This window comes from Xenopus tropicalis, chromosome 2, assembly GCF_000004195.4.
Source record: "Xenopus tropicalis strain Nigerian chromosome 2, UCB_Xtro_10.0, whole genome shotgun sequence".
Classification (NCBI taxonomy): Eukaryota; Metazoa; Chordata; class Amphibia; order Anura; family Pipidae; genus Xenopus; species Xenopus tropicalis.
The window spans coordinates 178,678,042-178,799,937 of NC_030678.2; the positions used below are offsets into that span (position 1 = coordinate 178,678,042).

At 44.2% G+C, this 121,896-nt stretch overlaps 4 protein-coding genes across 4 annotated transcripts; 1 reads left to right on the forward strand and 3 right to left on the reverse strand.

Moving 5' to 3' along the window:
* Positions 1–31,298: 31,298 nt before the first annotated feature.
* LOC101734388 (vomeronasal type-2 receptor 26) lies at positions 31,299–43,285 on the reverse strand. The gene is made up of 5 exons (XM_018089741.2): positions 43,204–43,285; positions 41,590–41,654; positions 40,316–40,549; positions 35,958–36,081; positions 31,299–32,785 (listed from the first exon to the last, which is right to left on the reverse strand). The coding sequence occupies exons 1-5, from the start codon at positions 43,283–43,285 to the stop codon at positions 31,881–31,883; spliced, it is 1,410 nt and encodes a 469-aa protein (XP_017945230.2). The 3' UTR covers positions 31,299–31,880.
* An 11,429-nt stretch (positions 43,286–54,714) lies between these two features.
* Positions 54,715–71,188, reverse strand: LOC100490214 (vomeronasal type-2 receptor 26). The gene is made up of 4 exons (XM_018089740.2): positions 70,258–71,188; positions 66,321–66,554; positions 58,538–58,661; positions 54,715–56,118 (listed from the first exon to the last, which is right to left on the reverse strand). Exons 1-4 carry the CDS (start codon positions 71,005–71,007, stop codon positions 55,220–55,222), a joined length of 2,007 nt encoding a protein of 668 aa, XP_017945229.2. The 5' UTR covers positions 71,008–71,188; the 3' UTR covers positions 54,715–55,219.
* Positions 71,189–73,316: 2,128 nt separating this feature from the next.
* On the reverse strand, positions 73,317–96,010 carry LOC116408629 (taste receptor type 1 member 2-like). The gene is made up of 6 exons (XM_031896269.1): positions 95,914–96,010; positions 95,322–95,413; positions 81,826–81,994; positions 75,761–76,089; positions 74,962–75,013; positions 73,317–73,389 (listed from the first exon to the last, which is right to left on the reverse strand). Exons 1-6 carry the CDS (start codon positions 95,997–95,999, stop codon positions 73,317–73,319), a joined length of 801 nt encoding a protein of 266 aa, XP_031752129.1. The 5' UTR covers positions 96,000–96,010.
* Positions 96,011–97,993: 1,983 nt separating this feature from the next.
* On the forward strand, positions 97,994–121,145 carry lrif1 (ligand dependent nuclear receptor interacting factor 1). Its single transcript, XM_002941189.5, has 4 exons — positions 97,994–98,346; positions 110,588–112,001; positions 113,858–114,016; positions 117,080–121,145. Exons 1-4 carry the CDS (start codon positions 98,288–98,290, stop codon positions 117,590–117,592), a joined length of 2,145 nt encoding a protein of 714 aa, XP_002941235.2. The 5' UTR covers positions 97,994–98,287; the 3' UTR covers positions 117,593–121,145.
* Positions 121,146–121,896: the final 751 nt, after the last annotated feature.

The following is a 121,896-nucleotide window of genomic DNA, read 5'->3' on the forward strand; positions in this document are numbered from 1 at the left end:
GCCTCTTACTGTATAGGATCTAATTGTAATGGTAGGACCCAGTAAGGATAGACACACAAACAGTTCTGTACTCAAGGATAATGTACTCAAGGATAATGTACTCAAGGATAATGTACTCATGGATAATGTACTCATGGATAATGTACTCAAGGATAATGTACTCAAGGATAATGTACTCATGGATAATGTACTCAAGGATAATGTACTCAAGGATAATGTACTCAAGGATGATGTACTCAAGGATAATGTACTCAAGGATAATGTACTCATGGATAATGTACTCAAGGATAATGTACTCAAGGATAATGTACTCAAGGACAATGTACTCATGGATAATGTACTAAAGGATAATGTACTCAAGGATGATGTACTCAAGGATGATGTACTCAAGGATTATGTACTCAAGGATGATGTACTCAAGGATTATGTACTCAAGGATGATGTACTCATGGATAATGTACTAAAGGACAATGTACTCAAGGATAATGTACTCAAGGATAATGTACTCAACGATAATGTACTCAAGGATAATGTACTCAAGGATAATGCACTAAAGGACAATGTACTCAAGGATAATGTACTCAAGGATAATGTACTCAAGGATAATGTACTCAAGGATAATGTACTAAAGGACAATGTACTCAAGGATAATGTACTCAAGGATAATATACTCAAGGATTATGTACTCAAGGATGATGTACTCATGGATAATATACTCAAGGATTATGTACTCAAGGATGATGTACTCATGGATAATGTACTCAAGGATAATGTATTCAAGGATAATGTACTCAAGGATAATATACTCAAGGATTATGTACTCATGGATAATGTACTCAAGGATTATGTACTCATGGATAATGTACTCAAGGACAATGTACTCAAGGATAATGTACTCATGGATAATGTACTCAAGGATTATGTACTCATGGATAATGTACTCAAGGATTATGTACTCATGGATAATGTACTCAAGGACAATGTACTCAAGGATAATGTACTCATGGATAATGTACTCAAGGATTATGTACTCATGGATAATGTACTCAAGGACAATGTACTCAAGGATAATGTACTCATGGATAATGTACTCAAGGATTATGTACTCATGGATAATGTACTCATGGATAATGTACTCAAGGATTATGTACTCATGGATAATGTACTCAAGGACAATGTACTCAAGGATAATGTACTCAAGGATAATGGCACAATCCAATTACGAAATACACAGAAGCCACAGTGCATGGGTAAACTAGTTGCATGCAAACCAGGTTCACGTCTGGAAATAACAACTGTATGAGTAGGCTGGGGAAAATGTAAATGAAATGAAGTTGCTTGAGATCTTCAGAGACAATTCCAACTGACTTCTGCAAAAACATTTAGTTACAGGGTATTTTCATATGAATTTTCATGACTATTAAAGCTTTGAAAATATATTCTCCAGTATAGTCAAAATCACATTTCTTCTCAAATGACAGAAAAATGCAATTTTGAATACTGATTAATCATCCCCTTAGTGTTTTAGGTAGATACCTATGGTTATAGGTAGAGAGTAGAGAAACATTCCCTGTATCTGAGGGTAATGCTATAACCCAATGAAAGCAAAAGCTCACAGTACAGTAGCCCATTGTCAGACTGGGATGCCAGGGGCCCACCAGAAAACCTCCAACCATGGGCCTGCTCTCCAAACCTCTTCTCATTTAACCTCTTTGTTTTACTAGTCTATTTTCTTTACATACTATAATCTTTATTTCCAAGCAAAAAAAAAGGGAATAGCCATGAAATAGGCCAAATGGTTAGAGGCAGAAGGGCCCACTGACTCCTGGGACCACTGGGAGTTTTCCTGGTATGCCAGTGAGCCAGTCCGACACTGCAATAGCCGAGAGTACAGGCCAGTGTAGAGCGGCTTCCAGAGGAAACCACTACAGACAGGTTAGAAAAGATACATTTGCATGCCTGGGGGCAATGGCACATCCCAAATAGGGGCGAGATGCTCAGTACAATGTGTGGGGGTGCCAAGTTGGGGGAGCTAAGTCGCATTTTATAAACACAAAAAATAAACTTATCCAGAGTAAAATCAAGTTTGTCCCCATAGTTATATTTTGCCCTTCATATAGAACATATATATCCTGTTCACATAATACATCTTCCACATTACAAAATAATTTAATAATGAAATAAACATCTGCCAAATAATCCAGCCTATTACATGATCATTTTACAATTTGCAGAACCTACAGATACAGACAGCAAGTTTTCACAGCTTGTTCAGAAACCATTTTTTGAGTGTTAAATCCTGCCCCTAGATGGTGCTAGAGTGCAAAGACTTACCAGCAAAACACAATAGAAAATGCCATAGACCAAGCAACACCTATTGGCGAATGTTGGTATCCCCCCCATGTTAGACATAATGCAAGAACATGGTAAAGGAACATTTTTGGCAAACAGTTTAGGTACAGAGCTTTTAGTGTTTATGCAATACCAGTATAATTTGGGTTGGTTTAGAGAATTGGTAATATCAGCAATATGAGTTTTGGGACTAGAGGTGTATGTGGCATATTTTCTGTCATAGTCCTTCTTTAGATTTTCTTTTGACCTTAGGCATATAGTACAGACTTACATTAATATATCCTTTTGATCCCTCTCATATGACACATTATCAGGTTGCATTAGCAGTTTATCAAAGCTCAGCTGCATTATCCCTCCCAATATAATGTCCCCAGACTGGTACAGATGAGGCTTTTCAAAGTATTTCTTTAAAAAACATTGGGAATTCAAATCAACAGTAGAGACAAGTAGGATGATGAAGAGGAAGAGGCCGCCATGACAGGCCAAGGGGAAAGGGTTTCTGTGCATGTTGTGCCGTTGGCTGAGCAGAAGGATAATACAGAGCACAGAGCGTTGGGATCAGTAATGTAATAGCAGCAATCTGTCTGTCTGAGCAATGGGAATTATCAAGGATCAGCCACAGGCTCCCAGACACATGGAAGTCACCAGCCTTTCCTATTCCCCATGTTTCTCTATTCAGGTAAATAAATAGGCAATAAATGCCTCACATCTCAGCCTCGGTGCTGAGCAGCAATGGGAATCTGAATACTCAGAAGCCTCTGTTTATATAACAGATCCAGTACATTCGCTTCTATACCCTGTACATTATAGTAACACTGATTTGTATTTGCTAAAACTGAGAATTCCCTGGGCTCTTGGTAAATTTGTTCCATTTGTAATTCTTGTTTAATTGCTTCTTAGTGCCTGAAGCCAAATATATCAGTTCTATAAAGAATGAGAATCACAGGAATCAGAAAGTAATAATATTATCATATGTTTTTAGGATAAGTCTATGGTAGTGCATTGAAGCTGTAAAATAAACTCCTGCTTCCAATAGTTACTGTTAGGGATTAGTGATGGGCGAAATGTTTCGGCAGGCATAGATTCGTGGCGAATTTCCGCGTTTCGCCATTGGCAGATTGTTTCGCGAAATGGATGAAAAATTTTGCCGCAGAAAAATTCCCCACACGTCCAAAAATTTACACCAGTGTCAAAAAAGAATAGTCGCGGGCGTCAAAAGAATAGCCGGGCGACAAAATAATAGCCGTGGGCGACAAAATAATAGCCGTGGGCGACAAAATAATAGCCGCGGGCGACAAAATAATAGCCGCGGGCGACAAAAGAATAGCCGCGGGCGACAAAAGAATAGCCGTGGGCGACAAAATAATAGCTGAGGGCGACAAAAGAATAGCCGTGGGCGACAAAATAATAGCTGCGGGGCGACAAAAGAATAGCCGCGGGCGACAAAATAATAGCTGCGGGCGACAAAAGAATAGCCGTGGGCGACAAAATAATAGCGGCGGGCGACAAAATAATAGCCCCGGGTGACAAAAAAATAGCCGCGGGCGACAATTTTTTTTGCCGCACGACATTTCGCTGTTTCGCGAGTTTTTCGCTGTTTCGCAGATCTTTTGAAAGATTTGCAAATTTTTTGGCCAAGTGAAACGAAACAGATTCGCTCATCACTATTAGATTTACTAAAACACATTTTTCTCATCATCGTTTTTTTTTTTAATTTTCAAACTCGATTAAACTTGTTTTTACTAAAAAAGTCGCTGGGAGAAAATTCACAAAAAACTCGGTCAAAACCTAGTGTCTCAGTCTCTAGAACCTCAAAGTGTTGGGTCAACAGCTTGTAAGAGAATATTGATAGCGGCATTCCAAGAGATGATCTAGTACATGCTACTAAGTACATTAAGATGGTCAATGATTTTCTGTTTGATTCAGCAGTAGAATTAGGGTTAGAGGTGCTGAGAGGACGTCAGCGCTGCCGGGATTGTAAATGAGTGGGATCTGGGGAATGCTGCCGGGAATATGAAAGGAGAGCGGAAAGCACCGGGAGCTTTTTCAAAGAAATCTGCCGACTCTAATTAGCGATCCAGTTGTTTTTAGGTGCATCATTTTTAAGTACATGAGATCCTCCATGACTCTATGAGATCCTTCTCTTCCATATTAACTACGAAACAAAGCAATACTGAGTTTCCTGGAACTATATTGATATGCATCACAATCACTTTCCTATTGGTATAATGATCAACACAAAATGGAGACAGGAAGGAAAACACTGTCTCAGAGACATAATTAAGAAGAAATTCACCATTATAACATACAGTAAGAAGAGCTTGCCCTGGTCAGTGCTTGGAAGGGAGGCCGCTGCGTACAGCAGGTCTTGAACTCTTTGAATTTTGTCATGGCCCTTTTGACTTTAGCTTGCCGCCTTTCTCAACTTTGATTCTCTCTCTTGACTTTTACACTTTGTGAAACTATGTCAAACGCTTTCAACCAAGTCACCTGTGGCCCGAATGAACCTGATCTTGATAGATCTGGAAAGCTAAGCAAGGCTTGCCCTGGTCAGTACTTGGAAGGGAGACCGCTGCAGATAGCAACTTTGATTCTTTCTTCGGACTTTTACATTTGCCAAAGTATTTCAATTTTTTTCAGCCAAATCCCCTGCGGCCACACCATTCAAAACCAGCCCATTGAAGGGAATGTGCCTGTGTATGCTAGGTCTCTTAACTCTTTGAATTTTGTCATGGCCCTTTTGACTTTAGCTTGCCGCCTTTCTCAACTTTGATTCTCTCTCTCTCTCTTTTTTTTTTTTTAAACATTTAATTGAAGTTTTACAATAAACATATAGGATGAATAATGCTAAATTATTTAAATATAGGTTGTACAACAATAGTCACATTCGGCAGTTTGTCCTTCAAAAAGATAAGAAATGAAGAAAATAGAATTCTTACAGAGAAACAAAATAAGTGATTTAAATAGAGAAAAACAAAACAAATTAATTAACTTTGCCCAGTGGATAAACTATAAAAAGAAAAGAAAAGTTTCCTAGAGAACAAAATCAAGGATAATTTTGCTTATACAGGTATGTTCGTGAATTATTGAAATACATCTATATATGCAGCATTTTATAAATCTGATCCTTATTACTTATATCTATAGCATTAAAGAAAAATGACCATGTATTTTTAAAAGGGATCTTGGATTTAGATTCACTTGTTTTTTCTTTGAAGGCCGATATTGCATGCGTTATTTAACTCGCAAAGACTATTTCCATGCGGTATTTGGCGGTACATGCCATAAGATAATAAATAATTTCTGTTATAGGAGGGGTTTTCTCTTTTAACCAATAATAAAATAATGCTTTTTTTAGAGGTAGCCATAAACAAAAATAATAACATCAATTTTTTGTGCTAAGGAAACTGGTAAAATGCTTGATAACCTCCTCTTTTTTTAATGTGTAATAGAGCGAAACTAGGCGATAACTTTATATTTAAATTTAACCTGTGGTTCAAGAATCTTCCCACCATGTTCCAGAAGTTCCCAATCTTCTGACAAGACCATAGGGAGTGGAATAAATTAACAACAGTTTCCTTACATTTGGGGCAAAAAGAGTTTGTTTTAAAGCACTTATTACTAACAAAAAGTTTGAATTGCTGAATCCTCCAGCTTTCAGAAAAAATCAGATTGTTGAATTCATGTATAGACTTAACCAATTGCGAAGGGGATATAAAGTGTTGTAGATAAACAGATCACAGGGGCCGATTCACTAAAGTGCGATAAAACGTGCGCTATTTATAGTGTGTGGTAAAAATTTTATCGCGTCTTAATTTTCGCAACTTTTCGCACGATTCACTATAAGCATACTTGCGCTATTTTACACGCGATATTGCATGCGTTATTTAACTCGCAAAGATTTCCATGCGGTATTTGGTGGTACACGCACTAAATAACGCTCGCGAATAGTCGCCGCCTATAAATAGTAGCTTAGAAATAGTGTATATAAATTGTCGCCGCATATAAATAGTAGCATATAAATAGTAGTCACATATAAATAGTAGCATATAAATAGTAGCCACATATAAATAGTAGCCACATATAAATAGTAGCATATAAATAGTAGCATATAAATAGTAGCCACATATAAATAGTAGCCACATATAAATGGTAGCATATAAATAGTAGCATATAAATAGTAGCAAATAAATAGTAGCATATAAATAGTAGCATATAAATAGTAGCATATAAATAGTAGCCACTAGTGATGAGCGAATGTGTTCTGGTTATCTTTGGTGAAAAATTTGCTGTGGAAAAATTTGCCGCACGTCCAAAAATTTGCTGCGAATCCATGCCTTGCGAAACATTTTATCACTTGTAGCTGCATATAAATAGTCGCGCAAATGAACGCACACCATGTTAGCCATACACGCCAATACTTGTGGAAAATTACTGTATTAAAAATGCCCATTTCCCTGCAAACTGGCGGCTGCATCACTCTGGGGCCAACACAGACTGAATAAATAACACTGTAAGTCCATATTGTGTTGCCAAAAGCTCATTTACTGTACTTTTCTTTCTTTTTTTTTTTTTATTCATTAGATTAAACAAATACAATTAACACTGAAAAACAAGCAAATCCCTGACAGGATTAATAAAGTACAAGATAAGAGTATGATAGTAATTGAACATTTCAGAACAATTTTTCAGTTGGCAATAGATGAAAAATAATAATGGAAAAACATAGAATAGAATTTGACTAAGATTTATACTACATATAGGGGCACATTTACTAATCCACGAACGTCCGAAAAGCGTCCGAATGCGTTTTTTTCGTAATGATCAGTATTTGGTGTCTTTTTCGAGCGCTCAATATGAAAGTCGCGACAATTCGCGAAAGTCGTACTGGCTATGAAAAGTCGCGACAATTCACGAAATTTGTAATGGCAATGAAAAAGTGGCGACAATTCACGAAAGTCATAATGGCTATGAAAAAGTTGCGACAATTCACAAAATTTGTAATGGCTATTGAAAAGTCGCGACAATTCACAAAATTTGTAATGGCAATGAAAAAGTGGCGACAATTCACGAAAGTCATAATGGCTATGAAAAAGTTGTGACAATTCACAAAATTTGTAATGGCTATTGAAAAGTCGCAACAATTCGCGCAAGTCGTAACGGCTACTAAAAAGTCGCAAAAGATATGAAAAAGTCGCAAAATGTTCGTTTTCCAATCTGAATTTTTCCCATTCAGATTCGGATTCGTGGATTAGTAAATCAGCCCCATAGTCTTTCTTCCTGTTACAATTACAAAGGCTAGTGAAGGTTCGAAGGCAATCATGGAAGTATGGTAGGTAAAGTATTGAGTCCAAATAAGATCTATCTTTGAGAGAAAGGGTAGTTATGAACAATTTCCATTTAGACAAGTATCTTGTACGATTTTTTGTGTTACCAAATTTGAAAGCTATGGCTTCATTTGTACAGAGAACTTGTAGTTCCAAAATAACATCTGCTATAACAGGGGGATTCGGATCTATCCATTTCTTAAAGATACTCCTTTTTGCTGCTGCTAAAATAAGATTTAAATAATTTATGGAATAGGAAATATTCCCAAATTTAGGTTGAAATAGATGAGACAATTGCGTTGGGTCTTCTGAGAAATTTAATAGAGCGGATTTTGGAGTCAGATTATATTTAGAGTCTAATGTGGATTTTAGATGAATCTCAATTAGTGATGAGCGAATCTGTTCCGTTTTGCTTCGCCGATAATGTTGTGCGACAAAAAAAATTTGTCACCCGCGGCTATTATTTTGTTGCGCGGTAATTGTTTCATCGCCTGCGGCTATTATTTTGTCGCGCGGCTATCGTTTCGTCGCCCGCGGCTATTGTTTCGTCGCCCACGGCTATTGTTTCGTCACCCGCGGCTATTAATTTGTCGCGCGGCTATTGTTTCGTCGCCCGCGGCTATTATTTTGTCGCGTGGCTATTGTTTTGTCACCCGCGGCTATTATTTTGTCGCACGGCTATTATTTCGGCGCCCGCGGCTATTATTTTGTCGCACGACTATTCTTTTGTCGCACGCGGCTATTATTTTGTCGCGCGCCTATTCTTTTGACGCCCGCGACTATTCTTTTTTTATGCCGGCGACAATTTTTGGACGTGCGACGAATTTTTCCGCGGCGAATCCATGCCTGGTGAAATATTTCGCCCATCACTAATCTCAATGTCTTTCCAAAAACTTTTTACATGAGGACAATCCCATAGTAGGAGAATTCAATTTGGAAGTTGTGTGGTACATTTGGGACAATTATTGAGGAAGTTATTATTTTTAGAAACAAAGTTAAAACCTTTATAAGCCAGATGAATAAGTCTATAATTTTGCTCCCTCCAGACTTATGTATGTATAAGTTTATCAAAACGATTTATACAGTTATTTAAGATTTCCGGGGAGATTTCCGTATGAAGATAGGTGGACCATTTCTTTGCAGTCAAATACAACGGATGAGATTTAAGGATCGGGTTGCTCCATATTGAAGTTTGTATAATCCTGATTTTATTCCGGGATTACTGTACTTTTCTATAATTATCGCCTGCCTGAAGTAGGTTTTAATTTTTGCACAGACATATGCGATATTTAGCGACCTAAGTGTTTGTGAATCATGTGATCGTATTTATTTCTGTGCGCTAATTATCGCATGCGTTAAAACTAGCGCATGCAGTCGCGTGAAAAATAAGGCATGCGATATGGCGACTTAATGCACGCGATAATACTATGATGAATCGCGCGCTAATTATCGCGTCTTATTTAACGCAAAAAAGCGTGCAATAAAATTTATCGCACTTTAGTGAATCATCCCCACATTCTCTAAGGGATGATTATCTTGGGTAAAAACATCCCAGAATGTACCAGAAAGTATGTTGATTTTTATATTATGTGGTTTGTCTTTAAATTCTAATAATTCCTCAGCTGGTCTGTGTTTAGCAACAACAAAATTGTCTTTATTGTGAGTCACTGATAAACCCCATTGGCAGCTAAGTAAAAGTATTTATCAATTTCAAGTAACTTGCATTTTTCTTTAAACAATGGGCAGGGAATTAAAGAATAATTGTTTGGATCTAGTAGGTCTTTCATCAATATGATGTTTTGTTTCTCAGATGTTAGTAAAAAGGAAGAAGGGTCAGAAGTTTTCAATAGAAGTTTAACTGGCATGAAGGCAGTTTGAGAGTAACTGAAGCCGCGGCTGGAGAATAGATATTTCCATACAAAAATAGTGTCCCAATGAAGTAGGCGACGAACTGCACATCTGGTGGACATGCCCCCAAATCTCAACGCTCTGGAAAGATATCTTCAGACTCATAAGCCAACTACTACGGAAAGACATCCAACCAGACCCCCAGCTCACCCTACTACTCACACAAACCAGAAAACTTAACTAGGACTGAATTCAAACTACTGCTCTCAGATCTGCCTGGCAACCAGATGCAGAATAGCTAAAAAATGGAAAGCGCACCACCACAATTCCAAGAAATAACAGCTAAAATTTGGTGGATATCTACGATGAAAAAACTGACGGCATTTATTCACCACAAAACAGACACATATGAAAAGATATGGTCCCCCTGGATCACATGGACTGAAAGCCAAAATACCCAACAATCTAACCAGACCTAAACATGGACAACTTTAAGAAATAAACCCAGATGTCAGATCCAGAACAAAAGAAATGGACTATACCTATAATAATGGCTAGGAGAGAGTCCAACCCCACCTTCCCTCCCCCCCAACCCCCTATCCGACCCCAACCTTACTTTTTCTATCTTTCCTTCCTACATGTTTTATATGTAACCTACCTTGTTGAAAAGCAAACAATAAAAACAAAGTTTAAAAAAAAAATAGTGTCCCGATATAGAGGATTCCTTTTAATATCTCTTGGTAAATTACTCCATTTGCTATGTAATGCAGAAAATATATCAGAATAAGGTTCATGAAATAATTCTATTTCTGGGTTGGTGTATTTGTTACTTTGAAAGATCCATTCAATAAGGTATCTTGTTAGAGCAGACAGGTTAAATGTTCTAAAATTCGGTATTTTTAGTCCACCAAGTTTAGTAGGGCCCCTTAATTTGGACAAAGCTATTTTCGATTTTTTTTCATTCGAAATAAATTTCACAAGTGCAGAATCTAGCTTTGTAATATCTGAGTGTCTAATAAGTAAAGTTAAGTTGATTAAAGACTAAATCAGTTTAAGAAAGACTAAAGTTTGAAAAAGATCACCCTGCCTTTTAAATTTAATGGGGAATGCATCCATTTGTTACACATTGAGATGATATTATTAATGGCAGGAGTGATGTTCAAGGAATACAAATTATTTAAATCTATGGGAATAGTTAAGCCCAAATATTTGAGTTGTTGTCTTAATTGCAGAGTTAGATATAGAGCCAAATGGATTCATTATTTCAGTCTTGTCAACATTTACTTTATATCCTAAAAAAAGCATATCAAAACCAGCTTTAAGAGAGTTATTGGGATTTTTTATGATTAGCAGCAAGTCATCTGCAAATGCTAGTACCTTAAATTGCTGCTTGTTAATAGTGATACCTTGGAAAGGCTTAAAAGAATTGAAAGCTCTAATCAATGGTTCTAAAGCTATATTAAATAACAAGGGAGATAAGGGGCAGCCTTGTCTAGTCCCCTTAAAAATTTTTTATTGATTTGGTTTGGGCACCTCCTAAAATGACTTGAGTTTTGGGATTAGAGCAACGATTTTGAATGTAATGATAAAATGGGCCATTAATACCAAATAAATCCAAACAACTGAAAAGATGGTCCCAAATCAAATTATCAAAAGCTTTCTCAGCATCAATATTAATTATGGAGCAAGGAATCTTATGTTTCTTGGTAAAAAAATATTATATTGAGTAAAACTCTTATGTTCTTAATCCCTGATCTATTTTTAATAAAAACGTTTTGAGCTTCGGAGATAACAGAAGGAAGGATCAGGGACAATCTATCAGCCAAAATATTTGATAATAACTTAATATCTTGATTTAATAGAGATATTGGCCCATAAGATGAGGGGAGAGAAAGATCTTTATCTTTTTTGGTATAACTTTAAGGCTAGAAAGTTCACTAGAGGGAAGTTTTTTTTACCAGATAGTAGAATATCATTAAATAGATTAGTTAGGAAAGGAGACATTTTGTCCTTCAGAAGTTTATAAAAAGTAGGGGGGAGGCCATCAGGACCACCCACTTTTCTAGATTTTAAATTATCAATGGCATAAGTAACTTCTTCAATTAAAATTGGTCCATTAAGATCTTTTAATTGTTCCAAAGAAATTTGGGGGATCTTGCAGTTAGTAAGAAACAATGTCTTTGTCTCAGAGTTGTTATGAGTGTTATGTGAGTGCAGCTTTTCATAGTAATTTTTGAATATATCAACTATTTTATTGGGATCATTAGTTAATACATTGTTTTTATCTTTAATTCTAATTAGTTTAGTATGTCTATCATGTAATTTTGTTATATTGAAAAGCATATAATTAGCTTTGTTATTTAAATTACTGTAAGGCTCTGCTGGGGTTTGATCCCAGGACCTACTGGTTCTTGGCTGCTCTCCCTGACTGTTGAGCCAGGAGAGCAGCTGATGAGAGGGGAATGCTTTGTAATCCCTTTCACCAGTGTCCTGGGCTTCATTACATTACCCCAGCAGCCTTATTGGCTAGGTGGGGTCAGCCAATCAGGGCTGACTCTGCCCTATATAAGCCCAGCCCTCCTCACAATCAGTGCCTGAACATTATCACATTTAGCACTGTGGCCTGACCCTAGCTGGTGTTCCTGTTCTGGCTCCTTTGTCCTACTTCTTCTTTTCTTTGTTCTTCTTAGCCTTGTTCTCTTGCTTCCTTGCCCCTTGCCTTGCTCTTGTTTCACTCCTTGCTCCTCATTCCTCTCCTCAGTCCTCACTCTTGTTCTTGCCTTTGTCTGCTCCGTCCTGTTCTGCCTGATCTTGCCTTGTTCTGCTCCGTCCCTTGCTGTTCCCATCTGATCTATGCCCGCTCCGTCCCTTGCTGTTCCCATCTGATCTACGCCCGCTCCGTCCCTTGCTGTTCCCATCTGATCTACGCCCGCTCCATCCCTTGCTGTTCCCATCTGATCTATGCCCGCTCTGTCACTTGCCGTTCCCATCTGATCTACGCCCGCTCTGTCACTTGCCGTTCCCATCTGATCTACGCCCGCTCCGTCCCTTGCTGTTCCCATCTGATCTACGCCCGCTCCGTCCCTTGCTGTTCCCATCTGATCTACGCCCGTTCTGTCCCTTGCTGTTCCCATCTGATCTACGCCCGCTCTGTCCCTTGCTGTTCCCATCTGATCTACGCCCGCTCCATCCCTTGCTGTCTCATCTGGTTGACGCCCACTACGTCCTGTCCATGCCTCCTCCATCTTACAACAGCCCCTGCCTGAAGGACTCACCTTACCTTTCCTCACTCACCACAGTATACTCCTGACAATTACTATATTTAGCATGTAAATATGAAGCAAAAAAGGTGTTTCTAAAGTTAATCCAAGCCTTGAGGTCTTCAGTAACTTTTTTGTATTTTAAAGCATTCTCCAAAGAGGGAAATTGTGTAAGGGGAAGATATCGTTTTTTTTTTCCTTTTACTTGAGTTTAGAAAGTTTTTTTGTACCTTACGATAATTATGAGACCTAAAAGATAAAATCTCTCCCCTAATCACAGCTTAGTTTCCCAAAACAATGGGAGATTATCTAAATGGTCTTTATTATCAATTAAGAACATATCCCATCTACCTTGAAGCAGTTTGATGAAGTCAGGGTTATCTTTCAAAGGACTAGGGAAGGACCAAGAAACAAAACTTTTAGATGTTGTTGAATTGGAGAACTGGATAGAAACTGGTCAGAAAGATCAATGTCACCTATATCAGCTCTAATCATTTTACTTAGTAAATTATTTGATGTCAAAATATAATCTATTCTGGTTCCTATATTGTGGGGAGAAAAAAAGTCTTTCTCCGTTGGATGGAAAATTCTCCAAGTATCATTTAGGCCAGTGACTTCAAAGAATTTGTGTAAAAGTGTTGATTTTTTGAAATGATCTTTAAATTTCCAGTCAGTTCTGTCGAGGGACCATAAATAAGATTCATTTAAGTCACCTGCTAAAATTAAATTAGTATGGGGTGAAGTAAAGTGAAGACATTTGTTGTTTAAGCCAGGAGAAGTATTCATTTTTGGCATTATTTGGAGCATAAGCAGAACATTAGTGCCATGGAGTATCAGTAATAAGTACCTCTAAATAAATATATCGGCCTTGCTCATCTTTGACTGATTGTAGTATAGCTACATATAGTTTGTGGTGAAACATAGCAGCTACACCACATTTTTTATTAACTGCTGGAGAAAAAACAATTTCTCCTACCCAACCTTTATTTAACTTTTCATTATCGGATTCATTCAGGTAGGTCTCTTGTAAAAAAGCTACATCACATTTAAAGCTTTTTAATTTTTGTGGAATACTCTTCCTTTTTATATGATGATTTAATCCATTGACATTCCAGGAAACGATGTTCAATGGTAAAGACTTATGTTGGAATTATATCAGAAAAGATGAGCAAGAGCAGAATTTGATACTCTGTTTGTAATAACATCCACTGGGCAAAAATATTCAACAATATTAACAATTAATGTGAATAGCATAACAATATTAGGTAGATAAAATAATATGCTGAAAAGGCATAACAATTGTAAACAATACAATCTAATCATATGTAACTCCCTTTTTTCCTGAAGGATAAAGGTTTGAATACTCTCTTTAAGAGAAGAGTTATCAGGGAGAAAAGCCTCCCCTTGTGGGTCGGGCACAATTAAGCATGGCTGATCATGTTTCAAATAACATTTAGTGATGGGCGAAAAGTTTCGCCAGGCATGGATTCGCGGCGAATTTCCGCGTTTCGCCATTGGCGGATTGTTTCGCGAAACAGATGAAAAATTTCACCGCGGAAAAATTCGCCGCACGTCCAAAAATTGTCGCCGCCGGCAAAAAATAATAGCCGCGGGCGATGAAACAAGAGCCGCGGGCGACGAAACAAGAGCCGCGGGTGACGAAACAAGAGCCGAGCGACGAAACAATAGCCGCGGGCGACAAAACAATAGCCGTGCGACAAAATAATAGCCGCGGGCGACAAAATAATAGCGTGCGACAAAACAATAGCCGCGCGACAAAATAATAGCCGCGGGCGACAATTTTTTTTGTCGCACGGCATTTTCGCCGTTTCGCGAATTTTTCGCTGTTTCGCGGATCTTTTCAAAGATTCGCGAATTTTTCGGCGAAGCGAAATGGAACAGATTCGCTCATCACTAATAACATTTCATCTTTGCTGATTTGTGAGGGGTTAATTCACCTGGGAGGATGAGGTGACCTTGATCTGGATCTGGAATTGGAGTGAGTTTGGAGTGGAGTAGGCTTCAGCTCTTCGGAAATCTTAGAATGGCGAGGTTTATCATATTTGCGGGCTCTCTGGCTATTAGAGTGGATTTTAGTCGTATTGTCTATTTGTCCAGCAAGATATCTAGCTATTACTCAGGTTAAAGGAGACATATCCTATAAAAATTATGAATGTACCAGGGAATTATACTCCCCTAGATATAGAAGGATTGTGCTTACAAATTTGTGTTTCTGACTGTTTTATTGAGAATTTCCACAAAAACCCCACTAGTCCCGCCCATCTGTGCCACTTCCTGCTGGCTGAATTCTCTGGATGAGCTGGGGAGCCGGCGGCCCTCCGTACCCTGCACTGTAGGATAGGAACCAATCAGCAGCTAGGCTGACCTGATAGGGAACTAAAGCCTGTCTTTGCTTGTGTGACTGCAGGGCTGTGATTGGCTCTTCCCCTCCTACTGTGCTTCTGGCAGGGACCGTTAGGACACTCCCACTCTTCATTTCACACTGGATGGAGAAGTGATAGGATCTATAGGGAGCTCCAATAAAGGGGCCATTGTTACAGAGAGGATTAATGTTTAGCCCAAAGGGAAACCAGCACCGTATATTATTCATAATTGCCTACAAAATTAGCGTTTTTCCCATTTATCTAATATGTCTCCTTTAAAGACACTAGTTCACTAACTTAGAAACCAATATAACAGAGTAATATTTGGATCACATTCACGTATTATATGAAAAGGCAGAGTAGCTTCATGAATAATGAGCAAAAAGCACTGTGGTTCCAAAGTTCAGAACAGGACTGAGCAGCTAAAACAGAACCTCAGGGGAGGGGCTTATACAGCAGCCATTGGAAATAATATCAGCCGTCTGTTACAAATGTTGCAACTCGATGCAGATACTGTTAAAAGTCTGCCTGTCACTAACTCGGCTTCTCTTCCACCTCAGGGGGAAGGTACGTGTAAAAACTTTATACACAGCAGCTTTTAATGCAGATTTTTGACCCGTGGGAAACAGGAGCTTTATCCCTGAGCCTCCATCCTCACCGGCGCCAAACAGGAAGTCAATTCTATCTCTTGACTTTTACACTTTCAAACACTTTCAACCAAGTCACCTGTGGCCCGAACCTGATCTTGATCTTGATAGATCTGGAAAGCTAAGCAGGACTTGCCCCGGTCAGTGCTTGGAAGGGAGACCTCTGCGTACAGCAGATCTCTTAACTCTTTGAATTTTCTCATGGCCCTTTTGACTTTAGCTTGCCGCCTTTCTCAACTTTGATTCTCTCTCTTGACTTTTACGCTTTGCCAAAGTATTTCAAACACTTTCATCCAAGTCACCTGTGGCCCAAATGAACCTGATTTTGATACTGTATTTGAGGCTTTACTACTTAGCTTTAAGATAATTGGGTTGCACTTTTACCCTTGGCTGAATTCTTCTGTAGTAAATCTTTACAATCTTCTAGGAATCAATCTCCATGTAAAGATACCTGGTGGTCTAGCGGGGCGGCGGGGACGCCCGCTGGCTCTTCATAGGCGCATGCGCGCCCGACGTGCGGCCCTTTAAACTTGCTTCGGGCACATGCGCGCTCGCGCTCGGCGCATGCACATTTGCGTCTATGTTCGGCGCGCGCATATGACGTCACTATGGCACCAAACTCAAATATTTAAGGCGCTTCTAGCTTGAAATCCTTGCCCAACGTAGGTTCTGCTTCCTGTAAGTTCCTGGGTGTGTTTATCTTGTGTTTCTGCCGTGTTTGACCTTAGCCTGTACCTGACCTTCTCCTGTTTGCTGCCTGTACTGATCTTGCCTGTTCCTGACTTTTCTTGCCTGCTGCCTGGACCGACCATTGCCTGATTGACTATTCTATTGGATCCTGCCTCTGTACTGCTTTTCCCGATCGTTGCTGACCTCGGCCTGTCCTGACTACTCTAAGTGTTCCCCGCCTGCCTGTTATTCGATTGGTTCCCGTGCCTGCTCAGAACTCTCTCCCTGGGTCTCTCACAATAAGTCCTGGCGGCATCCGAGTAGCGAAGGGCTCCTCCCGACTTGAAAGGCGGCGGTTATAGGCGGAAGCGTGAGCTGAGACCGGACTCTTGGAGTCTGTTCTGAGTTTAGGGATACCGATCGTGACACTCCATTGTTTGCTAACCCCAACCTACTTCTGGATTTGCCTAAAAGGATCTCTATCCCTGCAGTCCAACACTGCATTTCTTTTTTGAAAGGTAATTTCAAAACTCTTTATCAAGTCATCTCTTTAAATAATTCCAAGGTTATTGCTGACCTAAAGAGGGGGGAGCACCCAGAATTTAAGGTGGGAATTTGGTCTGTCTATCTACTCATTTTTGAAACTTGCTGTTGCTTTTCAGAAGTTGGGTCCTAGGTTTCTTGGTACATTGCCCATTATTCAACAAGTCAGTTCTGTGGCTTTCAAACTCAATTTACCACCCTCTTTTCGAGTTTATCCAGTTTTCCATTCTGCTATTTTGAAGTCAGTAGTTCAAAACACATTCCCCCTCCTCAACGGTAAGGGTTCAAGTCTGTAAAGAGTTTAGGGTTCAGGAGATTTTGGATTCCAGAATTTGGAGAAATCATCTTCAATATTTGGTTCGCTGGAAGAGTTATTCTCCTGAAGATAATTCCTGGGAACTGGCAACTAAAATCCATGCACCTTAATTACTGAGACAGTTTCATGCTTCCCATCCTAATAAACCTGGGCCCATGTTTTCCTGCAGTACACACCTTGAGGGGCAATGTAAGGTGCTAGGGCCCAGCGGTTGCACATATCCTGGCCCTCAGCAGCACTGGCACCAGCAGCAGGCATCTTGCAGTTCATCACCCCATCTATGTGTGGATGAGGCAGAGGCCTGCATTCCTTGCAGAGTGATTGTGGCCAACCAGCGCGCCTCTGAGCATTTATACATGGATTCCTGAACCTGATATCTGACCCGGCCTGACTTTTGACTTCCCTGCTTGTTGAATCCTCTCTGACATCTGCCTGATTCCCAGTGTTGATCCTGTTCAAAGTAGAAGGAGAAGGAAAGTCATTTTGGTATGTTACTGCCAATAGATGTGCCACATTAGTGCCACCTAGAACACTATATTTATTCTGCAGAAAGCTTTACCTGCCTGAGTAGCAGCCATAGAAGCTCTCTCTGATTGCAGCTGCCATTTTAGCTTGGTCTTGGTAGCTTCCTGCTGCAGTTATAGCCCTTGGAAGCTCAGATCACACATTCCTATGGGTGGGGGGGAGTAAGTTTTTATACATTTTTATGGGAGGGGGGAGCAGGAGAGGGTGGGAGAGGGAGAGAGGAGAGAACTGAGCAGACTCTTGCCCCAAACCTGAAGACGCCCTAAAAGAGAGGAAGTCTGATACTGAAGAACATGTTCCCAAAAAAGGAGACAAGAACCCCTGTGTTTCTTTTGATAGAGGACTGTATTTACGGCTGTATTTACATTGACCTTTCTGTTAAAGCTTAATTGGATTTTTCCTTTCCTTCTCTTTTAAGAACAAATGAGAGAATTTTGTCCACACACCATTCGTTTTCAAATAGGATTAGAGAACCTTACATTAAATACGTCCAGTAGAATATGAACATTTGTGTAAATATATGATAATACATAAATTCTCACTCATATGAAGTGGAACTGTTTGGAGTATGAATTTAATTTTTACTACCCTCACTATCTGGCACTCAAGTTCGCCATAGAAGAGATAAACGGAAGAGCTGACATTCTGCCCAACATCACCCTGGGATATATGGTGTATAATACAAGGGGAATAGAGAGACAATCAATGAGGGGTGTCATGTCAGTACTGTCAGGAGGGAAGGAATTAGTTCCTAATTATAATTGTGAGAGGAGGGGAATCCTGGCTGGTTTCATTGGAGATCTGACATCTGCCTACTTACTCCCTACTTACTGGTTTGTACCATTACCCTCAGGTACTGTACTGCAACCGTCTCTCCTCATTCAAGTGTTTCATTATATCCGTACACTATTCTATGTTCGTTTGGGCCTGCAATTACATTGGTATATGATACTAATGATGGCCTTTGCCTACCCAAAGGCAAATTAATGCAACAAGGTACAGATGCAGCCAGCAAGTTTTCACATGTTGCCTCACCATGTCCAGACACCATTTTTGGATCTTAGGTCCTACCTCTAGATGGTGCTAGAGTGCAAAATACAATGGAGATAACCACAGATCATGTGCCACCTGGTGGAAAGTTTTGGTATTATTATATGATTATTGTTTATTATTATGGAACAACCAGTTGGTGACATAACGCAACAATACGGTAGCTCATATACATACTATTGCATGGGTTCTAATGGATATATCAATGGATATCAGGTTTGGACTGCTTAAAAGTAGCCATTGGAAGCCAGAGCCTAGTTCACAGCCACAATGCACTACCATACAGATACACTAAAAATGGTGGAATAATGTTATTGCTTTCTGGTTTCTGTGCTTTCAATTCATTATAGCATTAGCCAGCAATTAAACCAGAACTGCATTAAACAAATTTACCAAGAGCCCAGGGAATTCTCAGTTTTAGCAAATACAAATCAGTGTTACTATAATGTACAGGGTATAGAAGCGAATGTACTGGATCTGTTATATAAACAGAGGCTTCTGAGTATTCAGATTCCCATTGCTGCTCAGCACCGAGGCTGAGATGTGAGGCATTTATTGCCTATTTATTTACCTGAATAGAGAAACATGGGGAATAGGAAAGGCTGGTGACTTCCATGTGTCTGGGAGCCTGTGGCTGATCCTTGATAATTCCCATTGCTCAGACAGACAGATTGTTGCTATTACATTACTGATCCCAACGCTCTGTGCTCTGTATTATCCTTCTGCTCAGCCACCGGCACAACATGCACAGAAACCCTTTCCCCTTGGCCTGTCATGGCGGCCTGATTCTCTTACTCATCCTACTTGTCTTTACTTTCGTTGCAGAGAAGTTGAATCCCCAATGCTCTTTAAAGAATTACGTTGTAAATTCTCATCTGTACCAGTCTGGGGACATTATATTGGGAGGAATAATGCAGATTAGCGCTGATATACATCTAATGCGACCTGATAAGATGCCACTGGATACGGACCCAGCAGTACAGTCTATGTATCTGTAAGTCTGCACTTTATATTTAAGGTAAAGACAACATCTGACTGTGATAGGAATGAAGCCACTCACATATAGGCCCCTAACACTCATATTACAGGTATTACCTCTCTTCTAAACCAGCCTGAACAATATGTTTAATGCATAAACACAAAAGGCTCTGTACTTGTTCTGTTTGCCAAATTCTTTGGAATGTAAATGACTGCAGCCAAAGCTTTGGATTGTGTGTCCCAGCTTAGTAAGAACTAACTGAGCTATGTAGTCAGGGCCCGTGTGTTTATTTATCTGTAAACAAGACTTTCTTACAATCCTTCCTACAGAAATGTCAGCATTGTGTGGCCCAGGCTAAGAGAAGAGCTATGGGGGCCTAAAACTGAATTGGCAGATACGGCTGCAGAAATGGTTTCAGTATATTCAGTGTTTGCCAAGTTGCAGCAGTATGGGTTAGGCGCCAAGTAATTCTCTGCTAAAGCCAATGAGTAACTCCTGCAGGCTGTAAAAGCATCACTTAATAGCTTGGATTACTGCGCAGGCTGTTCTTCTCATTGTGTGGAACTGTTCATTTATCTTGCGATGTGGAACATTTGTTGTGCGCACAGGATACCAGTTCTATAAAAATGTATTTTGTGCCAAATAGTTGTGATTTTCTGACAAAGCCCAGTGAAATCTGTAAAGTTTTGAGACAAAATAATAATAAAAAAAACACAAATACAAGAGTACTGTATAAATGATCCCTATATTGGCTAACAATAACAATACACTGCAGGCTTTCGGAGCTCTTAGGCCCCTTCTTCAGGCAAAATACAAACGACAACTGGAATGGCACAACATTTATACTGATAGATCAGGGAGAAGTGTCACCAGCAATAAATTAGGGAGTTACAGACAGAGAGAACTAGTGAAGATAGTAAAAGTAATGACTGTTTATTAGTTTGGGTTGTAAATAGTCCCGGGTAGTGATGAGCGAATCTGTTCCGTTTCGCTTCGCCGAAAAATTCGCGAATCTTTGAAAAGATCCGCGAAACGGCGAAAAATTCGCGAATCGGCGAAAATGTCGTGCAACAAAAAAATTGTCGCCCGCGGCTATTATTTTGTCGCGCGGCTATTGTTTCGTCTCCCGCGGCTATTGTTTTGTCGCGCGGCTATTATTTCGTCGCGCGTGGCTCTTGTTTCGTCGCGCGCGGCTCTTGTTTCGTCGCGCGGCTCTTGTTTCGTCGCCCGCGGCTCTTGTTTCGTCGCCCGCGGCTATTGTTTCGTCGCGCGGCTCTTGTTTCGTCGCCCGCGGCTCTTGTTTCGTCGCGCGGCTCTTGTTTCGTCGCGCGGCTCTTGTTTCGTCGCCTGCGGCTATTGTTTCGTCGCGCGCGGCTCTTGTTTCGTCGCGCGGCTATTATTTTGTCGCGCGCTATTGTTTCGTCGCCCGCGGCTATTATTTTGTCGCCCGCGACTATTCTTTTTTGACGCCGGCGTCAATTTTTGGACGTGCGGCGAATTTTTCCGCGGCGAAATTTTTCATCCGTTTCGCGAAACAATCCGCCAATGGCGAAACGCGGAAATTCGCCGCGAATCCATGCCTGGCGAAACTTTTCGCCCATCACTAGTCCCGGGGTCTGGATTCAGTCAGATCAGATAGTGTCACATGAAACCTGACCCCACATTAAGGCCCTGACTTACTTTGCTGAATAACTCCATACATTTGTATTCATTATTTTTGACACTGGCTAACACAGTACTACAGTTCTTGTTTTGTGAAACAAAATAAAAAACTTCAAGGGACGGGAAGGGAAGGGGCCGTTGCTGCACAGATCCTGCCCGGCTGAGCCCCTCACTCACTGTCCCACATATTGTGTCTGTATTTAGTGGCACTTATCTGACACGGGGAGTGGATATACTTACATTACAAAAAGAGCCACGATTTTTTAATCCATTTTGTCTGTATCTATTGTCTTGGCTTGAGTTATATTGTTATAAATCATATAAAGTGGAACTGGTTTGGAATTTGAGTAGGAATGTAATTTCCTTTTCAGGTTTCCTGAGTTTTACTATCATCACTACATGGCACTCAAGTTCGCCATAGAAGAGATAAACCGAAGAGCTGACATTCTGCCCAACATCACCCTGGGATATATGGTGTATAATACAAGGGGAATAGAGAGAGAATCAATGAGGGGTGTCATGTCAGTACTGTCAGGAGGGAAGGAATTCATTCCTAATTATAATTGTGAGAGGAGGGGAATCCTGGCTGGTTTCATTGGAGATCTGACATCTGTCTCTTCCAACATAATCTCCCTCCTCACTGGGCTGTACCATTACCCTCAGGTACCGTACTGTGACTTTCTCCCCTCACTGGGCCGTACCATTACCCTCAGGTACCGTACTGTGACTTTCTCCCCTCACTGGGCTGTACCATTACCCTCAGGTACCGTACTGTGACTTTCTCCCCTCACTGGGCTGTACCATTACCCTCAGGTACCGTACTGTGACTTTCTCCCCTCACTGGGCTGTACCATTACCCTCAGGTACCGTACTGTGACTTTCTCCCCTCACTGGGCTGTACCATTACCCTCAGGTACCGTACTGTGACTTTCTCTCCTCACTGGGCCGTACCATTACCCTCAGGTACCGTGCTGTGACTTTCTCCCCTCACTGGGCCGTACCATTACCCTCAGGTACCCGTACTGTGACTTTCTCCCCTCACTGGGCCGTACCGTTACCCTCAGGTACCGTACTGTGACTTTCTCCCCTCACTGGGCCGTACCATTACCCTCAGGTACCGTGCTGTGACTTTCTCTCCTCACTGGGCCCGTACCGTTACCCTCAGGTACCATACTGTGACTTTCTCTCCTCACTGGGCCGTACCATTACCCTCAGGTACCGTACTGTGACTTTCTCCCCTCACTGGGCCGTACCATTACCCTCAGGTACCGTACTGTGACTTTCTCCCCTCACTGGGCCGAACCATTACCCTCAGGTACCGTACTGTGACTTTCTCATCTCACTGGGCCGTACCATTACCCTCAGGTACCGTACTGTGACTTTCTCCCCTCACTGGGCCGTACCATTACCCTCAGGTACCGTACTGTGACTTTCTCATCTCACTGGGCCGTACCATTACCCTCAGGTACCGTACTGTGACTTTCTCCCCTCACTGGGCCGTACCATTACCCTCAGGTACCGTACTGTGACTTTCTCCCCTCACTGGGCCGTACCATTACCCTCAGGTACCGTACTGTGACTTTCTCCCCCACTGGGCCGAACCATTACCCTCAGGTACCGTACTGTGACTTTCTCATCTCACTGGGCCGTACCATACCCTCAGGTACCGTACTGTGACTTTCTCCCCTCACTGGGCCGTACCATTACCCTCAGGTACCGTACTGTGACTTTCTCCCCTCACTGGGCCGTACCATTACCCTCAGGTACCGTACTGTGGCTTTCTCCCCTCACTGGGCCGTACCATTACCCTCAGGTACCGTACTGTGACTTCTCCCCTCACTGGGCCGTACCATTACCCTCAGGTACCGTACTGTGACTTTCTCCCCTCACTGGGCCGTACCATTACCCTCAGGTACCGTACTGTGACTTTCTCCCCTCACTGGGCCGTACCATTACCCTCAGGTACCGTGCTGTGACTTTCTCTCCTCACTGGGCCGTACCGTTACCCTCAGGTACCATACTGTGACTTTCTCTCCTCACTGGGCCGTACCATTACCCTCAGGTACCGTACTGTGACTTTCTCCCCTCACTGGGCCGTACCATTACCCTCAGGTACCGTACTGTGACTTTCTCCCCTCACTGGGCCGAACCATTACCCTCAGGTACCGTACTGTGACTTTCTCATCTCACTGGGCCGTACCATTACCCTCAGGTACCGTACTGTGACTTTCTCCCCTCACTGGGCCGTACCATTACCCTCAGGTACCGTACTGTGACTTTCTCCCCTCACTGGGCCGTACCATTACCCTCAGGTACCGTACTGTGACTTTCTCCCCTCACTGGGCCGTACCATTACCCTCAGGTACCGTACTGTGGCTTTCTCCCCTCACTGGGCCGTACCATTACCCTCAGGTACCGTACTGTGACTTTCTCCCCTCACTGGGCCGTACCATTACCCTCAGGTACCGTACTGTGACTTTCTCCCCTCACTGGGCCGTACCATTATCCAGAATGCTTGGGGCCTGGGGGTTTCCGGATAAGGGATCTTTCCATAACTTGGATCTCCATACCTTATGTCTACTAAAAAAATAATTTAAACACCATTTAAACCCAATAGAACTGTTCTGCCCCCAATAAGGGGTAATTATATCTTAGTTGGGATCAAGTACAGGTACTGTTTTATTATTACAGAGAAAAGGGAATCATTTAACCATTAAATAAACCCAATAGGGCTGTTCTGCCCCAATAAGGGGTAATTATATCTTAATTGGGATCAAGTACAGGTACTGTTTTATTATTACAGAGAAAAGGGAATCATTTAACCATTAAATAAACCCAATAGGGCTGTTCTGCCCCCAATAAGGGGTAATTATATCTTAGTTGGGATCAAGTACAGGTACTGTTTTATTATTACAGAGAAAAGGGAATCATTTAACCATGAAATAAACCCAATAGGCCTGTTCTGCCCCAATAAGGGGTAATTATATCTTAGTTGGGATCAAGTACAGGTACTGTTTTATTATTACAGAGAAAAGGGAATCATTTACATAGTAACATAGTAACATAGTAAGTTGGGTTGAAAAAAGACATACGTCCATCAAGTTCAACCATAATGCCTATATATAACCTGCCTAACTACTAGTTGATCCAGAGGAAGGCAAAAAACCCCATCTGAAGCCTCTCTAATTTGCCCCAGAGGGGAAAAAATTCCTTCCTGACTCCAAGATGGCAATCGGACCAGTCCCTGGATCAACTAGTACTAAGAGCTATCCCCCCTACCCCTGTATTCCCTCACTTGTACTGAGAGCTACCCCCCCTACCCCTGTATTCCCTCACTTGTACTGAGAGCTATCCCCCCTACCCCTGTATTCCCTCACTTGTACTGAGAGCTATCTCCCCTACCCCTGTATTCCCTCACTTGTACTGAGAGCTATCTCCCCTACCCCTGTATTCCCTCACTTGTACTGAGAACTATCCCCCCTACCCCTGTATTCCCTCACTTGTACTGAGAGCTATCTCCCCTACCCCTGTATTCCCTCACTTGTACTGAGAGCTATCCCCCCTACCCCTGTATTCCCTCACTTGTACTGAGAGCTATCTCCCCCTACCCCTGTATTCCCTCACTTGTACTGAGAGCTATCTCCCCTACCCCTGTATTCCCTCACTTGTACTGAGAGCTATCCCCCTACCCCTGTATTCCCTCACTTGTACTGAGAGCTATCCCCCTACCCCTGTATTCCCTCACTTGTACTGAGAGCTATCCCCCTACCCCTGTATTCCCTCACTTGTACTGAGAGCTATCCCCCTACCCCTGTATTCCCTCACTTGTACTGAGAGCTATCTCCCATAACCCTGTATTCCCTCACTTGTACTGAGAGCTATCTCCCCTACCCCTGTATTCCCTCACTTGTACTGAGAGCTATCCCCCTACCCCTGTATTCCCTCACTTGTACTGAGAGCTATCTCCCATACCCCTGTATTCCCTCACTTGTACTGAGAGCTATCCCCCCTACCCCTGTATTCCCTCACTTGTACTGAGAGCTATCCCCCCTACCCCTGTATTCCCTCACTTGTACTGAGAGCTATCCCCCATACCCCTGTATTCCCTCACTTGTACTGAGAGCTATCTCCCCTACCCCTGTATTCCCTCACTTGTACTGAGAGCTATCTCCCCTACCCCTGTATTCCCTCACTTGTACTGAGAGCTATCCCCCTACCCCTGTATTCCCTCACTTGTACTGAGAGCTATCTCCCATACCCCTGTATTCCCTCACTTGTACTGAGAGCTATCCCCCCTACCCCTGTATTCCCTCACTTGTACTGAGAGCTATCTCCCCTACCCCTGTATTCCCTCACTTGTACTGAGAGCTATCCCCCATACCCCTGTATTCCCTCACTTGTACTGAGAGCTATCCCCCCTACCCCTGTATTCCCTCACTTGTACTGAGAGCTATCTCCCCTACCCCTGTATTCCCTCACTTGTACTGAGAGCTATCTCCCCTACCCCTGTATTCCCTCACTTGTACTGAGAGCTATCTCCCCTACCCCTGTATTCCCTCACTTGTACTGAGAGCTATCCCCCCTACCCCTGTATTCCCTCACTTGTACTGAGAGCTATCTCCCATAACCCTGTATTCCCTCACTTGTACTGAGAGCTATCCCCCCTACCCCTGTATTCCCTCACTTGTACTGAGAGCTATCCCCCCTACCCCTGTATTCCCTCACTTGTACTGAGAGCTATCTCCCCTACCCCTGTATTCCCTCACTTGTACTGAGAGCTATCCCCCCTACCCCTGTATTCCCTCACATGTACTGAGAGCTATCTCCCCTACCCCTGTATTCCCTCACTTGTACTGAGAGCTATCCCCCCTACCCCTGTATTCCCTCACTTGTACTGAGAGCTATCTCCCATACCCCTGTATTCCCTCACTTGTACTGAGAGCTATCCCCCCTACCCCTGTATTCCCTCACTTGTACTGAGAGCTATCCCCCCTACCCCTGTATTCCCTCACTTGTACTGAGAGCTATCTCCCCTACCCCTGTATTCCCTCACTTGTACTGAGAGCTATCTCCCATACCCCTGTATTCCCTCACTTGTACTGAGAGCTATCCCCCCATAACCCTGTATTCCCTCACTTGTACTGAGAGCTATCTCCCATACCCCTGTATTCCCTCACTTGTACTGAGAGCTATCCCCCCATAACCCTGTATTCCCTCACTTGTACTGAGAGCTATCCCCCCTACCCCTGTATTCCCTCACTTGTACTGAGAGCTATCCCCCCTACCCCTGTATTCCCTCACTTGTACTGAGAGCTATCCCCCCTACCCCTGTATTCCCTCACTTGTACTGAGAGCTATCTCCCCTACCCCTGTATTCCCTCACTTGTACTGAGAGCTATCCCCCATACCCCTGTATTCCCTCACTTGTACTGAGAGCTATCCCCCCTACCCCTGTATTCCCTCACTTGTACTGAGAGCTATCCCCCCTACCCCTGTATTCCCCTCACTTGTACTGAGAGCTATCCCCCCTACCCCTGTATTCCCTCACTTGTACTGAGAGCTATCTCCCCTACCCCTGTATTCCCTCACTTGTACTGAGAGCTATCCCCCCTACCCCTGTATTCCCTCACTTGTACTGAGAGCTATCCCCCCTACCCCTGTATTCCCTCACTTGTACTGAGAGCTATCTCCCCTACCCCTGTATTCCCTCACTTGTACTGAGAGCTATCCCCCCTACCCCTGTATTCCCTCACTTGTACTGAGAGCTATCTCCCATAACCCTGTATTCCCTCACTTGCTAAGAATCCATCCAGCCCCTATATAAAGTTATATAATGTATCAGCCAGTACGACTGATTCGGGGAGGGAACCCCAGAACCTCACAGCTCTCACTGTAAAAAATCCTTTCCGAATGTTTAAATGGAACCTCCCTTCTTCTAAACGGAGTGGGTGCCCTCGTGCCCGTTGGAAGGACCTACTGGTAAATAAAACATTAGAAAGGTTATTATATGATCCCTTTATATATTTATACATAGTTATCATGTCCCCCCTTAAGCGCCTCTTCTCCAGTGTAAACAGACCCAACTTGGCCAGTCTTTCCCCATAACTGAGACTTTCCATACCCTTTACCAGCTTAGTTGCCCTTCTCTGGACCCTCTCTAACTCAGTAATGTCCCGTTTGAGCACTGGAGACCAAAACTGAACAGCATATTCTAGATGGGGCCTTACCAGCGCTCTGTAAAGGGGAAGAATAACCCCCTCCTCCCGTGAATCTATACCCCTTTTAATACAGCTCAATACCCTGTTTGCCCTTGCAGCTGCTGCCTGGCATTGCTTGCTACAGCCAAGTTTATTATCTACAAGGACTCCAAGCTCCTTCTCCATTATGGATTTGCCTAGTGCAGTCCCATTAAGGGTATACGGGGCTTGCATATTTTTACATCCCAGGTGCATGACCTTACATTTATCCACATTAAATCTCATCTGCCACTTAGCTGCCCAGATTGCCAGTTGGCCAAGATCCTGCTGCAGGGATGTCACATCCTGGATAGAATTGACTGGGCTGCAGAGTTTTGTATCATCTGCAAACACTGATACATTACTCATAATACCCTCCCCTAAGTCATTTATGAACAAATTAAACAAAAGTGGACCCAGTACAGAACCCTGAGGGACCCCACTGAGGACCTTATTCCAAGTAGAGAATGTACCATTAACAACCCCCCTCTGTACCCGATCCTGTAGCCAGTTTTCTATCCATGTGCAAATGACTTCACTAAGACCAATAGACCTTAGCTTAGAAAGCAGTCGTTTGTGGGGAACGGTATCAAATGCTTTGGCAAAATCCAAATAGATGATATCTACTGCCCCCCCACTGTCCAGCTTCTTACTTACCTCATCATAAAAAGCAATTAAATTGGTCTGACATGACCTGTCCTTCATAAAGCCATGCTGATCCCTACCCATAATGCCATTCTCCACTACATAATTTTGAATGTGATCCCTTAACAAGCCTTCAAATAACTTGCCCACCACGGATGTCAGACTTACAGGCCTATAATTGCCAGGCTGAGATCTTACTCCCTGTATAAATATGGGAATGACATTGGCCTTCTTCCAATCCCTAGGTACCATACCTGATGAAAGAGAGTCTGAGAATATCAGAAACAAGGGCCACTGCAATTCTGCCCCTAGCTCTCTCAGTACCCGAGGGTGTATTCCATCTGGCCCAGGTGCCTTGTTTACATTTATCGTGTGTAACCCTTTAAGCACCATATCCTGTGCCAACCACTGTGTAGTTGGAGCTGAGGCAACAGTGCAGCTATTGGGTGGGACTTGGCCCACTGGCTCCCCTACTGTATACACAGAAGAAAAGAACTGGTTAAGCACATCTGCCTTTTCTGTATCCGCTGTAACCATATTGTTATTATAACTCAATGGGGCCACACCCTCAACCTGCATCTTTTTACTATTAATATACTTAAAAAACTTTTTGGGGTTAGTCTTGGCCTCGGCCACGATGCGCTCCTCATTTTCTATCTTTGCCTTCCGGATTGCTGTTTTACAACACTTGTTATAGTGTTTATAATCATTAAACGCAGCTACTGTCCCCTCTGACTTATATTTCTTAAAAGCTTTCCTTTTTTGTAATCTCGTGACACGTGCGAGTTGCGGCCATTTTGTGTCATAGAGCCTGCAGTCACACAGAGAGCCTACAGTGACATCTGGTGACAACATGCCTGGGGTTTCTACCAGAGGAGTGGCGCTACATCATGCACTTCTTCCTGCGCTCAGGGTATGACAGGCTGCCGCTGGGGCCCATAGGGATCCATGAGAGGAAGAGGGCTATCCTGCGCAGCCTGATAGTGAGGTTGCGAGACAGATTTGCCCTTGAAATGGACCTCCACCTGCTCCAGCGGATATGGTCGGACCTGAAGCGCAGGAATTTTGATCTGATTGCTGAAATAGCTGCAGGTATTTATTGTACTTTATTATGGTTTTACACAATACGTTAATTAAAAGATTTTGTAAGTAATTTGAACTAAAAGTACAAATGTAAGAAATGTATATTCTATATAAATTTATATACTTCTGGCATTCTGCACCCAGGCATCCGTGACCTGTTTGTGAGACGTGAGTGCCTGATGTTCTGAGTCTGCTATATATATATGTATATATGCATGTTTTCTCAAAAACACACAATAAAGTTCACAATAAAGAGGGAATGTTTAAATGTTAAAAATGTTGTGGCATTTTGAAAAAAAAAATACATATACACACATATATATACACATATATATACACATCTATTTTCAAATACATATGGATAAATGAGTTTAAAGCAGGGGGGAAGCAGCAGGGAGCGGCCCATAGTGTGAGTCATTTGGGGAAGGACCACGAATGGGCCACGAATAGGGGGAGGGGCCATTGGGGGTGTGGGAGGAGGGGGGCCCAAAAAATGTTTTGTGAGGGGCCCCATTATTTATGATGGTGGCCCTCTGTGTATGAATGTACTGTATATATATATATATGTATAATAGATTGAAATAACATCTTGCAATACTATCTCACAGAACTTCAGCTGGATGTAGCGTCTCTTCCCCCTTCCAGAGGCAAAAGCCTATGCCCCCCAGGCTGCAAAGGCCCCCGAGGCCCCCCTGGCTAAACCACCGGACTCTCCCCGGGCCCTGGAGTTCTCTCTCCAGGCCCCGGACTCTCCCCAGGCCCATTTTGCTCCCCTGGCTGAAGACTGGGAAGAGGCAAGTCCTCCGACCGAAGAAGTGGGGACCCAGACATCACCATCCCAGATTGACCTCACTCTTCGGTCCATACAGGAGGACCTTGCTTCCATGAAGGCCCAGTTGGCAAGAGTGGAGCAGAAAGTGAAAGTTTTTATAGTTTTATATTAAAAATTTTATAGTTCTAATAAAAGTTGTTTTATTTTTGTACTTTTGAACTGGTTAATGTCTAATTATTTTGCCTTGCTTGATATGGTATTCTATACTTTCATGTATATTTATGCAATGAGTGCACTTAGAGCGCAGCCCCAAACTTTCCAGCTGAAATTGCTCGTATGTATTGCCCCTGTTTTGGGGTGTTTGGGGTTAGGTGCACCCATGCATGTGGGGTATTGTTTTATTTTTGAGAACTTGTTGTTTCATATTTTACTTCATTTGAAAATTTTTATTGGAGATTTTTTTTCTCAAATTCACTTTTGTCTCTGTGACTTTGATGGCATTTCATAAAAATAATTGTTGAAAGTATTGTTGAATTTTGTAGTGATCTGTATGACGCCACCTGCATTTAGAGCAAAAATCTACCCCAGACCCAAAAACCTGGAGGTGTGTAGTTTATAAAAATACCTAACTTATGGAGGTCTTTCACTTCTATCATTAGATATACCATGTTAACATGGAGATGCGCTTATCGGTTTTGTTTCAATGTAAAATTGAAAAAATGTTGTTTTAATATTGGGGTGTCGTCTGGGCAAAAAACCTAAGCAAATGTATTGAGTGTCTCAAAATTGCTTGGCAGTAGATGTTGGCTTTTACGGCAAATTGGCTGGCAGAAATGCTATTTTATGTTACAAAATTGTGCACCCCCCTCCCCAAATTAAAAAGTTATAAATAAAGATTTAAAAAAAAAAAGAATACAAGGAAATTATGGTAAATAAACCCCCACAGAAATGATTCATACAGTCATTTAAATACTTCCATCATTTTATTTGTGATTCCTGGAACAGTCATTTCCAATATAGGTTTTTCCGTGGTCTCCATCTCATAATGTAGGAAGATCATGTGTTTTTCTAGTCTTACTTCACAGTATTCAGTAACCAGACACTGACAAACCTAAATACCCAAACAGAGGGCAAAATAATTGTGGAGCAAACTGACTTGAAGGAATTATAATAACAATAACAATAATGACACGGGCAAGTTTATCAATAAATGATTGTGTTTCCCAGTGAGGAGTCTCTTGGGGTTCTGCTCAGGGTGGAACAGGATAACGTAGCACTTGGAATTGAAAATACAGAATACAGAGGGATTGAAGGGAAAGGATGAAGGGGACAAGGAGGTGGAAGGCATCGAAACAATCAGGAGAATTCTATTGAGATTGACGTTACCAAGGAACATTCTGGAGAAGAATTACAGGTGTCCAAACTGATATCACCTCATAATAACCAGAATAGCGACAATTACAGGAAGGTTAGCAATAATTCACTGTAAGTCTATGAAGATTTTCATTCATCCAGGTCATGGTATATCTAGTATAAATAAATTTGAAGCAACTGGACTTGTTTAGTAATCATTGAAGACTTTTCACTGTAAGTGTTTCCCAGTAAGGCCCCGGCGGGTGTTCTGCTCAGGGCGGAAGAGGATAATGTAGCACTTGGGAATGAAGATACAGCCCAGCAGCCCTGCACTGGAAGCCAGGATAGCGAAGATCTCCACAGCCACCATGTATTTGCCCTTGGTGCTCAGGTACGCTGGGATGAAGGACACCCAAACACTGCAGAACACCAGCATGCTGAAAGTGATCAGCTGGGCCTCATTGAAACTGGCTGGTAACTTCCTAACCAGGAAAGCAACTATGAAACTTAATCCCGACAGGAACCCCATGTAACCAATCACAGTGTAGAATGCAGAGACAGAGCCTTCATTACATTGTAATATCATCTTCCCAGTGTAAGTGTGAGTGTCATAGTCTGGGAATGGTGGGGAGGAGATCAGCCAGACCAGGCATATCCCAACCTGGAGCAGAGAGCAGAGAAGGACCAGGCAGAGGGACACTCTTGTTCCCACCCATTTCTTTATCTTGCTTCCCGGCTTTGTGGCATTAAAGGCAATGACAACTGTGACAGTTTTAGCCAGGACACAAGAGACAGAAACTGTAAAGTTGATCCCAAATGTAACTTGTCTGAGCAGGCAGGTCACTTTCTGAGGGCGCCCAATGAACAAGAAGCAGCAGAGGAAGGACAGTGTGAGGGAGAGGAGGAGGGAGTAGCTCAGGGTTTGGTTATTGGCCTTGACCACAGGAGTTTTGTGATATTTCATGAAAATCAGAAAAACTAAAATGACAGTAAGAGAGGAGAGAACCGAGACTGCAGCCAGAGACTGTCCCAAGGGATCCTCATATGAAAGAAATTCTGTTATTTTCTGGATGCAAATAGTTCTCTTGTCATTGGGCCACTGATCTTCTGGGCATTGAATACACATTTCCATATCTGTGGGATATTGGAGAGGATTATTAAATGCTATGATGAGACAACAGGGAGTAAAGTACATGTAGGGACCCATAGGGTTAAGTGCCCTATGGCTTCATATCCCTTTCCTTATCTGTACTGTTATAGGGCAGAGCCCTCTACACTCAGGTTACAGTTCTTAAGCTATCCCTAATAGGTTTAGCCAGGTTAACCAGTCCCCTTGCAGACTATATAGTGTCTTGCAAGGAGGGGTGTCATCCTCTTTGGCTGCCGTTGTCTCAGGCATCAGACCCCTGAGCCTGGAGGCACACAGCCCCATAATCTACCATCTAAAGTCGGGGACAGGGCACCGTAAATGAGCATTAGCCAGCACAGCAAGAATCTTTCATAGCACTCTCTAGGAGAAGTGAGCATAGTCAGCTTAGCTAGAAAGGGCAGCCATTAGCCCCATCAAAGGAGTTGTTAAAGGGTTTAGCCTACCCCGGCTCTGTTTGCCTTTCTGAAGGGACCGGTTTAGACACAGGATTCAGGAAGGTACTTTGCCCCTGGACCATAGTCAGCTGGAAGTATTCCCTACAGTAAGGGTATTCATCTCAGGTATTCAGCTAATACTCTGCACCTCTCCATATTGGGTTACACTGTTCCTAAGGGTCACAACAGTTACTCTCTACTGTGATCATCTATACCTGCTGTGTCTGTGAGTATAATACCCTGTTGCACTATTCTACCATTGTCTTGGACAATAAAGTATTATCCAGTTATTCTGCAAGAGCTCCTGGCGTCCTATTGCTTTAATCTATTGCACAACACCAGTGTGAGTTGTAGTTCTACTACACCATCTAGCCCCAGCCATAGCTCCCACTTAGCGGAGGCCCACTCCTAAGTATTAAGGTCGCATGTAACACATGCTCTACAGCACACTACTAGCCTGGGTTTGCCATATCTAAGCCAAGTGTTGCATACATATTCTTTTGACTTCTGTTAAAAAACAGTACAAATTGAATAAGATGTGATAATGGGGCAAACAATTACCTTCTCTTAAATTATCAGGATTATTCATCCACCAGGTCATCTATTCCATTGCCACATTTGCCATATGGGTCTCAGTGCTGTGAATGTTTGGGTCAGATGTATGTAACACTTGTTTGGCTTAGATATGGCAAACCCAGGCTAGTAATGTGCTGTAGAGCATGTGTTACATGCAACCTTAATACTTAGGAGTGGGCCTCCGCTAAGTGGGAGATAGATAATGGAGCTGAGGGTGTTGTTGAACTACAACTAGCTGAAGTAGTGTGGTGCAATAGATATAAATGGACACCAGAGGACTCTTATGATAAACTATAATACAACTTTGTTGTCCAAGACACAGATGGTATCAGGGTATTATACTCACAGAAACAGCAGATATAGATTGGGTCACAGTGATAAACAGCAGTTGTGACCTATAGGAACAGCACAGCCCAACATGGAGAAGTGCAGAGAAATAGCTGTGAGCCCAGGATGGCTGCCCTTTACTGGAACAGATCCCCTCCAGCCAACTGTGGTTCAGGGGTAAGTACTGCCTGAATCCTGTGTCTTAACTGTGGTCCCTACAGCAAGGCATACAGAGCCTGGGTTAGACTAAACCCTTAAAGTCTCCTTTGTTGGGGCTAATGGCTGCCCTTTCTAGCTAGACTGACTATGCTCACTTCTCTTAGAGAGTGCTATGAAATAGAGCTGACTGTGCTGGCTTGTTCTCATTCACGGGGCCCTGTCCCCCACTTCAGAAATAGATGTTTCTCCTTACTGGGTCCTTGTGCCTCCAGGCTCAATGGACTGATGCCTGAGACAACAGCAGCCAGAGAGGAAGACACTCCTCCCTGCAAGACACTATATAGTCTCCAAGGGGAGCGGTCAACCTGGCTAAACCTATTAGGGATAGCTTAAGAACTGTAACCTGAGTGTAGAGGGCTCTGCCCTATAACAGTACAGATAAGAAAGATAGGGATATGAAACCATAGGGCACTTAACCCTTTGGGTCCCTACATGTAGAACAGCTGTAGCATCAACAATGAGCTACTGAACCTCTAACACTAGCAAGGGGACAATGTGAGACAGCTAGGGACAGGAGGCATGTAGGGTCCTTGTACCAGATTGCACTATCCACCTTCCTAATTACTGAATCCCCTAAAACTACAACCTTCTTTTTCTTCCTAACATACCTTCCCCCCCTGTACTAGAGAAGCTGCCCCAGGGGGCTCTGAGAGTCAGCCTGCTCCATACCTGCTCAAAGCCTTCCACCCCCGTATCTTCACTCTAAATGGTGAATCTGTTGCTTTGGACAAGCTGTGGAGCAACCACCCTGCCCTTCTCTCCCCTGCCCCCTTCTATCTGTAACAAACCTATCTGCTTCATTTTCCCAACTTTTCCAACCCCAACCCCACTTCTCTGGCCGCAGTCAGTACCTTCCCAGTGGGCAGTATATCTGTCCCCATGCTTTCAGCTCCCCTCAATAATGCTAAAGGCCACCTCAGATTCTGCAATTCAGCTTCCAAAATGAAAACCAACTGCTGCCTCCCAAGTACAATTCCTACCTAGCACCTTTCACACAACCAGATGGATTTACTAGCAGGAGACAGTGAAGTAGGAGATCCTTGTGACCCCCAGTAAAGTGTACTAAGGAACTAAGAGAATAGCCAGTCTCTCTATAAAGAGAAAAGTCGAGGGCAATTATATTATATTTTGGCAAATGTTTAGTGCTTTAGATTAAAGGGTGCGCAGGTCATCCAGAAATGTTCTATACCAGTGGTTTAAGCCTCATAGCATGTTCTACAGGGACACTATCATGTTCCGATCATTTATGTGGATAGCCGGGTACAGGGTCATCTACTGACCTTAATGCTAGGGCCCCAGCGCTCCCCGAATTAGTGATGATCTGTTTGGCAAATGGATAGTCTATTCCCCACTGTTATGAGTGATGTTGGTTTCCAGAATCCAAATAGCATTATACCAAGATGCTCTGCAAATCCCACACAGTTCTCCCATTACAGAGAATCGCCCAGCTACCCCACTGTACCCCAATTTAACATTAGTCAGCAGTTCCTAATTTGCCCCAAAACTACTACAAGATGGCAAATACATTACTAGAGTTAATATTTTATTGAAGTAAAACATTGGTTATTGGCCCCCCTGATGGGATTGGTGGGGAACTGACCTGTTGTGTTGGAGATGTGTCCCTCTGCGCAGGGCACACAGTCATAACAGCAGGAAAACTCTACTTCCCGGGAAACTTTTTGGTACCCTGGGATACAGCTGTCAATGCACACGGATTGAGGAGTCTGAAACCAAACACCATAACAGCAGTTACAGAAGTCGTAATTCCTTCCTTATCCTGGGGAATAATAATAACATAGGGATATTGTGAGATAGACAGTGCCGCAAAGCTAAACTGTAGGGGAGCTGCTCCTGCCCAACCTCACACAGCCGACAAAAGTCCTTGGAGGGGAGGAGACACTAAGTCGTTTTTTGCACAAAATATCAAGTTTATAATATATTGATATGGGAGAGTACAGAGTACATTTTTGTATGTATTTGTGGAGATTTGTGGTGCTTGTAAAACTATAATCTGTCTGTAATGTGTGCTAAAGTCTGCTACATTGGTTTTAATGCAAGTGTTCACATGGGCTGAGAGATCTCTTCTGGGTGAATGGTAAATTTCCTATCTTCTATTTTTCCTTCTATTAGTCTGGTCCCTAATGCCCTTTTCTGTCTTTACTCTGAATCTGTCAGTACCTGTGAGACCTGCATGTAACTAGTTGGTTTGTGTTAGAAACCTCACATGGATTTTTGTGTTATATTTAAATATACAAGATAAATACTAAACAATATGCATGTATTGGAAAAGTAATGCATTTGTTAGATGTATTGCTATCAAGGCATTTGAAATACTTAATTTCAAGTGCAGCCTTAAACTTACAAGTATTCCCATAGCTCTGATCCAGCCGGGTGTGGGGGCTGCACCTCTGAGAGGCGGGGCAGCAGCACTTCCTGGAATTTAAAGGGAATATTGCAGTGCATTGTGGGAGCTCTGACCCCTATAAAAGGCTGGAGGGCTCTGCAAGCACTGGGGTCATTGTAAAGTGTAAATGGGAAGAGCTGCTGTATGTTGTGAATAGCAGGGTTTTGTTTTATTTTTCTTTTTGGTAACAAAGTCTGCTTTAGTTTGCAAGTCTCTGATATATGTGTAAATAAGAGCCTTGCTTACTTTGTTTATTTTTCATGGAGGTCTTGTGAAATAATATAAACCTCTGATTTTTACATCAAGACAAGAATTTTCTTTGTGAAAAATTCCCCAGGCCTCACATATGGTGTCAGAAAGGGTGGGATTAATGAAGAGTATTGCTCCAAATACTTCTACTTAAAGAAACTGAAGTTATGTACAAGACCCGTTCGTGGTCTACCACTAAGCAAAAAGTTGCCTCCCCTGCAAAGCGACCGGCTGGAGCCAAAGGGGTTGTGAGCCAAGGTGCCAGGCCTAAAGTAAAGCAGACTTAATGGCAAGTGAAGCAGCTGATAATTCTAGGAAGATGCAAACTTCTCTTCATTTGCACGAGGGAGGAACTGATTCAGGGAATTTTCCAAGGAAAATAAAAACTGGTGTTTCTGGTGCAGCAGACAAAACTGACCCTGCACTTCCAGAAAAGACTTTATCTGAAAGTATTACTGAGCTGATGAGATGGCTGGCAGTGCTGCAGGTTGAAGCTGAGAGGAGACATCATGAGAAAAAGATGGTGTATCAGAATAACTGCACAGACAGGATGAACGCTGGAAAGATTTGATCCAGATGCCTGAGCAACCTGTAGTTCCTCCTCCTCCTCCACAGGGAGCAGTGTCTCTTAGGAAAGACCCAAAGCTGACAAAAATGACTCAAGAGGATGACATTGAGGCCTACCTTATAACATTTGAGAGGATAGCACACTTGTAAATTGCCAAAAGAACAGTGGGTAATAAGGCTTGCTCCATACCTCACAGGTCAAGCCCAAATGGCCTGCAGTAATATGGAGATCCATGAATCTGGGCAATATGATCTGGTGAAGGAGGCAATTCTAAGACGTTATAATATCAGTCAAGAGACTTACAGACAGAGATTCCGTCAATTAAAATACTACGTTGCTGAAGTCTTCACTCATCTCACAGACCTGTATAAAAAATGGATGAAGCCAGAATTGAAAACCCACCAGCAAATTACAGAGACAATTGTAATGGAACAATTTATTAAGATTCTGCCGGAGGATGTAAGCTCATGGGTGCAGAAACACAGACCAAATATAGCTGAGAAAGCTATTTTATTGGCTGAGGACTATTTACTAGCCAAGAAAGATGCTGGTAGACACACAAGGAGGTTCCAGCAATCACAAGTACAAAGTGAAATGGCTAAGCAGGAGACTAAGCCACCAGCAAAATCAGATCCAAGCGGAACAGTGTGCTTTGAATGCCATAAAAGAGGGCACATAGCTACATTCTGTCTCAGGAAAAGTAGAAAGACTTCAACATATGAATCTCTCATGACTATACCATGTGGTACTACTGAATGGACACACTGTAAATGACTTGTTGGATACTGGCAGTAAACTCAGCTTGGTAAAGGCTGATATGGTCCCTCAAAACAAAGAGTGTCCAAGAATTCCAATCACTTGTATACATGGGGAAACAAAAACATACACATTGATTTACACATTGATTTACAAGTTCAGGAAAAGACCAGTAGAAGCTGCTGTTGTTCCTACAAGTTCCAGTAATACTTGGGAGAACCACTCCTGGGTTTAAGGACTTATTGAAAGTTGAGGGACAGCTGTAAGCCGTGACAACCAGATCACAAGCAAAAAAGGAAGACGATGCCAGAGAACAGGATGCCTTGGGGCATATTATTCCTTTTCATGAAGATATTGTGGTGTTATCCTCCCCAAAAAGACAGACTTTACCAACACAGCAGGTGAATGTCCAAAGGAAGAGACTTGTGATGCATCCTGGTGAGGATAAAGGTGACTATATTAGTACAGGACTATGGGACACTGATATTGCCTTAGAACAAAAGCAAGATGCTGGTTTAATGTCTTTATCAGAAGGGTTTAAATGGGAAGGGACTTGTGCAACATTATTATATAGTCCAAGATGAAAAACTGTAGAGAAAATGTGTCCATCCCAAGACAGGAGAGCATGTAGAACAGTTGGTGGTACCTAAAAAGTTTAGAGAACAGAGAACTTTGCTCATAATGTCATTTAGGTTACAAAAAACCTTAATTCTTTATCGGTTCTACTGGCCAGGAGTCTATGACCATGTTATAGCTCACTGTCGTTCTTGTCCAGAATGCCAGTACACGGCTTCTGTTCCCAATTATAGATGAGCCATTTAATACTATTGCCATGGATATAATTAGTCCACTGGAAAAAAAGCTCAAAAGGTAACCGTTTTATTCTTACAATAGTGGATTATTGTACAAGGTATCCCGAGGCAAAACCAATGAGAACAGTTACAGATGAAGGGGTTGCTGAAGAGGTTTTGAATGTTTTTAGTAGAGTCGGGCTGCCAAAACATATTAAAGACTACAAGATGGCCTTGTAGAAAGGTATAATCAGACTTTAAAGAAGATGCTTAAGAAATTTGTTCATAATGATCCAAAACAATGGGATAAATGGTTGCCATTTCTCTTATCAGTGCATATCAAGAAGTGCCACAAGAGACAACAGGTTTTAGTCCTTTGAACTCTTATATGGTAGACGTCCCAGAGGTCTCCTAGATGTTATAAGAGAAGTATGGGAAGGTAAACCTGGTCATCAGAAAAATGTTGTTGATTATGTATTACAAATGAGGGAAAGGTTACAAATGTTGATTAAAGTAGCACATGACAATGTTGAGAAGGTGAAAACAAATCAATTTGCTAAAGGGCTGGTTTGAACCTAACTTTAAAACAGGGAGAAATATTAGAAATTATATTGTCTCAGAGTCTACAGAGGATATGTCTGAACAGATTTATGACCTTTTAAATAGTCAGGCTGAATGGAAGGATTTAAAAATTAACCCTGAGTTAACTAAAGAAGAGCAGGGGAACTTAAAAGAATTGATTAAGTCCTATGCTCATGTGTTTGAAAGTAAACCTGGGCTTGTGTTTCTAGTATGTCATCAGATAGATACTGGGACTCATGCTCCAATTAGACAAAAGCCATATCGAATACCTGAATAATTTCAGAAAACAGCTGAAAATGAAGTTTATGAAATGCTAAAATTGGGAGTTATTGAACCTTCCAAAAGTCCTTGGTGTTCACCAGTAGTGATGGTTGGGAAAAAAGATGGGATTTTGCATTGACTTCCGTAAAATTAATGCAATCTCCAGTTTTGATAGTTACCCAATGCCACGCATAGATGATCTCATTGACCAATTGGGGGAGCAGTGTTCATAACTACCTTAGTTCTATCAAAAGGGTATTGGCAGATCCCTCTGGAAGTCAAATCTAAAGAGAAAAATGCTTTCATAATGCCTAGTGGTTTGTATCATTTAAAACAATGCCATTTACCTCTGTAAAATGTGGGTGCCACAAGATGGCGCTGTCACTGACAATCAGCTGGTCGGGGGCCACAGTGCTGAAGCTTCCCACTTTAATCACATTCAGTAGCCTGTCTCTCTGATCAGGGAACATAACTAAGTTTGTGAGGTCATATTGTCCCGGGGCTTCTCCTTCCTCATTGATATAAATCTCTTCTTGGGATGATGAAGATGGAAAATGAACGTTTCTCAGCAAGTGATTCAGCTGAGGGGAAATCACATCATTATTTTATGGAGAGGGTTGAAGCTGCTGGAGAATGTGAGGAGAAAGACCTCAGCAAGAAGACTAATCCATAAGGTTATCAAGGCCTTTTGGGGATAAGCAACCTTGGGAATGTCCCCTAGTGTTAGGGGCAGGGCACTAGTGCCAGGGAATTCCACTCATCTGTGTAGCCCCCTGCTGTATACTTCTATATACTCTATTATATGGCAGCCCCCTATTAATGGTAATTCTGCAATTCATCTTGTCTCTGCTATGCCAATATCTTTTTGCCTGTTAGGCCTACCTAGATTTAGTACTCGATGTCCCAAACACACGTGTCCCACCCCTCAGTGAGCAAAAGATATTATTACAGCCCCAAAACTTGGTTCTGGTACCAGTAAGGCTAATGCCACACAAAGCGAATGGCGTATATTTTCGACAACCTGAAAAACGATAGCTCAGAATACAGCCATACGCTCCTCCTACCTGTGCCTGCACCCAAATGAATTGAATACGCTCGGGTGCAGGCACATGTAGCCGATATCCGCATAAAAACCCAAGACTTTGATTTTTCTCGCACATGGAGCATATTTTCGGCTTGCTGCGCTACGTGTGACATTAGACTCAATCTCTGCCCCCTCCAACACAGCCTGCTGGCTTTGATCCCTAATTAACTAATTAAATAGTCAATCGGGGCCTGGTTTTCCAAATTGGAAAGGGGCGGCACTAGTGTCAGGGGCGGGGCTCTAATGCTAACATGTGCTAAGTGCTGGTGAAATCATCATTTTTATGGGAAAAAAGAACATCCCATATCTCCCTTTAGACTTGAGGAATTGAACTTCTTTTCAAAGAAGAGGGAAACCCTGCCAGGTGATGCTCTTTTCTTGAAGTCAAATTAACTATGTCACCAAATGAAAAAGCCACCAAACTAAAAGAGTATAAGCATGATAACAAAATACTGGGCAGCTTGTGCAAATGTCAGCTTCGCTGGTAGAAAAATAATTAATGCTACTAGAGGATTGTAACAGAAGCCAATATCCCACCTTCCATGGGTTCAGTTCCCTCTCCAGTCGGGCTTTCTCTGTAGGAGCCCCATGAGAAGTCTTCTCTGAGAGCAATACATGTAGAGCCTGGGCCAACAAATACACAGCCTTGTACACACTGTAGGGCACTCTGAGATCCAGCTGTCTAAAGTGGAGGAGTGATGCAAGGGTCTCATTTCCAAGATAGCCACAACTCCTATTCAGTGTTTTTTGTTCCATTAGAGAATTACTACATCTAAACCGATTGTACCATATCCAGTTAATGTAGGGATCTGCTGGATACTGCGCAGGGTTTGCACTGAGAAAGAAACCATGAAATCCGGCAATTTCACCAGCAGATACCAGAAAAGTCAAACTTCCATTCAAGATTTCTGCAATATCATTATATAAAATATCAGCATATAAATATGTGATTGACAAAATCCATATTCTTCTTAAGCTAGAATTTCCATGTATAAAGGCCAATACTGCCATTAGCTTATCTTTGGAAACACTGATTATGATAACTCTGGCAGTTGATCGTAGGATTGTATGTTCCCAGTCGGTTGTTGCTTCCCATTCATCCCAAGCAAATTTATAAGAAAATTCCACACATATCCCATTGCTTGTAATCAGCTCTGTTAGTTCTCTCTTTACATAATCACTCTTGTTGTCTTCTATCATGATTCCCACCCAGGTCCAACCAAAGTGCTTCAGCAGCTGAATGAGAGCTTGATGGAAATATCCTTCATTAGGGACCATTCGGTAGACGTATGGGAACCTCCATCTGTCAGTGAAAGTTACATCTGTGGCTCCGTAGCTGATCTGAAATATTAAAGTTAAGTTGGTTTTCCTCCATCACAAAATTCCGCCAGATTGCTGATCTGGATCATACCTGCTATGAGTGCCGGGAGACCAACATGCACTCTTACCTGCAGGCGTGCAGCCCATACCAGATTATCTTGGGCCAACATGGAGACCTCTCATGTACTATAAACACTCCTCCTTGAGGTCCAGGAGCCTCAGAAAGCCCATCTGTCCCAGTGTAACATCCTGCCTGAAATTAAACCAGTGACCTGCAGGCTGCTGTGTGGTATCGTTTACCACTGCTCTAAGGTCCTGGCACCCCTGTATATTCATATAGGTATGGTTAGTTTCACCTGTTTTAAATCTGGTCACAGGTGCTCTATGTTAACAACCAGCCTGCCTACATAACCCTCTGCTCTGCACTCAGTCATTGCCCGTTATAGGTCTTTCCACCAAAGTTCCTGGCTGTGCTGCTATTCTGTGTATTTGGTGCCGATCCTTGCCTGTATCCCGACTTTGAGTAAACTCCGCCTGGACTGACCCTTTGCCTGTTTGACTTCTCTTCTGGATCCTGATTCTGTATTGCGCTACTGTTCTGGTTTTGACCTGGCCTGCCTGACTCTGACTCTGATTCTTATAAGCTCCCTTGGTCCTCTTCAAACGATCTGGTTCCCTTGCTCACCCAGAACCTTTGCCCTGGTCCTCTCACTTTAAGACCTGGTGGCACCTGAGTAGTGGAGGGTTCCACCCGAAGGGAAAGGTGGCTGTTATAGGCAGAAGTGTGAGCTGTTACCGGGACCTTGGCAATTGCATTGGGTTTTGGGTTACCGATCGTGACACCCAGACTCTTCCTTTCATCTGGATGCACTCCAAGGCCCTCATGCTGCTGCTTCATTGCCTCCTTCCCCATGTCCGGTTGTTCCTCCTGTTGTGGCACAGTCTTCAGAACCAAAGATTCCTGCACCTATCCATTACCCAGGCGATCCTGATGTATGTCGGGGATTCCTCAACCAGTGCCTTATTCAGTTCAAACTCAGAAATTTCCCATGGAGAAGTCTAAGGTGGCTTACATTATTGCCTTACTTTACGGCAAAGCTCTTGCCTGGACGTCACCATTGTGGGAGAGAAATTAGCCTCTGGGTCATGACTCTTCTGCCTTCATCTCCACATTTCAGGAAATTTTCGATGCTCTGGGTTGAAAGGTAAATGCTTCTGTTTGTCTTATGAAGATTTCTCAAGGCTCTCTGCTGCAGAATATGGAGCATTCTAGTAAGGGCTTAATGACGACATTAAGGACGAGTTGGCTGCTAGAGATCTACAGTCTCAGTTTGAAGAACTTGTATCCCTGGTTATTGGCATTGACACCAGGTTAAAGGAGAGACGATCTCAGAAGATCCGCAAACTTGTAGTTCCATCTCCTGCCATGTCTGTGCCTCCTTCAATTCCAAGTACAGACTGAGGAGCCCAAGCAGTTAGGGGCCACACGTCTGTCTCCGGAGGAAAGAACACGCAGGTTTCTGGTCTCTGCTTATACTGTGGGCAGAGTGATCGTCTCCTGAATCTTATCCTGTGAGTAGGGTTGAACGAATTTGTTTGGCAGGCAGGGATTCCCAGCAATTTCTGCATTTAGCCGTTGGCGAATTGTTTTCCATCAAAATCATTTGCTACGCCCACGCCCAATTTGCTACTGCAAATTGGGCGTGGCTGCGCCAAAAAAGCCACCAAGTCCACCAAACTTTACTAATCTGAGCCTAAGAAGCAAAACCATTAAAAATACACACCAGCAATTACAACCCTTACTTTAGAAATTTTTTTTTATATACTTATACAGGGATGGGATCTGTTATCCACAATGATCAGGACCTGGAGTTTTCCGGTTAATGGACCTGTTTGTACTTTGGATCTCCAACCTTAAATCTGCTTAAAAATGGTTGACACGTTATTTAAACCCAATAGGATTGTTCTGCCCCCAATAAGGGGTAATTATATCTTAGTTGGGATCAAGTACAGGTACTGTTTTATTATTACAGAGAAAAGGGAATCATTTAACCATTAAATAAACCCAATAGGGCTGTTCTGCCCCAATAAGGGGTAATTATATCTTAGTTGGGATCAAGTACAGGTACTGTTTTATTATTACAGAGAAAAGGGAATCATTTAACCATTAAATAAACCCAATAGGGCTGTTCTGCCCCAATAAGGGGTAATTATATCTTAGTTGGGATCAAGTACAGGTACTGTTTTATTATTACAGAGAAAAGGGAATCATTTAACCATTAAATAAACCCAATAGGGCTGTTCTGCCCCCAATAAGGGGTAATTATATCTTAGTTGGGATCAAGTACAGGTACTGTTTTATTATTACAGAGAAAAGGGAATCATTTAACCATTAAATAACCCAATAGGGCTGTTCTGCCCCCAATAAGGGGTAATTATATCTTAGTTGGGATCAAGTACAGGTACTGTTTTATTATTACAGGGAAAAGGGAATCATTTAACCATTAAATAAACCCAATAGGGCTGTTCTGCCTCCAATAAAGTCAGTACGGTACCTATGGGTAATGGTACGGCCCAGTGAGGGGAGAAAGTCACAGTACGGTACCTGGGGGTAATGGTACGGCCCAGTGAAGGGAGAAAGCCACAGTACGGTACCCGAGGGTAATGGTACGGCCCAGTGAGGGGAGAAAGTCACAGTACGGTACCCAAGGGTAATGGTACGGCCCAGTGAGGGGAGAAAGTTCACAGTACGGTACCCGAGGGTAATGGTATGGCCCAGTGAGGGGAGAAAGTCACAGTACGGTACCCGAGGGTAATGGCACGGCCCAGTGAGGGGAGAAAGTCACAGTACGGTACCTGAGGGTAACGGTACGGCCCAGTGAGGGGAGAAAGTCACAGTACGGTACCTGAGGGTAACGGTACGGCCCAGTGAGGGGAGAAAGTCACAGTACGGTACATGAGGGTAACGGCAAGGCCCAGTGAGGGGAGAAAGTCACAGTACGGTACCTGAGGGTAACGGCACGGCCCAGTGAGGGGAGTAAGTAACAGTACGGTACCTGAGGGTAACGGCAAGGCCCAGTGAGGGGAGTAAGTAACAGTACGGTACCTGAGGGTAACGGTACGGCCCAGTGAGGGGAGAAAGTCACAGTACGGTACCTGAGGGTAATTGTACGGCCCAGTGAGGGGAGAAAGTCACAGTACGGTACCTGAGGGTAACGGCAAGGCCCAGTGAGGGGAGAAAGTCACAGTACGGTACCTGAGGGTAACGGCAAGGCCCAGTGAGGGGAGAAAGTCACAGTACGGTACCTGAGGGTAACGGTACGGCCCAGTGAGGGGAGAAAGTCACAGTACGGTACCTGAGGGTAATGGTACAGCCCAGTGAGGGGGGAAAGTCACAGTACGGTACCTGAGGGTAACGGTACGGCCCAGTGAGGGGAGAAAGTCACAGTACGGTACCTGAGGGTAACGGTACGGCCCAGTGAGGGGAGAAAGTCACAGTACGGTACCTGAGGGTAACGGCACGGCCCAGTGAGGGGAGAAAGTCACAGTACGGTACCTGAGGGTAATGGTACGGCCCAGTGAGGGGAGAAAGTCACAGTACGGTACCTGAGGGTAACGGTACGGCCCAGTGAGGGGAGAAAGTCACAGTACGGTACCTGAGGGTAACGGCACGGCCCAGTGAGGGGAGAAAGTCACAGTACGGTACCTGAGGGTAATGGTACGGCCCAGTGAGGGGAGAAAGTCACAGTACGGTACCTGAGGGTAACGGTACGGCCCAGTGAGGGGAGAAAGTCACAGTACGGTACCTGAGGGTAACGGTACGGCCCAGTGAAGGGGGAAAGTCACAGTACGGTACCTGAGGGTAACGGTACGGCCCAGTGAGGGGGGAAAGTCACAGTACGGTACCTGAGGGTAATGGTACGGCCCAGTGAGGAGAGAAAGTCACAGTACGGTACCTGAGGGTAATGGTACAGCCCAGTGAGGAGGGAGATTATGTTGGAAGAGACAGATGACAGATCTCCAATGAAACCAGCCAGGATTCCCCTCCTCTCACAATTATAATTAGGAATGAATTCCTTCCCTCCTGACAGTACTGACATGACACCCCTCATTGATTCTCTCTCTATTCCCCTTGTATTATACACCATATATCCCAGGGTGATGTTGGGCAGAATGTCAGCTCTTCGGTTTATCTCTTCTATGGTGAACTTGAGTGCCATGTAGTGATGATAGTAAAACTCAGGAAACCTGAAAAGGAAATTACATTCCTACTCAAATTCCAAACCATTTCCACTTAATATGATTTATAACAATATAACTCAAGCCAAGACAATAGATACAGACAAAATAGATTAAAAAATCGTGGCTCTTTTTGTAATGTAAGTATATCCACTCCCCGTGTCAGATAAGTGCCACTAAATACAGACAGAATATGTGGGACAGTGAGTGAGGGGCTCAGCCGGGCAGGATCTGTGCAGCAACGGCCCCTTCCCTTTTCCCTTTTCTCTTTTGTCTCAAAACTTTACAGGTATCACTGGGCTTTTTCAGAAAATCACAACTTCTTGGCACAAAATATATTTTTATAGAACTGGTATCCTGTGCGCACAACAAATGTTCCACATCGCAAGATAAATGAACAGTTCAACACAATGAGAAAAACAGCCTGCGGAGTAATCCAAGCTATTAAGTGATGCTTTTACAGCCTGCAGAAGTTACTCATTGGCTTTAGAAGAGAATTACTTGGCGCCTAACCCATACTGCTGCAACTTGGCAAACACTGAATATACTGAAACCATTTCTGCAGCCGTATCTGCCAATTCAGTTTTAGGCCAAATTGTTCCCTGTGTAAACTCTCTCCCAGCACCAAACTGCAGTTAAACTACAAGTCAGTGATGGAACAGAGCAATGCACTCTGGAGAGATTTGCCCAAACCAAATGTCTTTTCAGCCAAAGCAACACCAGACCCACCTAAAGTGACCCCAGAACCTGCAGCCCAGTAGATCAAGCCCTACTTCATTACAAGAACTCCACCTGAATCCAAGGCTCAAACCCAGCTGGCAGTCCATCCCAATAGGGAAAGTACAGATGTCTGGCAAACTGTAGCCATCACTGGAGGGGAGTTACCCCCATAGCTCTTAGCCTGGGCCACACAATGCTGACATTTCTGTAGGAAGGATTGTAAGAAAGTCTTGTTTACAGATAAATAAACACACGGGCCCTGACTACATAGCTCAGTTAGTTCTTACTAAGCTGGGACACACAATCCAAAGCTTTGGCTGCAAAGAATTTGGCAAACAGAACAGGTACAGAGCCTTTTGTGTTTATGCATTAAACATATTGTTCACGCTGGTTTAGAAGAGAGGTAATACCTGTAATATGAGTGTTAGGGGCCTATATGTGAGTGGCTTCATTCCTATCACAGTCAGATGTTGTCTTTACCTTAAATATAAAGTGCAGACTTACAGATACATAGACTGTACTGCTGGGTCCGTATCCAGTGGCATCTTATCAGGTCGCATTAGATGTATATCAGCGCTAATCTGCATTATTCCTCCCAATATAATGTCCCCAGACTGGTACAGATGAGAATTTACAACGTAATTCTTTAAAGAGCATTGGGGATTCAACTTCTCTGCAACGAAAGTAAAGACAAGTAGGATGAGTAAGAGAATCAGGCCATCATGACAGGCCAAGGGGAAAGGGTTTCTGTGCATGTTGTGCCGGTGGCTGAGCAGAAGGATAATACAGAGCACAGAGCGTTGGGATCAGTAATGTAATAGCAGCAATCTGTCTGTCTGAGCAATGGGAATTATCAAGGATCAGCCACAGGCTCCCAGACACATGGAAGTCACCAGCCTTTCCTATTCCCCATGTTTCTCTATTCAGGTAAATAAATAGGCAATAAATGCCTCACATCTCAGCCTCGGTGCTGAGCAGCAATGGGAATCTGAATACTCAGAAGCCTCTGTTTATATAACAGATCCAGTACATTCGCTTCTATAGCCTGTACATTATAGTAACACTGATTTGTATTTGCTAAAACTGAGAATTCCCTGGGCTCTTGGTAAATTTGTTTTATGCAGTTCTGGTTTAATTGCTGGCTAATGCTATAATGAATTGAAAGCACAGAAACCAGAAAGCAATAACATCCTTCCACCATTTTTAGTGTATCTGTATGGTAGTGCATTGTGGCTGTGAGCTGGGCTCTGGCTTCCAATGGCTACTTTTAAGGAGTCCAAACCTGATATCCATTAGAATCCATGCAATAGTATGTACAAAAAAAGATGTATCATCATAAATTGGGCATTCTTATCATAACAACATACATGGTATGAGCTACCGTATTGTTGCGTCCTTTCTCCTTGTAGATTGTAAGCTCTTTTGGGCAGGGCCCTCTTCACCTCTTGTATCGGTTATTGATTGCTTTATATGTTACTCTGTATGTCCAATAAAAATGGTGTCTGGACATGGTGAGGCAACATGTGAAAACTTGCTGGCTGCATCTGTACCTTGATGAATTAATTTGCCTTTGGGTAGGCAAAGGCCATCATTAGTATCATATACCAATGTTATTGCAGGCCCAAACGAACATAGAATAGTGTATGAATATAATGAAACACTTGAATGAGAGACACTTGCAGTACAGTACCTGAGGGTAATGCTACAAACCAGTAAGTAGGTAGATGTCAGATCTCCAATGAAACCAGCCAGGATTCCCCTCCTCTCACAATTATAATTAGGAACTAATTCCTTCCCTCCTGACAGTACTGACATGACACCCCTCATTGATCCTCTTTCTATTCCCCTGCTGTTGGGAAAAATGTCAGCTCTTCGGTTTATCTCTTCTATGAGGGCCAGATAGTGAGGGCAGTAAAAATCAAGATACCTGAAAAGGAAATGAAATTCATCCTCAAATTCCAAACAGTTCCACTTCATATGAGTGAGAATTTATGTATTATCATATATTTACACAAATGTTCATATTCTACTGGACGTATTTAATGTAAAGTTCTCTAATCCTATTTGAAAAGGAATAGTGTTTGGACAAAATTCATTCTTAAAGGAGAAGGAAAGGTAAAATCCAATTAAGCTTTAGCAGAAAGGTCTATATAAATACATCCGTAAATACAGTCCTCTATCAAAAGAAACACAGGATTTCTTGTCTCCTTTTTTGGGAACATGTTCTTCAGTATCAGACTTCCTCTCTTAGGGCTTCCTCAGATTTGGACATGAGTCTGTCTATTGAGGAGATTTTTACAAGTTGATAACCCTATTGTACCTGCCTTTTATCTTCTCCCCAAGATCCACAAAGACCTTGCGAAACCTCCAGGAAGACCTATTGTTGCTGGGATGTCATCTGTTTTTCAGCCGCCGGCTATCCTTTTGGATACTGTTTTAAACCCGGTGGTGATACGTAGTAGATCGTTTGTAAGAGACACTTCAGATTTTATGAACAAATTAAATTTGTCAGGTGAGATTGCGGATGATGTATTTCTCTGTACGATGGATGTGTCATCAAGGTACACATCCATTCCACACGATCAGGGCAGAGAAACCATTTCATTGATTTTACAGGAATTACTGCCCCCAGAGAGGGCGTTGCTGAAATGTTTTTACAATTCCTGGAATGGGTTTTGAAAATGAATTATTTTGTCTTTGAGGGTAGGTACTATGAGCAGAGCCAAGGTACGTCAATGGGTTCGAATGTAGGACCTGCATATGCTAATTTGTATTTGGCACAGTTTGAAAATGACTTTGTATATGGCAATTGCAGATTTTGGCCCTTTGTACCTACCTGGCTCCGCTACATAAATTATCTGTTTTTAATTTGGCAGGGTTTGGAAGATTTCTTGCTAGCCTTCAGAGATAACCTCAATACCAGAATTCCGACCATTAAATTTACCTTCGAATATGACGAGAAACAGGTACATTTTTTGGATGTTCTTGTTGAACTGGAAGGGGTTAGTGTTTTCACTGATGTTTTTAGGAAACCAACTGACAGGATTACATACTTGAATTCTTCCTCCTTCCACTTCTGTAGGTCTACCCTATAGTCAACTACCGAGAGTGAAGCGTATTGTTAGCAAAGAGGAAAGGTTTGAAGTGAGAGCGGAGAAAATTATTTCACATTTTAAAAGTAGAGGCTTTGACAGACAAAAAGTAGAGGCTTTGGAAAAGACAAAAAATCTAACAGATTACCTTTTGTCACCACATATTCTTCCCAGTCAGGATATGTGATGGATACAATACACAAACATTGGCATCTACTGCAGTTGGATGACAAATTACGGCCTTGGGTGTCAGAACCAGCGATGATGGTGTACAAGCGGGCCACCAATCTGAGAGACCAATTAGTCACTGCCTTGAGTGAACCAGCAAAAAAACAAGGTGGTTGAGTGGCACTAAGGGGATGTATAAATGCGGTAGATGTGTGAATTGCAACTTTGTAGTCTGTTCTGACAAGTTTCATCACCCCATGACAGGGAAGGGGTATGAGATTAAGGACTACATCAACTGACAATCCGACTTCGTTATCTATATCCTGAAGTGTCCCTGGAGCAAAATGTATGTGGGTGAAACCACTAGGGCTTTGACGACGAGGATTGGTGAGCATAGAAGTGATGTGAGACAAAAAGGACATCTCCCAATATGTATATTTTGAATGGTCCTTATGTATTATATATTTAGATTGGCCACGTTGATTAAATGATATGTCACTGTTTCTTATTAAGTATACAAATTCTGATTATTTCACTGAATAATGAACTCTTGTGAGAGAAGGAATAAAAAAATATATGGATTTTGAATGATGTGGTATAAATATTGACAGTTTACCTTTCATGTTATGCTTGTCTATTAGTTTTAGCTTGGGAAGCGTGAAATTGTCTCAGTTATTAAGGTGCATGGATTTAGGTTGCCAGTTCCAAGGAATTATCTTCAGGAGAATAACTCTTCCAAATTCTGGAATCCAAAATCTCCTGAACCCTAAACTCTTTACAGACTTGAACCCTTACCGCTGAGGAGGGGGAAGATAACATTCCATTGTCAAGGATAAAACAATTGGATAGGCCAGTTTGATTGTAGTTACATTTTATTCGTACGAAGGCAGTAACCAGACATTCATAACAGAACTGTCTCTAAGCTGATACTACATCTATTGTAACAAAACATATTAGTCTTATAACCCTCTCTTATCAGTAGTAGCTCTGCTATCTCTAAGAACAGAAAAGGCAAAGAGGCCTGTTGGCCAACACCCATGGGGCCCCTTTGTCACAAGCTCAATGACTCATCAAAAAAGTTTGTTCAACAGCAAGAAGAAAAGTTCTTATACAATGTATTTAAAAACCCCTCTAATATTAAATTAAATGAACAAGATGGAGTATAGAAACAAGATGGTTTCTTTTTTCTTTCACATCTGTGACCCCTCCCATTCCCCTTCCATATGTGTGATGTAAGTTCCTCCCATCACCCTTTCCTGTTCCTGCTTTCCGTGTGTGAGAAGCTTCTCCAGAGGTTAGAAAGGGAAATATTCATTTTGAAATACAACATTTGTCCATCCAGCCTAAATAAAGATTTTATGTAGATTCCAAGTGTCGGACAAGAGTTGAACTATGTATGTATGTATGTATGTATGTATGTATGTATAACTTTATTTATAAAGCGCCACAAGGACACGCAGCGCTGTACAATCTTACAATATACAAAATTACACACAGGGAAGACAAGTGATATAATAAATAAATACAATAAATACATATATGTTTATATATATATATAAGTGCCATGTGGTATGAGACACAGTAGGAAGGAGGTCCCTGCCCCGTAGAGCTTACAATCTAAGTGGTTGGGTAACATACAGGCACAAATTGGAAGGTAAGAGTGCATCAGGTATGGGCATTTGCCCTTAAGTGCAGAACTAGGCAAGATAATATCTTAGTGCTCCAGAAAGTAAGAGCTGAGCTTTTTCTTAAAGAGAGTGGGTGAGTTTTCCCTACGGAGGGATTCAGGGATAGAGTTCCAGAGGTAAGGAGCAGCGAGATAGAAAGGGTTAAGACGAGAGAGCGCAGTGGGTATGGATGGTATCTGGCACAGATTGCCCACAGTGGTTGTTCCCAGCTCCATTGAAAGGCAGCAAGCTAAAGACAAAATTGAAAGAGTTAAGAGACCTGCTGTATGTAGCGGTCTCCCTTCCAAGGACTGACCAGGGCAAGCCCTGCTTAGCTTTCCAAATCTGAAATTATTTTAAACACTTTCAACCAAGTCACCTGTGGCCCGAATGAACTTGATCTTGATAGATCTGGAAACTTAAGTGCTTGGAAAGGAGACCCATGCGTATAGCAGGTCTCTTAACTCTTTCAATTTTGTCATTGCCTTTTACACTTTAGCTTGCCGCCTTTTTCAACTTTGATTCTTTTTCCGAACTTTTACATTTGCCAAATTATTTCAATTTTTTTTAGCCAAATTACCTGCGGCCCCACCATTCAAAATCAGTCCATTGAAGGGAGTGTGCCTGTGTATGCTAGGTCTCTTAACTCTTTGAATTTTTTCATGGCCCTTTTGACTTTCTCAACTTTGATTCTCTCTCTTGACTTTTACACTTTGTGAAACTATGTCAAATGCTTTCAACCAAGTCACCTGTGGCCCGAATGAACTTGATTTTGGTAGATCTGGAAAGCTAAGCAGAGCTTTTCCTGGTCAGTGATTCCTTTTCCAGACTTTTACATTTGCCAAAGTTTTTCCATTTTTTTCAGCCAAATAACCTGCGGCCACACCATTCAAAACCAGTCCATTGAAGTGAGTGTGCCTGTGTATGCTAGGTCTCTTAGGCTGATGCCACACGTGGCATTTTTACGCTGCGTATTTTCTAATTCTCTCGGCGGCTGAAAAACGCCTGATATCATCATCCATACAAATAACGTGAAAAGACTCGAAGCAAACCACACAATGCGGAAATACGCTAGAAAACGCCTTATCACGGATTTTTCAAGCGTTGGCCAAAATACGCCAGTATTTTCACAGCAAGCTATTCCTATGAATATGCAAAGGCAGCTGCCAGACCTAGCGGAAATATGCAGCGTTTTTTACTATTTCGCACTATTAGCACCATGGAAGCGGGATTTGCTACGTCACCAGTACTAGGCTGAAAAACGCCATAGTCAGGGGCTGTGTGGCTTGTGCAGCGTTTTTAGGCTGAGAAAAAACACAGCGTAAAAACGCCACGTGTGGCATCAGCCTTATCTCTTTCAATTTTGTCATTTTGTTTTGACTTTAGCTTGCCGCCTTTTTCAACTTTGAGTCTCTCACTTGACTTTTACACTTTGTGAAAGTATTTCAAACTCTGTCAACCAAGACACCTGTGGCCCGAATGAACTTGAGCTAGAAAGCTAAGCAGGTCTTGCTCTGGTCAGTGCTTGGAAGGGAGTCCACTGCATCCAGCAGGTCTTTTAACTTTTTGAATTTTGTCATGGCCTTTTTGACTTTAGCTTGCCGCCTTTCTCAACTTTGACTTTTACACTTTGCAAAAGTATTTCAAATACTTTCAACCAAATCACCTGTGGTCTGAATGAACTTGACCTTGATAGATCTGGAAAGCTAAGCAGGGCTTGCCCTGGTCAGTACTTGGAAGGGAGACCGCTGCATACAGCTGGTCTCTTAACTCTTTGAATTTTGTCATGGCCCTTTTGACTTTAGCTTGAAAGCTTTCTCAACTTTGATTCTCTCTCTTGACTTTTACACTTCACGAAAGTATTTCACACACTTTCAACCAAGTCACCTGTGGCCCGAATGACCTTGGTCTTGATAGATCTGGAAAGTTAAGCAGGGCTTGCCCTGGTCAGTGCTTGGTAGGGAGACCGCTGCGTATAACAGGTCTCTGAACTCTTTGAATTTTGACTTTAGCTTGCCGCCTTTTTAAACTTTGATTCTTTCTCCGGACTTTTACATTTGCCAAAGTTTTTCCATTTTTTTCAGCCAAATCACCTGCGGCCACACCATTCAAAATCAGTCTATTGACGTGAGTGTGCCTGTGTATGCTAGGTCTCTTAACTCTTTGAATTTTTTCATGGCCATTTTGACTTTAGCTTGCCGCCTTTCTCAACTTTGATTCTCTCTCTTGTGAAAGTATTTCAAACACGTTCAACCAACTCACTTGTGGCCCAAATAAACCTGATCTTGATAGATCTGAAAAGCTAGTCAGTGCTTGGAAGGGAGACCGCTGCGTATAGCAGGTCTCTGAACTCTTTGAATTTTGTCATGGCTGAGGCTGAGGGAGAAAGGAGTCAGAATACAAGGAAAATAAAGTAAATAAACCCCCCACAGAAATGAGTCATACAGTCATTTAAATACTTCCATCATTTTATTTGTGATTCCTGTAACAGTCATTTCCAATATAGGTTTTTCCGTGGTCTCCATCTCATAATGTAGGAAGATCATGTGTTTTTTCTAGTCTTACTTCACAGTATTCAGTAACCAGACACTGACAAACCTAAATACCCAAACAGAGGGCAAAATAATTCTGGAGCAAACTGACTTGAAGGAATTATAATAATTACAATGACACGGGCAAGGTTAGCAATAAATGATTTTGTTTCCCAGTGAGGAGTCTCTTGGGGTTCTGCTCAGGGTGGAACAGGATAACGTAGCACTTGGAATTGAAAATACAGAATACAGAGGGATTGAAGGGAAAGGATGAAGGGGACATGGAGATGGAATGCATCGAAACAATCAGGAGAATTCTATTGAGATTGACTTTACCAAGGAACATTCTGGAGAAGAATTACAGGTGTCCAAACTGAAAACTCGTCATAATAACAAGAATAGCGACAATTACAGGAAGGTTAGCAATAATTCAGTGTTTCCCAGTAAGGCACCGGCGGGTGTTCTGCTCAGGGTGGAAGAGGATAATGTAGCACTTGGGAATGAAGATACAGCCCAGCAGCCCTGCACTGGAAGCCAGGATAGCGAAGATCTCCACAGCCACCATGTATTTGCCCTTGGTGCTCAGGTACGCTGGGATGAAGGACACCCAAACACTGCAGAACACCAGCATGCTGAAAGTGATCAGCTGGGCCTCATTGAAACTGGCTGGTAACTTCCTAACCAGGAAAGCAACAATGAAACTTAATCCCGACAGGAACCCCATGTAACCAATCACAGTGTAGAATGCAGAGACAGAGCCTTCATTACATTGTAATATCATCTTCCCAGTGTAAGTGTGAGTGTCATAGTCTGGGAATGGTGGGGAGGAGATCAGCCAGACCAGGCATATCCCAACCTGGAGCAGAGAGCAGAGAAGGACCAGGCAGAGGGACACTCTTGTTCCCACCCATTTCTTTATCTTGCTTCCCGGCTTTGTGGCATTAAAGGCAATGACAACTGTGACAGTTTTAGCCAGGACACAAGAGACAGAAACTGTAAAGTTGATCCCAAATGTAACTTGTCTGAGCAGGCAGGTCACTTTCTGAGGGCGCCCAATGAACAAGAAGCAGCAGAGGAAGGACAGTGTGAGGGAGAGGAGGAGGGAGTAGCTCAGGGTTTGGTTATTGGCCTTGACCACAGGAGTTTTGTGATATTTGATGAAAATCATAAAAACTGAAATGACAGTAAGAGAGGAGAGAACCGAGACTGCAGCCAGAGACTGTCCCAAGGGATCCTCATATGAAAGGAATTCTGTTATTTTCTGGATGCAAATAGTTCTATTGTCATTGGGCCACTGATCTTCTGGGCATTGGATACACGTTTCCATATCTGTGGGATATTGGAGAGGATTATAAAAAGCTCCTCTACTCTAGGAGTAGAGTAAATGTTCTGACTATGGAGGAACCTACGTGGGTCTTGTTGCTGCAACACATGTGGTTATGGTGACAATGAGGCATTGATTTTATACAGTGGAGGAAATAATTATTTGACCCCTCACTGATTTTGTAAGTTTGTCCAATGACAAAGAAATGAAAAGTCTCAGAACAGTATCATTTCAATGGTAGGTTTATTTTAACAGTGGCAGATAGCACATCAAAAGGAAAATCGAAAAAATAACTTTAAATAAAAGATAGCAACTGATTTGCATTTCATTGAGTGAAATAAGTTTTTGAACCCCTACCAACCATTAAGAGTTCTGGCTCCCACAGAGAGGTTAGACACTTCTACTCAATTAGTCAACCTCATTAAGGACACCTGTCTTAACTAGTCACCTGTATAAAAGACACCTGTCCACAGAATCAATCAATCAAGCAGACTCCAAACTCTCCAACATGGGAAAGACCAAAGAGCTGTCCAAGGATGTCAGAGACAAAATTGTAGACCTGCACAAGGCTGGAATGGGCTACAAAACCATTAGCAAGAAGCTGGGAGAGAAGGTGACAACTGTTGGTGCGATTGTTGGAAAATGGAAGGAGCACAAAATGACCATCAATCGACCTCGCTCTGGGGCTCCACGCAAGATCTCACCTCGTGGGGTGTCAATGATTCTGAGAAAGGTGAAAAAGCATCCTAGAACTACACGGGAGGAGTTAGTTAATGACCTCAAATTAGCAGGGACCACAGTCACCAAGAAAACCATTGGAAACACATTACACCACAATGGATTAAAATCCTGCAGGGCTCGCAAGGTCCCCCTGCTCAAGAAGGCACATGTGCAGGCCCGTCTGAAGTTTGCCAATGAACACCTGAATGATTCTGTGAGTGACTGGGAGAAGGTGCTGTGGTCTGATGAGACCAAAATAGAGCTCTTTGGCATTAACTCAACTCGCTGTGTTTGGAGGAAGAAAAATGCTGCCTATGACCCCCAAAACACCGTCCCCACCGTCAAGCATGGGGGTGGAAACATTTTGCTTTGGGGGTGTTTTTCTGCTAAGGGCACAGGACAACTTATTCGCATTAACGGGAAAATGGACGGAGCCATGTATTGTGAAATCCTGAACGACAACCTCCTTCCCTCTGCCAGGAAACTGAAAATGGGTCGTGGATGGGTGTTCCAGCACGACAATGACCCAAAACATACAGCAAAGGCAACAAAGGAGTGGCTCAAGAAGAAGCACATTAAGGTCATGGTGTGGCCTAGTCAGTCTCCGGACCTTAATCCAATAGAAAACCTATGGAGGGAGCTCAAGCTCAGAGTTGCACAGAGACAGAAACCTTAGGGATTTAGAGATGATCTGCAAAGAGGAGTGGGACCAACATTCCTCCTAAAATGGGCGCAAACTTGCTCATCAATTACAAGAAACGTTTGGCCTCTGTGCTTGCAAACAAGGGCTTTTCCACTAAGTATTAAGTCTTTTTTTGTTAGAGGGTTCAAAAACTTATTTCACTCAATGAAATGCAAATCAGTTGCTATCTTTTATTTCAAGTTATTTTTTCGATTTTCCTTTTGATGTGCTATCTGCCACTGTTAAACCTACCATTGAAATGATACTGTTCTGAGACTTTTCATTTCTTTGTCATTGGACAAACTTACAAAATCAGTGAGGGGTCAAATAATTATTTCCTCCACTGTATTTATGGATTAGTCAATTCACTGTATGCTAATAAAGATTGGGGATACTTTTCTCTATACAACAGTGGTCTGAGTGTTGAGTACTGGATCTGTCTTTCTTTGTTTGATTGGGTTTATTCATTTAATTTAGACGAAAAATAGACAGTTTTAGACTTTTTTTATAAGGCACTAAGAGAACAGTCAGTCTTTCTATAAAGGACACATTACAGATCAATGATATAACATTTAATAAGTATTAAGTGCTTTACATTCAAAGCCACCCAGGTCAGCCAGCAATTTTCTATACCAGTAGCCTATGCCTCGCAGCAGTAGCCATGTCCTATAGGGACTCTGTAATGTTCTAATGCTTCATGCAGATGGCAGGGTACAGGGTTTCTAACAACCTAACTAATAGTGCCCCCCAAGAGGGTGATTATCTGCTTGCAAATTAATAGACCCCCAATGTTATGCTGCTTTTCAGTCCGCCCACATAGCACTATGGCAACGCCCACAAAGTGCTTCTATTATAGAGCATCACATAGATACCCCAGCGTGCCCCAATCTGAGCACATTAAATAGTCAGCAGTGTGTACCAATAACTGCATCACGTCCCCTAATGTGCCACAAAACTGCAATAGAAAAGGCTGCAAAAACATTTGGTTATGTTGGTTATTGGTAGGTTGGTGGGAAACTGACCTGTTGTGTTGGAGATGTGTCCCTCTGCGCAGGGCACACAGTCATAACAGCAGGAAAACTCTACTTCCCGGGAATTTTTCCGGTACCCTGGGATACAGCTGTCACTGCACACGGAGATTGGGATCTGAAACCAAACCCCATAACAGCAGGTAATTGTACTTTCCGGGCAATTCTTTTATAATCTGAAGAACAATAACCGCAGCATTATTTTACCATAAGCAGTCAAGCAAACCCCTCACCCAGCTATAATGTAGGGGGGCATTGCTGTTGCCAAACCCCAGGCTTGATCCCCAAGTGACTTCAGACAATAACTCTTCAAAAATATAACCCAGTTACTGGGGAGGGGAGTACTAGTGCCCCAGCGTAGGGCAATACAGATAGTCTGGCACAGGTCCCACCCCAGTTGAAATAGGAAGCAGCTTGTTGTTTGAAAGAATTCTAATTTATTTTATATCATTACACATTTCATGCCACCCAAGGGCGCTTAATGATAGGGTAATTACCAATACCGCACACAGAACAATCTAAAGGAATATAAGCCACTCACATTGGAGAATAGTTCTACCAATCGCAATGTAGAACTCATTAATTGGCTGCATATAAAAAATGTTCAGTGATGTGATAATAAGAAACACCTTATACAGGTGAAAAATAAATACCCAAATCTATACAAAAGTAAGTATATATATATATATATTGTGGCAGAAAACTTAAAGTAGATTATACATAACAGAAATATCAGATGCTAAGTTGGAACTGCCTGCTTCCCTGGTACGTAAAGTGAAAACACAGCTCCCTTCCATTATTCTATATGTTGCTCCCTCCTGTACAAGGGACACTTCTATCTATACCAGGAACTTTTAGAAAAGACACATCAGGATCTGCCTGAGCTCAAACTCAGGACTGCATGTTGAACTGGACCCGCATTACTCTGGTGGGCCACCGGGGGGCTTTGGACATTGCACTGGGCAGTTTTCCTAAGGCTAATGACAAAGAATTTTAGATTTTATTATTTGCAGGCAGAGAATCCATCCCTATGGTTGAGTCAACAATAAAGGCACAGTCTCGTTAGAAAATGGCGCAGTCGAGTCAACAATAAAGGCACAGTCTCGTTAGAGGCACAGTCTCGTTAGAAAATGGCGCAGTCGAGTCAACAATAAAGGCACAGTCTCGTTAAAAAATGGCGCGGTCGAGTCAACAATAAAGGCACAGTCTTGTTCAAGAGATCTCTAAAAACACATTTATTCAGAGAAGCTTACCCTAATCTAGTTTAGCAATACCCTGTGCCCCCCCTCTCACAACTCTGGTCATGCCCATTCCCACACCTTGTGTCTCAACCCTTTCTCCTTGTAGACTGTAAGCTCTTTTGGGCAGGGCCCTCTTCCCCTCCTGTATCGGTTATTGATTGCTTTATATGTTACTCTGTATGTCCAATGTATGAAATGCAGTAATTCCTTGTAGAGTGTAAGCTCTTTTGGGCAGGGCTCCCTTCCCCTCTTGTATCGGTTACTGATTGCTTTATATGTTACTCCTTGTAGAGTGTAAGCTCTTTGGGGCAGGGCTCCCTTCCCCTCCTGTATCGGTTACTGATTGCTGTATATGTTACTCCTTGTAGAGTGTAAGCTCTTTTGGGCAGGGCCCTCTTCCCCTCCTGTATCGGTTACTGATTGCTGTATATGTTACTCTGTATGTCCAATGTATGAAATGCAGTAATTCCTTGTAGAGTGTAAGCTCTTTTGGGCAGGGCTCCCTTCCCCTCCTGTATCGGTTAATGATTGCTTTATATGTTACTCCTTGTAGAGTGTAAGCTCTTTTGGGCAGGGCTCTCTTACCCTCCTGTATCGGTTACTTATTGCTTTATATGTTACTCTGTATGTCCAATGTATGTAACCCACTTATTGTACAGCGCTGCGGAATATGTTGGCGCTTTCTAAATAAATGTTAATGTAATGTAATGTAATGTTAAAAAACAGAGTGGTCGAGTCAACAATAAAGGCACAGTCTCGTTAAAAAATGGAGCAGTCGAGTCAACAATAAAGGCACAGTCTCGTTAAAAAATGGAGCAGTCGAGTCAACAATAAAGGCACAGTCTCGTTAAAAAATGGAGCGGTCGAGTCAACAATAAAGGCACAGTCTCGGTAAGAAATGGCGCGGTCGAGTCAACAATAAAGGCACAGTCTTGTTAAAAAATGGAGCGGTCGAGTCAACAATAAAGGCACAGTCTTGTTAAAAAATGGAGCGGTCGAGTCAACAATAAAGGCACAGTCTCATTAAAAATGGCGCAGTCAAGTCAGCATTAAAGTCGCATCAAAAAGTTGCACGTATCAAAAAAGTTCATGAAAAAGGTGACATCAAAAGAGAAGCCATGTGTTCAGTGAATAAAGATTTCCCAACAGATGCCATACACTATGCAACCCAGCGGCAGTTTGTGCTACATATAGAGCCAGGATCCTTACAGAATGTAGCAACTACTCCCCAACCACTACTCAGCCAATCACGGGCCTCTCTAACTGTGATGTCATGGAGGCTATTAACCAATCATGTAGGAAAGTATCAGAACTGAAAGGCCTATCCAGACATAGAACATGTAATAGGACTATAGATGGGTCTGATACAACAGAAGTAACATAAAATGCTGGAAATGCGAGAGATTTGGCCAAAATAAAAATGAATGCACAAAAGGACACACAGTCCCCAAGGCCAGTGGCTCATTACCAGCTGCCAGGGGCTTATAATGGCAATAAATCTGAAAGAGGTGCTCTCCAAGCTGTAGAGCAGGGATCCCCAACCAGTAGCTCTGGGGTAACATGTTGCTCCCCAACCCCTTGGATGTTGCTCTCAGTGCCCCCAAACCAGGGAGTTATTTTTGAATTCCTGACTTGGGGGCAAGTTTTGGTTGAATAAAAACAAGATTTCCTACCAAATAAAGCCTCCTGTAAGCTGATAGGGTGCATAGAGGCCCCTAATAGCCAATCAAAGCCCTTATTTGGCACCTCCATGAACTTTTATGGTGCTTGTGTTGCTCCCCAAGTCTTTTTACATTTGACTGTGGCTCCCGAGTAAGAAAGGTTGGGTACCCTGGGAATACAGATGGAAAAAATTGCATCAAAAAATGCTTTATTTAAGAATTTAATACATCATAGTACGTTTAAGCCCTACGCATTTCGTGCCAATACTGGCAAATGTAACATGAACATGCTACACTATTTAAATGAATTTAAATAGTAAAGCTCCAATCACATTGCTTAGAACATTGTAGTACATACATAAAGACTAATATACAAAAATGCAAAAAACAAATATACAAAATGTCCATAAGATGTATAATAGCCAGCAGGGATATTGCCTTAGATTGAGAGTATAAATATTATTCATTGTACTGAGCAAGTAACTCACTGTATGTTTATACTGACAGATATTAAGTATAAGAGGAAATATCAAGGCCAGGCCATTGCAGGACTGTACCACCTAGTACTGCTGATAGACAATACCGCTTTACATTTTGCAATTCGAATGCATTGTTTCTGATATACACGTGTTGTATTTATATGTTTATTTGCCACAGTCGGACTGTTGATGTAGGCATTCACTTGTTTTGCTTTGATTTATTGTGTGATTCATTAATTGTTTCAAATGATATTGTACACGCTGGGTCTTCTAACCTCATTGCACTAATGTACCATAGTGATATATAGAACTTTTGTTGTAAAATGAACTGCTCTGTTGGTTCCCTCTAGTCCTGTTTAATCAGCCCTTCGGGAAGAGAAGGAGCTACAGCTTAAAGCCAGATGTACACCAACCCCAGATGGTTGGCTTGTTCTCTAGCGCCTTTACCATCACCATTGCTCCGCCCACTCTCCTTGCCCCCTGCCTCACACGGCCACTCCCACATCTCAAAGGGGCAGATGTGCAACGGAGTCTCGAGAGTGTGGTTTGCCCCAGGGTTCTCTTCAATCACAGCCAAGCATGTACAGGTATGTTTCATTTGTGCACAACATACTCCAGGTAGGACTGTTCCAATGTCCATTAAACATCTTCTGAAGGCAATGTATCCCATTATATCCAGTTGCCCAAATATGTCTGTGCTGATGAATTCTCGGAGCAGCCGGAAACATGGCCAGTAGTAAATATTTCAGGAGCAGCGACAGCTAAAAGACTGTATGCGGGTATGGGCTGCCTGAGCTATTGTCCTCAGATCAAGGTAGGGCAGATAATGCATTTAATCTGCAAAGACATTGGTATACATGGAATCTTCATATCCATACCATCCCAGAGCTAAGGGGAAGTTAAAAGGTTTATTGTTCATTACCAGATTCAGCAGATGTTCTAGAAACCCAGATAATTGAGTCTTTGCCAAATGGCACAATGCCAAGGCCCCCCAGCTGTGTTGGGAAGGACCACATTGAGTCTCGCTAACCATGGAGACTGCAGTGAAAGGGTGGCCTGATGGGATTCCGGCACTGCAAGGAGACTCATCCAACACTGGATGTAGGGAAAGTCTCAGGGATCTCAGATTCCAGTGCTTAGGCAGTAGGTCCCTGTTGGGTGAAGACTCCCAGGATCATCATGTCTACTTGGGCTTATAAGCTCTAGATCAATTAAATGACTATAGACTTGTCTCATCTTCATCAACATACTCGTTACATATAGATACAGCTTAACTTGGAACGCACTGCTGGTGAACAGGTCACCTGGGTATATTCGTTGATCCTTAGTAGTTGTGAGTAAGCCGTATGCTCTCCATCACAAATGTGGCTTTGCAACAACTACTTTAGAGCTCTATTAGTGAGTACACCGGACATCCCCTATAATATGAACTACATGCTCCACACACAGTTCCCATCATGCTGTAAATGTGCCCGTGGCTACCAGCCTGAGACCTACCTGCATCGTTACACTTACCTGAGTGCTGGGGTTAGAGTTGCAGTTCAGTGTTGCTAGAGCAATGTGTGTTGCCTGATGCTTTTTTATTTCTTTATTTATCTTTACATTTTTGTTCACACGATTTTGATTTACATTTATTGCCCTTTTTTCTAACTCTTGTACAATATACACTGGGGGGGAGGGGGGGTGAATTCATTTTCTGCTTCGCGCCACTTGGGGTTTCTCTACGGGTAATCACTTGTGCCTGTAACTTTGATAAAGGCTGGAGATACAGCAGAAAAGTCTACATTTCAGCCCAGTGTGCTGCCCCAGCTGTTAGTTATTGTATTTAATGGTTTAGATGCATAAACATTGTTTTGCTGCCACCTAGTGACCAAAGTTATATTTCAACATGTTTATTTGCTTGTCTGTAGACCCACCCATTCCCCTTCCTTATGTGTGATGTCATTTCCTCTCATCCTCCTTTTCCTCTTCCTGCTTTCCATGTGTGTGGAGCTATTCTAGATGTTAGGAAGGGAAATATTCCTTTTGAGCTCAGGCATTTGTTCATCTACCATCTATAGTTTGGTACTTTGCTATTGACAATACCATCTACTGCGGCACTTCTGCCCCTCCTCCACATGGCCAGTCCTCTTGCACTTTTAGTTACTGTTCCATTGTGGGAGGGGCCAAACTCCATCATTGCTCCTGCAAACTGCGAATACCACAACAATCCCTTACTTCTTCAACTAGTAACAGGAGATATGAGATGAAACACTATATAAACTGTAACATTAAGGGGCACATTTATTAGGCAATTTTGAGAAAAAGTTGATTTTTTTTTACTTGTAGATATTTTTGAGATTTATGAATGGGTTTTTACCAGTACACACATTTTTCAGTATTTTTTCTTGAAAATTTCATGTTTTTCAGAAATTTTCTTCACGAAAAAAATCGTATTTTTCTAAAATAACTCAGGTAAAACGTTATTAATGTTTAGTTAATTTTCTTTTTTGTAAAAAACTACTATTGAGCCTTGTGGAGGCTAAGAATTGTAGAGGAAGAGAATTGTCAGTGACAGTCTGTGCACACTTTTTCAAGGAGAAGTTAATCATTAATTATTTTCTGTTTCACCCAGTTTTAAGGAGAAGTAGATCTCATCATTATTTTCTGTTTCACCCAGTTTCAAGGAGAAGTTAATCCAATCATTATTTTCTGTTTCACTCAGTTTCAAAGAGAAGTTAATCCCATCTTTATTTTCTGTTTCACCCAGTTTCAAGGGGAAGTTAATCTCATCATTATTTTCTGTTTCACCCAGTTTCAAGGAGAAGTTTATCCCATCATTGTTTTCTATATCACCCAGTTTCAAGGAGAAGTTAATCCAATCATTATTTTCTGTTTCACTCAGTTTCAAGGAGAAGTTAATCCAATCATTATTTTCTGTTTCACTCAGTTTCAAAGAGAAGTTAATCCCATCTTTATTTTCTGTTTCACCCAGTTTCAAGGGGAAGTTAATCTCATCATTATTTTCTGTTTCACCCAGTTTCAAGGAGAAGTTTATCCCATCATTGTTTTCTATATCACCCAGTTTCAAGGAGAAGTTAATCCAATCATTATTTTCTGTTTCACTCAGTTTCAAGGAGAAGTTAATCCCATCATTATTTTCTGTTTCACTCAGTTTTACAGGACATGGAAAGGAAAAGTCACTTGAGGGTGCCAAAATGTTAGGCACCGCCAAGCTACCCCGGGCTGGTGCCCCTGTTGGGAGAGAGCCCGGGGTAGCTGCCAGCGCTTCCTTCTTCCTGGTTCATGAGGGCGCACAGAGAAGTCAACTTTTCACTCTACTGGGCATGCGCCTAAGCAGGAAGGAGAAAGCACATTGCTACAGGTACCCAGGGCTGGTGCAGTTTTCTCCTAACAGGGGCACCACTCCGGGGTACAAGGTAAGCGATTAAAGTCACTTGGGGGTGCCTAACATTTTGGCACCCCCAAGTGACTTTGCCTTTCCTTGTCCTTTAAGGAGAAGTTAATCTCACCATTGTTTTCTATTCCACCCAGTTTTAAGGAGAAGTTAATTTCCATCATTATTTTCAGTTTAACCCAGTTTTAAGGAGAAGTTAATCCCATCACTGTTTAAAGTGAAACTTAAACACGTTATTGTTTTCCAAGAATGAGCGCCAATGCTCCTAAAATGGCTGCTGAAAATAAAAAGAATGATCATGTTTTATTCGAAAAAATACCAAGTCGAGTTTATATGAGTTTCAAAGCTAAAAAAGCTAAAAGTAAATCTGCCCCTAGGTATGTGATTTATCTTTTAAAATGTGAAAAGTGTAAAAATCCAACATGTAGGACAAACCAGCCATAGATTAAAGAAAGGATAGAGAACATGTTTCTAAGATAACTAATATTAAATGCCAAACACCAGTAGCCAGACATTTCCCTGACTGTGCTGATAGATACCGATCTTTTCCAAAAGTTACTGTTATAGATAGAATTGTCCCTGGTCCAAGAGGGGAAAATGTGCCCTCAGATCTTTTAAAAAGGAAGCTAGGTGGGTTTTCCATATAGGTTCCAGGTAACCAGACAGCTTAGGGTGCTGATACATGAGATTAGTCAGTGCCAAGATCATTTCCTCTAGTGGTGGCGACTTATCTTCTCTGAATGCTTTCCCACTGGTGATAGTGTAATAGGTAGTACTATTTCCCAATATGATTGGCTTATACCCATATACATTGTCTGTGTGTAGCATTGAGATTAGCCAATGGTTAAGTGCTCTTGGTTGGCATAAAAATCACAATATATGGGCAAACCATCCCTGTTTTGCTTAAAGGGGAGGACAATTTTAGTTTCTTTTTGCTTGAGATGTATTTGTCTGTATACATTGTGAATTTCCCTTTATTGATCCTTACCAGGAGCTCACCTCTGTAAAAGTTGGGTGCCACAAGATGGCGCTGTCATTGACAATCAGCTGGTCTGGGGTCAAAGTGCTGAAGCTTCCCACTTTAATCACATTCACTTGACCTTCTCTCTCACCAGGGGGTACAACCCAGTTTGTCAGGTCATATTGTCCTGGAGCTTCTCCATCCTTATTGATGTAAATCTCTTCTTGGGATGATGAAGATGTAAAATGAATATTTCTTAGCAAGTGATTTAGCTGAGGAAAAACAACATAATAATGTTATGGAGGGGTTGATGCTGCTGAAAAACCTAAGGTTAAGAAGGTGAATTAATAAGGTAACAAATGCCTCAGTGAAGTTGGGAATGAGCAACCCTATGAATGAGGCACAGTTAGTGGCAGGGGTCTCCTGTTACAGAACCCTCTAGGAATGTTAGACAGGGTGAGATAGTAAGAGAAGCTTTGGGCTCCACCAAGGAGGCCTAGTGTGGACTAGTTCCCAGCAATACCTGCCAGACTGTAGAGACTCTGGTTGGAAGAGCTCAGTGTGAACTCGGTGCATGATGTGATATTGTACCACAACTGATGTGACATTATACCACAAATATGTACAAAGGAGTACATAAAGGTTTGGACAAAATGAAGGTCCCTGACCATGGATTCCAGTTTCTCAACTTTAACATCAAACCTGACCTACAATAAGGGTCTGAGGCATCATTTTTAAAAAGGAGGGGGTGGTACTTTTTTATATTTTGGGCAGCCTAACTAAGCAGGTGTGACCTTTCTGTGTATATTGGGGTACATTATATATGAGCTCCCCCCACCACAAATTAAAAGAAAGATGTGAACAATGGGTGAAGACATAACCTCCCCCTAGTATGAGATGAAACACTGCCTACAGCAGTGTGAAGACTCCAGTGACATCACTGAAATCTCTCTCCCCTTCCTGTAGGTGCCAGCGGCAGCCTTCCTATTCACTGAGCATGTGTGTAACTTGATCCTGTCTGCTGTTCAGAGCTACACATGCCCACCAGCCAATCAGAAGCGGATCTGGCAGAGGGGAGGGGGGGAGGGAATGAAACACATGTGCAGTATGAAGCAAGGAGGGAAATGAAGGGAGAATACCTTTTTAGAGATGGCTGCCTGTTCAGAAAATGTGAGTAAGTGTGACTGAGTAAATATTTGATTAGGTGAGCCAAACGTGTGGTGTTTTTACTAAACAATAGGAGGGCTGTTGGGCAGTATGCTTTTTACATTTTGAATTGCATTCTCCTTTGAAAGTTGGCTCCAGGAGAAGTGTTTCTGCTCTCTGTTCTGGGAGAGAGGGGCAACTGGAGCTGAGGTGTAGAATTTATTCTGCTGGTAAAAGTGGGTTTGGGACAAGAACTGTTACCTCTGAGACTGAGGAACCTCTATTGACAAGAGGTGGATATCCTAGTAGCAAGGACCAGCTACTATCTGATGCCCTAAAGCATTGATCCCCAACAATTGGTTCGGGGGCAACATTTGGCTCACCAACCCCTTTGATGTTGTTCCCAGTGGCCTCAAAACAGGTGGCTATTTTTTCATTTGTGACTTGGAAGCAAAAGGATGATGTGTACTGCCAAAAAGAGCGTCCTGTAGGCTGCCAGTCCACATTGAGCTTCTGAATAGCCAATCATAGCCCTTATTTGACACCCACAGAAACATTTTCATGCTTGTGTTGCTCCCCAACTTCTTTTTATATTTAAATGTTGCTCACGGGTACAAAATGTTGGGGATCCCTGCCGTAAAGACTTGGGATTGAGGAGCTGCTGCTTCTAGGAGAGCACAGGGATTCTACAAAGGACCGAGAGAGTATCTTGCCTTTACTCTCATTGGATTAATCTGCCCAAGTGGGACTGTGTGTCTCCTCAGAGAGGGACAGTTTCTTTTTCAGCAAGACTGTCACTTATTTGTTATATTGGGGATCTCGACTGTATGAATTTTCATATTCTGCCAAAACTGCTGTTAAATAAATTTGCCAAATCTTAGTTTGAAACCCCACGTACCTGTCTCTCATCTGTGTAAATGGAGCTGCTGTCTAAAGAGATAATTCCTCCACTATCCAAATAGTTGCACTTTTGTGGATATGTGTGTGTATATTGTTAATTATGTAGGTATATGAAAGTGCAGAGTATACTGTGAATAGAGTGCAACTGACAAAAATGACAGGTAATGTTGATCTTTTTTAATCAAATGAATTGAATGCCTTTCCTTTATCTGCTCTTAGTGCCCTGAGCTTTTCCCTTGGCTTTTTAGGTTCTGGTAAGTTCTTCTTGTAAGTGAAACTGAACTGGTAAAAGGAATGAAACAATTAAATAGTACAGGTATCGGACTCCTTCTCCAGAAAGTTCCAAATTACGGAAAGGCCATCTCCCATAGGCTCCATTTTAATCAAATAATTCACATTTTTAAAAATGATTTTCTTTTTCTCTGTAATAATAAAACAGTACCTGTACTTGATCCCAACTAAGATATAATTACCCCTTATTGGGGCAGAACAGCCCTATTGGGTTTATTTCATGGTTAAATGATTCCCTTTTCTCTGTAATAATAAAACAGTACCTGTACTTGATCCCAACTAAGATATAATTACCCCTTATTGGGGCAGAACAGCCCTATTGGGTTTATTTAATGGTTAAATGATTCCCTTTTCTCTGTAATAATAAAACAGTACCTGTACTTGATCCCAACTAAGATATAATTACCCCTTATTGGGGGCAGAACAGCCCTATTGGGTTTATTTCATGGTTAAAGGATTCCCTTTTCTCTGTAATAATAAAACAGTACCTGTACTTGATCCCAACTAAGATATAATTACCCCTTATTGGGGGCAGAACAGCCCTATTGGGTTTATTTAATGGTTAAATGATTCCCTTTTCTCTGTAATAATAAAACAGTACCTGTACTTGATCCCAACTAAGATATAATTACCCCTTATTGGGGGCAGAACAGCCCTATTGGGTTTATTTCATGGTTAAATGATTCCCTTTTCTCTGTAATAATAAAACAGTACCTGTACTTGATCCCAACTAAGATATAATTACCCCTTATTGGGGGCAGAACAGCCCTATTGGGTTTATTTCATGGTTAAATGATTCCCTTTTCTCTGTAATAATAAAACAGTACCTGTACTTGATCCCAACTAAGATATAATTACCCCTTATTGGGGCAGAACAGCCCTATTGGGTTTATTTCATGGTTAAATGATTCCCTTTTCTCTGTAATAATAAAACAGTACCTGTACTTGATCCCAACTAAGATATAATTACCCCTTATTGGGGCAGAACAGCCCTATTGGGTTTATTTAATGGTTAAATGATTCCCTTTTCTCTGTAATAATAAAACAGTACCTGTACTTGATCCCAACTAAGATATAATTACCCCTTATTGGGGCAGAACAGCCCTATTGGGTTTATTTAATGGTTAAATGATTCCCTTTTCTCTGTAATAATAAAACAGTACCTGTACTTGATCCCAACTAATATATAATTACTGTAATCCTTAGTGGAGCCAAAATAATTCTATTGGGTTTAATTACTGTTTAAATTATTTTATCAGCAGACTTAAGGTAGGAGATCCAAATTACAGAAAGATCCCCTTATCCAGAAAACCCCAGGTCCTGAGCATTCTGGATAACGGGTCCTATACCTGTACAAAAAAATGGAACAAGGACTGTCAAGGTTGGGCTTGTTTCTCTGAACATGATCTTTTCGATATGAAAAAAGATCAAAGAACAAAAGCTCCTCCTTAGACTTGAGGAAATGAACTTCCACTTGAAACAGAGCAAATAGCACTTCATGGTGAGGGCAATGATGGGGGAATACCCTGGGGTGATATTAATGCTTTAAACTTGTCTATTTTTAGCATAAAATACCTATGTAACCATATGAAGAAATGACTAAACTAAAAGAGAATAAACATAATACAAAAAGTGCACCTTCCATGGGTTCAGTTCCCTCTCCAGTCGGGCTTTCTCTGTAGGAGCCCCATGAGAAGTCTTCTCTGAGAGCAATACATGTAGAGCCTGGGCCAACAAATACACAGCCTTGTACACACTGGATGGTACTCTGAGATCCAGCGGTCTAAGTTCAGAAACTGATGCAAGGGTCTCATTTCCGAGACAGTCACCGAGCATAGAGTCCTTAATACCGGGTGCATCACTCATTTGAGGAGTACTACATCTAAACCAACCCAACCACATCGAGTTAATGTAGGGATCTTCTGGGTACCGAGCAGGATTTGCACTGAGGAAGTAATCCTCAAATCCGGGAATTTCATCACCAGATATTAGAAAAGCCAAACTTCCATTGAAGATTTCTGAAAAACCGTAATGAAAAACGGGATCTTTATACGATGTGACTATCAAAATCCATATTCTCCTGAATCTAGAATGTCCATGTATAGAGGCCAGATCTAATGTTATCTGCTCGCGGGGAACACTCACTATGATAACTCTGGCAGTTGTTCTTTGGATCACACATGCCCAGCAGGATTCCCGTTTCAATTCCTTCCAGTCTAATTCATAAGCAAATTCCACACATATCCCATTGCTTGTAATCAACTCCGTTAGTTCTCTCTTTTTATAATCACTCTTAATATCTGTAAAAAAGATTCCCACCCAGGTCCAACCAAAGTGCTTCAGCAGCTGAATGAGAGCTTTATACAAATATCCGTCATTAGGGACCATTCGGTAGACGTATGGGAACCTCCATCTGTCAGTGAAAATGGCATCCGTGGCTCCGTAGCTGATCTGAAATATTAAATTACAGCAGGTTTCCCTATACCACAAATAAGTAATACAGTAGCTTAGATTGATCTCTTACCCTAAGTCTTCTAAAAAAAATTATTTAAGCTGTAATTAAACCCAATAGGATTGCTTTGCCTACAATAAGGGGTAATTATATCTTAGTTGGGATCAAGTACAGGTACTGTTTTATTATTACAGAGAAAAGGGAATCATTTAACCATGAAATAAACCCAATAGGGCTGTTCTGCCCCAATAAGGGGTAATTATATCTTAGTTGGGATCAAGTACAGGTACTGTTTTATTATTACAGAGAAAAGGGAATCATTTAACCATTAAATAAACCCAATAGGGCTGTTCTGCCCCCAATAAGGGGTAATTATATCTTAGTTGGGATCAAGTACAGGTACTGTTTTATTATTACAGAGAAAAGGGAATCCTTTAACCATTAAATAAACCCAATATGGCTGTTCTGCCCCCAATAAGGGGTAATTATATCTTAGTTGGGATCAAGTACAGGTACTGTTTTATTATTACAGAGAAAAGGAAATCATTTAACCATTAAATAAACCCAATAGGGCTGTTCTGCCCCAATAAGGGGTAATTATATCTTAGTTGGGATCAAGTACAGGTACTGTTTTATTATTACAGAGGAAAGGGAATCATTTAACCATTAAATAAACCCAATAGGGTTGTTCTGCCCCAATAAGGGGTAATTATATCTTAGTTGGGATCAAGTACAGGTACTGTTTTATTATTACAGAGAAAAGGGAAATCATTTAACCATTAAATAAACCCAATAGGGCTATTCTGCCCCCAATAAGGGGTAATTATATCTTAGTTGGGATCAAGTACAGGTACAGTTTTATTATTACAGAGAAAAGGGAATCATTTAACCATTAAATAAACCCAATAGGGCTGTTCTGCCCCCAATAAGGGGTAATTATATCTTAGTTGGGATCAAGTACAGGTACTGTTTTATTATTACAGAGAAAAGGGAATCATTTAACTATTAAATAAACCCAATAGGACTGTTCTGCCCCCAGTAAGGGGTAATTATATCTTAGTTAGGATCAAGTACAGGTACTGTTTTATTATTACAGAGAAAAGGGAATCATTTAACCATTAAATAAACCCAATAGGGCTGTTCTGCCCCCAATAAGGGGTAATTATATCTTAGTTGGGATCAAGTACAGGTACTGTTTTATTATTACAGAGAAAAGGGAATCATTTAACCATTAAATAAACCCAATAGGGCTGTTCTGCCCCCAATAAGGGGTAATTATATCTTAGTTGGGATCAAGTACAGGTACCGTTTTATTATTACAGAGAAAAGGGAATCATTTAACCATTAAATAAACCCAATAGGGCTGTTCTGCCCCAATAAGGGGTAATTATATCTTAGTTGGGATCAAGTACAGGTACTGTTTTATTATTACAGAGAAAAGGGAATCATTTAACCATTAAATAAACCCAATAGGGCTGTTCTGCCCCAATAAGGGGTAATTATATCTTAGTTGGGATCAGGTACAGGTACAGGTACTCTTTCTCTCAAAGTGTTTATGAAGCAGCTGCATGGGGGTTTGTGTGCATTAGACATGGGGAGAGGCCAAAGGATGAGGCCAATTAGATGTGCTGATTTGCATATGCAAAGTGACTGACACAGAGCTCGGAGTTTGTGCTCTCAGTATAATAAATCGGCTGTGCATGGAACCCCCAGTCTGCTCAGCAACACTTTGCTTTGAAAAAGGAAGTGTTGTGGTTGTGACTTAGACTTCTCTGCCTTTTGGCTAAGATCAAGTGTAGGTCTTAGCCGGAGGTGCTCGGAGACATTGCCCCTTGGTCTTGTGGCATCGACGTTGTGTCTTAAGCCACATGCTGCTTTTGGGGGGCTTTCTATTCTGGGCAATGGGGAGCGATCAACCTTCACTTCAGTGATAACCCTGAGGGGGAAACTGAGAGTGTACCATGGATGTCGGGCCTGCTTTCGCCAGAGTCAAGAACTCGGTCCGTGTCGTCGCTGAAGATGTCGCTGCTGGAGAGAAGAAGTTGTCATTCGTGGTGAACATCATATTAGGTGAATTCGGTCGGGTGAGGAAGGAGGAGATATTGGTGAATCAGGACTACCCCAAACGTGGGGTTTTTGATATCACCTTCATTGGTGAAAGAGTATTTTCCAGTTTCTTGCAGATTTTGTCGAATAACAAGAAGAAACGATTTTGGTGGTGAAATCCTATTCTCCATTGGTTCCTCTACGGGAGATCGAGTTGGTATTGGGTAAACTTGTTTTTGCAGGCAAGGTCCTTAATGAACTTGGGATATGGACTTCCAAGTACAAGTTCAAGGCTAAGTTTAAAAAAGGTGTTTACCCCCCAGCAAGGTTTCGTCTGGGAAACGTTAATCTGGATTGACGCTTTAATGGGATGCCAACATTTTGCAGGAAATGTCGTGCCTACGGTAATGTAATGGAGGACTGCAAGTCTACTCATGTGGTAAAAGATTGTGTACAGGCAAAGAAATGTTTTTTGTGTTTTCAGTCTGATCATCTATACATGGGCTGTCCTCTGAGAGAGAAACAAGAGAGACGTGTGGAAGAATCACTGATCCCGGTAGAGTTGCTTGTAGCTTCGCCTGACTTGGGAAATCTTAACGCTTCTCCAAATCTGCAAATTTCTAGTGGAAGTCTGTCGGATGCTTCTAGTCCAACGAGTGAGGTAATGCCGATTGTTAAAAGGAAAAAGGAGAAAAATAAAGATCTTAAAGGAACAGTAACACTAAAAAATAAAAATGTTTTAAAATAATTAAAATATATTGTACTGCTGCCCTGCACTGGTAAAAGTTGTGTGTTTGCTTCACAAAGACTACTGTAGTTAATAGAAATAGCTGTTCTGTAGCCATGGGGGCAGCCATTTAAATTGAAAAAAGGAGAAAAGGCACAGGTTACATAAGAAGATATCAGATAACTGTGTAGAATACAATGGGAATCTATGCTTCTTATCTGTTATCTGCTTAGTAACCTGTGCCTTTTCTCCTTTTTTCAATTTAAATGGCTGCCCCCATGGCTACACAGCCAGGGTATTTATATAAACTGTAGTAGTGTTTATGAAGCAAACACACAACTTTTACCAGTGCAGGGCAATAGTACATAATAAATTAATTATTTTTATACACTTTCAATTTTTGGTGTTACTGTTCCTTTAAGGTAACTCTGTCTAGTGATGCAAGTGGTATGGATGAGGAGTATGATACTAGAGGTGAGAGACTGTACCAATTCTGGAAGAAAAAGACAAACAAAGAGATACAGGAGTTTATTTCGACTTGGTCAGATGAAGAAGATATTGAGGGGGGTCAACTTGAGTATCAAAGAAGGTGTTGCTACGGAAAATGTTAGTTATCATGTGTTGACATTCATTCGTAATTTTAAAAGATGCAGTTTTAATAAAAAATTAAAAAATAATAAAAAATACAGTTTCTTATGATGGAGTACAGTGATTGGTGGGTTATCTGCTAAGTTACTTTATTACTGAGTTGAAACCTTATCAAAAGAGAAACACTTGATCCTCTGGCCTTTAGGTTGCCAAGTGGAAGCTGGATGAAAGCAGAGGAGTTGTGTTCCCATAAGGCTTATTTTTAGTTGGGGGCTTTGCACATACCCCTTTTGCCCAATCAGGCTTCACTTCCTTTGCCCCAGCCATTAGGCGGGCGGGAAGTATTTTTCTTTCTAGCCGCCAGCTGGAGCCTTACCAAGACAACAATGGCATTTCACCCGTACACTTCAGCACTTTTTTTTGTGTTTGATTTTTGCACCCTGGATCGGTGTTGTAGTCCTCTGAGCTTCACCCTAGGCCAAGACCTGGTGGTTCCCACCCTAGCTTCGGTGAAGGTGGATCTACCCACCCATGCTGTTCATTGGCCGAAGCCTTGGACACATGAGCATCGGAGCCCATGCCTTCAGGTAGAACTCACACGCGATGATTCAGTATCAAGAGTTGTTTGTAGAATAATAAGATCAAAAAATGTTGTTTTGTTTAGATAATGCAACAGCCATTTCCTAAGCTGATATCTTGGGTGATATTGGAATATTTGGGAGTCTGCTGTTAAAAAATGACATTTAAATACCAAGATGCTTCATGATAGGGGAGTGCAGCTCTAGCCATTGGCTCATTGCTGTTACATGTGCTGCTGGGCTCAAGATAAAGTGGGGAGAGGGAAGTACATACATGACACATGGTACATATCTGATATGCTGTGATCGATTGCATATAATAGGGCAGCATTAGTTTATATGTACCTGTACCCATAATGTACCTGTGTCTGTGTGCCCATGGGATAATTGCACCAGTATCATTTATGGGAATCCCGCTAGGATTAATATTTAGATCCTTAGTTATAAATACGAGAATTGACCGTGAGGAGAGAAAGTCCCAGTACGGTACCTGAGGGTAATGGTACGGCCCAGTGAGGGGAGAAAGTCACAGTACGGTACCTGAGGGTAATGGTACGGCCCAGTGAGGGGAGAAAGTCACAGTACAGTACCTGAGGATAATGGTACGGCCCAGTGAGGGAAGAAAGGCACAGTAGGGTACCTGAGGGTAATGGTACGGCCCAGTGAGGGGAGAAAGTCACAGTACGGTACCTGAGGGTAATGGTACGGCCCAGTGAGGGGAGAAAGTCACAGTACGGTACCTGAGGGTAATGGTACGGCCCAGTGAGGGGAGAAAGTCACAGTACGGTACCTGAGGGTAATGGTACAGCCCAGTGAGGAGGGAGATTATGTTGGAAGAGACAGATGTCAGATCTCCAATGAAACCAGCCAGGATTCCCCTCCTCTCACAATTATAATTAGGAACTAATTCCTTCCCTCCTGACAGTATTGACATGACACCCCTCATTGATCCTCTTTCTATTCCCCTTGTATTATACACCATATATCCCAGGGTGATGTTGGGCAGAATGTCAGCTCTTCCGTTTATCTCTTCTATGGCGAACTTGAGTGCCAGATAGTGAGGGTAAGAATCAAGATACCTGAAAAGGAAATGACATTCCTATTTTATTACCAGTTCCACTTTATATGATAAATATAAATATGATAATATGATAAGTGATAAATATGAAGAAGAAATAGTGGCTCTTTTTGTACTGTAAGTGTGGGTACCAGTGTGGGTTTCTGTTTGGGATCAGTTAGCTTAAATCTGTTTTAATTTTATAGTGAGAATGGCAGTGGGTACTGACACCCCAGGCACATTATATACAGTGAGAGGCAGTGGTTACTGACACCCCAGGTACATTATATACAGTGAGAGGCAGTGGGTACTGATGGCAGATATTCAGGCCCTGGCACTGATACACTGGTTTGTTTCCCAGCTATGCAGTCTCATGAGGGCCCCACTCTAACTAGAAATAAACAAAACAGTGACAAAAGTTTAAAAAAAAGTGCAAAACAACAACAAAAAAAGATATAAAAGCGCAATTTGTTTTTTCAGGGGGAAAGAGTTAATTTAGGACCGGACCAAGAGTTATAAGGATATTATAGCCGCCAGGTGACAAAAAATATTTAATTTCAGATAGTGATTCAGCCTTCAGAACATGTACAGTGTAATCCCAGTGAGAGGAGGATGAAATATGCAAGAAAGGTTCAGAGTTAGTGAGTAAAGGTTACAGCCTTCATTTCTGTAGTGCCTTTAGTTTGTAATATCTCCCCAGCCCTGCCCACATCTGTGCCTTGATTGGTCAATTTTATTGTCTGTCAAGAAGAAAGATCCAATCCGAGCACAGCTGATTTCAACAGAACCGGAGCTTGCAGAAAGCAAGAATATTTCCCGATGCTAACGGTTCTAGAGCAGTGCAGAGACGGAGTGAGATATTTTTTTAAGGTGCCAAGTGGAGGCTTAGCCTTACTCAAAATCCACCTATGGAATTACTTGGTGCCTAACCCATACTGCTGATGCTGCAACTTGGCAAACATTGAATATACTGAAACCATTTCTGCAGCCGTATCTGCCAATTCAGTTTTAGGCCAAATTGTTCCCTGTGTAAACTCTCTCCCAGCACCAAACTGCAGTTAAACTACAAGTCAGTGATGGAACAGAGCAATGCACTCCGGAGAGATTTGCCCAAACCAAATGTCTTTTCAGCCAAAGCAACACCAGACCCACCTAAAGTGACCCCAGAACCTGCAGCCCAGTAGATCAAGCCCTACTTCAATACAAGAACTCCACCTGAATCCAAGGCTCAAACCCAGCTGGCAGCCCATCCCAATAGGGAAAGTACAGATGTCTGGCAAACTGTAGCCATCACCTCCTGATGTAAATTCTGCATTAGATAGGTTTCTGTAGTCAGGCTGCATCGTGGATCTCTTCTTACCTCTCTAACTGTTCATTCACTGTCTATTCTATGCTAACAAAACCTTATCTCCAGTTCCTACCCCAAGGCTCTGTAGTTAATATGGGGGTACCCCAGGGCTCTGTACTTGGGCAATTGTTGTTCTCCCTCTACACGCTGTCCTTGGGAGATCCGTTCATTTGGCTTTAAATACCATCTGTATGCTGATGATATCTAAATGTATTTGTCGACCCCTTCATTAACAGTTGAAACTGAGACTCAAATCTCTAACTGCCCCCTAGCTACAGTGGAGGAAATAATTATTTGACCCCTCACTGATTTTGTAAGTTTGTCCAATGACAAAGAAATGAAAAGTCTCAGAACAGTATCATTTCAATGGTAGGTTTATTTTAATAGTGGCAGATAGCACATCAAAAGGAAAATCGAAAAAATAACTTTAAATAAAAGATAGCAACTGATTTGCATTTCATTGAGTGAAATAAGTTTTTGAACCCCTACCAACCATTAAGAGTTCTGGCTCCCACAGAGTGGTTAGACACTTCTACTCAATTAGTCAACCTCATTAAGGACACCTGTCTTAACTAGTCACCTGTATAAAAGACACCTGTCCACAGAATCAATCAATCAAGCAGACTCCAAACTCTCCAACATGGGAAAGACCAAAGAGCTGTCCAAGGATGTCAGAGACAAAATTGTAGACCTGCACAAGGCTGGAATGGGCTACAAAACCATTAGCAAGAAGCTGGGAGAGAAGGTGACAACTGTTGGTGCGATTGTTCGAAAATGGAAGGAGCACAAAATGACCATCAATCGACCTCGCTCTGGGGCTCCACGCAAGATCTCACCTCGTGGGGTGTCAATGATTCTGAGAAAGGTGAAAAAGCATCCTAGAACTACACGGGAGGATTTAGTTAATGACCTCAAATTAGCAGGGACCACAGTCACCAAGAAAACCATTGGAAACACATTACACCGCAATGGATTAAAATCCTGCAGGGCTCGCAAGGTCCCCCTGCTCAAAAAGGCACATGTGCAGGCCCGTCTGAAGTTTGCCAATGAACACCTGAATGATTCTGTGAGTGACTGGGAGAAGGTGCTGTGGTCTGATGAGACCAAAATAGAGCTCTTTGGCATTAACTCAACTCGCTGTGTTTGGAGGAAGAAAAATGCTGCCTATGACCCCCAAAACACCGTCCCCACCGTCAAGCATGGGGGTGGAAACATTTTGCTTTGGGGTGTTTTTCTGCTAAGGGCACAGGACAACTTATTCGCATTAACGGGAAAATGGACGGAGCCATGTATCGTGAAATCCTGAACGACAACCTCCTTCCCTCTGCCAGGAAACTGAAAATGGCTCGTGGATGGGTGTTCCAGCACGACAATGACCCAAAACATACAGCAAAGGCAACAAAGGAGTGGCTCAAGAAGAAGCACATTAAGGTCATGGAGTGGCCTAGTCAGTTTCCGGACCTTAATCCAATAGAAAACCTATGGAGGGAGCTCAAGCTCAGAGTTGCACAGAGACAGAAACCTTAGGGATTTAGAGATGATCTGCAAAGAGGAGTGGACCAACATTCCTCCTAAAATGTGCGCAAACTTGCTCATCAATTACAAGAAACGTTTGGCCTCTGTGCTTGCAAACAAGGGTTTTCCACTAAGTATTAAGTCTTTTTTTGTTAGAGGGTTCAAAAACTTATTTCACTCAATGAAATGCAAATCAGTTGCGATCTTTTATTTAAAGTTATTTTTTCGATTTTCCTTTTGATGTGCTATCTGCCACTGTTAAACCTACCATTGAAATGATACTGTTCTGAGACTTTTCATTTCTTTGTCATTGGACAAACTTACAAAATCAGTGAGGGGTCAAATCATTATTTCCTCCACTGTATCTCTAACTGGATGAACCAACGCCACCTCAAACTGAACCTAACAAAAACTGAGCTAATGATCTTTCCGCCTAAGCCTGGTCCTACCCCCCTTCCCTTTACTATCTCTATTGATGGCACCCTCATCAACCCTGTCGATTCGGCGCGTTGTTTGGGGGGTTATTTGACTCTTGTCTCTCCTTCTCTGACCACATTAACCCCACTGTCAAAACCTGTCACTTTTTCTTACGCAATATTGCCAAAATCCGTCCCTTTCTCTCTACTGCAACAGCTAGGCTGCTCCTGCATGCTCTCATCCTATCCCGACTGGGCTACTGTAACCTGCTACTAATCGGCCTCCCTAACTCCCATCTTTCCCCCCTACAGTCTATATTAAATACTGCTGCCAGAATTCTCCTCCTCTCACCCAGGAGAGTTCAGGCCCTTCCCCTGCTAAAGTCCTTATCGTGGCTTCCTATTAAACAAAGAATATCTTACAAACTCCTTCTCTTAACCCTCCCTCCCATTCCTCTGCTCCTCACTACATCTCTTCCCTTGTGTCTCCGTACGTTCCTGGCCGACTCCTCTGCTCCTCACAACATCTCTTCCCTTGTGTCTCCGTACGTTCCTGGATGACTCTTCTGCTCCTCACTACATCCCTTCCCTTGTGTCTCCGTACGTTCCTGGATGACTCTTCTGCTCCTCACTACATCCTTCCTTTGTGTCTCCGTACATTCCTGGCCGACTCCTCTGCTCCTCACTACATCTCTTCCCTTGTGTCTCTGTACGTTCCTGGATGACTCCTCTGCTCCTCACTACATCCTTCCCTTGTGTCTCCGAACATTCCTGGCCGACTCCTCTGCTCCTCACTACATCTCTTCCCTTGTGTCTCTGTACGTTCCTGGCCGACTCCTCTGCTCCTCACTACATGCCTTCCCTTGTGTCTCCATATGTTCCTGGCCGACTCCTCTGCTCCTCACTACATCTCTTCCCTTGTGTCTCTGTACGTTCCTGGCCGACTCCTCTGTTCCTCACTCCATCCCTTCCCTTGTGTCTCCATACGTTCCTGGCCGACTCCTCTGCTCCTCACTCCATCCCTTCCCTTGTGTCTCCGTATATTCCTGGCCGACTCCTCTGCTACTCACTACATCCCTTCCCTTGTGTCTCCGTACGTTCCTGGCTGACTCCTCTGCTCCTCACTACATGCCCTCCCTTGTGTATCCGTACGTTTCTGGCCAACTCCTCTGCTCCTCACTACGTCCCTTCCCTTGTGTCTTCGTACGTTCCTGGCCGACTCCTCTGCCCCTCACTACATCTCTTCCCTTGTGTCTCCATACGTTCCTGGCCGACTCCTCTGTTCCTCACTACATCTCTTCCCTTGTGTCTCCATACGTTCCTGGCCGACCCCTCTGCTCCTCACTCCATCTCTTCCCTTGTGTCTCCGTACATTTCCTGGCCGACTCCTCTGCTCCTCACTACATCTCTTCCCTTGTGTCTCCGTACGTTCCTGGCCGACTCCTCTGCTCCTCACTACATCCCTTCCCTTGTGTCTCCGTACGTTCCTGGCCGACTCCTCTGCCCCTCACTACATCTCTTCCCTTGTGTCTCCGTACGTTCCTGGCCGACCCCTCTGCTCCTCACTCCATCTCTTCCCTTGTGTCTCCGTACATTCCTAGCCGACCCCTCCGCTCCTCACAAAACAACCGCATGGTTGTGCCCCCCACTACTACTGCTGTTTGCCGCCTTAACCCTTTCTGCCTTGCTGCCCCTCACATTGGGAATGCCCCCCCTGATTTCCTCCGGAGAGAATCCTCCCTCAGTCTTTTTAAAACTAAACTTAAAGACTTCCTATTGGAGCACTCACCCAGCACCTGATCTGGGAACTGGCACTTATATTGTAGTGTCACCCACTGTGACCTACAGCACTTATATTTGCCTATTTGTGTCTGTAAGTTACCCTCCCATATAGATTGTAAGTTCTATGGGGCAAGGACCTCAATCCTCTTGTGTCTTTGACTCTTAACTTATTGCAACTGTATCTTTTATTTATCTGTATTTATTGTTATACTTTGTATTTATCTATTATCTTAATAACCCCCTGTTTGTATCAATGTATTCTACAGTACAGCGCTGAGTACATAAGTAGTGCTTTATAAATAAAGATATACATACTGTACATACATCACTGAGGGGGAGTTACCCCCATAGCTCTTAGCCTGGGCCACACAATGCTGACATTTCTGTAGGAAGGATTGTAAGAAAGTCTTGTTTACAGATAAATAAACACACGGGCCCTGACTACATAGCTCAGTTAGTTCTTACTAAGCTGGGACACACAATCCAAAGCTTTGGCTGCAGTCATTTACATTCTAAAGAATTTGGCAAACAGAACAGGTACAGAGCCTTTTGTGTTTATGCATTAAACATATTGTTCAGGCTGGTTTAGAAGAGAGGTAATACCTGTAATATGAGTGTTAGGGGCCTATATGTGAGTGGCTTCATTCCTATCACAGTCAGATGTTGTTTTTACCTTAAATACAAAGTGCAGACTTACAGATACATAGACTGTAACTTTGGATCCATCTCCAGTGGTATCTTATCAAGTTGCATTAGATCTTTATCAGCACTAATCTGCATTATTCCTCCCAATATAATGTCCCCAGACTGGTACAGATGAGAATTTACAACGTAATTCTTTAAAGAGCATTGGGGATTCAACTTCTCTGCAACGAAAGTAGAGACAAGTAGGATGAGTAAGAGAATCAGGACATCATGACAGGCCAAGGGGAAAGGGTTTCTGTGCATGTTGTGCCGGTGGCTGAGCAGAAGGATAATACAGAGCACAGAGCGTTGGGATCAGTAATGTAATAGCAGCAATCTGTCTGTCTGAGCAATGGGAATTATCAAGGATCAGCCACAGGCTCCCAGACACATGGAAGTCACCAGCCTTTCCTATTCCCCATGTTTCTCTATTCAGGTAAATAAATAGGCAATAAATGCCTCACATCTCAGCCTCGGTGCTGAGCAGCAATGGGAATCTGAATACTCAGAAGCCTCTGTTTATATAACAGATCCAGTACATTCGCTTCTATACCCTGTACATTATAGTAACACTGATTTGTATTTGCTAAAACTGAGAATTCCCTGGGCTCTTGGTAAATTTGTCCCATTTGTAATTCTTGTTTAATTGCTTCTTAGTGCCTGAAGCTAAATATACAGTATCAGTTTTATAGAATGGTGTAAGGAGGCCCATTCTTAACTCTATGTGTGCCGGTCCCGGGCTACTCCATGTAGGCGCGCTCCCCGGCGTATCCTACTTCAGCTGACATCACTTTTGCCGCCAAATTTCGATTTAAAACGGGTTCTTTGATTGTTTTGAATCGCCCAAGCTGGTTCTGTGTTCCTAAGTTCCTTGCTAAGCTCTGTATCGATTGATTACCTGTTTTTTTACTTTTTGCCTGAATATCGACTCCCGAATCTCTGCTGCCTGCCACCAACTTTAGCCTGACGTCGCCTCCGCCTGGTCCCTTTCTGTACTGCATTCACTGGAATACCTTGGCGTGTGTAGGATCCCTGTCTGCTCCGCCTCAGAAAGTCCGGGGCCCCAAAAGGGCGTTGGTAAACACCGGGGTCGGCAGGCCCTCTCCTGCTACACCTACAAGATACTCCTGGCAGTTTACGGGCTCCTCTACTCTACAGTCCATAACAAATGGGAATCACGGAAACCAGAAAGAAGTAATATTTTCATTCATTTGGGGGATAAATCTATTGTAGTGCATTGAAGCTGTGAAATGAACTCTTTGCTTCCAATGGAAGTGTTCAAGAATTACACTTCTATATCCCTCAGAATCCATGAAATAATATGTACTGAAGGAAATGTATCATTATGCAGTGGAAATACTTATCATTACAACATATATGATATAGATATACTTCTTTATCCAAACTTTATTTCATACCGTTGGTATCTGTCAGCTTCTTCTTCACCCAATGTTCTAATTAAAATTTTGACATTTTTTTGCACTAAAACTCACAAATTCAAATCAGGGTTTGCACAACTTAAATGTTCAAGTTTGTAGACCAATTGAAGATGATGAGTGAAGTAGAAATTCAATGCACTTGAGTTATTAAATGGTTAAATTTCATTGAGTTTTTTCAATTTCATTTTTTTTTTTTAAAAAAAACATTCATGTTTGGTAAAGTTTTGAGTTTAATTAATTTGAAACAAAATTTGAAGTTTGATAAATAGGCCTCACAGTATCAAAAGAACAAGTATCAGAATAATATAATTATCGTAGATACCCTGATTATTTATGTAGCACAGTATATTGTGGTTACCTGCAACCTGCCAGTCACACCTATTAGCATTAGGTTCCAATCAAGTAAGCCCCCCCTTATCTTGGGTTGGACCATTCTGATAGGCTGCACCTACCCAACAATCTCTAAAAAACAATTGCAAATTGAGGGTAACCCCTAATAATCCTCTTTCCCAGCCCATACCATAGCTGTTTATTGGGCATTGCCATGCCTTCTTCCTGACCATACCTTCATTTGTTATTTCAATTCTGTCTCGTCTGGCTCCACTAGTCTTTCTCTGATTGCCAGAATGTCCAAGAGGACAACTAATCCAGTGGAAGAAACATCTGGACTTAAAGAATCAATGGATAGAAGAGCAGAGACAGCATTAAGAAGATCATACATAGCCACAGCAGCAATGTCTATGCTAGCTATAGTGACAGCCTCAGTCTCTAGAACCTTAAAGTGTTGGGTCAACAACGTGGAAGAGGATACTGATAACAGCATTCCAAGAGATGATCTATTACATGCTACTAAGTACATTACACTGGCCACTGATTTTCTGTATGATTCAGCAGTAGAATCAGTTGTGTTATCAGCAAGGTATATGGCTTTATCCTCAGTCAGTCGTACAGCCTTGAGGGTTAAAGCTTGAAAGCCGGATTCCTCTTCAAAGAATAGTTTATGCTCTTTGCCATTTGAGCCAGGAAGATTGTTTGGTGCTAAATTAATGGTGGTTTTTCACGGTGAGAGCAGTGAGGCTGGGGGATGTCCTTCCTAGTGATGTGGTAATGGCAGATTCTGTTAATGCCTATAAGAGGGGTCTGGATGAGTTCTTAAACAAGCAGAGTATCCAAGGCTATTGTGATACTAATATCTACAGTAAGTATTAGTGGTTGTATATATATAGTTTATGTATGTGAGTGTATAGATTGGTAAGTATAGGTTGTGGGTGCTGGTTTACTTGGAAGGGTTGAACTTGATGGACTTTTCTTTGCTTGAAAGCTTTCAAGGAGACAAGGCTAAAATTCTACCCCAAGATAAGCCAAGGACTACGAAGAGTTTTTTAATTGCCAGTCCAGTAGTGCCTCTCCCAGGGCAAAGCAGTCTAGATTCTCTAACTGAAGTAGTGACTCCTTCAGAAGAGATAAGCAGTCCAGAGCGACAAACTCGCGTAGAGACAACAGAAGAGAAAGATACGGGATTTCTGACACCAGGCTTCAGACGTTCAAGAGGTGGGTTGCAGCTTTTCCCTGTTCTACCTTCAGTGGAAGAATTCTACAGACAAGTGGGTGTTAAACATGATAAAGCATGATTATAGGACAGATTTTGGTCTTCAACTGATTCAAAGATTTTCAATATCATTACAAGAAAAGACAACTCTACATGTAGAGAATGAAAAATGGAGGTTTTGGAAGATGTTCCAAATTCAGAAATCAGTCAAAAAATTTATTCAGTGATGTTTTTGGTTGCTAAGCAAGAGGGAAAGATGAGGATAGTGATAGACATCAGATATTTCAACAAGTTTATTCAGAACAGGAAATTCCAAGTGGAATCAATCAAATCGGTTAAGAGTATATGCAAGGAAGGCGATCTCAGTCACAATAGACCTAAAAGATGCTTAATTACATGTGCCTATACACCAAGAAAGCAGGAGGTTTCCAAAGGGTAGCAGCCAATGTCAAAAGGCAAAAATATCAAAAAGTTGAATCCTCAATTCAGAGCTCCGCCTTTTGTAATAACATCCACATCACAAGTGTTTGCAAAAATCATCATGGTCTTGGCTGCAGCCCTAACAAAGGAAGAAATCTACATTCTTCCCTATCTGAATGTCTGACTTCTCAAAGCTTCAAGTCAGGCAGAAAGGGAAAACCATTTAGCAAGAACATTGTGTTTTCTAGGGAGTCATGTTCTGAACAGTGAAAAATCCAATCTACAGCCCTCCATTTGTGTAAGAAGTGCCTTAGAAACATAGAAGATAAGGCAAAGCAAAATGATCCGAATTCAATAAGCAATATAGGTCTTGGGGTATATGACAGTTGCAATAAAAACAGTACTGTGGGCCAAAGCCCAGATGAGAGTGTTTCAGTATCATATACTAAAGATTTGGAATCGCAAATGTTCTGAGTTGAACAAGACGATAAAGGTTTCAAAAAACCTGAGGAAGTCCTTGCAGTGGTGGACCTACAATCAAAGCCTGAACAAAGAACATTCATTCCATGTTCCATCTCCAGTAGTAATAACATTGGATGCTTCACTACAAGGATTGTGGTCACAGGAGGAAGGAACAGCATCATTCAATTACAGGGAACTGAAGGAGGTGTGGAAAGGCTTAAGAATTTCTGTCATCGGGGGTCTCCCCCATGATGTAACTTTGGGACCCCATCAACAATCTGATACCCTATGTGATGAACCCCATGACCCTTCTTAACAAAATGACTTGCTACCACCTAATCCCATTTGAATGCCACTACTTAAAATAGGAAATATCCTATTAAGGAAGCCTTAGAAATTCATGATTGGAGCATCTGGCTTACGAGGTAACATCAAGTTGACATTCCATTTGACCGAATCCCAAATAGAGAGAATGTGCTGCATAAATACAGATAATGACTTGGGGCCTTGTTCCAGCTTCATCCAAGGTAGAGTGGCGGGATCAATCAGGTGTTTCGTTTTAAACCTAAATTGGAGAAATTGAGTAATATAGTTGGGTGATAGGAGCTAATTAAACCGCTCAATAAGATCTCGATAAATTAGGAAAGAAAAGACCTCCATGTATTTTGCCTTTACATAAGGTAGCATTGCACACTCTAGAGTAGCCAAACCCCCAAATAAATTTAATAAGGAGTTTTTGTAAGGCAAAAAGATCCACCTTAGGCACAGGTATGGGTACAGAATGGAATAGAAATAGTCATTTTAGGAAGTATGACCATCTTGACTGCATTGATCCGGCCTAACCATGATATTTTATATTTGTTCCATTGGGTTAAAATGGCTTAATTTTGCTTTACACAGAAGGATAATTCTGTTTGTAAAGGATAGATAAATAGGAAGATTTACTCCTAAATAGTTCAAATGTGAGGTTTTCCAAGAATATTTAAAGTTAATTTGCAAAGTTTAACCTCATTTGTTGGTAAATTAAGGCTTAGCTCTTTGGACTTAGAATTATTAACTGTAAGGCCTGAAAGTATCGCAAACTGATCTAGGAAACTGGTTAAACGTGGTATGGAAGTGAGAAGTTTAGAAAGAGTTAATATCAAATCAACAGCAAACAGACAAGCTTTGTATTGTTTCTTTGAGAGGGAAATCCCATTATTATGTGGGTGCAGATCAATCAGTCTGGCTAGTGGTTCTATTGCAAGAGAAAAAAGGATGGGAGATAAAGGGCAACCCTGTCATGTCCCTCTTTTTGGGAATATATTGGGGGAAACCAAGGGCCCCCATTAGAAAAGTTGTAGAAAAACTGGAGCAAAATCCCAATGAAACATTAGAAGTCTCATAATACTATGTTAAATGCCTTTTGAATATCAAGGCTTAGTTTGCGCCATGAGTTGAAATTGATTTGTATAATACAATCCGTAGTTTGGCATCAAGGGACAAAGCCAGATTGATCTATATCTTTATCAGAAGGTAAAAAGGAATTGAGCCTGAAAGCCAAAGTTCCAAATCTATGTTAAGTATAAAAATAGAATCAATGGCACAATGCATGTTATCTTTGCCTTCTTTAGGGAGGGGAGCAATTTGTGCCGGCATTGATTGCTAAAGTCGTTTTTTTGAGCTATAAAGTCAAATTATGTATTAGAGAGGTTTTTAATACTGGGATCAAGTACAGGTACTGTTTTATTATTACAGAGAAAAGGGAATCATTTAACCATTAAATAAACCCAATAGGGCTGTTCTGCCCCCAATAAGGGGTAATTATATCTTAGTTGGGATCAAGTACAGGTACTGTTTTATTATTACAGAGAAAAGGGAATCATTTAACCATGAAATAAACCCAATAGGACTGTTCTGCCCCAATAAGGGGTAATTATATCTTAGTTGGGATCAAGTACAGGTACTGTTTTATTATTACAGAGAAAAGGGAATCATTTAACCATTAAATAAACCCAATAGGGCTGTTCTGCCCCAATAAGGGGTAATTATATCTTAGTTGGGATCAAGTACAGGTACTGTTTTATTATTACAGAGAAAAGGGAATCATTTAACCATTAAATAAACCCAATAGGCCTGTTCTGCCCCCAATAAGGGGTAATTATATCTTAGTTGGGATCAAGTACAGGTACTGTTTTATTATTACAGAGAAAAGGGAATCATTTAACCTTTAAATAAACCCAATAGGGCTGTTCTGCCCCCAATAAGGGGTAATTATATCTTAGTTGGGATCAAGTACAGGTACTGTTTTATTATTACAGAGAAAAGGGAATCATTTAATCATTAAATAAACCCAATAGGGCTGTTCTGCCCCCAATAAGGGGTAATTATATCTTAGTTGGGATCAAGTACAGGTACTGTTTTATTATTACAGAGAAAAGGGAATCATTTAACCATTAAATAAACCCAATAGGGCTGTTCTGCCCCCAATAAGGGGTAATTATATCTTAGTTGGGATCAAGTACAGGTACTGTTTTATTATTACAGAGAAAAAGGAAATCGTTTTTAAAAAACTGAATTATTTACTTATAATGGTGCCTATGGGAGATGGCCTTCCCATAACTTTAGAAATAGGCCAATCCAGCTTTAATTGTATTAGTGTCTATTTCTAAAACTTCCCTGCCCCAGTGGGCTTACAATCTAAGGCCCCTATCACATTCCCATCAGTCCCTGTCCCAGTGAGCTTACAATCTAAGGTCCCTATCACATTCCCATCAGTCCCTGCCCAAGTGAGCTTACAATCTAAGGTCCCTATCACATTCCCATCAGTCCCTGCCCCAGTGAGCTTACAATCTAAGGTCCCTATCACATTCCCATCAGTCCCTGTCCCAGTGAGCTTACAATCTAAGGTCCCTATCACATTCCCATCAGTCCCTGCCCAAGTGAGCTTACAATCTAATGTCCCTATCACATTCCCACTCCATCCATTCCTGTTCCTGTTATTCAGCCTCACCCTTTCTATAGTTTCTCATTGGCCACAATAACTTTTTCTTGACTTATTGTTAATTCAGGTTCCCTTATATAGCCCCCTACATTATCCTCTATAACCTGCACGCCATAATAACATTAATGAGTGTTTCCTATAACAAACAGTTCCCTGGGCTCTGGATAAACGTGTCTCCTGTAATTCAGGTGTAATTGCTGCTTAGTATCTGGAGCCAAATATATCTACTCTTGAAAGAAGCAAAAGCTCAGAAACCTACAACTAATTAAATTCTCCTTTTCTAAGCTACATATAGTGCAGTGCAGTGTAGGTGTGAAATGGACTTTGGGTTCCAATGGTTTCTCCAAGTAAGGCAGGAGATATAAATATTATAAAATGGGGGCATTATCATACGTATCAAATACAGGACATAGGGGCATGTGACCGCACGTATATTCTCAGGCTCCTGACCTGGGAAAACCTTGCCAGTCCTGAGAGTTGCATCACCTAATTGGCGCACAGATGGCTCTTACAATCTCCTCATTAGACTACACCACAGATGCTACAAACTCAACTTAGTTGTAGGACACAATGATCTCAAATCTACAATCTCCTCATTAGAGTACACCACAGATGCTACAAACTCAACTGAACTGAACCAAACTTAGTTGTAAGACACAATGATCTCAGATCCAACATCTCCTCATTAGAATACACCACATACGCTACAACCTCAACTGAACTGAACTTAGTTGTAGGACACAATGATCTCAGATCCAACATCTCCTCATTAGAGTACACCACAGATGCTACAAACTCAACTGAACTCAGTTGTAGGACACAATGATCTCAGATCCAACATCTCCTAATTAGAGTACACCACAGATGCTACAAACTCAACTGAACTCAACTTAGTTGTAGGACACAATGATCTCAGATCCAACATCTCCTAATTAGAGTACACCACAGATGCTACGAACTCAACTGAACTCAACTTAGTTGTAGGATACAATGATCTCAGATCCAACATCTCCTCAGAGTACACCACATATGCTACAAACTCAACTGAACTCAACTTAGTTGTAGGACACGATCTCAAATCCACAATCTCCTCATTAGAGTACACCACAGATGCTACAAACTCAACTGAACTGAACCAAACTTAGTTGTAAGACACAATGATCTCAGATCCAACATCTCCTCATTAGAATACACCACATACACTACAACCTCAACTGAACTGAACTTAGTTGTAGGACACAATGATCTCAGATCCAACATCTCCTCATTAGAGTACACCACAGATGCTACAAACTCAACTGAACTCAGTTGTAGGACACAATGATCTCAGATCCAACATCTCCTAATTAGAGTACACCACAGATGCTACAAACTCAACTGAACTCAACTTAGTTGTAGGACACAATGATCTCAGATCCAACATCTCCTAATCAGAGTACACCACAGATGCTACAAACTCAACTGAACTCAACTTAGTTGTAGGATACAATGATCTCAGATTCAACATCTCCTCAGAGTACACCACATATGCTACAAACTCAACTGAACTCAACTTAGTTGTAGGACACGATCTCAAATCCACAATCTCCTCATTAGAGTACACCACAGATGCTACAAACTCAACTGAACTCAACTCAACTTAGTTGTAAGACACAATGATCTCAGATCCAACATCTCCTCATTAGAATACACCACATACGCTACAACTTCAACTGAACTGAACTTAGTTGTAGGACACAATGATCTCAAATCCAACATCTCCTCATTAGAGTACACCACAGATGCTGCAAACTCAACTCAACTCAGTTGTAGGACACAATGATCTCAGATCCAACATCTCCTCATTAGAGTACACCACAGATGCTACAAACTCAACTGAACTGAATGTAGTTGTAGGACACAATGATCTCAGATCCAACATCTCCTCATTAGAGTACACCACAGATGCTGCAAACTCAACTGAACTGAACTCAACTTAGTTGTAGGACACATTGATCTCAGATCCAACATCTCCTCATTAGAGTACACCACAGATGCTACAAACTCAACTGAACTGAATGTAGTTGTAGGACACAATGATCTCAGATCCAACATCTCCTCATTAGAGTACACCACAGATGCTGCAAACTCAACTGAACTGAACTCAACTTAGTTGTAGGACACATTGATCTCAGATCCAACATCTCCTCATTAGAGTACACCACAGATGCTGCAAACTCAACTGAACTGAACTCAACTTAGTTGTAGGACACAATGATCTCAGATCCAACATCTCCTCAGAGTACACCACAGATGCTACAAACTCAACTGAACTGAACTCAACTTAGTTGTGGGACACAATGATCTCAGATCCAACATCTCCTCATTAGAATACACCACAGATGCTACAAATTCAACCGAACTGAAATCAACTTACTATTAGGACACAATGATCTCAGATCCAACATCTCCTCATTAGAGTACACCACAGATGCTACAACCTCAACTGAACTGAACTGAACTTAGTTGTAGGACACAATGATCTCAGATCCAACATCTCCTCATTAGAGTACACCACAGATGCTACAAACTCAACTGAACTCAACTTAGTTGTAGGACACAATGATCTCAGATCCAACATCTCCTCAGAGTACACCACATATGCTACAAACTCAACTGAACTCAACTTAGTTGTAGGACACAATGATCTCAGATCCAACATCTCCTCATTAGAGTACACCCCAGATGCTACAAACTCAACTTAGTTGTAGGACAAAATGATCTCAGATCCAACATCTCCTCATTAGAGTACACTACAGATGCTACAAACTCAACTTAGTTGTAGGACAAAATTACCTCAGATCCAACATCTCCTCATTAGAGTACACTACAGATGCTACAAACTCAACTCAACTGAACTCAACTTAGTTGTAGGGTACAATGATCTCAGATCCAACATCTCCTCATTAGAGTACACCACAGATGCTACAAACTCAACTTAGTTGTAGGACAAAATTACCTCAGATCCAACATCTCCTCATTAGAGTACACTACAGATGCTACAAACTCAACTCAACTGAACTCAACTTAGTTGTAGGGTACAATGATCTCAGATCCAACATCTCCTCATTAGAGTACACTACAGATGCTACATACTCACACTGAATACTGATCCAATGGAACAATACCAAAAACCTGAACCTTACAGTCACCATTGTGGTCCCAAACTTTGTTTTCAGTGAAACTGAAAAAGTCCAAGTAAATATTATCATTCTCAAGTCAATTACAAGACATATTGGTATGAACCATAATGTTACCTGAGATGCCTTCAAGGTTTTCACCTTATACATACAATACTCATCATTCTTTCTGGAACCTTCCAGTGTATGCAGACGGTGCACGTGGCCACAATGTATGAAGTTTGTGTATCCAGTAAATTTCAAATTTTCCATGATTCTATCCCCTCCACTGCCAACACTATTTTGAGATGAAGGAAGACCTACTGCGCTCAGCTAGAGATCACAATGCTAATAAAATAGATGGTTTTGAAATATTTCAGGATCTTACCCCAATCACACTACAAAAAACAGGAGACCTGCATCAAGTCACGGTGATCCCACAACAGGCTGGGGTTAAATATTGCTGGGGGTTCCCATTTGGTCTATATTATTTTTATCAAAGGGCAGAACTTTGAAAATTGAACCTCATTTTCCAGTTTGCTGCCCAATTTTCCAATTTTGTCAAATCTCTCAGCAAAGTAGCAGCATCCTGCATGGAACTTAGAGTTTCATGGGCCAAAATAGAAACAGTACTCTCTATGCCCACCTCCAGGTCATTAATAAACAAGTTAAAGCAAAGGCCCAAGGACTGACCCCTGCAGTACTCCCCTAACAACACTGGCCCAATTAATGTATAATCTATCCTTCAACTTCAGACAGTTCTCTATCCAATTACAAATATTATGTTCTAGGCCAATATTTCTTAATTGTATCATTAATCGAGGTTCCTGCTCACCTCCTCATAAAAGGCAACTAAATTTGTTTAGAAAGATATGTTATGTCTGTAGTAATAAGTCAAATCAACTGGACTTGCTGTGTTTTTCTTGAAGACCTTTCACCAGTCATCCAACTGGCTTTCTCAATTCAGAATGACTTGTACAAAGATCTTCCTGGAATAAATACCCTAGAATTTGGCTCCAATCAGTATTATCTGTTTATCATAACCAGCATGGGATCAGGGATCTCATGAAAGTGAGGGGCTGATTTTATTAGCATGATTGGAGTTTTGAGGTGTTATTAAACCTTCCAGGCACCCCATCCCTTATTACCCCTTCCAAAAGCTTTCCTACCCCTAATGTCAGACTAACAGGCCTACAGTTTTCAGGCTGAGAACGGGATCCCTTTTTAAATAACGGCACCACATTAGCAATTCACCAGTCTCCATGCCAGTCCTCAATGAATCCTGGGAAATTAAGTGAAAAGGTTTGGCAAGCACAGAGCTAAGCTCTTTAGTACCCTGGGATGAATCCCAACCGGTCCTGGATCAGTAGTATTACTAGAATTGGGTCTGTTAAAAAGAAAAACTTCATTAGCTGGTTCCTCAGTTGTGTAGACAGATGAAAAATAACAGTTCAGAACTTCAGCTTTTTCCCTGCTTTTATCTACCAACTGCACCCACCCCTGATACTAAGGGTCCCATCCCTTCTTGCTTCATTTATTTCATATTTACATAGCTTGCCTCATTGCTTGTTTGCTGCTTTATTGGCTTCCTTGTACCTTGTAAAACTCCCAGCTGCCCCAGCTAATTTGAATGCTCTAAAATAATGTTTTTTTCCTACAAACCTTCAAGTTCAAGTTCAGCTGAGTGAGGAGATCTACTCATAACAGTGAGTGGAGTTCCTTGTAGATCCCAGCTCAGATATCACTAAGTTCATAATAAGCTCCTCACCCTTTGCCGTTCCACTGTGGACCTCAAGCTTTTCTAATGGGGCGCTGGCTAGGCAGTTCCTCAGCTTTCGAGGAAAGAAACCACATCACTGCAGAAATCTGATATTTTAGTTTTTAGTTCGGCCATACCCAGAAATTGTGGATGTGGTGCATTTCTACTTGGCATCTTTATGAAGCCCTATTATCTTACCTTTCAACTTGCCATTAGATCACTTAGGATCTTGAGGATTACTTCTTGGCCACTATAGATGAATCCCTATGAGACTCATCTGGGCAGCCAGGGCTGCCAACCAATTGTGCAGAAAGGAGGCAAACCTCAGGGCACCCCATACGGCTGTAATTCTGGGATCATTCATACTTCTCGGCTCCCAACCAAAAAAGAAAACCCTAAACCAGATATCTGAACCTACCTCTGACCAAGAACTCGTGGAGCCCTTCCAAAGATTTAACCTGCAACATTCTGAAGTTTTACTTTTATCCTTAGATCTCCCTAAACTAAACACTTACGACTAGAGCTCCTAATTAAGATAATTAGCACTGCCTCCCCCCCTTGAATTTCTATAAAATGTTTAAGTCTCAGCTGATTTAATAACACTCTTCGACAATACGCTATCTGGACACGATCTACCGCCAGAAATGTTTGAGGCATTTATTTGCCTATTCCCTTAACCCCACAAACACCACACAGACCAACAAAACCTCCAATCCCATTAATAAATGTGAACATAGGAATCTATTCTAAAATAATGGGACACAGACTGAATCAAGTTATGACTAAAGTAACCCACCTGGACCAAAATGGCTTTACTCCCTACAAATTGTATAAAACACGTTTATATTAAATCCACTGACCTACAAACGCTAATACTAGTATTAAGGTAGCCATATACGTTACAATTACCATCTTTTCTGCGACCAATCAGATATGCAGGTAGAAACAAAAGACAATTCAGCATTAATATTCACCAATGTTCAGGTGCCCATTCAAAATTTCCAGTTCTACCCAAAAAACAAGACAACCGATATCCAAGGTTTTTGCCAATATCAACTCATATGTAAAACCCTGCTTCACCAAAATAAACCATTTTCATATAAATATACTGTTTTAGCAGTATGTGCCATTGGGTAATCCTAAATAGGGCCGCCCCCCTGGGATCATAGGAGTCACAGTGCACACAAACAAGCCAAGGCACACATACATGCTAGGCCCCATCAGCCAATGAATGGGAAGAGTTCTGCCTTTTACTCCCACACTACTTCCTGTTACAGTTACAGCTGCATCACTTCCTGTCAGCTGATCTCTGAGGGAGCACACAGCCCATCACTAAATGGCGGCTCAAGGGAAAGGATGTAAAAGGGCAATATTTACTGATATATATATTCCAGTTTGAGGAGATTCTTTAATAAGTCACTTAACATAATATTAACTGTGTGTTGGTTACGTATTCATTGTGGGGGCAGCCGTGGGCACAGTACTGGGCCTCACTACACCATCCATTGCGACTCAATAGACTTACTCTTTATATCATGACTTATTCCCTGTACTGACATTTCCCTCCTCCTATATGTTTAAGCTCTGCATTGCTGCAAATAGATTTTGGCTAGAGAATGCTTATCTATGCGCCCACTCTAAAGAGATTACAGAAATGCCGGATATTTTCTAAAAACACAGATGTAACATACAGCCGGTATGTGTATTACTGTGAATATTAATAGAGAGTCACTACATACCTCCTAGTTGTTCACGGGACAGTCCCGATTGTACCAGCTCAGGCCACAATCCCAGATTCTCATTGAAAAGTTCCTTGTTTCCCTTTGATCTCCTGCAGTGAACATCAAAAAAGATACACAGTTTCTCAAATTTAATTAGATAAGGGGGCTGTTGACAGAGCCCAGAATACTCACCCCTGCACTTAGATACAAGTGTAACTAATAAGCTAAACAGGGGAACTGAGACTCACAGCTTAAGGCTAATGTTTTACGGAGCGTTAGTGGCCCGGTAACTAACAGATATAAAATGCCTTTCCACTGGCACAAATAGGAATCCTTGGCGCGAAGGCCTTTCCACCAGCGACTATTGTTGTCAGTAGAAAGACATTCTGGAGTGGGTAACACGCTCCGTGGGACATCGGCATAAAGGGCAATGTCACCTTCATTAGCAAAACTGCAATAACACATAAAGCAAAGCCCCCAAACTTAACTCAACCAACCAAATTTTTAGGGGGCGTGGTCACAAAATGGTTGCGCTCAAAAAATGTCACCACGGCATTCCTTTTTGTCCCTCTTTGCTTTTTTCAAATGTTGGGAGGTGTCACTAGCATACCTCACAACTGTCCGGATTTTGGCGGGACAGTCCCTCTTTTGACGGCTCAACCCGCAGTCCCGGATCCTTACTGAAAAGTCTCTCATTTCCCTTTGATCTCCTGCACTGAAGCTAAAAAAGATACAAATTTAATTAAAAGTAGCTTTTGGCAGAGAGCCCAGAAATCTTAAAGAGCGTCACCTGCACTTAGATAGTGTTTCTCACATTTAATTAAATAAGTAGCTTTTGGCAGAGCCCAGGAATCTTAACGAGCTTCACCTGCACTTAGATACAGTGTTCCTCACTTTCAATTAAATAAGTGGCTTTTGGCAGAGAGCCCAGAAAGGTAACAAGCTTCACCTGCACTTAGGTACAGTGTTTCTAACATTTCATTAAATAAGTTTTTGGCAGAGCCCAGAAATCTTAACGAGCTTCACCTGCACTTAGATACAGTGTTTTCCATATTTAATTAAATAAGTAGCTTTTGGCAGAGAGCCCAGAAAGTTAACAAGCTTCACCTGCACTTAGATACAGTGTTTTCCATATTTAATTAAATAAGTAGCTTTTGGCAGAGAGCCCAGAAAGTTAACAAGCTTCCCCTGCACTTAGATACAGTGTTCCTCACTTTCAATTAAATAAGTGGCTTTTGGCAGAGAGCCCAGAAAGGTAACAAGCTTCACCTGCACTTAGGTACAGTGTTTCGAACATTTCATTAAATAAGTTTTTGGCAGAGAGCCCAGATATCTTAACAAGCTTCACCTGCACTTAGATACAGTGTTTTCCATATTTAATTAAATAAGTAGCTTTTGGCAGAGCCCAGAAATCTTAACGAGCTTCACCTGCACTTAGATACAGTGTTTTCCATATTTAATTAAATAGGTAGCTTTTGGCAGAGAGCCCAGAAAGTTAACAAGCTTCACCTGCACTGAGATACAGTGTTTTCCATATTTAATTAAATAGGTAGCTTTTGGCAGAGAGCCCAGAAAGTTAACAAGCTTCACCTGCACTGAGATACAGTGTTTTCCATATTTAATTAAATAAGTAGCTTTTGGCAGAGAGCCCAGAAAGGTAACAAGCTTCACCTGCACTTAGGTACAGTGTTTCTAACATTTCATTAAATAAGTTTTTGGCAGAGAGCCCAGATATCTTAACAAGCTTCACCTGCACTTACATACAGTGTTTTCCATATTTAATTAAATAAGTAGCTTTTGGCAGAGCCCAGAAATCTTAACGAGCTTCACCTGCACTTAGATACAGTGTTTTCCATATTTAATTAAATAAGTAGCTTTTGGCAGAGAGCCCAGAAAGTTAACGAGCTTCACCTGCACTGAGATACAGTGTTTTCCATATTTAATTAAATAAGTAGCTTTTGGCAGAGAGCCCAGAAAGTTAACGAGCTTCACCTGCACTGAGATACAAGTGTAACTAATAAGCTAAACGGGTCTCTTGGGGGAACTGAGACTTTTGAACAAAACTGTAATAACACATAAAACCCCCAGAAATGTGTTCAAACTTTAACCTGCCAAATGTAGTCACATGGGAGAGGTACTTAGGGGGTGTGGTCACAAAAATGGGCGTGGTCAACAAATGTTGCTGCATTTCCTTTTGTCCCTCTTTCCATTTTCAAAACGTTGGGAGGTATGTAGTATGCACATTAACAAGCAACACTGTGTCACTGTGACTATATACAGTCAGTAATATAAGTGAAAGTGTCCCTATGTATACACACAGCAGCACAATGGCTGACTCCTCCCTACATGGGAGCCAAGTGGCGCTAAATCGCTCAGACCAAGCGCAATAAAGATACATTCAGCCTCAGTTCTGAGCCCTCTCTGCCTCTAACACTGCGGCCCTAACACCCCGCTAAGCGGCGACTCAGAACCATACACTTCCTCTGAGAAAACAAAAGCTTCCGCTCAGCAAACCGGAACTGGGATTTTTTTCTAGACTGGCCGGAAATCGCGTTGCCGGAAGTGGCACAGGAAGCAGAGGCGCTATTGGACGTGACGCGCAGAGCCAATGCAAAGAGCCAATGAGTCCGGGCGAGGAAGGAGTGGCTTCCGGTAGGCTGAGCCGGGAGAGCAGTAAGTGTTCCGTACGGTGCCAGTAGGTTGGGGCTGTGGGTGGCGGGCTCGGCGGGAGCAGTGCGGCGCGGAGAGAGTGAGGGGCCCTGTGTGTGCGGAACCGGAGAGTGTGTGACTGAGCCCTGAGCGGAAAGGGCGGGAATCCGGGGCTCCATCAGGGGGCGCAGTGTTACTGTTTGTCAGGGGAGGGGCGGTGTCAGCCCGACAGGGGGCGCTGTGTGTATCGCGGGGAATGTCAGTTTGGGGAATTATTGCTTTATATTTCCCCCATTTGGGCGCCGTACTGCGGCTTCAATAATCCGGGCCCACCCATGTCTCAGTTCCAGCAGCTGGGGGTGAACTCCCAGGAGAAAACCGCCCCCACCCAGAGGTAAGTGCCCCTAGCGGTGCTGTATATACCCAAGCCTGCTGCCCCCTAGCGGTGCTATATATACCCAAGCCTACTGCCCCCTAGCGGTGCTATATATACCCAAGCCTACTGCCCCCTAGCGGTGCTATATATACCCAAGCCTGCTGCCCCCTAGCGGTGCTATATATACCCAAGCCTGCTGCCCCCTAGCGGTGCTATATATACCCAAGCCTGCTGCCCCTAGCGGTGTTATATATACCCAAGCCTGCTGCCCCCTAGCGGTGCTATATATACCCAAGCCTGCTGCCCCCTAGCGGTGCTATATATACCCAAGCCTGCTGCCCCCTAGCGGTGCTATATATACCCAAGCCTGCTGCCCCCTAGCGGTGCTATATATACCCAAGCCTACTGCCCCCTAGCGGTGCTATATATACCCAAGCCTACTGCCCCCTAGCGGTGCTATATATACCCAAGCCTGCTGCCCCCTAGCGGTGCTATAAATACCCAAGCCTGCTGCCCCCTAGCGGTGTTATACCTACCCAAGCCTACTGCCCCCTAGCGGTGCTATATATACCCAAGCCTGCTGCCCCCTAGCGGTGCTATATATACCCAAGCCTACTGCCCCCTAGCGGTGTTATATATACCCAAGCCTACTGCCCCCTAGCGGTGCTATATATACCCAAGCCTGCTGCCCCCTAGCGGTGCTATATATACCCAAGCCTGCTGCCCCCTAGCGGTGCTGTATATACCCAAGCCTGCTGCCCCCTAGCGGTGTTATACCTACCCAAGCCTACTGCCCCCTAGCGGTGTTATACCTACCCAAGCCTACTGCCCCCTAGCGGTGCTGTATATACCCAAGCCTGCTGCCCCCTAGCGGTGTTATACCTACCCAAGCCTACTGCCCCCTAGCGGTGCTATATATACCCAAGCCTGCTGCCCCCTAGCGGTGCTGTATATACCCAAGCCTACTGCCCCCTAGCGGTGCTATATATACCCAAGCCTGCTGCCCCCTAGCGGTGCTATATATACCCAAGCCTGCTGCCCCCTAGCGGTGCTATATATACCCAAGCCTACTGCCCCCTAGCGGTGTTATATATACCCAAGCCTGCTGCCCCCTAGCGGTGCTATATATACCCAAGCCTACTGCCCCCTAGCGGTGCTATATATACCCAAGCCTACTGCCCCCTAGCGGTGCTATATATACCCAAGCCTGCTGCCCCCTAGCGGTGCTATATATACCCAAGCCTGCTGCCCCCTAGCGGTGCTATATATACCCAAGCCTGCTGCCCCCTAGCGGTGCTATATATACCCAAGCCTGCTGCCCCCTAGCGGTGCTATATATACCCAAGCCTGCTGCCCCCTAGCGGTGCTATAAATACCCAAGCCTGCTGCCCCTAGCGGTGCTATATATACCCAAGCCTGCTGCCCCCTAGCGGTGTTATACCTACCCAAGCCTACTGCCCCCTAGCGGTGTTATACCTACCCAAGCCTACTGCCCCCTAGCGGTGCTGTATATACCCAAGCCTGCTGCCCCCTAGCGGTGTTATACCTACCCAAGCCTACTGCCCCCTAGCGGTGCTATATATACCCAAGCCTACTGCCCCCTAGCGGTGCTGTATATACCCAAGCCTGCTGCCCCCTAGCGGTGCTGTATATACCCAAGCCTACTGCCCCCTAGCGGTGTTATATATACCCAAGCCTGCTGCCCCCTAGCGGTGCTGTATATACCCAAGCCTGCTGCCCCCTAGCGGTGCTGTATATACCCAAGCCTACTGCCCCCTAGCGGTGTTATATATACCCAAGCCTACTGCCCCCTAGCGGTGCTATATATACCCAAGCCTACTGCCCCCTAGCGGTGCTATATATACCCAAGCCTACTGCCCCCTAGCGGTGCTATATATACCCAAGCCTGCTGCCCCCTAGCGGTGCTATATATACCCAAGCCTGCTGCCCCCTAGCGGTGCTATATATACCCAAGCCTGCTGCCCCCTAGCGGTGCTATATATACCCAAGCCTGCTGCCCCCTAGCGGTGCTATATATACCCAAGCCTGCTGCCCCCTAGCGGTGCTATAAATACCCAAGCCTGCTGCCCCCTAGCGGTGCTATATATACCCAAGCCTGCTGCCCCTAGCGGTGTTATACCTACCCAAGCCTACTGCCCCCTAGCGGTGTTATACCTACCCAAGCCTACTGCCCCCTAGCGGTGCTGTATATACCCAAGCCTGCTGCCCCCTAGCGGTGTTATACCTACCCAAGCCTACTGCCCCCTAGCGGTGCTATATATACCCAAGCCTACTGCCCCCTAGCGGTGCTATATATACCCAAGCCTGCTGCCCCCTAGCGGTGCTGTATATACCCAAGCCTACTGCCCCCTAGCGGTGTTATACCTACCCAAGCCTACTGCCCCCTAGCGGTGCTATATATACCCAAGCCTGCTGCCCCCTAGCGGTGCTATATATACCCAAGCCTGCTGCCCCCTAGCGGTGCTATAAATACCCAAGCCTGCTGCCCCCTAGCGGTGCTATATATACCCAAGCCTGCTGCCCCCTAGCGGTGTTATACCTACCCAAGCCTACTGCCCCCTAGCGGTGTTATACCTACCCAAGCCTACTGCCCCCTAGCGGTGCTGTATATACCCAAGCCTGCTGCCCCCTAGCGGTGTTATACCTACCCAAGCCTACTGCCCCTAGCGGTGCTATATATACCCAAGCCTGCTGCCCCTAGCGGTGCTGTATATACCCAAGCCTACTGCCCCCTAGCGGTGTTATATATACCCAAGCCTGCTGCCCCCTAGCGGTGCTATATATACCCAAGCCTACTGCCCCCTAGCGGTGCTATATATACCCAAGCCTACTGCCCCCTAGCGGTGCTATATATACCCAAGCCTGCTGCCCCTAGCGGTGCTATATATACCCAAGCCTGCTGCCCCCTAGCGGTGCTATATATACCCAAGCCTGCTGCCCCCTAGCGGTGCTATATATACCCAAGCCTGCTGCCCCCTAGCGGTGCTATATATACCCAAGCCTGCTGCCCCCTAGCGGTGCTATATATACCCAAGCCTGCTGCCCCCTAGCGGTGCTATATATACCCAAGCCTGCTGCCCCCTAGCGGTGCTATATATACCCAAGCCTGCTGCCCCCTAGCGGTGCTATAAATACCCAAGCCTGCTGCCCCTAGCGGTGCTATATATACCCAAGCCTGCTGCCCCCTAGCGGTGTTATACCTACCCAAGCCTACTGCCCCCTAGCGGTGTTATACCTACCCAAGCCTACTGCCCCCTAGCGGTGCTGTATATACCCAAGCCTGCTGCCCCCTAGCGGTGTTATACCTACCCAAGCCTACTGCCCCCTAGCGGTGCTATATATACCCAAGCCTGCTGCCCCCTAGCGGTGCTATATATACCCAAGCCTGCTGCCCCCTAGCGGTGCTGTATATACCCAAGCCTACTGCCCCCTAGCGGTGTTATATATACCCAAGCCTGCTGCCCCCTAGCGGTGCTATATATACCCAAGCCTACTGCCCCCTAGCGGTGCTATATATACCCAAGCCTACTGCCCCCTAGCGGTGCTATATATACCCAAGCCTGCTGCCCCCTAGCGGTGCTATATATACCCAAGCCTGCTGCCCCCTAGCGGTGCTATATATACCCAAGCCTGCTGCCCCCTAGCGGTGCTATATATACCCAAGCCTGCTGCCCCCTAGCGGTGCTATATATACCCAAGCCTGCTGCCCCCTAGCGGTGCTATAAATACCCAAGCCTGCTGCCCCCTAGCGGTGCTATATATACCCAAGCCTGCTGCCCCCTAGCGGTGTTATACCTACCCAAGCCTACTGCCCCTAGCGGTGTTATACCTACCCAAGCCTACTGCCCCTAGCGGTGCTGTATATACCCAAGCCTGCTGCCCCCTAGCGGTGTTATACCTACCCAAGCCTACTGCCCCTAGCGGTGCTATATATACCCAAGCCTACTGCCCCCTAGCGGTGCTGTATATACCCAAGCCTGCTGCCCCCTAGCGGTGCTGTATATACCCAAGCCTACTGCCCCCTAGCGGTGTTATATATACCCAAGCCTGCTGCCCCCTAGCGGTGCTGTATATACCCAGCCTGCTGCCCCCTAGCGGTGCTGTATATACCCAAGCCTACTGCCCCCTAGCGGTGTTATATATACCCAAGCCTACTGCCCCCTAGCGGTGCTATATATACCCAAGCCTACTGCCCCTAGCGGTGCTATATATACCCAAGCCTACTGCCCCCTAGCGGTGCTATATATACCCAAGCCTGCTGCCCCCTAGCGGTGCTATATATACCCAAGCCTGCTGCCCCCTAGCGGTGCTATATATACCCAAGCCTGCTGCCCCCTAGCGGTGCTATATATACCCAAGCCTGCTGCCCCCTAGCGGTGCTATAAATACCCAAGCCTGCTGCCCCCTAGCGGTGCTATATATACCCAAGCCTGCTGCCCCCTAGCGGTGTTATACCTACCCAAGCCTACTGCCCCCTAGCGGTGTTATACCTACCCAAGCCTACTGCTCCCTAGCGGTGCTGTATATACCCAAGCCTGCTGCCCCCTAGCGGTGTTATACCTACCCAAGCCTACTGCCCCCTAGCGGTGCTATATATACCCAAGCCTACTGCCCCCTAGCGGTGCTATATATACCCAAGCCTGCTGCCCCCTAGCGGTGCTGTATATACCCAAGCCTACTGCCCCCTAGCGGTGTTATACCTACCCAAGCCTACTGCCCCCTAGCGGTGCTATATATACCCAAGCCTGCTGCCCCTAGCGGTGCTATATATACCCAAGCCTGCTGCCCCCTAGCGGTGCTATAAATACCCAAGCCTGCTGCCCCCTAGCGGTGCTATATATACCCAAGCCTGCTGCCCCCTAGCGGTGTTATACCTACCCAAGCCTACTGCCCCCTAGCGGTGTTATACCTACCCAAGCCTACTGCCCCCTAGCGGTGCTGTATATACCCAAGCCTGCTGCCCCCTAGCGGTGTTATACCTACCCAAGCCTACTGCCCCCTAGCGGTGCTATATATACCCAAGCCTGCTGCCCCCTAGCGCTGCTGTATATACCCAAGCCTACTGCCCCCTAGCGGTGTTATATATACCCCAAGCCTGCTGCCCCCTAGCGGTGCTATATATACCCAAGCCTACTGCCCCCTAGCGGTGCTATATATACCCAAGCCTACTGCCCCTAGCGGTGCTATATATACCCAAGCCTGCTGCCCCCTAGCGGTGCTATATATACCCAAGCCTGCTGCCCCCTAGCGGTGCTATATATACCCAAGCCTGCTGCCCCTAGCGGTGCTATATATACCCAAGCCTGCTGCCCCTAGCGGTGCTATATATACCCAAGCCTGCTGCCCCCTAGCGGTGCTATAAATACCCAAGCCTGCTGCCCCCTAGCGGTGCTATATATACCCAAGCCTGCTGCCCCCTAGCGGTGTTATACCTACCCAAGCCTACTGCCCCCTAGCGGTGTTATACCTACCCAAGCCTACTGCCCCCTAGCGGTGCTGTATATACCCAAGCCTGCTGCCCCCTAGCGGTGTTATACCTACCCAAGCCTACTGCCCCCTAGCGGTGCTATATATACCCAAGCCTGCTGCCCCCTAGCGGTGCTATATATACCCAAGCCTGCTGCCCCCTAGCGGTGCTGTATATACCCAAGCCTACTGCCCCCTAGCGGTGTTATATATACCCAAGCCTGCTGCCCCCTAGCGGTGCTGTATATACCCAAGCCTGCTGCCCCCTAGCGGTGCTGTATATACCCAAGCCTACTGCCCCCTAGCGGTGTTATATATACCCAAGCCTACTGCCCCCTAGCGGTGCTATATATACCCAAGCCTACTGCCCCCTAGCGGTGCTATATATACCCAAGCCTACTGCCCCCTAGCGGTGCTATATATACCCAAGCCTGCTGCCCCCTAGCGGTGCTATATATACCCAAGCCTGCTGCCCCCTAGCGGTGCTATATATACCAAGCCTGCTGCCCCCTAGCGGTGCTATATATACCCAAGCCTGCTGCCCCCTAGCGGTGCTATATATACCCAAGCCTGCTGCCCCTAGCGGTGCTATAAATACCCAAGCCTGCTGCCCCCTAGCGGTGCTATATATACCCAAGCCTGCTGCCCCCTAGCGGTGTTATACCTACCCAAGCCTACTGCCCCCTAGCGGTGTTATACCTACCCAAGCCTACTGCCCCCTAGCGGTGCTGTATATACCCAAGCCTGCTGCCCCCTAGCGGTGTTATACCTACCCAAGCCTACTGCCCCCTAGCGGTGCTATATATACCCAAGCCTACTGCCCCCTAGCGGTGCTATATATACCCAAGCCTGCTGCCCCCTAGCGGTGCTGTATATACCCAAGCCTACTGCCCCCTAGCGGTGTTATACCTACCCAAGCCTACTGCCCCCTAGCGGTGCTATATATACCCAAGCCTGCTGCCCCCTAGCGGTGCTATATATACCCAAGCCTGCTGCCCCCTAGCGGTGCTATAAATACCCAAGCCTGCTGCCCCCTAGCGGTGCTATATATACCCAAGCCTGCTGCCCCCTAGCGGTGTTATACCTACCCAAGCCTACTGCCCCCTAGCGGTGTTATACCTACCCAAGCCTACTGCCCCCTAGCGGTGCTGTATATACCCAAGCCTGCTGCCCCCTAGCGGTGTTATACCTACCCAAGCCTACTGCCCCCTAGCGGTGCTATATATACCCAAGCCTACTGCCCCCTAGCGGTGCTATATATACCCAAGCCTGCTGCCCCCTAGCGGTGCTGTATATACCCAAGCCTACTGCCCCCTAGCGGTGTTATACCTACCCAAGCCTACTGCCCCCTAGCGGTGCTATATATACCCAAGCCTACTGCCCCCTAGCGGTGCTATATATACCCAAGCCTGCTGCCCCCTAGCGGTGCTATATATACCCAAGCCTACTGCCCCCTAGCGGTGCTATATATACCCAAGCCTGCTGCCCCCTAGCGGTGCTATATATACCCAAGCCTGCTGCCCCCTAGCAGTGTTATACCTACCCAAGCCTACTGCCCCCTAGCGGTGCTATATATACCCAAGCCTGCTGCCCCCTAGCGGTGCTATATATACCCAAGCCTGCTGCCCCCTAGCGGTGCTGTATATACCCAAGCCTACTGCCCCCTAGCGGTGCTATATATACCCAAGCCTACTGCCCCCTAGCAGTGCTATATATACCCAAGCCTGCTGCCCCCTAGCGGTGCTATATATACCCAAGCCTGCTGCCCCCTAGCGGTGTTATATATACCCAAGCCTGCTGCCCCCTAGCGGTGCTATATATACCCAAGCCTGCTGCCCCTAGCGGTGCTATATATACCCAAGCCTGCTGCCCCCTAGCGGTGCTATATATACCCAAGCCTACTGCCCCCTAGCGGTGCTATATATACCCAAGCCTACTGCCCCTAGCGGTGCTATATATACCCAAGCCTACTGCCCCCTAGCGGTGCTATATATACCCAAGCCTACTGCCCCCTAGCGGTGCTATATATACCCAAGCCTACTGCCCCCTAGCGGTGCTATATATACCCAAGCCTGCTGCCCCTAGCGGTGCTATATATACCCAAGCCTGCTGCCCCCTATCGGTGCTATATATACCCAAGCCTGCTGCCCCCTAGCGGTGCTATATATACCCAAGCCTGCTGCCCCCTAGCGGTGCTATATATACCCAAGCCTACTGCCCCCTAGCGGTGCTATATATACCCAAGCCTGCTGCCCCCTAGCGGTGCTATATATACCCAAGCCTGCTGCCCCCTAGCGGTGCTATATATACCCAAGCCCCTGGTGCTACCCAGCCCCCCTAGCGGTGCTATACCTACCCAAGCCTACTGCCCCCCTAGCGGTGCTATATATACCCAAGCCTGCTGCCCCCTAGCGGTGCTATATATACCCAAGCCTGCTGCCCCTAGCGGTGCTATATATACCCAAGCCTGCTGCCCCCTAGCGGTGCTATATATACCCAAGCCTGCTGCCCCCTAGCGGTGCTATATATACCCAAGCCTGCTGCCCCCTAGCGGTGCTATATATACCCAAGCCTACTGCCCCCTAGCGGTGCTATATATACCCAAGCCTGCTGCCCAGTAGCGATGCTATATATACCCAAGCCTGCTGCCCCCTAGCGGTGCTATATATACCCAAGCCTACTGCCCCCTAGCGGTGCTATATATACCCAAGCCTGGCTGCCCCCTAGCGGTGCTGTATATACCCAAGCCTACTGCCCCTAGCGGTGCTATATATACCCAAGCCTGCTGCCCCCTAGCGGTGCTATATATACCCAAGCCTGCTGCCCCCTAGCGGTGCTATATATACCCAAGCCTGCTGCCCCCTAGCGGTGCTGTATATACCCAAGCCTGCTGCCCCCTAGCGGTGCTATATATACCCAAGCCTGCTGCCCCCTAGCGGTGCTATATATACCCAAGCCTACTGCCCCCTAGCGGTGCTGTATATACCCAAGCCTACTGCCCCCTAGCGGTGCTGTATATACCCAAGCCTGCTGCCCCCTAGCGGTGCTATATATACCCAAGCCTGCTGCCCCCTAGCGGTGCTATATATACCCAAGCCTGCTGCCCCCTAGCGGTGCTATATATACCCAAGCCTGCTGCCCCCTAGCGGTGCTATATATACCCAAGCCTGCTGCCCCCTAGCGGTGCTATATATACCCAAGCCTGCTGCCCCCTAGCGGTGCTATATATACCCAAGCCTGCTGCCCCCTAGCGGTGCTATACCTACCCAAGCCTACTGCCCCCTAGCGGTGCTATATATACCCAAGCCTGCTGCCCCCTAGCGGTGCTATATATACCCAAGCCTGCTGCCCCCTAGCGGTGCTGTATATACCCAAGCCTACTGCCCCCTAGCGGTGCTATATATACCCAAGCCTACTGCCCCCTAGCGGTGCTATATATACCCAAGCCTGCTGCCCCCTAGCGGTGCTGTATATACCCAAGCCTACTGCCCCCTAGCGGTGTTATACCTACCCAAGCCTACTGCCCCTAGCGGTGTTATACCTACCCAAGCCTACTGCCCCCTAGCGGTGCTATATATACCCAAGCCTGCTGCCCCTAGCGGTGCTGTATATACCCAAGCCTACTGCCCCCTAGCGGTGCTGTATATACCCAAGCCTACTGCCCCCTAGCGGTGCTGTATATACCCAAGCCTGCTGCCCCCTAGCGGTGCTATATATACCCAAGCCTACTGCCCCCTAGCGGTGCTATATATACCCAAGCCTACTGCCCCCTAGCGGTGCTGTATATACCCAAGCCTGCTGCCCCCTAGCGGTGCTGTATATACCCAAGCCTGCTGCCCCTAGCGGTGCTGTATATACCCAAGCCTACTGCCCCCTAGCGGTGCTGTATATACCCAAGCCTGCTGCCCCCTAGCGGTGCTGTATATACCCAAGCCTGCTGCCCCCTAGCGGTGCTATATATACCCAAGCCTGCTGCCCCCTAGCGGTGCTATAAATACCCAAGCCTGCTGCCCCCTAGCGGTGCTATATATACCCAAACCTGCTGCCCCCTAGCGGTGTTATACCTACCCAAGCCTACTGCCCCCTAGCGGTGTTATACCTACCCAAGCCTACTGCCCCCTAGCGGTGCTGTATATACCCAAGCCTGCTGCCCCCTAGCGGTGCTGTATATACCCAAGCCTGCTGCCCCCTAGCGGTGCTGTATATACCCAAGCCTGCTGCCCCCTAGCGGTGCTGTATATACCCAAGCCTGCTGCCCCCTAGCGGTGCTATATATACCCAAGCCTGCTGCCCCCTAGCGGTGCTATATATACCCAAGCCTGCTGCCCCCTAGCGGTGCTATATATACCCAAGCCTGCTGCCCCCTAGCGGTGCTATAAATACCCAAGCCTGCTGCCCCCTAGCGGTGCTATATATACCCAAGCCTGCTGCCCCCTAGCGGTGTTATACCTACCCAAGCCTACTGCCCCCTAGCGGTGTTATACCTACCCAAGCCTACTGCCCCCTAGCGGTGCTGTATATACCCAAGCCTGCTGCCCCCTAGCGGTGTTATACCTACCCAAGCCTACTGCCCCCTAGCGGTGCTATATATACCCAAGCCTACTGCCCCCTAGCGGTGCTATATATACCCAAGCCTGCTGCCCCCTAGCGGTGCTGTATATACCCAAGCCTACTGCCCCCTAGCGGTGTTATACCTACCCAAGCCTACTGCCCCCTAGCGGTGCTATATATACCCAAGCCTACTGCCCCCTAGCGGTGCTATATATACCCAAGCCTGCTGCCCCCTAGCGGTGCTGTACCTACCCAAGCCTACTGCCCCTAGCGGTGCTATATATACCCAAGCCTGCTGCCCCCTAGCGGTGCTATATATACCCAAGCCTACTGCCCCCTAGCGGTGCTATATATACCCAAGCCTGCTTCCCCCTAGCGGTGCTATATATACCCAAGCCTGCTGCCCCCTAGCGGTGTTATATATACCCAAGCCTACTGCCCCCTAGCGGTGCTATACCTACCCAAGCCTACTGCCCCCTAGCGGTGCTATATCTACCCAAGCCTACTGCCCCCTAGCGGTGCTATATATACCCAAGCCTGCTGCCCCCTAGCGGTGCTATATATACCCAAGCCTACTGCCCCCTAGCGGTGCTATATATACCCAAGCCTGCTGCCCCCTAGCGGTGCTATATATACCCAAGCCTGCTGCCCCCTAGCGGTGTTATATATACCCAAGCCTGCTGCCCCTAGCGGTGCTATATATACCCAAGCCTACTGCCCCCTAGCGGTGCTATATATACCCAAGCCTGCTGCCCCCTAGCGGTGCTGTACCTACCCAAGCCTACTGCCCCCTAGCGGTGCTATATATACCCAAGCCTGCTGCCCCCTAGCGGTGCTATATATACCCAAGCCTACTGCCCCCTAGCGGTGCTATATATACCCAAGCCTGCTGCCCCCTAGCGGTGCTGTACCTACCCAAGCCTACTGCCCCCTAGCGGTGCTATACCTACCCAAGCCTACTGCCCCCTAGCGGTGCTATACCTACCCAAGCCTACTGCCCCCTAGCGGTGCTATATATACCCAAGCCTGCTGCCCCCTAGCGGTGCTATATATACCCAAGCCTGCTGCCCCCTAGCGGTGCTGTATATACCCAAGCCTGCTGCCCCCTAGCGGTGCTATACCTACCCAAGCCTGCTGCCCCCTAGCAGTGCTATATATACCCAAGCCTGCTGCCCCCTAGCGGTGCTATATATACCCAAGCCTACTGCCCCCTAGCGGTGCTATATATACCCAAGCCTACTGCCCCCTAGCGGTGCTATATATACCCAAGCCTGCTGCCCCCTAGCGGTGCTATATATACCCAAGCCTGCTGCCCCCTAGCGGTGCTATATATACCCAAGCCTGCTGCCCCCTAGCGGCTCTATATATACCCAAGCCTGCTGCCCCCTAGCGGTGCTATATATACCCAAGCCTGCTGCCCCCTAGCGGTGTTATACCTACCCAAGCCTGCTGCCCCCTAGCGGTGCTATACCTACCCAAGCCTACTGCCCCCTAGCGGTGCTATATATACCCAAGCCTACTGCCCCCTAGCGGTGCTATATATACCCAAGCCTGCTGCCCCCTAGCGGTTCTATACCTACCCAAGCCTGCTGCCCCCTAGTGGTGCTATATATACCCAAGCCTGCTTCCCCCTAGCAGTGTGGATTCAGTCCTTTAAGGGCTTGTTGGTATCATTGGCTTATTGGCTGTGCAGCCTTGGCTCGGGTAGCACTTCCCAAGTAAGGGCACTGGTTATTCCAATGGCTCCAGTCTATTGGATTATGTCTCCAGCTGCCATATTTGTTTCTTACCAGCGCCTTTTTTTCAGTGTGGTTAGCCCCATGGGTTAGACCTTCATTGTAGTGTTTGTTTCTTTTCACTTTTGAAATATTTGCTCCCCAAAGTGGTAGAATGATTGTATCACAGAGCAATAGCTAGAAATAATAATAAAGTGCATTTCTTTTGCATCATTTGTGATTCAAAATCCACAACCTGGCATAATATTGGGATTTCTTGTCCCCTTAGTGACTTTGTTAATAAAAAGAAATATAAATGTATCCCAGGTGGAATTGCTGAATATGATAAACTGTATATTTGCAGTTCTATAGACGGAACTGCCAGACTGACCATTGTTTTTCTCCCCGGGGGATAGTGGAGCATAAAGGCCTCTTGGGTGAGGTTTTGGGAGAGTGAGACCAACCCTCCATTATTATTTTACTGACCATGGACATATGTTTTGCAGCCTTACAGGTTGTGTGTACCGCATCATTCAGAGTGGCGGGCATCCCGGGCAAAATATTCTGAAACTGATACCGGTGTCGAAGCCAGCGAGCAATTTAATTCCAGTATTTCAGCAGCCTGTGATCTCCGGTATACCGACACAAAAGGTAGCCGGGAATGTGTGTTATTCTCTGCCTCCTGTGCTTTCCAACGCCGCCCTGCCCACGCCAGTAACCTTGCCCGTGTTGCAGCAACCTGCTTTCGGCAACTTTATTATCACGGCAAAAAACAGCCTTCCGGAAAGCGCAAAAACCGTCCTCGTCGAACAGAAAACGTCTCCGCTTCAGAACGCGACGGTGATCCTTGAGAAGCCCCATGTGACTGCTCCGCCGAGCCTCCCTCAGCAAACGGCGCCGGCCTTTGTCATGGTGAATCCACAGCCGACGACAGTCACTGTAAAGTCACCCATGTTGCCTTCAGGACATCACCTCCAAATCCCCGCTAATGCCGAAGTTAAATCCGTCCCGGCCTCTTCGTTGCCGATCGCTATTCAGCAGAAGATCATCGCAGCAGCTAGCCGCGGAGATGTCAATAGAAACCCCTCTGTTATATATGTTTCTCCAGTTAACACCGTACGGACTCTGGCTGCAAAACCAGCAAGCCCTCTGTTGCCCAAGTCCGACACAACTCCTCCAGCGCCCGTAGGCGTTATGGTACCGGCTCCTAAACCTTATCAGTCATCCGGAGAAACCCAAAACGGCCCAATGAAATGGATTGTGCAGCAGAATAAAGAGTCCGCAGCCTGCCTTGTTCCTGTGAAATCCTCCAATGACACCGCTTCAAAGATTCTAAAGCTGCTTTCGGGGACTCAGAATAGCCAAACAAACCTCGCCAACGTTCTGCCCATGTCCACCAGCCCCCCCGGCTCCAATGCGAAAGCAATTCATATTAAGGACAACGCACTTGTTATGTACAATAATAAAATTTATCTGCTGGCAAAACGGGGGTCAGAAGTGTTTGATCCCCAAGCTAAAAAACCTGAGGTGTCCAGTCAAGCTTCTCCAGAAAAGTCAAGTCCGGACCCTATCAAAGATATCTCCAATAAGGTGGTGGAAGTGGTGCTTTCGAAAAATAAGGCTTCGGGGCCATATGGCAATCAGCAGATAAGTTCTACCGTAGAAAACGCCACTCTGAACTCTGGCAACGGCAGCTCGAACGTTAAGCAGGCTTTTACTCCTGATCCTCAGCCGGGGAACCGGCCTGCCTCCAATGGGATCTCCATTAATAATGGTTCCATTGCAGGAAAAGCCTCCACCATTGCTACTCCTCCAAAGCAAGGCAGCATCTTCAGGCCTCTACTGGAAACCACTCCCATCAATATGAACGTTGTGAAAGATGAACCCGAGGACCCTGTTCCCATTGCACAGATGAAACAGGTAAATATTTAATGTTTGTCTTAGAATATTCCTCTTTAGTAGGGATGCAACGAATCCAGGATTCGGCCAAGATTTTGCCTTTTTCGGCAGGATTCGGATTCAGCCAAATCCATGGTCCTGGATGAATTGAATCTGAATCCTACAAATCATGTGACAGGGAAGTTGAAAAATTTTTCATTTTAGCCAGAATGAATACGTAACCAACAGTTTATATTATATATCTTATATAAGTGGCCTATTAAAGAATCTCGCCAAACTGGAATATATATATATCAGTAAATATTGCCCTTTTACATCTTTCCCTTGAGCTGCCATTTTGTGATGTTCCCTCAGAGATCAGCTGACAGGAAGTGATGCAGCTCTAACTGTAACAGGAAGTAGTGTGGGAGTAAAAACTCTGCCCATTCATTGGCTGATGGGGCCTAGCATGTATGTGTGCCTTGGCTTGTTTGTGTGCACTGTTACTGCTATGATCCCAGGGGGCGGGGCTTAGTACATAAAATGGCAGTTTCCTATTTAGGATTACCCAATAGCACATACTGCTAAAAAGTATATTTATATGAAAATGGTTTATTTAGATGAAGCAGGGCTTTACATATGAGCTGTTTGTGCAATATATTGTTATAGATATGTACAATGTTTGTGGGTACAGTTTTCCTTTAAGGCAAGAGCTGCTCTGCCATATACCTGTGAATTTGAAGTGCAGGAGTAGCAGCCAGTATTAAAGCTGTTCTGCTGTCTCTTCTGCCTCTCTTCAGTGCTTTGTCTAGGCCAGGGATCCCCAACCTTTCCTACTTGGGAGCCACAAATATAAAAAGACTTGGGGAGCAACACAAGCACCATAAAAGTTCATGGAGGAGCCAAATAAGGGCTGTGATTGGCTATAAGGGGCCTCTATGCACCCTATCAGCTTACAGGGGCTTTATTTGGTAGGAAATCTTGTTTTTATTCAACCAAAACTTGCCCCCAAGTCAGGAATTCAAAAATAACTCCCTGGTTTGGGGGCACTGAGAGCAACATCCAAGGGGTTGGGGAGCAACATGTTGCCCCGGAGCCACTGGTTGGGGATCACTGGTCTAGACCGTCTAGGTAATTAGACAACCTCGCACCCCACTTTCCCTGGTCTACCTCTGGGCTCCCCACCACCTTTCCTTGATCTGATCACGTGATGCCAATCCAGGAGAATAAACTGGGAATTGTAGTTCAGTAAGCACATTTATTAGGGGAGGGACTTCTAGTTCCTGCAGACCCACTTGAAATATAATCACATATGCACCCTATCTCTCCCCCTCTCTGCCCATATCCATATAGGCGAGAAATGGAGAGGAATCATGGGTAGTGATGTGCCTTCAGCAGGGGTTGGGAGGTCACCCAGGTTATTGGGTAGCCACTGCCATCTAAAAGTTTCATTGGATAAAGTGTGATACTCCAAATGATTGTCGTCCTTGAGAAGTCCTCAAGAACCAGAAAATAAATGGCTTAATAAAGAACCTCGAGTATTGGGGAGGCCTCTGTAATTCTAATCCAGGGGTGGCCAGACATGATCGACCGGACCGACACGGAAGTGCGGCGTGCGTAAGTATACACTATCACAGAGCACTTCCGCATCCCCGGCTTGATCGCGGCCCACCAGGAATCCACGGGGGATCGACTGGGGGACCGCCATCGACGTATTGGCCACCCGTGTTCTAATCTAATGCAACTGAAGATGGGTTCTTACCAGTAGAAACCACCATTTACAGTGGCAGGAATATTTTTCTAAAATGCCTTATTATCCCCTCTCTTTAGATAGATATCTATGTATTTAATGCGCAGGTGGCTATCGCTAAGGATTATTTATTAAATGATAATTACAGGTGCAGAGACTGACAACGCCCGGTGGGAAGTGGGAGAAAACTCTGTCTCCGAGAGCTCCGACCAGCGATAAAACGTTAAGGCGGAAGTTTGGTTTGATTAAAAAAGAAAAAGTAATTCTAAGGAGGCTTCCGCTACTCCGGGCTCATTCCTCGGCAAAGGCAAGTAGGAAACCAGCCAAGGGGCAATGCGGCTGTATTTACGATGGGACTAATGGCTTCTAGTCACATCTCTATTTATTGAGTCTTTTTATATGCTTGATTGGGGGCGTTTATTATGTTTATATCAAGGACTCTGGCGCTGAGAAGCTTTTGGCATTAGGCAGTTGCTAAGGGGCCTGCCTGTGCAGTTGCTAAGGGGCCTGCCTGTGCAGTTGCTACGGGCCAGACGTTTGATACATGTGCCTGAGATCTGCGCTGGGTCACTGTGGGGCACGTGGAACATCTCAAAGGGCAGAACCTCATTTCAGTGTATAACACAATGTTTTTCAGACACCCCCACCCACCCAGAGTTCATTGGTTCTCTCAATCCATGGGTGGGGCCAGTAATACAGAGCCTGTCTCCCTACTGAATGTCCGTTTTTTAGTCGTTGAGGCCCTGGAACTCTGCAGGCTTTTTAGAAGTAGGAAACATGTAGGAATACATTGGGAATGGTTTATGAAAGAAAGGCATACCTCCCCTCCTTTCTACTTCTCCCCCTCCCATCAGTATTAGCTCCTCCTCCCATCTCTGTGTAATCTGAGCTGCAGCAGGAAGCTACTGAGGCCAAATGAGACTAAAATGGCAGCTGCTATCTTAAACAAACAGAGGGGGCTGTTACTCAGGCAGGTAAAGCTTTCTGCAGAATAAATATAGGGTTCTAGGTGGCACTAATGTGGCGAATCTATTGGCAGTAACATGCCAAAATGCCTTCTCCTTTAATCATGTAAACAATCCCCTTGGTGTTAAATGTAGGAAATGTTTCAAGTGTACTGTGTATCCCTCAATTGGGTGGATAAACCTATCACCATTCAGTACTCAGAGCAGCACAAGGGCCCTAATTAGTGCGTTTAGGGGGGCCTAGGAACTGTTTCAGTTCTTTGCTTTCACCCCCAGCTGAGCAGAGGGTACCCCTCAGTGCACTGCCTCCCTGTAGCCACCCTGGGCTTTAAATCTTTTCCCGCAGTTTTGATCTCCCTGTAGGTATTGTCTAATCAGAGCCTCCATTTTACTACTGCGTTCACTGTATTTACTTACAAAGGACATACAGCCCATGCCTGCCCCAGCCTTTCTCCCTAAATCCTTACCAAATATAATGATATATCAGGGTATTTTCTCCCCTTTTCCAGCTTGAATGGCTGCCCCCGGGGCTACACAGCGGGGTATTTATATAAACTATAGTAGGGTTTCTGTAGCAAACACCCCAGCTGTACCGGTGCAGGAATGGCTGCCCCCGGGGCTACACAGCGGGGTATTTATATAAACTATAGTAGGGTTTCTGTAGCAAACACCCCAGCTGTACCGGTGCAGGAACGGCTGCCCCCGGGGCTACACAGCGGGGTATTTATATAAACTATAGTAGGGTTTCTGTAGCAAACACCCCAGCTGTACCAGTGCAGGAATGGCTGCCCCCGGGGCTACACAGCGGGGTATTTATATAAACTATAGTAGGGTTTCTGTAGCAAACACCCCAGCTGTACCGGTGCAGGAATGGCTGCCCCCGGGGCTACACAGCAGGGTATTTATATAAACTATAGTAGGGTTTCTGTAGCAAACACCCCAGCTGTACCGGTGCAGGAATGGCTGCCCCCGGGGCTACACAGCGGGGTATTTATATAAACTATAGTAGGGTTACTGTAGCAAACACCCCAGCTGTACCGGTGCAGGAACGGCTGCCCCCGGGGCTACACAGCGGGGTATTTATATAAAGTATAGTAGGGTTTCTGTAGCAAACACCCCAGCTGTACCAGTGCAGGAATGGCTGCCCCCGGGGCTACACAGCGGGGTATTTATATAAACTATAGTAGGGTTTCTGTAGCAAAACACCCCAGCTGTACCGGTGCAGGAATGGCTGCCCCCGGGGCTACACAGCGGGGTATTTATATAAACTATAGTAGGGTTTCTGTAGCAAACACCCCAGCTGTACCGGTGCAGGAATGGCTGCCCCCGGGGCTACACAGCGGGGTATTTATATAAACTATAGTAGGGTTTCTGTAGCAAACACCCCAGCTGTACCAGTGCAGGAACGGCTGCCCCCGGGGCTACACAGCGGGGTATTTATATAAACTATAGTAGGGTTTCTGTAGCAAACACCCCAGCTGTACCAGTGCAGGAATGGCTGCCCCCGGGGCTACACAGCGGGGTATTTATATAAACTATAGTAGGGTTTCTGTAGCAAACACCCCAGCTGTACCAGTGCAGGAACGGCTGCCCCCGGGGCTACACAGCGGGGTATTTATATAAACTATAGTAGGGTTTCTGTAGCAAACACCCCAGCTGTACCAGTGCAGGAACGGCTGCCCCCGGGGCTACACAGCGGGGTATTTATATAAACTATAGTAGGGTTTCTGTAGCAAACACCCCAGCTGTACCAGTGCAGGAACGGCTGCCCCCGGGGCTACACAGCGGGGTATTTATATAAACTATAGTAGGGTTTCTGTAGCAAACACCCCAGCTGTACCAGTGCAGGAACGGCTGCCCCCGGGGCTACACAGCGGGGTATTTATATAAACTATAGTAGGGTTTCTGTAGCAAACACCCCAGCTGTACCGGTGCAGGAATGGCTGCCCCCGGGGCTACACAGCGGGGTATTTATATAAACTATAGTAGGGTTTCTGTAGCAAACACCCCAGCTGTACCAGTGCAGGAATGGCTGCCCCCGGGGCTACACAGCGGGGTATTTATATAAACTATAGTAGGGTTTCTGTAGCAAACACCCCAGCTGTACCGGTGCAGGAACGGCTGCCCCCGGGGCTACACAGCGGGGTATTTATATAAAGTATAGTAGGGTTTCTGTAGCAAACACCCCAGCTGTACCGGTGCAGGAATGGCTGCCCCCGGGGCTACACAGCGGGGTATTTATATAAACTATAGTAGGGTTTCTGTAGCAAACATTGGGAATTACTGCCCCGTTGCTTCCTTCCCGTGTGTATTACTGGGATTCATATCTATATTCATGTTGGGGAAGTATGTTTGTGTGTGTGTTCATTGTGTTATATAAAGGTCTTTGTATCATTGTGCAATAGGATCAGGCTGAAGTGGAACAGCATCAAGTGAAAAGGAAATCAGCATGTTTAGACCACTCGTATCAGTCGAAGAGGAGAAAGAGCACGGATGAATCGGTTATGAGCCAGACCTGTGCCCCTGTACAGAGCAGCAGTGCTGATTCGCTTTCCTGCACAACAAGTCGCCCACCCTCTGCAGCGTCCCCACGTATCTCCCCCGTGCCCCCCGTAACAGTACCTTCCAGTACCCTTCCACTAAAAGCCAATGCCTCAAACCCGACGAAAACCTCAGAGCCATCGCCTAGTCTTCCAGAACCAACCAGTTCCAACGAAAGTCCCTCTGGCGTCTTCTCCCAGCCAACCCCAGAGTCGGCACATCCGACCCAGTACTATCCGGCCCACGGCAGCGCTGCGGTCGGGTCTCCGGTTGATTTTGATGAAAACATTAGAGAGGAAAAAATCCGCCGGCTTAAAGAGCTGCTCAGGGAACGGGAACAAGAACTGGAGGCTATAAGAAAGAAGATCATAACCTAAGTGCGGCCCGATTCCCAATGGACCCCACTTGATGGTCTTCAGCCGGAACCAGTGGCTCTTCCATTGGAGGGTGAAAGATTTTCCTACAAACATTACTTTCTTGGCTACAGTTTATTCTTGGAAGCAAAGACATTTAATATTCCCTTCCTCGACACAGTAAATCTAATGAAGACTTTTACCTAGATTTGGTGTCCTTTTTATTTTTTATCCTTCTAGTGACAGTGTCACCCCCTGGGCTGAATGAAGCGACCTGTTCCCCGTCGGGCAGTCCTTGGGCTGAATGAAGCGACCTGTTCCCCGTCGGGCGTCGGCAGTCCTTGGGCTGAATGAAGCGACCTGTTCCCCGTCGGGCAGTCCCTGAGCTGAATGAAGCGACCTGTTCCCCGTCGGGCAGTCCCTGGGCTGAATGAAGCGACATGTTCCCTGTCGGGCACTCCCTGGACTGAATGAAGCGACCTGTTCCCCGTCAGGCAGCCCCTGGGCTGAATGAAGCGACCTGTTCCCCGTTGGGCAGCCCCTGTGCTGAATGAAGCGACCTGTTCCCCGTCTGGCAGTCCTTGGGCTGAATGAAGCGACCTGTTCCTGTTCCCTGTCGGGCAGTCCCTGGGCTGAATGAAGCGACCTGTTTCCCGTCAGGCAGTCCCTGGGCTGAATGAAGCGACCTGTTTCCCGTCAGGCAGTCCCTGGGCTGAATGAAGCGACCTGTTCCCCGTCGGGCAGCCCCTGTGCTGAATGAAGCGACCTGTTCCCCGTTGGGCAGCCCCTGTGCTGAATGAAGCGACCTGTTCCCCGTCGGGCAGTCCTTGGGCTGAATGAAGCGACCTGTTCCTGTTCCCTGTCGGGCACTCCCTGGACTGAATGAAGCGACCTGTTCCCCGTCGGGCAGCCCCTGGGCTGAATGAAGCGACCTGTTCTTGTTCCCCGTCGGGCAGTCCCTGGGCTGAATGAAGCGACCTGTTTCCCGTCAGGCAGTCCCTGGGCTGAATGAAGCGACCTGTTTCCCGTCAGGCAGTCCCTGGGCTGAATGAAGCGACCTGTTCCCCGTCGGGCAGTCCCTGGGCTGAATGAAGCGACCTGTTCCCCGTCGGGCAGTCCCTGGGCTGAATGAAGCGACCTGTTCCCCGTCGGGCAGTCCCTGGGCTGAATGAAGCGACCTATTCCCCATCGGGCAGTCCCTGGGCTGAATGAAGCGACCTGTTCCCCGTCGGGCAGTCCCTGGGCTGAATGAAGCGACCTATTCCCCATCGGGCAGTCCCTGGGCTGAATGAAGCGACCCGTTCCCCGTCGGGCGTCCCTGGGCTGAATGAAGCGGCCTGTTCCCCATCGGGCAGTCCCTGGGCTGAATGAAGCGACCTGTTCCCCGTCGGGCAGCCCCTGGGCTGAATGAAGCGGCCTGTTCCCCGTCGGGCAGTCCCTGGGCTGAATGAAGCGACCCGTTCCCCGTCGGGCAGTCCCTGGGCTGAATGAAGCGACCTGTTCCCCGTTGGGCAGTCCCTGGGCTGAATGAAGCGACCTGTTCCCCGTCGGGCAGTCCCTGGGCTGAATGAAGCGACCTGTTCCCCGTCGGGCAGTCCCTGGGCTGAATGAAGCGACCTGTTCCCCGTCGGGCAGTCCCTGGGCTGAATGAAGCGACCTGTTCCCCGTCGGGCAGTCCCGGGGCTGAATGAAGCGACCTGTTCCCCGTCGGGCAGTCCCGGGGCTGAATGAAGTGACCTGTTCCCCGTCGGGCAGTCCCGGGGCTGAATGAAGCGACCTGTTCCCCGTCGGGCAGTCCCGGGGCTGAATGAAGCGACCTGTTCCCCGTCGGGCAGTCCCGGGGCTGAAGGAAGGGACCTGTTCCCCGTCGGGCATAATGTTTCTGTGTAAATTCATTGTGGGAGTTATTATGTTTGTACTTGTGTTCTAGACATAGATGTACTTTTGCCTGGGGGGGGTTCTATGTGTAATATAGGGGGGGTAGCTTGAATTTACCCTCTAGCGCCAACACTACCAAGCACCTGGGTTCGTGTAGATTTAGATATAGATCTTTCTGTAAATTTTTTAGTTAAAAAACGAGCAAACTGTGAGAATTCAATCTCTTTGCGTGTGGGATATCGGAATTGCGCCTATCTGCCAAAGTCAGCAATGCAACTTTGAACCACCAAGACACCGTTCTGCAGCACAGGGTTCGGGATCAGAACAGGAGAACCCTGCAGCTAGGGCAATGCCACATGGGGCTGATGCGGAAAAACACAAGCTGAGAATAAGCCCCATCTGCTGGCATCAGCCACCTTATTTGCCCAGGACCCATAGTGTCGGCCTATGAGTTTGTAGCTGGGCCGACACAATGGTTCTGGGGGCAGGTAGGGTAGGAGACTGATGCCAGCAGAAGGGGCAGATTCTCGGCCTGCGGAAAAACACAAGCTGAGAATAAGCCCCATCCGCTGGCATCAGCCACCTTATTTGCCCAGGACCCGTAGTGTCGGCCTATGTGTTTGTAGCTGGGCCGACACAATGGTTCCGGGGGCAGGTAGGGTAGGAGACTGATGCCAGCAGAAGGGGCAGATTCAGATTGCCTTTTTCCCCAGGCTGGAAATTAGCCCCGTGTGGCATCATCTGTAAAGGGAAAGTAAACACAAATATCTCACATGAGAAAAGCAACAGTACATATACACTACATTTAGTTATTGGGAAATTTCCGTCCAAAGCTGTCATTGCTACACGCGGGATTCTGAGCCTTGGCTGAAGGGGAACTCACAGCTGCCACATCGTTGTCAGGGTACATGGTACACAGTCGGGGTGAGCCGTGAAGGGAACAGCAAGGGAAAGACACATGTAGCTGTCGGCAACATTTACATGGCTGTAAGGAGAGGCAGTTTGATCACAAATTGGTCAGGCAGCTTTCATGTACCTCCCTGGGCAGCCCCCCCAAACTAGGCCGTGTAACTGCCCAATCAGCAGAGGTATGTCTCTTATAACTTGGTTGCCAGGTCTCCGATACCCAAGCACTTACCCACTGCCCAAACTCACACCAGCTTTGTAGCCGCTAGGTTAAGGGTCCTAGTGCCATTCCTGGTGAGACTGGGGGGCTAGTAGAATCAGACACCCTGGCTACTATGGGCCTTAGCACTTTCACATACACACACGGTGCAGTCGCCATGGCGCAGAGACAAACTGAGGGCAGCACGGATGTCCGTATTTTGATAGGAAGTGTGGGGGGGGGGCAGTATTAGTTCCTTTTGAGACCCAAACTATTACTGCTGCAGAAAGCCCCCGAATCCGCATCCATTTCCTGACCGAATACTCGTGAGGGAGGAGAGACCCGACCGGCGCCGCGCAGCAGATGGTGCGTTTCCTGAACTGACTCCTGATCCCCACGCAGTAAAGATAAGGATTCCGCAGTTCACTTTATTATAGAATTGCATGATGGGAATTCTTGGGCAGTTGTTTTAGGTCACACACTCGTAGTCCTTTTGTAAAGACGTTGGGATCTGTATAGGAGGAGGGATCAACTGAATCGTTTGCCTTTTACAGCAGTATTTTAAATAAAAACTTTCTTCTATCGATCGTAAAACTGTAGTGTTTGCCCTTTGTTTTCTGAATTAGATAATGTGGTGGAATCTTTCCATACCCGCCACTCCGGTTGTTCAGAGGTTAATAGTAAGGCTGAGCATCCCTTTAATCACTTGGGATTCCTTCTCCTCCTCCTCTAACCTACTTGGCCCCTCCCTTAGGAATTGACTTTGGCTCTTGGCTACTGAGCATGCTCAGTTCTCACTAAACACCCCCAAGTCTAGCAGCCAATGAAGAGATGGCACTGCTGGTTTCCATAGAAACTCTACACTTCTGTCCAGAGCTCAGCAACCATTCAATCCAAGCAAAGTAAGTTCTGCCTGTGTAAGCCTGCATTTTGCATTGCATGAACTCTGCAGATGTAAATGTCACTGGAGATGTTTGAGAGGGAAAATGGCCGTCGGGTAAAAGCCGCTAATGTTTTTAGGAAAATGGTATTGTCCTTGGGAGCTGAGGGGGGGGGTATAACCAGTACAAATGGTTTGGGTGGGGCAGATGTGCCTAACTTATAAACATGGCAGGTAACTGCAGGGTTTATATGTCCTTTGAGAAGAAGTAGAAGATGTGATGGGAAGGTCTTCGAAGATTCTCATTCATCCATCAACAACTGGACTTTTCTGAGTTTTCTTGAAAACGTTTCAGCACTCATCCAAGTGGCTTCTTCAGAACCATCAAGTTCAACCCCTCTGAGCGAACCCCAGTGCCCAAATATAGACTTACCTGTCTATACACCTGTCTCTGGGCTTCATTGG

Coding starts and splice junctions, on each gene's coding strand:
- LOC101734388 (XM_018089741.2), bottom strand. CDS start 43,285: ATGGGGAAGGAGGCAATGAAGCAGCAGCATGAGGGCCTTGGAGTGCAT. Junction 36,082..40,315: donor GGCACCCACATTTTACAGAG/GTAAATGGCATT, acceptor GTTTGGTTTCAG/ACTCCTCAATCCGTGTGCAT. Junction 32,786..35,957: donor ACACATCTCCAACACAACAG/GTCAGTTCCCCA, acceptor AATATCCCACAG/ATATGGAAATGTGTATTCAA.
- LOC100490214 (XM_018089740.2), bottom strand. CDS start 71,007: ATGGTCCCTAATGACGGATATTTGTATAAAGCTCTCATTCAGCTGCTG. Junction 58,662..66,320: donor GGCACCCAACTTTTACAGAG/GTGAGCTCCTGG, acceptor GTTTGGTTTCAG/ATCCCAATCTCCGTGTGCAG. Junction 56,119..58,537: donor ACACATCTCCAACACAACAG/GTCAGTTTCCCA, acceptor AATATCCCACAG/ATATGGAAACGTGTATCCAA.
- LOC116408629 (XM_031896269.1), bottom strand. CDS start 95,999: ATGAGAGACTTTTCAGTAAGGATCCGGGACTGCGGGTTGAGCCGTCAA. Junction 95,414..95,913: donor AAAATCCGGACAGTTGTGAG/GTATGCTAGTGA, acceptor TGTTCACTGCAG/GAGATCAAAGGGAAACAAGG. Junction 73,390..74,961: donor TCGGCCAATGAACAGCATGG/GTGGGTAGATCC, acceptor TGTACTTGGAAG/TCCATATCCCAAGTTCATTA.
- lrif1 (XM_002941189.5), top strand. CDS start 98,288: ATGTCTCAGTTCCAGCAGCTGGGGGTGAACTCCCAGGAGAAAACCGCC. Junction 98,347..110,587: donor AAAACCGCCCCCACCCAGAG/GTAAGTGCCCCT, acceptor TATGTTTTGCAG/CCTTACAGGTTGTGTGTACC. Junction 114,017..117,079: donor GGGCTCATTCCTCGGCAAAG/GCAAGTAGGAAA, acceptor ATTGTGCAATAG/GATCAGGCTGAAGTGGAACA.